At 47.4% G+C, this 135,000-nt stretch overlaps 4 protein-coding genes across 5 annotated transcripts in view; all 4 read right to left on the bottom strand.

The window, feature by feature from the left end:
- The window catches only part of LOC135816678 (uncharacterized), a 17,768-nt gene extending 14,556 nt beyond the window's left edge, over window positions 1–3,212 (bottom strand). The window contains exon 1 of the mRNA XM_065329814.1: window positions 2,896–3,212. The gene's annotated coding sequence lies outside the window, so the exon portion shown is untranslated. The remainder of the gene's footprint in view (window positions 1–2,895) is intronic.
- Window positions 3,213–24,763: 21,551 nt separating this feature from the next.
- LOC135818071 (uncharacterized) lies at window positions 24,764–106,543 on the bottom strand. The gene is made up of 10 exons (XM_065331391.1): window positions 106,282–106,543; window positions 103,708–104,093; window positions 97,760–98,128; window positions 96,601–96,675; window positions 91,980–94,384; window positions 39,290–39,368; window positions 28,210–28,676; window positions 27,684–27,842; window positions 26,830–26,970; window positions 24,764–25,736 (listed from the first exon to the last, which is right to left on the bottom strand). The coding sequence occupies exons 2-10, from the start codon at window positions 104,087–104,089 to the stop codon at window positions 25,728–25,730; spliced, it is 4,086 nt and encodes a 1,361-aa protein (XP_065187463.1). The 5' UTR covers window positions 104,090–104,093; window positions 106,282–106,543; the 3' UTR covers window positions 24,764–25,727.
- A 5,759-nt stretch (window positions 106,544–112,302) lies between these two features.
- The window catches only part of LOC135818075 (uncharacterized), a 47,869-nt gene continuing 25,171 nt past the window's right edge, over window positions 112,303–135,000 (bottom strand). Inside the window, exons 1-6 of one of the 2 annotated variants that reach the window (XM_065331395.1) lie at window positions 121,559–125,439; window positions 120,242–120,320; window positions 118,246–118,715; window positions 115,438–115,596; window positions 114,374–114,528; window positions 112,303–112,898 (exon numbers count right to left, since the gene is read on the bottom strand). In XM_065331395.1, coding sequence (XP_065187467.1) covers window positions 114,394–114,528; window positions 115,438–115,596; window positions 118,246–118,715; window positions 120,242–120,320; window positions 121,559–124,060 — 3,345 coding nt within the window. In that variant the 5' untranslated portion in view covers window positions 124,061–125,439 and the 3' untranslated portion in view covers window positions 112,303–112,898; window positions 114,374–114,393. Of the gene's footprint in view, window positions 112,899–114,373; window positions 114,529–115,437; window positions 115,597–118,245; window positions 118,716–120,241; window positions 120,321–121,558; window positions 125,440–135,000 lie in introns of those variants that run through there. The other variant, XM_065331396.1, reaches the window with a different exon arrangement.
- Window positions 132,540–135,000, bottom strand: part of LOC135816679 (uncharacterized) — a 10,059-nt gene continuing 7,598 nt past the window's right edge. The window contains exons 3-4 of the mRNA XM_065329815.1: window positions 133,515–133,883; window positions 132,540–132,912 (exon numbers count right to left, since the gene is read on the bottom strand). Of these exons, the coding sequence (XP_065185887.1) occupies window positions 132,707–132,912; window positions 133,515–133,883 (575 nt within the window). The 3' untranslated portion in view covers window positions 132,540–132,706. The remainder of the gene's footprint in view (window positions 132,913–133,514; window positions 133,884–135,000) is intronic.

Here is a 135,000-nt window from a genome sequence, read left to right on the forward strand (position 1 = left end):
GATGGGAGGTAAGTTGATCACTGATCAGACCCACAACCAAAGAGGTCAAAATCAGAAAATCCCATTCTCTGCATTCTCTGCATTCATGGTGAACTCCATTGTATGTAAACGCTGTGTGAATGACAAGAGGCAGGGGTGTTGGAAGGTATTTTATGATGGTACTGTCAGCCATCTGAAGTACAATTTACTCGTTGGGTTGGGGTGGTTCCTATGAAAATTTCGAAATTTAGACCCCAGATCAGTGTTTTATTGATTCACAGGGTAGCCGGGATGAAGAGTGGTATAGTCAATACCATAGTGACCGTAGCATGTCTGACGCCCTGCAAGAGGTTCATGTATAAGGTTTCGTGAAATATTACAATAGAGACGGATACACAAGTACTTCAGTACAGGGGAAGTATGCATCAGTTTGAGGACAGTGTTGAGGGTCAATGTTCTGGGCATATGAAGTCGAATACTCTTCTCAAGCATGACGTGAACAGAACTGCGCTGACCCGTGTGAAGCGCAATCAATTATAATTATTCTTTTGCCTTTGTCATTTCCCTATGATCTCTGTCTGCACTACTGTTCTAGTATGTTACATAGAGTGAATTTGACTGGCAATACAACTACATGTAGGTATCGCTAACACGGGTTTTCTTCACGTCTTGCAAATCTAAATCAATTCTCCACATAGGATAACTCCAACCCATCTTGCCAGCCTGGCAATAACTGACTGTACTGCTTGAAGGTTTCAACTTTCAAGATCTATCCTGGCTCTTATTTTTACAGAGTAAATACTGGATAGCTGCAGATACAGTGCAGCTTCGGTTTTCCAGCACAAGTCGCACTAGTGGCTTATCATCAACACATCACTCTGACTCGCGAGTAAACAACGCAACGATGCTATGTTGTTGTTCAGACTTCACTAGTCACCGATGGACACACGGAACGACACTGGTTTCTTGAGTTGATGATACTGAACAGGTCTACTTTCTCTGGTTCTGGGACAAGGATATGCTGCCCAGGAGACTACAGTGTACAAAACTGCTATCAAACACAATCGTGCTGTACCTCTTCTTCGCAGATGAACGGTAATAACTATGTCTTCACTAAATAATAACATTAACACAGCACGCATACGGACGCAGGTAGAGTGTAAACGCAAGGGGAACAGGATTGCCGTCAGTGGTCCCTTGTATAGACCAGGCCAGCCTGGGAAGTGGTGGGTCGCTACGAAGGTTGTTGCGGACAGAGGCGGCTTAACACCTTCACGCTGGCTTTTCATGGCAAACATGGTCACGTATGTGAGATTCGCAGAGGCGCACATGCTGGCCATGACAGGATTTGAGACTTTTTTCACTTTGACCATTGCCATGTACATAGTATGTTAAATCATGTGTTTTGATTTAACTAGCTGTAAGAAGTCTGAAACAGGAACTATTGACACGACAAGGCACCAACGGATAGAGGCTGTACGAATGACATCATCATGCACGCCTTGTATGGAGCGGCAAACTAAATAAAGTACTTTTGCTTGCGAGACAACACCCATACAGAAAACAAACAAAAATGATGTTGCAGTCACATGCCATTCACAGAGAGTTAGTTAATCTTATTGTACGACGTAGGGGTTGAATTCTTCTATAGAACTGCCAAGTAGTGATATTACTGTGTTTTGGGGACAACTGAAGTGGAGCTGCCACGTGTAGGGTTTGATCGGATAACGAGTTTGGGTATTTCTATCCAGTTAGCATGGGTATACAGTACGAATACATTGGTACACAGCATTGTATGTGCGGGATCACCACAATGTGTTTGTACAGTGAGTGTGCACTTCCGCTACATAGAGAAATGTACAGTAAGCAAGTAGCTGTACCTCTTACATGCATAGTTGCGAAAACACCGCACTCCAACTACGCGATCGAGTTCTCAGGCGCAAACTGCTACCCGCTCTCATTATGGGTAGCACGGGTACCCTACTACCCGATGACAACCCTAACATGAAGTTACATGTATCACTAAGCTTCCGATCGTTCGAAAGGAGCTCTAGCATGCATGAAGAACACACACCGTTTCTGACACTTGGAACGCATTACTAATTGTTTTACATTGAAATACTTGGAATTCTTGTGGGCCATTTGAATTTGTAAACGTTGGAATACAACTTTGTTATCGCACCAATATGCAACCCGTGCACAGCCATGGTTTACGAGTAGCAGACTGACCATACGCAGTACACACTCTCAAAACCAAAACACATACTCGTACATGTACTAACTCTCTGACCAATTTCCACGGACATATATTGCACCAATAAGCTATTGCGCAACTGTACATTCCCTTAAAAAATTCAAATCAACATAGTGTAGTAGTTTACGAAGTACACAACTACAAGCAAAGGATCGGCTCGTTAACATCATGATTGCCGCTAACGGTTTTCTTCAATCCCTGAACAAGCAATCTCCACTTTCCTCCCCTGGACTTTGCAGTTTTTGATCGCACCTTGGGCAAGGACGGAGCTTATCACCAAGCCTATGATGCAGGCAATCACCGCGTTTTCGCCCGTCTCAACTTTTACATCACGTTGCGCGCTGCAGAAAATCTTCTGCCACAAAATCGGATAGATAATTTGTACTAAGTACCATGTACATGTACTAGCCATGCACCAGATCCACTTTTCATAATATCATATCCCTTTTCTACTAAATCACAGCCATGGAATACACAATCATGTTACGATGATGTACATGTACTGGGGTTACTACAAGTAGTATTTTGAACACATCATAATAATAATTATTATCATGATACTAGTGTTGCATGCGTGCAGCGACTACATCACGGTCGATGTGAAAATGATGTTCCTAAAATAACAGAATGTACTGTTACAAGATTGCATTCTCAGGCTGTACCTTGCCGTGGATAGCTGCAGAAATAGAGCAGCTTCGTTTCCGGTGCAGTCAGTTATTCTCACCACATCACCCTGACTCGATAGCGCACACCGTCACCGCTGACTTTCACTCCTCGAGTGAATGTTACGTATCAACACCGACACGACCCAATAAGCTGTTATCTAGTATGGCACTCAACAGGATTCCGACTAGTGAAAGAGAGAAACTAATGCCTGTCCTCTGTGACCTTGGTCTGGTTCTGTTTGGTCAAGACTCAAGGATGAGCAAAAAAACTCTTCACTCCGAAGCTCACAAGCACAGTCCAGCTAGCTGTGCGCAGACTCGGTAAACCAACACGGCCCGCCGGCCGCTAGCGCTGGCGCTGGCTCGTACAGATCACAATGTGAGAAGTGAGATGAGATCTTTCGCCAGTTTCGGGCAGGCCAGGGAGTGCACCACTAGTAGTAGTAGTGGTGAAAAGTGAAAACACATTTACGACTCCCTGGCACTGGCAGTGTGGTAGATCTACTGTATACATGTACTGTCGTACTGACACTACTGAGTCTGTTTACACTTCGGAGCTTCGGCTTCGAATGTGACAGTGTGTTTGGCCTCAAATCGCTCTAGTTTTCCATAAATTTCCAGCGGTTTAAAGATAAAAATGCAAATGCACGCCTTGATTGCACCTAGCACCTCTTGCTTTCTTTGGCCTTTTCTTTCGCTTCTTTGCTGATAGGTTACCTTTTTCCTTTGTCTAGTATCCTTGAGACTTCAGTCTTCTACTGCCGCTATGGCAGTGTCTATTGTCTAATGATGACTCCGAAGCTGAAGCTCGCAGTCCAGGCCTAGGACTAGTAGTAAGAGTTCCTACCGGATCGTCGTGCTGTCCGTGTAGGTAAGTGCTGAAGTAACTAGTTTGTGCCGATATGGAAATTTCGGCCTTTTCGGCGGCCAATGCTGATGGCGACGCTGTGATGGTTCCGTGGGTTTGCAAGCACCGACGAGTGCCTTGTTTCATGCCCCGAGTCACGATTTCCCTGTTGGGTCAGGGCGGCCAGGCCGCCTTCACGAGTTCGGCAGGCTCTTTCGAGTGCCTTGCCAAGGCTCTGCGCTTAGCGCGTAGCAACATCAACAGACGGCTTCCGTCACGTCATTGGGCAGGCCCTGACGAGTGCCTTGCCAATCTCTGTACCTACAAGTAACTGGTATCCAACCCCATCGATGGACGACGCGGACATGGCGGATATGCGGCGGCTTCTGTCACGGCAGTGGGCAGGCCCTGTCGCGTGTCTTGCCACACCTAAACCATCCGTCCACTGTCGATGGACGACGGTCTCACCAGTGGGCAGGCCCTGTCGCGTGCCTTGCCACACTCTAGCCATCCATCCACTGTCGATGGACGATGGTCACACCACTGGGCAGGCCCTGTCGTGTGCCTTGCCGCACTCTAACCATACGTCAACTGTCCATGGGCGATAGTCTACAGTGAGCAGGCCCTGTCGCGTGCCTTGCCACACTCTAGCCACTCTAACCATCCATCCACTGCGGATGGACGATGGTCGAACCAGTGGGCAGGCCCTGTCGCGTGCCTTGCTACACTCTAACCATCCGTCCACTGTCGATGGACGATTGTCTCTACAGTGGGCAGGCCCTGTCGCGTGTCTTGCCGCACTCTAACCACTCTATCCATCCATCCACTATCTATGGACGATGGTCTCGTGGGTTTGCAAGCACCAGCGAGTGCTTTGTTTCTTGCCCTGAGTCGTGCCTTCCTGGTGTGGTCAGGGCAATTTCATGAAAAGCAGGAGTGCCTTTCCAATGTCTGTGCCTAACTCGCATCCACCCATGTCGGTGGACTGTGCGGTCATTGTAGATATGGTGGCTTCCGTCACGCCAGTGGGCAGGCCCTGTCGGGGGCCTTGCCACACTCTAACCATTAGTCCATTGGTGATGAACGATGGTCTCGTGGCTTTTCAAGCACCGGCGAGTGCTTTGTTTCATGCCCAGAGTCACGCCCATAACTTAATGCCGTTCTGCCAAGCTCATATTGTTGTTTCGCAAGTACAGTTCTACCTGTATTTGCTTGCTCCTATACCAAGCAGAATACCGTATTGACCGGGAAATGTTCCTGTACCAAAGGGCTGTGGATCGAACGTGCATCCCTGTGTCAAGCGGAATAATGTCATATCAGAACAGTTTCCGCTGCACCACGGGCGTCCGGTTAAGGCAGGTTTACCTGTATGTAGATACATGGTTCTGGAAGCATGATCACGATGTCAGAGGTGGCTGATGCACCTCTGTGAGCAATGAACAATAAACATCAAACGGTTGCCATTTGTGCAGTGCCAACAATGTACTGCCACTCCTATTGCTCAAGCACTTTGTGTGAAAGCAACCTCGAAGTGGTGAAGCATATAACACTTTTACTGTTGCCATACCTCAGTCTGACCTTCGGTGGCTGGAGCACGTACGGACACGGGCGCTCCAGCTATCTGCTGAGCGTAGTGCCAAGAGTGCAATGCCATGTACATTTGCCTTTGTGTACGCTATGACTTGTGGTATACTGCCTTCCACTACTCAAGTTAGTGCCCACCTCGTTCACCGCGAGGGACCACCCCCTTCTTGGTCTGGCCAGCCAAGGCCTTGCACGATTACTGCCGCATCCATAACTGGGATCAATTCATTGCCCATATGATATGTGCATATCAGCGCGGCCCTTTCCGTACAACGGCAGGTCCAAGTAACCATATCTGTACTTTACTAGTGTGGATAGCATTTCATCGTACGTATCCTGGAATATCTACGCACCCAGAAGGGATCTACTTATATTATAGCTAGCAACCATGGCTAGCAACCAGATCAGTCTCGTACTGTTTAGTACTGATATGGCGGATACGCCGGTACTGCATGCACGTGTGCCTTGTGCCCGACCCACCATGTACCAGGCTTTCGTTACCAACAAGGGCTTGGCAGACGAGCTGAAGCAGCTGGATGCATGTCGTGCCAATCCCGTAATGGTGCAGCCAATGGTCCACACTACCAGCCTGCTCGGCTGTCGGTGGCCTTTCACGGTGTGCCTTACTTGGTACGCTTACGAGTACATTTGCATAAATGTACTTCAAGTATAAAATATATACACAACAGGCACAAGGAGGTCTTAGAGTTTGTTGCAGCTCTGAGTTCCTTACTCAATGAACTCATCATAGTGCTCCGCATCGTGTTGAGCCCTCTACCCTCGAAAAGACGCCTCTTTGTAAACAAATAATATTATACAGTTATGTATATTGTATAGAAAACTGCTTTCCTAGCGCAGAAGGAAATCAGTGAATATGTGATGTCTTTGTGTTCTCACCGTGGAGGAAGAACTTGATGACCTACATGTACATTCACCCTTGTCTTGCCGTAGACGTCCTGTGCACTCCCAAGGTCCATGACCATGTTGTGCAATAGCTGAGTAAGCCATACATATACCTGAGATCTACGGATATAAACTATGTCCAGTTCAAATGACCATCCAAGCAGCCATTGGCTCCGCATCCTGTGTCATCTCTACCATCGCTGAGCACCCGAATATGACGATTATATCACCACAGGTCCCTGCAAGCTGGAGACCCGGTACGGCCACTGACGATGTTGCCAGCCTCATGGAGCCAATGTGCTATTTGGCCATGCAGGACATGTGTCACTCGACCGGCATCAATCCGGCCATCCGGAAGTGGCTGGCGGTACACATGTCTACCGTTCGGCATGTGTTATTCACTCCGCACATGCACCAAGTGTCTGCATCGATCGTCTGCATTTTCCGGACATGGGTGGTGAAGGTAGTGATGTGCATTGCCACCTGCCTCATTATTGTGTGCGGTCTGGTTGCGGCACACCATAGTGCAAGCAACGATCCGCCTCCTGGAGCATCTCGAGCTCCAAGTGAACCTACACCAGTCCGGCTTGTAGCTGGTGCAGTCCCTGGAATGTATGAGGCTCACCATCTCTACCATCACCAAGCCACTTGAGGCGCCTGACCGTGAAGCGTCCGGAATTGAGGAAGGCGTTCCCGGTAGCCCAGCTTCACAGTCGATCAATTCATTACAGAATATAGTGCTTGCAGGATAGAGCTCCACAGCCTGGGCTGTGCAACCTCGATATATGGTCTGGTGATTCAATTGACAAGTCTCCATTACTGGGTCTGTCACTTTTCAGTCGGGGATGGCCAGCCAGTCACCTCACAGGTGCCATCGCTGCACTACGAGAGCCCGTCAGTTCAGGACCCATGCACAGCAGCCACCCATAACCACATGACTCTGCAGGAGTTAAACTCCATTCATCTACTGCTTGTGGGCGGAGTGCCTTGGTCTGCAAGCCCCAGTGCATGGCATAACGGGAGTACCTTTGCATGTCGAGATTGATCATGTGATGGCTGCTTCCGTATCCAAGGAAAGAAACATTGGATAACTATGTGTCTGTTAGCGCTACCAAGAGTACATAACTATTACTATTGGCGCGACCCCGCTGGCTCCACCTAGTCGCCGTCAATGTTCGGGACATCGTCCACGACCCAAACGACCGTCACGGTCTGCAGACAGCGGCAACTGCCTGTTGGACAGGTAGGTCCTTACAAAGTTACATCATTGGTACAGCCCACTTGACCTATTTGTGGCCAGCCATACCCGCTAACTGGACCAGTATGTGAGTTAGCGCTCAGATCCTGAGGCCGAGGGCCAGGCTTCCTTGGTCCTTCCGGCAGACCAGACCAGTGGGAGAATGCACTTCTGCACCCTCCATTCTGCCTCATCCTGATGGTTAGCGCTATTCACCACATATAGCAAGTGCTCTTGGTGGGTCCGGTCTGGAGTTCATCGCAGTCGGACCAACTCCTTAGCCACCCAGTGCGGTGTAGGGAGGCAGTATAGACCAATTACCAATGCATCTTTCTCCTCTCTCGTCGACACTCCGGCTACGTGTTCAGGGCCTCTTGGAGTATTGGTCAGGCTGATGTAGCGACCACCCATTTGATGCCCGATGTCTATTACTGCTGGCCTGCCAGCACATGGAGTGTCATCAATGTTCTGGAGGTTCTGCAGGCTTGGGGACCCAATCCCAATTGCCTCGGAAACGTCTGACGCGGCACGTTCCCATGTAGATGGTTTTGACTCAGGCTCCCCATTCACCTCGGAGCTTCGCAGTCTGTCTGTATTCCACTGCCATCAACTCCCGAAGGTACGTGTTGTGTTCGCCCTTGCCTCCGTCAGCAAGACAAATGTCTAGGGTTCCAGATCTTAGACCTTCCTGGTTCCGTGGTTTGCAAGGGACAAACTTCTTTGTCCACATTCCCGGCTCGAGGAGTATTGTGACATTCCATATTTTGACACAGCCTCGCCATGGTGTCGCAGTATTATTATCTGTGTCCGGTGCTAGTCGTTTTTAATTGACTGTCACCCTTGTCTCCCTTCATGTCTCCGACTTGAAGGGCACCTGTACATACGGTGTATCCTCGATACATAGGGACATTTTTACTGTATATCAGGCACTCTGCGAGATGCCTGTTCCTTCACTCCACATGCGCTTCTCCTTTGCGCATAATGCTTGGCTACGCCCTTGCCTTGGTTGAGGTGGTGGATCACTTTAAAAGTCACACTGTCACATTCGAAGCCGAAGCTCCGAAGTGTAATCGTAGATTCCGCTAGGACCCGCAGGGTCCGACGTGGAATCGGGGTTACACGAGGAGTGAAGGCGAAGAATGTGACAGTGTGTTCCCGCCCATTGTGCTGGTGTCACCCACCCCTCACTGTCACTACTCTTGATTGCACTATCATTTTGGTCGCTCAGAAAAGGCCAAAGAAAGCAAGAGGTGCTAGGTGCAATCAAGGCGTGCATTTGCATATTTATCTTTAAACCGCTGGAAATTTATGGAAAACTAGAGCGATTTGAGGCCAAACACACTGTCACATTCTTCGCCTTCACTCCTCGTGTAACCCCGATTCCACGTCGGACCCTGCGGGTCCTAGCGGAATCTACGATTGTATGCTTCGCGCTTCGGGTCACACGTCACACGATCACGATGATCACGTACCGGATCCGGACGGACCATCATTTAAAGGGGAAGTTAAGGCAAAAATTAAAATTTCACCAGTTGTAGTCTTCGGGGTGCTGAGTCGAATGGTCTTGGTCCGAGGAAGCTGAGACGCTCCCTTCCTACTTGAATCCCAATCGAACTCGCGCACTTCCACCGAAACTGGGTGACTGCGCCCTACGAGATGGGGATTTGTATGCAAAATGTCACTAAAAGCGCCATTTCGTTCTTATAAAAGCACGGATGACCGCGATTGGCCCATATGTTGTAGTCTTTGGGACGCTGAGTCGACTGGTTTTGGTCCGAAAAGGCTGCGATGCAGCGTTCCTCCTTTATTCCCAATCGAACATGGTTGAACAAGCGGTCACGTGGTCCTGGGTGCCCAAATCACCTGGTCACCACGCCAGCAGGTGACAACTTTCACACCAAGGTTCAACTCGGGTTCAACTCGAGTGACAGGACTGCACCCCAAAAAGGTCGAACAGGCTAGTAAGTTGTACCCTGCAGGCACGGTGACCAGGTGACTGGTGTACGCAGGAGCACGTGACCGCTTCTTCAACCATGTTCGATTGGGAATAAAGGAGGAACGCCGCATCGCAGCCTTTTCGGACCAAAACCAGTCGACTCAGCGTCCCAAAGACTACAACATATGGGCCAATCACGGTCATCCGTGCTTTTATAAGAACGAAATGGCGCTTTTAGTGACATTTTGCATACAAATCCCCATCTCGTAGGGCGCAGTCACCCAGTTTCGGTGGAAGTGCGCGAGTTCGATTGGGATTCAAGTAGGAAGGGAGCGTCTCAGCTTCCTCGGACCAAGACCATTCGACTCAGCACCCCGAAGACTACAACTGGTGAAATTTTAATTTTTGCCTTAACTTCCCCTTTAAAAAAATTCATCCGACCGCAAAAATGTTTTTATTTATTTTTTATTATAAATATGTATAAAAAAAGAAGAAACTCATGAGAACGAGTTACCATGGTTACGCGCAGCAACTATCCACGCCTAGCGCCTGTACATGTAACAAGGTGATAAACGGTCAGAAAGGCACAAAAATGACAGGCTACTGAGACATTCAGCGGCCCGAGATAAGACTACGGCTCTAAACACATCTCCAGTGTGCAAACCAACAGCCTTCCAACTATTACTTGGGAGGTTCATGGTTACGTAGGACCCTACGGCCAGACCCTGATCGATGGGGCTAGGCGCTAGGCTCGGTTTGCAATGCAGTAGTTTTGTCATCGGACATCTCCAATTAAATATTTCGCCGTCGAGACGGGTGAAGGCGTATCATGTCACGGCACAGCTATAATAATTACATGTATTATTAGTAAGTCGTAAAATAAAAAATAATTTTAAGTGTACAATAAATGAGGAGGCCGAGGGTTTATGACTAATAAAAACTATTATAAAAACCGAGGTCCCCGAGGTTTTTATAATTACAAATGTAGGTTTTATTGGTCATAAACCCAAGGCCGAAGCATTTATTGTATTTTAGAATCAACCAGTAAAAACTCCTCACTAACGTGTGACTTTGCTATTGCCTCAGTATGTGGGCGCATAGCAACCCACTCATGTCGTATGCAGGGGTGACTTTTACTTCGCCACCAGTTGTAACCCTGCCCCCAGTTAGGCCTTTCCCAAATCGGCCGGCCGAAAAATTCGCCGAAAAGTAGCCTTTTCAGAAAATCGCCAATTTTTTGGCAGAATTCTGAGATTTTACCAAGAAATCGCCGAATATACATGTTTTGCAGGGTCGTGGGCAACTGGGCATGACCGCTCGTGCCCGCCTGCGTCACAGCCCGTGGGCATTTCCCAAATCGGCCGGCCGAAACATTGGCCGAAAATAGTGGTTTTGAAGAAATCACCGATCTTTTAGCCGAATACGCAATTTTCGCACTGAATTCGCCGAAAATTGATGTTTTAGTGCCTCAATAGCATGCAAATATAATTTCTGTAGCCATCATCTGCGAAAGGTGGCTGCGACTTTAGAGCCGAATTTCCACCTTTTACTAGGCCTTGACGGATTATGCTAATATTTTCGTGAAATTATGCTTTTCGCATTGCTGAAAAAATTGCAGAATTATGCTATTTTTATGGTAAAAGTTATCATATTATGCCGCATTAAGCGGGATTCACAGAAGCTTTTTTGCGATGCGACACGCGATGCGACGCGATCTGCGATGGCTGTTACATGCATGCAGAATCCTGCCACTTCGATCCGGGAACGAGAACTCGGCCGTTGAGTGATTTTCGGGGATTTCCCGTTCTCAAGTTCAAACTGTGGTTCTCAGTTTGCAGCTTTCTGCATCGATTTCGATACTCAAAAGTCCCTTGGAAAGCCGATTTCTTCACCGCGCTGGACTGCAACGCGGCAAAAATATTTCGCCATCACGAGCGCTCCTTGGAGAACCAAATTTTTCTTTCGAGGACGAAGCAGAAGTGCTCCTTTGTTGCTGTCTTCGAATCTTTCGTTTCCTACGCCGTAGCCCTTTCGCTGTTGCTGAGTAGGTGCCCTTTGCCCACGATTTGTGCTGTTGGCGTAGTTTTCCTGGCGCTGGCGTCAGTTTTTCCTTGTGGCATTACCCACCATCTTTCCCTTTCGGTGGATGCCAAGCTCCCGCAGCTGCGTTCTTCCGCCCGCAGTGGCCTTCTGTACGTACTCTTTTTACTGATGTTTGTATGTTATGGATAAGCATCTGGAGAATCTTCAGCTTGTCTGTCGCTTTGGTGGCCAGCGACTGTCCTCAACTAGTCATGGCACGACTTACAGGGTCTCAAATTACCCAGAAGCAGCCAAAGCTGTATTAAAATTGGACATACTGCTTGACAAAAGCAATATTCACCCACCACAAATGTGCAGTAATTGTCACAGAACAATTACTAGATCTTATGAAGAAAATAAGCCTTTATCTGGCTCAGGGGGTTGTGGACCTCTGCAAGAATGGTCTCCACATTCACGCACTGGTTGTGAGCTATGTACAAGGCTCAGCCAACAATGTCAAGGGGGAAGAAAAAAGAAAAAAAAAATTGGTGGTTTGCAATTGCCAAACGCCTCTTCTGAACCTTGCAGTACTAGCTGCTCTACTGCCAAAGCAGATGCATTGTCTGAGCCTTGTGCACAAACGACACCAACACTTCACGAAACATTGCAAACTGTTTCTGCAATAGCTACACCTATATATAAGGCAGATGCTGAGCTTGCGCCGGAACGCTTTGCACAACCGTATGCAGATGTGAAGTGTGCAATTTGTCTCCACATTGCCAACCAAGCAGTGGAGTCACCATGTTGTAGTCATTTATATTGCACACCATGCATTTCCTTCTGGCTAGCTATGAACAACAACTGCCCTCTTTGCAAGAAGGAACTTCATGCACAGCAGTTACTTTCTCCGCACCGTATTGTGGCTGGTATACTTGGCCAGATGGTGTTGCGTTGCGACTTTCATGAGTCTACTTGGGTAGGATGCATGAAGCAAGTACAGCTACAGCATCTTCGTGCACATGTTGCAGAATGTCCCCACAATCCACACACACCATCCACACCACTACCTCCTACAATAACAGCCAGTACTACCTTTAACGATTTGCTTACGGCATCACCATCCAAGCTACGAGGTAATGTGTGTGACACCGGGCTGGCGCACCTTGTTCGAGGTAAAGCCAACAAGGATAGTTTAGAGGTCAGGACAGGTGGGAGGCCCCAGGTTTGGACTAGGACACCCATTCCCATGGTGGACAGTACAGATGCCAGTCCCAGTACGCTGAAGAGAAGAGCATCACATCTAAAAAAACAGCAAGAAACTGTGTGTGGCAGTGTTGCTGGAGCGACAACACAACTCGCTTCCACTTTGAAGAAACTGAGCAAAAGGGATAGTGATGCCCTTCTGGTTGAGGCTGGTCTTCGACCTAGCAGTACAGCTCCTGGCACTGCACTGGCCATTAAAGCAGACCTGCACCTTCCCTGGCACCAGCTCAGGAAACTGCAGAAGTGGTTGGTTTCTTTTGGTGTATGCATGGAGTCCGAACGCACAGTTCGCAAGTCCCTTCAAGACTTGCCAAAGTTCAAAACAGAACTAATTCCCTTTGCTGCACGAGGTGGCAGTGTTTGTCTTGCACCAATGGTGTACATTGAAGATCTTGTGTCCTTCATTACACATCTCCTTGACTTGCACAAGTCTGCAGAGACACTGACCTGGCATGATGGCATGCCAAGTGATGAAATTTGGGTGAAATTGGGGGGTGACCATGGTGGTGGTAGCTTCAAATTCTGCTGCCAAATCTTGAATGTGCCCAACCCCAATGCCCCTCAAAACACAGTGCCAGTATGCTTCTTTACTGCCAAGGATCTTGCAGCCAATCTCGAAACTGCACTTGGCCGCTACAGACCACAGGTTGAGACTTTGCTGAACACAGCATGGGAAGGGAAATGTATCAGACTAGTCTTGTCTGGGGATTACGAGTTCCTTACGACAATTTATGGCCTTTCGGGCTCCAGTGGGGTGCGTCCTTGCTTGTTTTGCCACTGCGAAAAGAAGACCATGCAAGTGGAGAAAGAGCAACGCACTCCCGTCAGCAATCGCAGCCTCGACACACTCTCGAGAGATTTCACTACGTTCACATCTTCTGGTGCTGTCTTACACAATGCAAAGCATCACAACAATGTTATCAGGCATTGTATTTTGCCCATTGCTTTGGAGCAAGTATGTATTCCAGTTTTGCATCTGGATCTTGGCATATTTCCGTACCTTTACGATGCCTTTTGTACTGAGCTACGCGCTCTAGACCTAGACCTAGTTAAGTGTCCAGGCCTAGAAATGGCCGAAACAGACCAAAGTACGTTCCGGTCACTTGTCGAGGCTAGAAATCTAGTGGAAGAAAAAAAAAACACTCTCGCCAAAGCTCAACAAGAGCACCAAGCCATTGCACAGCAGCTGCAGTATGTTATACTGTATGCTCAGCAACATGGTCTGCCTGTACAGTCAGTACAGCTATTGGCGGGTGCATTGCAGGTGCAGTGGAAAGAAAAGCAAACGGCTCTAGAAGAGTCAGAAAAAGACCTGCAAACATTTTCAACAGAGTTTGAAAAGCTAGTTGAAAAGAATGGCAAGGCTGCTGGTCCCTGCTTTTCTTCTCTGGAACAGGTGTTGCAAAAATACAACATTAAAAGGCAAGCCTACCATTCTGGTGCCTTTGTGGGCAACCACATCCACCGTGCTCTTGAGGCAAAGGTGCTCAAAGAGTTGACGTCTGCTCCAGTGCAGGTTGTAAACAGCCGCAGTCTTCAACCGTCAACACCAGCAGCTGAAGCTGAGCTTGCCAATATTGCACAAACAGCTAAAACCCTGCAGGAGAGGTACCATCGTCTGCTTTCTGAGTACGCAGCATGCAGAGCGATCTTCTCAACAAGAACCCCCCTTTCCAACAGCACAAAGGGCACATTGGTCGACCACATTAGAACTTTCCTCGCCACTTGTCGTCAGGAAATCGTCGCCAGGAAGCTGGGCAATATAACGCCTAAATTGCACCTTCTCGAGGAGCATGTAGTGTCCTGTATGGATCACTTCGGCATGGGCTTGTCCCTTCTTGGTGAGCAGGGCATGGAGTCCATCCATGCAGAGATCAACACTTTGGAGAGAAAATTCCTTGCGATCCCATCTCCTTCGGATCGTCTTCGCACGTGCGTAGAGCAGCACTTCCTTGCAACGCTGCCCCAAAACGCAGCTCTCAGGCCGAAAACTGTGCCACGTAAACGGAAGGCAGCTACTACTGAAGACTAATGTCTTCCACAGCGAACTCTTCTTGTCCAGGTTGGGTCTTGGGGCACAGCGCATTTCTTGCTGTGCCGAGCTCTATCTTCTTGAGCGGGTGTTTGGTGGGCCTTCCAACCTGGACATTTTTCGTACTTGGCCAACGACTAGTTTTCCTTGACCCGTGAAAGTCGCTACTGTCCAGCACTGAGAGATAAAACTCTAAAATATGGGCTAGTGCTCGCCAGAGAAACAACAGAAAATTTGATTTTCTGGCCAGCTTCTTGTTCGACTTGCACAGATCGCATGTAGACGCGTACGGGATGCTGGGCACGCGTACGCGAATCCATGGTGATCTACCGTATCCGGATTTATGGCGTATTTTTTCGAAATACGCCGCCATCTTGCCAAATGGGCCTGTCGTAACAGCCGTGCGATGGATGCGTGCGATGCGAACTCGCGAAATACCATTCACAGAAGAAGTCAGCGATGCGACAAAGTTTTGCTGATTTGGGTACGTCACCATGATATTCGCGCGGTTTGACACAACTTGTAAAAATTTATAGGCAACTCTTGCACCTTTGTACAACTTTGCTGTAGAAAAGGTCAAAATCGTACACCAAATCGCTTGTCGCATCGCATCGCATCGCAAAAGTTGAGCCAAGCTCAACTTCTGCGATGGCCCAGTTGCGGCAGTTGCGTGGGCCGCGACATGGCTGCGATTTGGGGTTTTCCCGGTTTCGCGCCTGTCGCATCGCGTGTCGCATCACAAAAAAGCTTCTGTGAATCCCGCTTTATGCTCACATATGCTGCTAATGCATGATGGTTCTGTGCAAAATACCAGGGGAATTTTTTGTAGAGGGCGTTGTACTGTAGTAGCAAAAGTTCAACGGCGTCAACGCACCGTACAACCTAGCTACGACCATCACTGATTGTAGTGGACTGGATCATGGACATGTTATCAAGGGAGTCGTAAACCTACGACTTCCAGTGCATCTACTTGTACTTGTAGAATATGTACAACTGTATGGAATTTGATGCGAACAGGCGGATTATGACAATTTTATGCGATTCTTTGTAAGAAAGGGTTTGCTCCCCACACTGGAGCGCGCGCTATTCCGCCGACTTTACTTGACACTTGACAGACTCACGACTGCCATCCAGAGCACACGAGAAGTCCATCGAACCTTCGACTCGGCAAACCTGCAAGAAAGCACCACTCCCTGCTCAATACACAGTGTTTCGGGGAATTCACCCCTCATCAGTTGAGCTTGAGTAGGCTGAGGAAGATTGTGCCTGAAGAGCACCACTTATATAGTGCTGTCCAGGCACAAACATCACCAGGGATACAAACTTACAGAGACGCTCCATTTCCAGCGCGACAAACACCTCGTGAACACCAGATAGCAGCGTGAGTCAGTGTCGCTCCTGGACGGTGAGACCAGACGTTGAGGACCCTCGGTCATTCGCAACGCTGTCACCTCCAAACCAACTACATTGAACTAGTCGCAAGCCCGCGCTGGGCACAACAGTACGAAGTAGTGGTTGCGACTTCGGCGATTATTTGTAAGAAAGGGTTTGCTCCCCACACTGGAGCTCGCGCTATTCCGCCGACTTTACTTGACACTTGACTGACTCACGACTGTCTGGTCTCACCGTCCAGGAGCGACACTGACTCACGCTGCTATCTGGTGTTCACGAGGTGTTTGTCGCGCTGGAAATGGAGCGTCTCTGTAAGTTTGTATCTCTGGTGATGTTTGTGCCTGGACAGCACTATATAAGTGGTGCTCTTCAGGCACAATCTTCCTCAGCCTACTCAAGCTCAACTGATGAGGGGTGAATTCCCCGAAACACTGTGTATTGAGCAGGGAGTGGTGCTTTCTTGCAGGTTTGCCGAGTCGAAGGTTCGATGGACTTCTCGTGTGCTCTGGATGGCAGTCGTGAGTCAGTCAAGTGTCAAGTAAAGTCGGCGGAATAGCGCGAGCTCCAGTGTGGGGAGCAAACCCTTTCTTACAAATAATCGCCGAAGTCGCAACCACTACTTCGTACTTTTATGCGATTCGTATGCAATTTGCCACGAATTATGCGATTATGCGATTTTGGTAGGAATTATGCGAAAAATTATGCTAGCATAATCCGTCAAGGCCTACCTTTTACAGAAATTTTCAGCCGATTCTGGCGATTTTTTCAGCCGATCGAAAAGCCGAATATGCCAAAATAAATCAGTGGCCGATTTGGGAAAGGGCTACCCCCAGTAGCCAAATCAGTCAGTTTCACTGGCTACATCACCTTGCTGTGAGTAAGACGGCTTGAAATGTGCTTGGATCCATACAAAAACTGGATCCAAGTGGATCCAGTTTTTGAATTTTTGAAATTGTTGCTATGCTGTGACGTAGCACTTTCAAGCCCTATTTATAACCAGTATCTATAATGAGAGTGTGGTCTTTATTTATTTATTTATTTTATTCCAAGCAATACATGGCATCTGTAGTATAAGAAACAAGCTACCAGATGTTACTAGCATTCTCCATGCACCCAACGTCCGTACAGTTGATGTTCTTGCTGTTAGTGAAACTTGGCTGGACAGTAGCATTTCAGACACCCTGTTAAATATACCTGGCTACATACTGTACCGTCATGACAGGCAAGGCACAAGAGGCGGCGGAGTTTGTTTCTTCGTTCGTGAAGCCATACCTGTCTCATCCTGCATACCCAGCACAACTGTGGAGGCCCTGTTCTTAACGGTCGCAGCAAACACTGATACTTCATTGTGCATTGGTTGCGTCTACCGCCCACCTACTGCCCCTGTATCCTTCTGGCAGAACCTAGCAGACTCGGCTGATCACGCCACCAGTAGTAGTAACGCGACCCTGTTCCTCCTTGGCGATCTTTTAAATGTAAACAATTTGTCTCCTGAGCGGCACCCTCAACACCGCCACCTTAGTGAACTCTGTGACACACTCAGCCTCCACAATGTGGTGCTAGAACCCACTAGATCCCCAAGCAACACTTGTCTGGACCTAATCCTTGTCTCTCAAACTCTGCCTAGTGAGGTAACACTCAAACCAGTAGCTGTCCAGTCACTAGACGGCGTTTCAGATCATTTCCTGGTGTCGCTCATCCTTGCACTCGCTGGCAGTCAACCGCACTGTGTCTTGCTCAATCACCGCAAGATTCGCTCGCCGCCGGTCAGACAACTTACTGCTGAGGAGTTTGGCCCGGACTTCCTTCAATCTCTCAGAGCCACGGACTGCAGCGACATGTCAGTAGACCAACTTAGCACTGTATGGAGCGATGCTGTTCTACAAACTGTGGATCAGTGCTGCCCTCGACGTAGCGTCACCTTGTCATCTCATCCACCACCACAACCCTGGGTCACGCCTGGCCTCCAAAGTTTATATCAGCGGAATGCGTACTTACACAGACGGTGGCTCCGGGATCGCGACAGTGACAGTGCTCGCCAATGTTTCCGAGCTGCCCGACGAGAGTGTCAAATTCTACAGCGCAGACTGCAAACTGAGTACTTCACCAACAGATTTTTCTTGAGTCGGTTCAACCCTCGAGCTCAGTGGCAGGTACTGAACCACCTCTTAGGTCGGAAGCAACAACCGACGACTCTACCTGTAGACGTTCCGGCCCTAAGTGCAGTATTTGCGGCTCAAGTTAGCGATCCTACACTGAACACTGGGTCACAGTTACCCCTAGGCCCCAGCAAAGCAACTGGATTCACTACATTTCAGCCAGTTTCCCCGACTGACGTGGAACGACGGTTATGCAAGCTAGACGAATGGAAAGCCACCGGCTCTGACGACATTCCTGCTTCACTTCTGCGTGCGTCCTCCAAGTATCTAGCTGCATCCTTGGCGGAAATCTATAACAACTCCCTAGCCACTGGCGTATTCCCCGAACAATACAAGCTTGCCCAAATCTGTCCAGTTTTCAAGAAAGGTGATAAACACGCTCCCACAAACTATAGACCAATCTCCCTTCTTCCCATCGTTTCCAAAGTCCTAGAAAGAATCGTCTACGACCAGTTCCGGCAGTTCATGGTCTCTGCAGGTGACGTTATACCTGACGAACAGTTCGCCTATCGCTCCTGTCATTCATGCGGTGACGCACTGGCGCTATGCATTGACAGTTGGCAGCGGTCCCTGGACTCTGGCAATGTGGTTGCAGTAGCATTCCTCGACCTCAGCAAAGCCTTTGACTGTGTCCTGCATGGCGAGCTCCTTCTGGAGCTGCAGCGCTGTGGAGTAGGAGGCACTGTTCTGCAATGGTTCTCCAGCTATCTGTCCAGCCGACCACAGCAAGTGAAATGCCTCCGTCAACCACCTGGAACCCCGTACACGGCCAACCGCGGTGTCCCTCAGGGCTCTGTCCTGGGACCGGCACTGTTCACGGTGTACACCAGGCGCCTACCAGCCTGCCTACAGTCATCCCTCTGCCTCCTGTATGCAGATGACACCAACATCTACGCTGCCGACCCGTCCCCTTCCACTGCCACACAGACCTTGGAACATGATCTGACCCATGTGAGCAGCTTTCTGGAGGCCCATGGACTACAGCTGAACCCATCCAAGACGCAATTCCTGCTGCTAAGGAAACCCAATGTACATGCAGACTGTGCCCTACAGTTTTGCAACAGCCGTATACAGCAATCGCAGCAAGCCAAGTACCTGGACATCATCATAGATGAGCATCTGTCGTTTCAACAGCAAGTAAGTAACATTAGAAGTAAAGTTAATGCCAAGGTCAATGCATTTCGCCGTTGTCGCCACCTTCTCAGTGCTAGAGCCAAGCGAACTTTCTATCTTGCATTTGTCCAATCTACTCTGGAGTACGCGAGCAATGCGTACGTGCACTGCCTGCGACAGACCACCTATAACGCTCTTATTAGCATCGCGAATCGGACGATCCGCACTGTCTTTGGCTTCCCTCCCTCTGCCTCCATCCAACCCATCTTAGCTAGACAGCACCTAACACCGTTAAATATTCGCTATGCTGCCAACCTCTATGTGTTTCTACATAGATGCATAAATGCTCGTGCTAGTCCCCTACTTTGCCGACTTTTCACTCCTCGTGCTGTCTCATCATCCCGCACTGCTAGAATTACCCGTTCTCAGGAATTGCTCGGCCTGGTACTGCCCCATGCCAGATTGTATTTTGGCTATCACTCTGTATCTTATCTTGGAGCTGACCGATGGAACGCCCTCCCTGCCGCGATTCGCAACATATCCCTACCTGCTGCATTTCGCTCCGCTATCTTCACGTGGCTAGGGCACCCTGTAAGAAGACCATAGGTCTGTGGGGACTGCCCTAGTAAAATATGAATAAATAATAATAATAATAATAATAATAATAATAATAATAATGGCTGGGGTAGCTAATGACCACTTTGCGTGGCGATTGGCAAAGTGCACTTTGCGTCTGTCTCCATGGTTACCGGTGTTCATTTCAAAATTATAGCCACTTCTCCTTGTTAGACCTTATCTGGAAGGCCCATTCTTGCATATTCCAACAGCAGCCAAGGGAGCTAGCTCTCTTGCGAGTCTTGGTTATGCGGACTGGGTCCGATCCTAAAAAGCTGTTTTTATGAACTGTTTTTATTGGATATGTTAGGTTCACGATTTCACATATGCACGCACTCGCACACTCGTACGCACTCGCACCCTCGAACTCACCTTTACAGGCGCGCACTCACTTTCACTCTCGTACTCACCTTTTCAGGCGCGCACTCACTTTCACTCTCGTACTCACCTTTTCAGGCGCGCACTCACTTTCACTCTCGTACTCACCTTTACAGGCGCGAACTCACCTTTTCGGGCGCGCATTCACTTTCACTCTCGTACTCACCTTTTCAGGCGCGAACTTACCTTTACTCTCGTACTCACCTTTACAGGCGCGAACTCACCTTTTCGGGCGCGCACTCACATTCACTCTCGTACTCACCTTTTCAGGCGCGCACTCGACGTACTCACCTTCACAGCCTCGTACTCGCCCTTGTTGCTTTTCCTACAGTGCGTTTTTTTAAAACAGACATTTGTCGATTTTGATTTTTTAGTTTGTTCTCATTCCAAATTTGAATTTTTTTCTTCACAGCTGCGTTTGTGTGGGTCTTGGATCGAAGAAAATTAAGTTTGGGAATCGGAATAATAATAATTGTCAAAGTTAGATATTCGGACGGGTTTGGGCTGAAAATCCGGTTTTAAATGGTTTTCAGTGGATTTTGATTTTAAAACGAAAGTTTTAGCCAGGAAAGCTCATCACGTGCATGGTGTCCGCCAGAGTTCGAATCCAGTACAGACTCAGTTCATCCTGATTCTTTTTTTCTCCTCTTTTTTGGTACAGCGCATGCATGTACACGTACATGACTACAAGTAGACTGTGCAGTTGTGCACTGCTGTCTGCAGTTCTCCTAACCTTTGTAGGAAACCAGGGAGTCGTGGCTTTTCACGACTTACTGTGGCAAACTGTACTGAATAATTCAAATGCTGTATTGCAATTAGCTCAATAAATCAAAACATTCCAGCATGCATGTAGGAAACTTCCCTCGATCCCTGAAAGAATGCAGTGAAAATTCAAACACCACAACAAATCACAAGGGCAATTCACACAGCACCCATAAAGAGACTAAAAGGAGGCAATACATGAGCGGTTTTACAAACACACACACACACACACACACACACACACACACACACACACACACACACACACAAACACACACACACAATGCAAATAGGTCACAGTTGTGTCTGGTTCAACATCTGCGAATAGTAGAAGACCAGCGAGCGTCGAAACGGCCCCAATAATTCCGTGTTTTGTGTTGCACTTGTGACGACAGTATTACACAGTGAACAGATGTGCTAGGACAGCCGACGACGTATATCATCGTTGGCGTCGGCCTCGTCGGTCTACAGTCACGAACACATCGGCGCAGTTTTTCACGAATCCATCCCGTCCACCAGTATGCAGAACAATAACGCGCTTGCCTTTACCTGATGGTGCTTCATTTGGTTGCTTGCCTATACACTCCTGTCACCATTGTCGGACCACCTCCTAGTAACTGTGTGACGCGCATTGACCCACGTGTCATCCAGGTATGTCTCACAGGTAGCGATGCCGCCATGACACAATCCCGTGCCGTTCCATCATCATGTGTGTGATACCTCTGGTCTTGCCACACTGGAATCCCATGGAACGCAACATTTTCCAAGAGCTAGTTTTGCTCATGTCTGGAAAATCGTCGATGCTTTCTATGCAGCGAGCAGGAACTTTGTCCAGTGTTGGGTGCTCCTTCGCAGCATAGAATCCGTAAATTACTTCTTATCCAGTCCAAAGCAAATCCGTCAGGGTCGAGTGGTTTTATGGCACGAGTCTCACATTGGGGATTGTCACTCTCGTTACCTTCATCACTGGAGACAGACAAGGCCAACGCAGCACGCTGATTTTCGCCGTCAGCATCCCTGGTACATCTGTTCATAGTGGAAATGCTGACGCCACACGCAACAGCAGCATGACGAATGGAATACTTGGGACCAATTCGATGCCCTAGCCACTGTTCTCCTCGTCTTCGCAAAAATTGTAAAACAGACACCACCATGTAGATTCTACCATGGCCCGTTCGCGCTTTGTTATATGTGGCATGTCGAGAGAACAAGTAAGTTGCCACGAACGAAAAGACACTCGAGAAAAAGCAAAATAGGGTCACAGAGCAGTCAGCAACAAAATGATTCCTCCGGCCACGAGGAGCTCGAAGGACACTCTGAACAAAATGGCGAAATGCCACGAGTCACACCTGGTTTTCGAATTTCGCGCGCAGATTTTCGTGACGCAACTCGCATGACATTTTCTCAAAAGTGGCCTTGAGTACGTTCTCAAGGATTTCAGAGTCTATTATAAAAAAACGCACTGTAATCTTTTCTTTCTTTGGCCTGGGTAGCTGGATTCGCGCTTTAGCACATTTATCTCCATAGCTACCCAGGCCCTAGATAAGCTCTTGCTGGAACATTTGCCTTGTCTTGCCTTGCGCTTCCCTTGCCTTGTCTAGTTAGTCAGTCTTGTTTGTCAGTCTATCGGACTTCTGAGATTCTCTTCCCTTGTCGTTGTCGACTGGAAACTGTTGATCCGCTCGTCCTATTGTGACTGTGCCTGATCGTAACAGATAGGATATGATTATGTTGAATAAACGAGGTTTGTGTCAATGGGAGATTGACTTGGAGTTTTTACGAGTTGATTCTAAGTATACAATAAATGAGGAGGCCGAGGCCGGTTGATGACCTATAAAAACTATTATAAAAACCGAGGTCCCCCGAGTTTTTTAAACCCAAGGCTGGAGCATTTATTGTATTAAATTTTAGAATCAACCAGTAAAAACTCCTTCTCAATGGCCAACAACAAAATATTAATTAGTGGACAGCTGTTATTTGTGTTTCTATGACAACTCGTGTGCTGGACGAGTATTTGTTGTCATTGGTTCAATTTCCTCGCTTGTAGTTGTTTAGGTTTGCAGATGAAATTCAAGTTTTTTGACAGTACAAGTTTACGTGACAACATTAACAACATACGAGTTATTTCCAAGCGGTACTGATGAAGGTAACCAACGTGTAGCAAAATTGAATCAGTTGCTCAGGTTTGTAGATGAAATTCAAGTTTTCTTGACCAGTACTAGTTTACGTGACAACATCAACAACAAACAAGTTAAAGGGGAAGTTAAGGCAAGAATCAAAATTTCACCAGTTGTAGTCTTCGGGGTGCTGAGTCGAATGGTCTTGGTTCGAGGAAGCCGAGACGCTCCCTTCCTACTTGAATCCCAATCGAACTCGCGCACTTCCACCGAAACTGGGTGACTGCGCCCTACTAGATGGGGATTTGTATGCAAAATGTCACTAAAAGCGCCATTTCGTTCTTATAAAAGCACAGATGACCGCGATTGGCCCATATGTTGTAGTCTTCTAGACGCTGAGTCGACTAGTTATGGTCCGAAAAGGCTGCGATGCAGCGTTCGGCCCTTATTCCCAATCGAACGTGGTTGAACAAGCGGTCACGTGCTCCTGGGTGCCCAAATCACCTGGTCACCACGCCAGCAGGCGACAACTTTCACACCAAGGTTCAACTCGAGTGACAGGACTGCACCCAAAAAAGGTCAAACAGGCTAGTAAGTTGTACCCTGCAGGCACGGTGACCAGCTGACTGGTGTACGCAGGAGCACGTGACCGCTTGTTCAACCATGTTCGATTGGGAATAAAGGAGGAACGCTGCATCGCAGCCTTTTCGGACCAAAATCAGTCGACTCAGCGTCCAAAAGACTACAACATATTGGCCAATCGCGGTCATCCGTGCTTTTATAAGAACAAAATGGCGCTTTTAGTGACATTTTGCATACAAGTCCCCATCTAGTAGGGCGCAGTCACCCAGTTTCGGTGGAAGTGCGCGAGTTCGATTGGGATTCAAGTAGGAAGGGAGCGTCTCAGCTTTCTCGGACCAAGACCATTCGACTCAGCACCCCGAAGACTACAACTGGTGAAATTTTTGATTTTTTCCTTAACTTCCCCTTTAACGAGTGGAGGTTACCAACGTGTAGCCGGGGTGTTCTGACGTGGTGAAGGCCTACCCATGGCCATGCCGGGACATCACCAACCCCATCTATAGAGAGCACCTTCTCGCGACAGTGTCATGGTGGTGGCAGTAACTGTTGACAGCTGACGAGCTGAGAGAAGGATGCCATGGGCAGAAGTTGGAAGAAAAGAAGTTGAGGTTTAAGTAGCTACATGACTACCAGGACGACCTCCAGGAGCGATCAAAGAATACACGACGGACGTCAGGAGTAGTCTCCTACCACCCTAGCATAATGAGGGTCAGAACCGGGTGCGACACCCATATGGTTCAAATGGTCCGCAGGGACCGGGGCTCTGCCAACCGCGGAAGGTTGTAGTAAGGTCACTGTTTCCTAACACAGTGTTCTCCACCTTGCTTCATGCTGTCAATCTAACAATATGAGTGTACATACGTGTACAATGTACATACTGTCATTCTGCTAGCTCCACTCAATACCATTGCCCAAGTAATAAGTTCAACATATTGAGCAAGTACAGGCAGCCATATTCCCCATGCACTAATGAGGTGTTCCTCATTGTGATAATTCATATCCACGATAACCGTGTGATGCCGCCAAACACAGCGATCCGGAAAAAAGAAAGAAAAAAACAATACCTGTACCGTACAAGTCCATATAATACGTCGGTACAAACTACTTGCAATACGAGTACCTCTCCATATACCTATTCTCAGGCAATGCAACTTTCTGAGGTGAACGTGTGTGCCGCTGAGTACGTTTTCCTCAGTTAGTCAGAAATTCTATGTTGACTACAAGTGTGCAAGAACACAGGCTAATCTCTAGAGCGAAAACAAAATAATAAGCTCTGCTAAAAGGAAACGCGAGTCAAAGACATCATAATATTAATAATTATAGTATTGAAGCTCGAAACATACAGCACACTTGAACTTCTGGAAGCTTTTAATTAAAAAGTACGTAAGACGCGGAGAAACGGGCAAAAAACTTTAAAACTCAGTAGACTCACAGTAAAGAGTGCACTCAACGTACTGTGTAGACCCACAGAATCATACCGGTAATAATTTTAAAAAATTATCAAGATGCCACCAGGTAGGTCTTCAGCACAGCTGAGCAGCTCCAAATGTATCTCAAAAGGCATCACGTGTCCGTGCAACAAAGCATACAGTATAGACAGCAAATACAAACTGGCAGTGCAGTGCAGTGTGGATTTTATCATACTCTAACTTGCATCGTCAACCATTTCACTAGGAGAATATTCTTGCAAAATACAGGATAAAGTAAAGTTAAATTCATTCTTATCTACACCAGTTAGAATGCCAGCCAAGAGCTCAAGACGGCATAAAAGAAACATATCTAACAATACGACCGTTCAGTAGAGTGATGGTCTGCACACACCATCCACTGATACAGCTCGTTGTGGGTACATAGCAGCTCACGCCAGGTCCACCAGCAGAGTAACCTTCACAGACCCTACAGGGACAAAGCATACACAAAGAGACCGTCATAAATGCACTGAATCCTGAAACAACTCACACACTAAACCTCATGTTGCTGGCTCCAAACCGTGATACCATTCTATGGAATACATTTTTCACCATTAACTTCGTTCAAACATTCTCTGTGAGTCTCTCAGTTTACATTTTCATACTGCACTGTCATATTGCCAGCCATACTGGATCTCTGGCAAAGCGGACAGAGAGCACACGGTTAAAGGGGAATCATGGGAACATTGAACCGGTTTCTTTGCCTCACGACATGACCGTGAACAGTTGCTAGTTCGGTGTACTCTCTACATGGCAAAACTCGTTGAAAGAACCCTACAGGAATCAGGAAGGGAGTGAGACACTAGAAACCCACAAGCAACGACTAAAGGATAGAGAAGCGAAACATCTAAGCCCACACGGAACGACGAAACATGATGGGTTCAATGTGATACAATTTATTAATCACGACAATATTTCCTTCATATTGTGACACACATAGAGCTTTGTTACGTACAATCAGATGGGCACTTCACTGGTTGAAGACTACACGATCATGGAAACGAGTGACACTGGCCAAAGCCTAGAAAAAAACGCACCCCTCTGTCTTGATAGCATCATAATTTGACTAGTCCTGGGTATGAACACCATCGCGTTACATATCACTCGACAGAACAGGGATGTTGTAACAAAAGGTTGCAGGCTACTGGCACCGACATGGAGAATGTGACCTCACTGCTCCCCGAGCGTGTTTCCCTCAAAACTACTTGTATTTATCTGCCTGAGCTATGACATCGTCCTGACCAAGCGAACAACAATGTAGCCGCGAAAATCTGTTCACAGGTGGAGCCCGTGATTAAACAAAATTTGCAAAGATTCAGCTAGACACCGAGCATTCTACATCCGTAGGAACGCCACCACCCTCAAGGATCAAGGCGTAGATGCATCTCCTAAAACGCCGGGAGGTGAATAGTTCAGACCCAGCACCAAATGGGTCAAAGACCAAAAATCACATTGGCTGCACCCGATTAACAGCAGAGCAAATGGATAGAGGAAAGCAGCAGTAGATGTTATCAACTTACGGAGGACAGTTTCCACAGCTTTTCCTTCAGTAGGTCCACAAGCTCCTGGTGGGCCCGCTTCTCGCTCTCCTTGAGAGCGGAAACAAACAGGTGGAAGGCCTGTGCGCCGCAGCGTGGCAGTGCTTCCAAGAAGACAGTGACCTAACACAAAACGTTCCAAAACAAACACAACATTGATTGCTATCCATTATCCTACAGCACATCACTGTCTCATCACTACTTTTGCCCAGACATGTGAAGACCGGGAAAGAATGTTTCAGGCTGTACACACAAACTATCAAGCTTGTGTGTTATCTGCCATTGGCCACTTTCGTACAAATTACCGAGACTTTGTGGCTTGAAATTCCAAAAGAAACTTTACATTTCCAGCCATCATGGTACAGTAAAGCCATTACCTGTAAAGGCAACCACTCGGAAAAAGCCATTACCTGTAACGGCAACCACTCGGATAAAGCCATTACCTGTAACGGCAACCACTCGGATAAAGCCATTACCTGTAACGGCAACCACTTGGATAAAGCCATCACCTTTCCTAGTAGACCGCTACAACCAGGACAAAGGGATGCTATTTCTAGTCACATGACCCTGGATGAAGGAGACCACCTGGTAACAGAGACCATATGTTTTGAAGGTCTCGTGAGCAGTCGTCTTGGACAGGCTTCACTGTAATTCCAATGTGTTCAATAAAAGTGGTGATACTGTTTCTGATTTGTAAAGTTCCTGAAATGTAAATGTTCACCAAAATGTATAAATGAAACTACCATGTGACACTCAGAGTGACTACTTTGTAGCTTTTGAGCAAACTTCCACCAGTAATTCCATGAGAAGCCATTATACACTAACGCATAAGTTACCTGGTCATCACGATCATCCATAGCACGGAGTTTCTTGCAGAAGCGTTGGGTGATGATGCTCTCTGCATAGAGACGGTCCAGAATACCCTCTTCTATGTCCAAACTACACTTCAACTCCACATAGCTTGAACGGAGTACTTCCTGGTGAAGCTCAGACATCTACAGTGGACATGAAGATAGATTCACAAAGGTATTATACGGTTCACGAAATCACGGAACTGGTTTGTGAAATTTCTGAGTGTTGGTAATGGTTGTAAAGCAATTTGTTTGTCTTTCTTGCTTTAGCTATTCAGTTTGGAGAAAAGCCCGTTAGGTAATCTCATCATGTATATCCGTGCTCAGAAAACCGGAGTTATTGTAAGTTCACAGTTCTGTGTGTATGCTGATGAATGGTCTTGGCCTCAATATGATAAGTCTCCAAACACAGGTGACGTTGCTGTTTCGAAACACACTGGCTTCTAAGGTATTCTTCACTATACAATCACCAAACAAAATTTTAGAGTAGAGTACAGAGCAAAGTTCTTACCCCAGTCTCAAGTTGACCACTCTTGACATTACCAGTCTGGGAGCCATCAACACCAGTCTGCATGGACAGTGTCTTGTCACTGGAACACATTGGTGCAGGATGCAAGTCATCGTAACCTAGTGAACACTGCTTGGGACCAGGACACGCACGGAATGTCTCCACGAGATGTGAAAGTCCTTGGGACGGCAGGATACTCTCCACAAAGAAGCACATTCCATCATCGGGGAGCTTCTCCAGAAGAGTACACATGTGATCTAGTGTCTCATCTTGCCCTGCTGATTTAAGCATGGCTCTGGTTTCCATTACGACTTCGGTACTCAGGTAACCTTCTGCGCGCAATCGCTTAACACAGTTCATCACATTGATCGCTAAGCTACTCTGTACTGCAGCATAATGCTTGCACAGTGCTTGCTGGTAGGATGCAGCTCTCTTTGACACAGCGGGCTTCTGGGCTGTTGCTGCAACTTCTACAGTTCAGAGAACAAAGGAGCACACAATGGCAAACAGTAAGTGCATGGAGAAGGCTACAAACGTAACATTAGAGAGGTTGCGCACAATGAAAATTCGTAAGATCTTGACCGCACGGGTTCGAATAACGAAAGCTGTTACGAAAATTCGTCCAAACGCGACAGGATCACAGATCCACGAAAATATCCTTCGTCAAGTGGAGTACTAAGATATTAGACACCCTTAGCAAACAACGGTAATGCTACTCGTACCTTGATCTCCAAAATAGCGTTGAAGCTGCAGCGTAAAAACGCTAGGGGGAGGATTTATCGTTGTGACAAACGGTACGTATTTTGACCAAATATTGCATAGTCCGGACGCATTTCACCTTGTATCGCGTATATGGTGACATAGATGGTTGTACTGCGCGGAATAAACTTGAGCTATTCTTGTGGCAACAGCGTACTAAAAATAGCACGCCATAGTGAGCGGTACGTTGTGCGGGTGTCTGCGTGTCAGAGCATGGGTACACCAGTGGCGTGTGCGTGCATGTGTGCGCTTGTGTCTGTCTGCATGGGTGCACGAGTGCCCAAGCTGGGCGTGCGGGTGCACTTGGAGGGGCTTGCATGTTGACGGGTGCAGGGGCTAAATGTGGACTTTGCGCAGCAAAGCCTAGTTAGCCCATGCACACGCATGCTGGTGGTGGAGTGCTGCGAGTGCGTGTCACGTGACCACCTCGTGACTAAGCCGCGTGCGCTGTGTGTGGCCTGGCAAAATTTTATGGACAATCGTGAATCCGGCGTCTAATTATTTGGAGACGTGTTTTGCTGAGCTGTCTTTGTGCGAAGGAGCGTTCTTTGCAGTTGCAGTTTCTGTGGCAAATCAAAGTTTTTTCCCTCCCTCCCACCCCTTTTGAAGTGGCATTTTGTTTCTCCGGTTGTGGGGGGGGGGGGGGGGCAAACGGGCCTCCTATTATGTCTGTATGTTGTGACGCCTGATGCTGTGGAAACGTAGGTGATGACAGTCATGGCGAGCGAAACTGAAATACCACTTCTCCGAGGGGATATTGGGCTGCTTGGCCTCTCTACCAATTTGGCACTAAGTGAGTTGGAGAGCGATAGAGAGCGATAAAACGGAGCAGCGAGCCCACATAATGAGCAAGTGAACAAGGAGCTGCTCCGATCGCACGGCTCAATGAAAACTAATTCTGAACTCAAGTTCTTGTTCAAACTGCGCAAAGCCCAGATTCGAATGCTGATGACCATGCATTCTTTCAGAAGTCTGCAGTCCGATGCGAGTCTCATGGCTAAAGAAAGTCGACTGGACTTGCTAGCCGCTGCCGTTCAGTGCTGGCAGGGGTATCCATTAGAGAAAATGGAATCAGTTTGGCTGTGCCTTTACTCCTCGTTTCCCGGAGTTCTGGAGAGCGAAGATGAAACTAGGGAGTCGTAAAATATTTTTCACGACTCCCTCGTGGAAACGAGTAATCGCCATCGCGGCGGATCACGCAGCTTGAAAGCCAACTTACTTGAATGACGGCGACATCAAGGTCAGCGGAATGTGATCAAAGAAGCCGAGGCAAGGCTGAAACGAGCTGAACAACGACTCGAGAGAGATGACGACTCGCGTGCAGCAGATGACGACAGCGACGCAGGTCAAAAATGAGTAGAGCGAAAGCGACGCAAACTGAACTCTCTGCTCTTTCCTCCAACAGTTTCTCTTGTAAAGACGCTGTACATAGGCCGATTCACCTTCGTCTAGTGATTTGCAGTCGATACAAACTGTTCTTGACCTGTTCTAAGCGTTTTCATATCCATCAAAATCCATCACGAAGTTTTTGTTAACAGAGGAAGTAGTTTACCCCTCGGCGGGCGGTTTGCTGGCCTCGGCGGCCATGTGTGCGCCCTCGGTGGGCAGTATGCTAGTTTAGCCCTCGGCAGGCGGTTTGCTGGCCTCGGCGGCCATTTGCGCGCCCTCGGTGGGCAGTAGGCTAGTTTAGCCATTCGGGCGCCCTCGGTGGGCAGTATGCTAGTTTAGCCCGCGGCGGGCCGCGGTGGCCATTTGTGCGCCCTTGGCGGGCGGATGCTAGTTTCAGGCATGCATCTTTGCTCAATCAATTATTATCAAAGAGCATATTCTTGAATATTTGAATTGTCCAAAAGAAATCATGGCAACCCCCAACCCAGTGTGTCTATTGTATGTTTGTGCACGCCATAGTGAGCGGTACGTTGTGCGGGTTTCCGCGTGTCAGAGCATGGGTACACCAGTGGCGTGTGCGTGCATGTGTGCGCTTGTGTCTGTCTGCATGGGTGCACGAGTGCCCAAGCTGGGCGTGCGGGTGCACTTGGAGGGGCTTGCATGTTGACGGGTGCAGGGACTAAATAACTTTTTTGCTAAGGGTGTCTAATGATATTTTACCACTCCCTGTCTAGACTCTTCGTGACCCGTGTCGACCTACAACGAAAAAGCTCACACGTTTTGCGCAACCTCAGGGTTTACAAATATTCGTTAGCATTTTTTTGCTAAAATATTTTGTTACGGCGCTACGAATTTTCGTTGTGCGCCACCTCTCTATTCTCTCCTCTCCATTTCTCCTTAGCAGGACCACTGCTCCAGAACAATATGGGTGTCATCTATCCTCACACATCACATTCAAATCATAAGGACCAGGAACAGCAAATAATTCACACCTTCCAGTGACTCAAATTTCTCAATTTTATCACAGATATTTGCTGGCATTGGTTGATAAAATGATCAGCTGTAGCACCTACTCCACTTTTACGTTTATGTATCTATGTCATTCGCATCTTCCCAAGTTGAACATTGTACTGTTGAGATATCGAATTCAAATAAATCAATACCATACCATATGTGAGCATGGAGAGGTGAAGATAAAGATATCACGGCACTAAGTTTTTTACAGATGGTCATTGTCATGGCAACAAGATTCGACATGACAAGCGCTTGTAGGGTTGCTTGCTAGGCTGTGATGCTGGTGGAAACCAGTACTCGACCTATCGTGTTTGGCCAGAACTCCGAGTACAGCCCGAGCTGCATGCACTATAGATCAAAGGCGGACGACAGCAGTGTCGATATTTTTGAACATGGCAATAATTTCTGCTGCATCAATTCATCCAGAAAACCAGGACCCAATTCAAATCGCTAAATTCCCAATTCCGTACTTGACTCCGTGAACACTCATCCCGTGCACACATCCTTCATTCTAGTGACCCCGCGCAAATGACTTCCCGTGTATCCTTTTCCCATCAATCACCCTGTACTCTAATGACCCTGTACTCATACTATATTGTCTTGTATACAAGACTTTTTTTTAAAACAAATGTTACAGACCCTTGCACATGAATTCACAATTATTGTATTTGCTCGTTCGAATTTATTTGTATTTTGTCTCTCTCACCTTTCACTATTCCTGAGTTGATCACGTACCTGCGTGCTCCACTCTGCTGCAGTTAGAGGCAGCTACTCTACATGCAGTCGAGTCGATTCTATTGTGTATCTGCATGTCTCCTTGACGATATCTGTCCAGCTCTAAATAATTAGAATTAACACTCTTCTCTCTCTCGCTTCTTCTCTTCAATTTATTTATTTTCGCTTCTCTCAGTTATTTTTGTTTTGTTTGTACTTTGTACGCTATCGCTCTATCTGCATGACGCAATGCAGTTTATGTATGTCGTCACTCCTTGGGGCGCCGTGCCTGCACCTTTGGGGCGCAGTGCACCGGATGTGCAGTGACCTCTACGATGTACGCCAGAGCTAGGATCTTTTTGGCTGCATGTTTCCTTTTGCGCGGCCAGCTTTTCTGCTTGAGGCTACATGTATGCGTGTCACGCTTTGCTTTTCAGAACTCTTTGAGATTCAGTTTTATTCCACTTTGTAAAGAACAAGTAATGGTTCGAAGGAAATCTTGTCTACCATGGCCACAGGGCCGCAACATGGTCCTTCGAGCCGGATGAGCAGTTCTAAAGAAATATACAGTCTTCAGATTACAGAAACACAGCAATGTTGCTGCGAAATCGTAGAGGTAAGGGCGAAGCGGATATGGCCGATGTCGCCGAGCAGGCTGCTGAGCTGGAGTTGCCAGCATCCCCTGCTTCACTCGCCTCATCGATGAGATCGTCCTCCTCCGTGAAACGGCAAAAAGCGGAGGCCAATTTGGAGATGGCACGACGTTTGATGGCAATTGAGGAGGCGGATGCGCAAGAACGACTGGACAGGCAGAGGCGTTTGCTTGAATTGGAGTTGGAGGCGCGCCATGCCCAAATCGAAAACACCTCGTCCTCTCGTTCGCGACGATCGTCTCGTCCTGCATCCAGTGCGCCTACTCAGCATTTGAGGCCGTTGTTGGCATCGTCGACTACCCGATCAGCAGCGTCGTTGATCAGCTCTGGCCAGGAGAATAAAGTAGAAGTAAGCTCATCTCAGCCCCGATTAGAAACAGTGTGTAAACTTCCGGGAAAGTCCGCCTTGACAGCTACTAGGCATTGGGTAGAGACCCAGAAACCCGTCACTGCACACGCCACATTTGCGCCAGTTGCGGCAGGGACAACAGCAACAAAGCCAGCTCAGGAGAGTCCTGAGGCTGGAGGCCTGCACCCAGCGCAAGCAGCAAACGACATGCAGAAGTTTCTGATCCGACAGACGGTTGGTCGTGACTTGCCGGCATTCTCTGGCGACTCGGAGGAGTGGCCCATATTCGCCTCGACCTACCAGAGGACGTCAGACGAGTGTGGGTTTTCGCCATCAGAAAATGTAATTCGTCTGCAACGTTGCCTAAAAGGCCCAGCCAAGGCTGCAGTCGGAGCGATGCTCACCGTGCCGGAGAACCTGCCGACCGTACTCCAGGTCTTGGAAAGCCGGTTTGGTCGACCGGATGCTGTGATTGCTGCCATGATCGGGAAAGCCAAGGCCATTGGACAGGTCAAGCCAGGAGACTTTGATAGTCTTATCAACCTGTCCACTGCTGTGACGACTCTAGTTACTACCATGGAGCACCTTCGAAGTGAAGGTCACATGTATAACCCTCAGCTACGTCAAGAGCTTGTTGGTAGGTTGCCAACATCCCTGCGACTGCAGTGGGGAGAAGTACTTGTGCGTCAGGGTAGCCATGACATCAGCTTGCGAGTGTTTTCTTTGTGGCTGGCGGACAAGGCCGAAGCAGCTGTGCGCGTCGTGGATCTGCCGGGTACCCGAACCGACAAGACGCAGCGGGTGTACAGTCACCAGGAAGTCTCGACAGTATACAGCACAGCAGCAGCGACGGCACCAGCAAGTGCAACCAGTAAAACTCAGTCAGCCTGCCTTTGCTGCAAACAAGTGCAGCATGCCCTCAGTAAGTGTTCAACATTCACGAAGCTTGGCCAGAAAGCCCGTTTTGAGCTGGTAAAACGTCATCGTCTTTGCTTTTCTTGCCTGGCTAGTGGACACGCTACCAGGGAGTGTGGCAGCAGGAAGCAGTGCAGTGAGCCTGACTGCAAGTACTACCATCATGTGCTCCTGCACAAGGGCAAGGCCGCAGAGAAGCCAGTCGACACTTGTGGGCACACTGGTATTCCTGGTACAACCCGAGTGTTGCTGAGAGTGTTGCCAGTGACGGTTAGTGGCCCAAAGGGCTGTGTGGAGACACTTGCTCTGCTGGACGAAGCCTCAACTGTCACGCTAATGGACAAGGCCTTAGCGGATGACATAGGTGCTGTTGGACAGTCGGATCCCCTACATATGGCATGGACGAATTCGACGACACACACGGACAACTCGTCATGCAGAGTCTCTGTATTGGTCAATGGCAGCGATGGCACCCAGCATCAAATGGATGATGTGAGAACAGCCAAGGACCTCAAGTTGCATTCACAGTCAATAGATGGCAGAGGGCTGGCGAGTCGATGGCCTCATTTAGATGACTCCAGAGTGGCGTCATACCCAGCAGTACAACCGAGGATGCTCATTGGGCAAGACAACGGACACCTCACAGTGGCACGTGAAGTCGTCGAAGGCCCGCCAAATGCACCTATGCTGACGAGAACCCTTCTTGGTTGGGTCGTGCACGGTCGCATTGGAGCCCGGACTCACCAAGATCAACTCGAACCGGAGGCGATCTACCACATCTGGCAGCCTGAGTCGGATTTGCACCAACTAGTGAAAGAGTCATTCACCATTGAGAACTTTGGCGTTGTACCGTCTGCTTCTGCTGGCAAGCCAAAGGCCATGATCCGTGCTGAACGTATCCTGAACGACACCACGGTTCGCGTTGGTGACCGGTATGAGACAGGCCTCCTCTGGAAGTCAGATCAGCCCAAGCTTCCGTCCAGCCAAGACATGGCTTTCAACCGTCTATTGGGCATAGAAAGAAAGATGGCTAAGTCTCCAGAATTCGCAGCAGAGTATGCCCAGAAGATCGATGAGTACGTTCAGAAAGGCTACGCTCGTAAGCTAACACCAGCAGAGGCTGCCGAGCAAACCGCACATACCTGGTACTTACCACATTTCGCTGTGTTCAATCCGAACAAGCCCGGGAAGCTGCGTTTCGTATTTGACGCGGCCGCCAAAGCTAGAGGGATGTCGCTAAATGACGCACTGCTCCCAGGCCCAGATTTGCTGAACCAGCTCGTGGGTGTCCTGATGAAGTTCCGCCAACGTGCTATTGCCTTTGCAGCTGACATCAAAGAGATGTTTCATCAAGTTCGGATACGCCTAGAAGACCAGCCAGCTCAGCGCTTCTTGTGGCGACAACCTGGTGAGACTGGCCCGCCTGACACGTACGTCATGGAAGTCATGATCTTTGGCGCAGTGTCATCGCCATGCTCCGCACAGTTCACGATGCGGCGCAATGCTGAGGAGCACCGCGAGGAATTCGCTGCTGTAGCCGCAGCATGTGAGGAGAACTACTACATGGACGACTACCTGGACAGCGTCGACACTACCGACCAGGCGGTACAGCGTGTAGCCGATACAATTGAGATCCAGCAGCGAGGCGGGTTTACGATCCGCAACTGGATTAGCAACTGTAACGAAGTGATGATGAGTGTGCCAGCTGATATGAGAGCAGCTGGAGTCGTTGACCTCAGCTCACAACTGCCTGTGGAGCGCATGCTGGGTCTTCGGTGGGACCCGAACAGTGACGAGTTCCTGTTTCAACTCAACGTGACACGCCGAGAGCAGCTGTCTGCCGCGCATCCCACCAAGCGATCCCTACTCAGCATCGTCATGTCAGTTTTCGACCCGCTAGGCTTCCTGTCTGCGTTTGTCATTGCCGCACGGATACTCCTCCAGGACATCTGGTTGAGCGGCATCGGTTGGGATGATGAGATTCCACCCGAGCTGCTATCGCGCTGGCAGATCTGGTGTGGACAGCTGCTGGAGATCAGCAAGTTCAGACTCTCACGTGCGTACTCCTGTTTCACGTCGTCCGCTACTGACTTGTCGCTACATGTGTTCTGCGATGCCAGCAGTAAAGCGTTTGCGGCAGTGGCGTACCTGAGAGTGGAGCACGCAGCTGACGTCGAGTGCAGCTTGGTTGCCGCCAAGACTAGAGTAGCCCCGCTGAAACCAACATCCATTCCACGTCTGGAGCTCCAAGCTGCAGTGCTTGGCTGTCGACTCGCCCAGATGTTAGCTCAAGAGCATGGGCTTAAGTGGCACAGCACCTGTTTCTGGTCAGACTCCAGAACTGTTCTCCAATGGATCAAGTCAGATGCGCGACAGTTCAAGCCGTTTGTCGCTCACCGAGTAGCTGAGATCTGCGACGCCAGTGAGGCCAGCAGTTGGCACTGGGTACCAACACTGCTAAATGTTGCAGATGATGCATCTCGTGGTATCTCCATGCACGAGCTGAGTTGCGGCCGATGGAAGTCTGGTCCGGAATTTCTAATGCAGTCACGGGAAGCGTGGCCAGCTGCACCCGCAACGTCGGATGAGTGCATCGACACGACCGAAGTGAAGAAGGAGTTTGTTGCGGCGACAACATCCCCGCCAAGGCCCCAGCAAATTGCCGAAGCGCTGCCTGACGTCAACCGATTCTCGTCATGGAAACGTCTCATCTGCACAACCGCGTATGTTGCCAGGTTCATCGCAAACACACGGGCCAGAGTTCGCGGCCAAACTGTCGAATCAACCGCAGCCATCTCAGCCAAGGAAATGGATGCGGCCGAGCAGCTCTGGATGAAATCTGTGCAGGCAGAGTGTTTTGCCGAAGAAGTGGCTTTGTTGAGCGGTGGCCAGCCTGTCAGCACCAGCAGTCGTCTACGACAGCTAGCACCAGCCATTGATGAGGACGGGATCCTGCGGGTTCAGGGTCGCCTCACACATGCGACGGAAATGGCGTACAGTGCGAAACATCCGGCTATCCTGTGTCCGAAGCATAGGTACACACAGCTCCTAGTCCATGAATACCATCTGCGTTCTGGCCATCATGGACACGAGAGGACATTGAATGAGCTTCGCCAGCAGTACTGGGTGACGACAGGTCGAGCAGCTGTGAAGCGAGCATGGTCTGAGTGTCAATACTGCAAGAACCAACGAGCCAATCCCAAGCCACCTGTAATGGGAAATCTACCTGTCCAGCGCTTGACCCCGTTCCTGCGACCATTCACGTTCACCGGGCTGGACTATTTCGGGCCGTTGCACATCAAGATCGGGAGGCGCCGCGAACTACGCTACGGTGCGTTGTTCACATGTCTGAGTACCCGCGCTGTACATTTGGAAGTGGCTCACTCTCTGAACACTGATAGTGCCATCATGGCAATCAGGCGAATGTGCGCCCGGCGAGGTTGCCCCCAAGAAATCCACTCGGATAATGGAACCAATTTCCGAGGAGCTGACAGGGAGCTGAAGGCGGCATTGGAAGATTTCCGCCAAGACCGACTAGCTGCTGAGTGTTCCAGTAAGGGCATCTCATGGCACTTCAACCCGCCACTTGCTCCCCACATGGGTGGAAGCTGGGAGCGCCTCGTCAGAGCAGTGAAGATCGCTATGAAATCCGTCATGAAGGAGCGTGTCGTGACAGAAGAAGTACTAGCCACAGTCTTCGCTGAAGCCGAGCAACTCGTGAATAGTCGGCCGCTGACTCACGTCTCAGTAGATCCTGATGATGAAGAGTCCCTCACACCCAACCACTTCCTCATTGGGTCCAGTAGTGCAACTAGTCGGCCAGGCGTGTTTGTAGATGCTGATTTGAGCCTGAGGAAGCACTGGCGGATTGCACAGAAGATCACCGACGAATTCTGGAAGAGGTGGATCTTGGAATACCGGCCAGAACTCACCAGGCGGAGGAAGTGGCAGGACGGCACACCGTCACTGGCTGTAGGTGATGTCGTGGTGATCGTCGACAGCAACCAGCCACGAGGGCAGTGGCCTCGGGGCCGACTAGAGGCTGTACACCCGGGCAGTGATGGCGTTGTGCGGGTGGCAGATGTGCGCACCAAGTCTGGACTGTACCGGCGCCCAGTCGTTAAGCTTGCCAAGCTGGACGTGCTGCGCTAACTTTGTTTGTGACTTGTAACAGGTCATCGGTTCCCTGTTACCAGGGGGGAGAATGTTACAGACCCTTGCACATGAATTCACAATTATTGTATTTGCTCGTTCGAATTTATTTGTATTTTGTCTCTCTCACCTTTCACTATTCCTGAGTTGATCACGTACCTGCGTGCTCCACTCTGCTGCAGTTAGAGGCAGCTACTCTACATGCAGTCGAGTCGATTCTATTGTGTATCTGCATGTCTCCTTGACGATATCTGTCCAGCTCTAAATAATTAGAATTAACACTCTTCTCTCTCTCGCTTCTTCTCTTCAATTTATTTATTTTCGCTTCTCTCAGTTATTTTTGTTTTGTTTGTACTTTGTACGCTATCGCTCTATCTGCATGACGCAATGCAGTTTATGTATGTCGTCACTCCTTGGGGCGCCGTGCCTGCACCTTTGGGGCGCAGTGCACCGGATGTGCAGTGACCTCTACGATGTACGCCAGAGCTAGGATCTTTTTGGCTGCATGTTTCCTTTTGCGCGGCCAGCTTTTCTGCTTGAGGCTACATGTATGCGTGTCACGCTTTGCTTTTCAGAACTCTTTGAGATTCAGTTTTATTCCACTTTGTAAAGAACAAGTAATGGTTCGAAGGAAATCTTGTCTACCATGGCCACAGGGCCGCAACAACAAACCTGATTTTCAAGGTAAGGTATCGCCACGCAAGCCTGGTTGTATTGAGGACATACATTTGAAATAACAGGTTTGAATAGAAGCCCAGCACTGACAAGCGTTTCCATAGGAATAATCCCAGACATATATTCAGCCTTCCTACCCGACATTATGGTCAATTCCAGTGTGTCGTTCCCTGCATGAACCCTACACTCTAGTTACCATGGATAGGCAGGTTATACTAGCTTCTCGTGTCTCGTTTTCCAGCCTGCATTCCCGTATTCCACAGTGAATGTTCAATGAAATCTGATCAAGTGAGTCAAGTAAGTAGTCAGTGCCCTGCACCAGGTCACAAACCAGTCACGGTTTGCAGGTCTAGGGTTGGACAGCTCCCAGCACATACTTGATTCACATGATTGGATTTCATTGAGCAGCACTGTACTTTCCAGGGTATATTTTAAACTGAACACTTTACTGAAATCATCTCACCATTGTCCTTCACTGCGGGCTCCACAACTGTCATTGGCATCGCCGGCATTGGCTTCTCAGTATCAGCAAGCTCTGGGATCTGGAGAGAATCAATGAAACACAGCAGTGTGGCATGCAGCCAAAGAAAATGATTTACACCAGCCAATCCCCCATCCCTTTACTGTAGACTTGTACTGGGACTAAAAATGATGAAGTCAGAACTCAACAGATAAGCAGATAACGACTTCTGGGGGATCTACTTCGATAGTATAGCAAAGTGCATATCTGTCAGGTAGGCTCTCATTGACATTGTGTCACATGCTGGTGTACTGAATTGGATTCAGTGCCAGAATTTGGTCCCCACTACTCGGGGGTTGGAAGCAGTCCAGTAAGTCTGGGCAGATTTTTCACCCTACGGAGAAGGAAACAACTCAAACGTGCATGGATCCATACAAAACTAGATACAATTGGATCGTAAATTCAGCGCTGTCATGACCCTGGCCTGGTTGTGGTATAGCACTTTCAAGCCCTATTGCATTTGTCCACATCAACTCCTTATGTTTCTATTGCTATTGTCTTGCAAGTGCAGCAAAATGTACTTGTACTCATTCCAGGTATCAAGCACTACTGTGAAAAGGGAAAATTTAGGAGCAGATTTATTTTCAGTAACTTCAGTACAGGTAATTGTTACCTAAAATAAACTGAGAACTAAAATTCAACAATCCCATGCCACACAGTGTGCAAAATGCATTTTTTGATCTGGTAAACTGGTTTCCCGAAATTTTCGCGCTACCGTCAGCCTACCGAAACGTTGATTTTGGGAAATACCGAAAATATTACACCACCGGAAATCCCGGTTGTACATTATGGATAAAAGCGATCAGGGGAAATCTTTTCTCAAAGATTTGGGTTTGATGGACTTGTCAACACGGTTCGACAAAAATCATAAATAATTAATGATGTGTACGTGCATGCCAGTGTTTCTCGTCACATGGTGGTTGCCATGGAAACAGCAAACCATGAGCCAGCAAGTGCATGCTGTATTGTGCAATATTACCTACACTGGTTTGGGTTAGAGTACAGTGTGATTGTTTGGTGTGGGAGCCGGTAGATTTAGAAACACTTCCAGATCAGGGCAACTGAGTAAAAGAGATTGGCCTCACAGCCCTAACAGCTGCACCATTCTGACATCTACTGGCCTTGTACTAATACATACTCTCGGGCGGGCTGTAAACGCAAAGCATGGGGAAAATATATTTAGGAAAACTGAACATGACCTCTTTTTAGTTTTTACCTGTGTATCTTTGGCAAAGCATGGCCAGTATTGGCGTACATCACTGATATCCACTTCTGGGCGTCCTCCGATGGTACAACGTGGACGAAATCCCTCCACCAGTGGAGCAAAGTGCTGACAGCCAATCTCTGCACAACCCTTCTTCTTGTGCTTGCGACACGCATCTCGGCTGAACGAGCATGGACAGCGAACAGCTCTGCTAAACTTCACATGAGTCAGGGAGAATGCCTTCAGATTGTCGAGCTCCGACTCCAGGTATGGTAGAAGCTCATGACAAAGCTTGACTGCAGCGGACTCATCCTCGCTTGCTGCAGTACCAACGCCAGGAGAGCCAACTGAATTTGCCACGCGAGTAACAGCATCGGTAGAAGAAGACTTCGTTGTGCCAGCCGCGACGGGAATCTCCAGTGACAGACGAATGCCATGCTGGAAATACTGCATAACCAGCCAGAAGCGATCCTTAATCAGAATACGTGCCGATGTGTGATACAGGATGGGATCCACCTTTGGACTGTAGCGTTGCATACACCTCACAACAGCACACCAGAACAGGGTTTGTGGAAAGTAACGATCTGCACCACTGTAAAGGTACATAGCTGAACTTGGCTTGCCTTTGCTCAATTCATCTTGAAGACGTGCAACTCGCTCCACTAGTGCTGGTACAAAGAACTTGCGAGTTGTCACCACCTCCTTACTCTGACCAGGCACGCTCACAGATGTCTTGGTGTTGTAGAACAGGGCAAAGTGCTCACCCATCTCAAACAGGAAATTGCGCTGTTCTTCTGTGGCCGTGTAGCGCGATGTCATACGATTGTGCTGTGACCAGCGGTGGATGGCAAGACTTTCCAGGAGGATGCCATCCTGAGTCAGCAAGTCGTATTGTGGACGTAGACGCTTGCTCTGCATATCCTTTGGCTCGGGACAAAAGAGCAGTGACATGGTCTTCAGAACCCAGTGGATGTCAATGATCACACGATCACGAAGACGGGCATTGTGAACAAAGCGAAGCAAATGACCAAGACCATGGTGGAACTTCACCATCTCCTGGAAATCGGACTCCGAATCCTCACTGGAGATGCTACCAACAGCAATGGCCAAGCGGCGTAGCTCGTCAACAGATAACCATGGTCGTTCAAATGATTTTGCAATGTGCCCAATGGAGATTGTTACAGGAAGCCAACGAAGTGGAATGGGAACGCTAAACTGATGCTGCAGCTGCTGGACGATGTCTTGCCGTAGCTGAACAACTGCTGGGTCTTCCGGATCCTTGCCAGCTCGTGTGTTGTCCACAAATACCACCTTGTCGATGTTGTTGGCATAGGCCTTACCCTCTGAATTGGCCAAGATGTACTTCTTTATCTCTTCAGTTGCCTTCTTCCTTGCTTCTGGCTTCTTTGGTAACTTGTCCACATGTGTGCCAATGGCGAACACGGGCACCTTGTCACTGTCTCCAATAACCTCATGGATAGCGTTGAACCACGTCTCCATCACATCAAAGTTGGTCTGCTCCAGGTTGTTGGAAAGCGGCAGTTCCTCACCGTCTACACCAAACGTCGGCTTTGCTCTGTCCTGGAGCTTCTTTGACGCATCGAACACAACAGCATACGCACATCGGTCACAAGCCAGGACCATGTGTTGGATCGCTGCAAACAGTTTCTGACCCGCAAAGTCCCAGACGTCCATAAATGTCAAGTTTTTCAGATGCTCTGCAGTGAAAACTTCACTTTTGCCCTTCTTCAGATCTTCAATGAAGCCTTCAAACTTCTGCGTTGCTGAGTTGATTTCTTTCTGTAGCTGCTGCACATCTTGCTCTGCTGTTGCTACCTGTTGTACACTCATGGTTGAGACCTCCACCGACTTGCATGCAGTGGAAACATTCTGAGAGTCAATGGTTTCAGATGAACTGTTAGCTGATTGACCAGAGTACCCGGTGTGGGTGGCTTCATCCTGTTGGCTGACAGCAGATTCACACACACTGGCTGTATCTGCTTGCTCAGTCTCAATCACAGCGGATGGTGATGTTACGGGTGTTGACGGCATGGAGGATGAGGACCTGGTGTTCTTTAGGATCTTGACACCTTGTTGTCTCAGTGCTGCTACTATCTCTTTCCTCCTTTGTTCTTGTCCAACAGCTCTGTGCGTCAGGGCCAACTGCTGCTGGTAAGAATCTTCAGCTTGCTTCCAGACATACTTTAACCCTTGCTTCTCGATCGTGCATATCACCTTCTCCAGCTCCACACCGATGGTACTATCGACCTTTGACATGAATGCTTGACGCAGGAGGGATCGCAGGAAGCTGCTCTTGCCTGTGCGGCCCGGCCCGCACATTATCAGGCGCCCGTACGGTATCAGCTGGACACCTTCCTTGATCAGCTCACTTAGTGCTGCTGCGTACTGGCCATTATCAGCTGCACAATACACATACACCAGAACAAAGCACAATACACGTGATGTAGATATGAGGAAGAATTTATTGAAGAAAATGGGAAGGATGTTCAAGATGAATTGAGTTTAGCTAGTCTACAACACCCAGAATAATCCGATTTCAGCACCAGAATTTCAACATGAACAGTTTAGCAGGACCATTTGAGCACAAGAATTTCATTGGAATGTAACTGACTGCTGTGAATTTGAGCAAATTAAATCTTAGAAGCGGATGGTATAAGCCTTATGCACGTTGTACAGATGCACGAAATCCCGTAGAATCTCGTAGAATCCCATAGACCCGGTTGGGTGTTGAATGTACACGACCCTATTGTGTTTACTGCTATTTCCACTAAGAAATGGGCCCTGAAGGCATTTCTTACAAAAACCTTTTTCTGACAAAGATCTAGCTAGTTATTAGTTATAACCAAAGTGAAGAGACTGGAAAAGCGATTGTTTGCTACTAATTATGAGAAATTGGTCAAATGCGCATATATAGCACACAATGAACACCTGTCCGGGTCTGTACACACCTACGACCTTAGTAAAGAACTTCATACATCTGTACAACGTTCATAAAAAAAGTAAATTATCGTGTCCGTTCCCGAAGGAAACTCACGACGGCCGCTAACACCCGGTAAACCCTAGCGGCAGATGCAGCGCCTAACGGTGGGGGTGAGGGGATAAGTCTCACAACCACTGGCACAAGTGCCCAGAAAGACCCCATTAGCCGCATCCACTCCTTGTGCCTGGCCACAAGTTCCCAGTTGACTGTGGATAGCACCAGGCAGGACTTGAACCAGGTACCTCTCGCATCTCAATCATGGTCTTTGACCAACCCACTGTGCCTGCCTGGTACAACGCGTGTAAGTTCTAATGAATCTCTTGAAGTTGCACCACATTATCTGCACGCTACGTATCTGTGGTCATACACTGAGTGTCAGTGCAAAACATTTCCATAGCACTTCTTATCCTAGCACTGTTCAAGCTAGTGTCTGCCAATCATGTGACCCGTCTGCTGAAATCACATGCTCTGCGACATTTCTCATTTCTACAATTTGATTATTTAGGGCATTCCTCCCTTTCGTACTTCCATTGATTCACCACAACAGAAAACTAAGGTTCCATTTATTCGGTCATTCCCAAATGGGCATGGAATGACGTTGTTACCCATCGCGGAATCGGAATGAGCGTAGCAAACAAACGCGCCGGCATGCATTCGGGAATCTAGCAAAGGTTTTGCGCCACTCTGGAAACGAAACGACGGTTGAATGTTTTTGGTTTCTTGAGTATGACTATTACAGTCAAATCTGACGTTAGCGACCTCTGCTGTAGGCGACCATCTACCGTTAGCGACTGATTTTCCGTGCACCGACGGTTTCACATACAAATTGATCTGTCCAGAGCGACTATCTGCTGTGCGCGACCAGCAACCGCGATTTCATGCACGGTGGCTGCATTCAAATCTGCTGTAAGCGACCGCGGCCCACGTTCAGTCAGGTGCGAAACTGTACTTGCCAGTGCGCTGTCAACTGCAAGGTGTGAAAATGCGCTGTCTATCAAGTGCGATCGACTGGCCCTGGCACCCCTATACTATATTCTATTGAATATCCAATAAAATGATATTAAAAATCACATAATTCTCGTCGATTTCAGTACATGGAAGCATAATTATATGCATGCCCGGTATGCCGGATTTACCATACATCTGCCGTAAGAGACCATCTGCCGAAAGAGACCGCTTTTTCTTGCACCAAGGGACGGTCGCTTACGACAGATTTGACTGTACCTGTTGTTTGCAGCCTTGCGAAGACTACTGCATGCCAGTCCTGGTAGTTGCTATTCGCTTCCGTAAGTTTCTGCATGTCGCGACGACAGTCATGGTGAAGGAGCGGCCAAACACGGCGTAGATCAACGAGCGCCCGTAACTAGGGTGCCTGCAGGCGGCGTTCGGCTGCTACTTCATCATGCTATTCGACCTCGTATCAGTCACAGAAATGTCTCTAGCTCTTGTGTTTATTTTGCAGATACGAGGCACTGTTGTAAGAAGAAGTGAAGTGGCAGGCTCGGTGCCTCTTTGGGTCTTGGGCTCGAAAAATAGTTCTGGCTTGCCTCCTTGTGGTTCTAGAGGCCCTGCTCGACGACGATGAAGAGCTGAGGTGCGAGGGTATATTTCCAGTTCATCAACGATCCCGGGCGAACACTATCTTGCGGCAGCGAAGGGTCAAAATACCACGAACAAGTTACTATGCCGAGGTTACAGTACCAGCCTCTACCCTGGACAATGTCCGCCAACAACAACATACTATATCAATAATCACGGTCAGTGAAGCTTTGTTGCAGAGGTACTAGTATGCAGCAGCGACGAAGCCCCTCCGCGCATTTTCATTCCGCTTGGAATGAGACCTCATTCCACTTTTTCTTAGGAATCGCCAGAATCGATTCTGCCCCCTTCATTCCACGACCGGAATCTGAATTGCACCGAACAAACGCTGTCCAGTGCATCAAACAAACGCTCCGAAACCAAAACACGGCGGAATGACTTTGGAATGGTGGCGGAATGGCACCGAACAAACGCTATCCAGTGCATCAAACAAACACTCCGGAACCAAAACACGGCGGAATGACTTTGGAATGGTGGCGGAATGGCACCGAACAAACGCAACCTAAGTAAGCCAAGCAGACAGTTCTTTCGCAGCTCCAGTTACCATGGAAAGGCCGTCTCCATGCCGACATGACATGTCAACACGTCGTACATCTACCATAGCTGATCAACTGGTATCCTGTAGGCTAGGTGTTCGTTGCATAGTATACTGTCTTTATGACTCTGTGAGTGTGTGTGTGTGTGTGTGTGTGTGTGTGTGTGTGTGTGTGTGTGTGTGTGTGTGTGTGTGTGTGTGTGTGTGTGTGTGTGTGTGTGTGTGTGTGTGTGTGTGTGTGTGTGTGTGTGAGCTGAAGACATACATGTACATCTAGACTACCATGTTTACATGGACACTGCAGCAACAGTCAATGTAACTACATAGCACATAGCACCCAGCACTAAATACAACTGCCTAGTACTCGGTGTACTAGTACTAGTCTACTGGCAGTAACCATGGGTACAGACAGAACAGTACCAGTAAAGAGCACATATGCATACCCTGGTCTACTCCAAATCAACTGCGTGAGTTATGTGCACAGTGTAAGTTATGTACAAGTGCATGTACTTCGAAAGTAGAAGTGCATGATCCTATGAAATTTTCACTGCTTTTTGCATGAATTGGGCATACTACGTCGGATGAAAACAAGGTACGACCATGGTCTTACCGGCCATAAAGTGTGTTATGTCATTGAGTGTGACACACAAATAACAATGATCACTCGCCTGAATCCGGTTGTACTAACTTAAAGGGGAAGTCATGCCTAAAATCAAATTTTCACAAGTTGTAGTCTTCGGGGTGCTGAGTCGAATGGTCTTGGTCCGAGGAAGCTGAGACTCTCCCTTCCTCCTTTATTCCCAATCGAACTCGTGCACTTCCACCGAAACTGGGTGACTGCGCCCTACTAGATGAGGATTTGTATGCAAAATGTCACTAAAAGCGCCATGTTCTTATAAAAGCACGGATGACCGCGATTGGCCCATATGTTGTAGTCTTCTGGACGCTGAGTCGACTGGTTTTGGTCCGAAAAGGCTGCGCTGCAGCGTTGGGCCCTTATTCCCAAACGAACATGGTTGAACAAGCGGTCACGTGCTCCTGCGTACACCAGTCACCTAGTCACCACGCCAGTAGGCGACAACTTTCACACCGAGGTTCAACTCAAAAGTTCAAAGGTTTAACTCGAGTGACAGAAACTCGGCCAAACATGCGGTAAGTTGTAGCCTGCAGGCACGGTGACCAGGTGACTGGTGCACGCAGGAGTACGTGACCGCTTGTTCAGCCATGTTAGATTGGGAATAGGGGCCGAACGCTACATCGCAGCCTTTTCGGACCAAAACCAGTCGACTCAACGTCCAAAAGAGTACAACATATGGGCCTATCCTGGTCGTGAGTGCTTTTATAAGAACGAAATGGCGCTTTTAGTGACATTTTGCATACAACTTGCCATCTAGTAGGGCGCAGTCACCCAGTTTCGGTGGAAGTGCGTGAGTTCGATTGGGAATAAAGAAGGAAGGGAGTGTCTCAGCTTCCTCGGACCAAGACCATTCGACTCAGCACCCTGAAGACTACAACTGGTGAAATTTTAATTTTAGGCTTAACTTCCCCTTTAACCGCGCGCCTTTCTCTACCACTGGTGTATTTTGTACTGACTTTGTGGGCACTGATTTCCACAGCGCTCAAATTTTCAGTGGGATTTATTGTCAGGCTGAGAATTTCCTCGTTAACTCTATGGACGCTCAGTTTTCGCCGCGCTGAAAAAGGCAGTCCTAATGTACAGGACGCTGTAAAGCTTGTGCTGGAATGCTAGCGCTGAAAGGCTCATGCTGACAAACTTTGAGCATTTATTTCCCTCAAATAGGGTCGTGCATTAATGGATGACCACTACATGGACAATACTAACCTTCAGCTGTATCTCCTTGTCCTTCTCTCAATGCAGTCACACCTTCATCATTCGCCATTGACATTGCGGTACCTTCTGTATATGAAAATGAGATCAGAAGAATCCGGCACACAGAAAATTCTCTGCGAGTATTGCTTGGATTGCTGGTACATTAAGTTAAGTGACATTATGACATTACTAAACAATATGCTGGTGATTTCCACAAACATGACAGGCAGGTTTTAGGCTACTTTACTATGCTATGAAATAGAGTTTGCGACTTCGGCAATCATTTCATTAGCACGTGGCTTGCTCCCAACACTGAAGCTAGCGCTTTCCCGCCGACGTCGAGAGTTCAATGGACTTCTTGTGTGATTTGGATGGCGGTTGTGAGTCAGTCAAGTGTCAAGTCAAGTCACAGGGAGAAAGTGCCATTATGATTAGGTATGGATGATTTCAATAAAATTCCTCCTTTTCCTCACAATGGAAACCAAGGCTAGAACATAACGTATACTAAACAAATTGGAACACAGCAAATATCATTTAGAACATTTCTGCTGGTATAAGACAACTATATTTTCATATAACCTTCAGCTGGTATGCACACTAAGACAAAGACCAGCATCATCCATTGACTAGGATTCACCATCATGGACATTCTTTAACTTGCATCGCAGTCTTCAAATTGTCACTTACTATCTCTCTGTGACTCAATAGCCAAATTCAACAGTTGGACAAGACTACTCCCACCACATCCTGCCTCATGATCGGTCTTGATCCGTAAATCTTGTCCCAGTCGTTGAGTGAGCTCAGGGTGGTGCAAGATACAGCAGAGAAACAGAAAGCTGTCCACTGGGTACAGTAAAGACGACCCAATTGCTGCTTGACAGCAAAGTGGAAGATCACGCACATGACAGGCCACCTCACATGCCGTTCGATAAGTGCGGATACACTCTTCATCCAGGTCGCCTTCTCCAAATAGTTCAGTGAGCACTATATCTGGTACAGTCGCTAGGTTGGCAATGATCTGTGGAATGTTGCTCTTGACAACCCTTGTGAAGAAATCTACAGACAGCGAATAATACACAAGAAAAACAGGACACATCATTCTAACCATTATGTGTGGTCCAATAGTGTGTGTGTATATGTGTGTATATGTGTGTGTGTGTGTGTGTGTGTGTGTGTGTGTGTGTGTGTGCGTGCGTGCGTGTGTGTGTGTGCGTGCGTGTGTGTGCATATTACCAAACTAGCTCGTTCACCCCCGTGCGACCACACATCAGCGCAACCTGAACAACCATTATCGGTTACACGAGTAGATTATCATTATAAATTGGGAGAGCAAAATATGAATTACCAGTCGAAGCAAACCTCCATGACCAACAACCTCTTTTTCACTGCGTACTCTGCGTGGCTGGCACTTCCCCAAGAAGCTAAGGACCTTTCTTCCCTCCGCCTTTTTAAGAGCCTTGTCGCGCCTTGACTTTGATTTTGTGTTTCTCATTTTGTTGCAGTCACTGCTTATCCATGCCGGTTCCATTTTCTTCTCCTCCCCTTCTCCCTTCCTTGCCGTGGTTGGCTAACACCCTCTCTCTTTGTATTGGCCGGTGTTCTCACTGTGCTATGAGATGCTGTAATAAATAAATAAATAAGCCAAAAAGATCCGCCAAAAGTACAAGCTGGCATGCCTGCATGCATGCACGTACAAATTCATCATACAAGATGTACAGTCCGTATCGCCTATAAGGTTGGCGGCTATAGTAATATACCGGATATAGTGATCAATTTCTCAAATTCATTTTCATTTGCCATAACTAAGTATACACAGTTATCGCGTATACACAGTTATCGCGTATAGTAATAATCGTCTATAGTAATAATTATGTCGTGTTCAGAAGATCCCGAGGTCTGAACCAACGACTATATGTCACATGCAGTGTTGTGCTGTACTGCTACGCATCGGCTTCTAGTATGCTTGCATTCATGGTAGCATTGACTGTAGACCTGAGCGGTCACGTGCATGTTTCTGTCTCGCGAGTTCCCGGATGCATGCACCGGAGCTTGCGCCGCGCTGTGCTGCGCTGCTTTTGTTTAGTTCCTGGTTGTTCCTGGTTGTTGGACTTTTAGTAGTGTTTTAGACTAGTTGGTGTGAACAGTTGCTTTTCGGAGTTCATGTAGAAAGTTCAAGGTTATCAGGTTATTGTTTCTTCGAATCGCTTTCCGTTGTGCACGAATGTGGAATGTGTCACTGTGTGAGTGTGCGTTGCCTTTAGTGAGCTTTTCTTAGTAACATGTCGTCTATAGTGATCAAATTCGTATTTCAAAAGACATTTATTACACTATTTTTGCATCGGTTATAGTGATTGATGTAAAATCAAGCGATGTCAGAGGAGAACAGGGTGTTTATACTTCTTCGTGAAGAACTTGTCCAGTAAGTGTTGTTTGGTGAGTTTTGCTTGTTCAAGTTGCCAAAAATATGCCTCCATCATGAGGAAATCCTGATTTTGTGTGTCAGGAGCTACAGCCAGCTACATGACATTGTACATGTATGTAGTGCGTATGTGCACGGCGCGCTGAGTCGTTTGAGACCCCACTCGCATACATTGCACGCAGTATCGGTCATAGTAATATATCGCTTATTGTGATAACATGCTCAAAATCAAACACCAACGCTATAGGCGATACTGACTGTACAACACTAGCGTATACTACTGATGTACAGAAACACGTGACCAGTCCGCAACAGACCAAGATTCAAAAGATAACGATTCAAAAGTCCTTCACTACGCAAATAAATTACTTGAACGGAGAGAACATTGATGAAGCGTAATTATTACTAAAACAGAAAGTACTGCGAAGCAGTTGTACAGTTCAGAAATACTTCGAAGTACAAAGAGGAATTAGACAATGAATCAACTGAGTAACATGTTGTCAAAACAAACAGTTCTTCGTCTTCATGCACGTGATATCAAAAATCGGCTACCTAAAGGCAGTACATGGCGGAGTATGTGGTGTGATGTGTGGGCTGGAAAAAATGAAAACGAAAAAGTAGTGATTCGCTGGCCAGAAAAGGCCTCTTCAAATAGCTGTGTGGTATAGACCAGGCTCAAAATAGTGGCAGTCAATTCTTCAGCCTTGTAAGTTGTCGAATGGTGCAATCCCAGCACAAATTGCTATGGCTTCTGCTGAAGCATCGCTATCATCGCCTCGGTGATGGCGTCAAACCTCAAACGGTAAAAAAGGTGCATGTGGTGTGTGTGTGCATGCAGTGTCACCGCGTGTGTGCGTGCACATGGTGTGGACGTCAACGAAGTTTAATGTATTTCCTCACAAGCATACCAGGGCACAGCTGAACACATGAGTTTGAGTCGGCCTATATGGTTGCTGGTGTTGAACAACTGGTGTCAATTGATCATAGCATGGAATGTCATGAGCTATACGTATACCCATATCCACTCAGACTGTACATACACTGTATTACCATAACAAAGACTGCATTTGACCTGCACACTAGGAAATAATATGCTGTATACAAATAGGTATGTTGTACATGCTGCTGTGTTTGTGTCACTCTGTCGTGCCTGCTGCTGCGTTTTTCGCTGTGTTTGTGTCACCCCTTTGAACATGCCGCTGCACCGTCTTCTGGCCCCCAGTGTTCACACTTTTCCGTACTTGTCGCCACTTTTTTTCTTTGTCTGAATGTCATCTTCCTACTTCCGCCACACCACCGCAATGTGCGCTGATCTTTTCCATAGTATACGTTTGCCATGAAGAGGTTGGTGCGACTGCTGCGATAAGTTTGTCATGTTACCTTAAACTGGCCACATTCCTATTGCTGACAGGATCAGTGTGTACTTGAGAGACACGATCTACCTAGCAAGAGTAATCTGAAGGCTTTTCTACTCTCGAATGGCGTAAGCAGGGCTGCCACACTTGGAGGGAGAAAAATCTGACGGGGGTCGGGGGTGTCCCCCAGTGAAAATGTTTAGGAAAATGGCTTGCTGTTGGGACCCCAGAACACATTTTCAACTGTCCACACACATGCAAGCACGCGTGTATTTTACAGCTACATGTACAATGACTGGCCACACGTGACCTGGAAGCGCTGAATGGCCAACTGGACTAAAAAGCGCTCAAAATAAAATAATTGGTTGTCCCTCTTTGGGAACAAAATCGGTCGGTTTGTCAGACAGGCGATCAAAAATCGGACGATTTCCGAAAAATCGGAGCAAGTGGCAGCCCTGCGTAAGAGGAATCACAAATTGGCTGCGGTCACATCAAATTCTAAACAGCACGTCACAGCCTAAGCCACTAAGCTAAGGACCAGCGGAGCACTTTTCCCGAACCAGCCTCTCCATAGTATTTCAGCAGAAATCCATTGGAACAAAAATAGATCTCAACTCAGAGTTGCCTGGTACTCAAGCTCTGCACGTTGTGCAAGCTCTGTAATCTCACCAGTATTCAATGTTCATTTGTAGCGTTTCAGCTGTACAGGTCCAGACGGAACAATGACATAATGTGAGCTACTGGTATTTCACTTGTTCAGACTTTGGCAGGAGATGGAGAACTTACAGCGCGGGAGCTTGAAACAAAAAAAGCACACTGACACTGCGTGCTGCAGGCTAGTACAGCGCCGGCTTCCGGGGAATGCAGCTAGTGCGTACAGGACCTCGCGATCGCAGCAGTGCGTACAGATTTTCCATGCACGAGCCCACATGTCGGTCATGCGTGCACCAGCTGCGCAAACTGGTTTTGCATGTAAAGCACGGAAGCACGAAAGTTGAAACTTTCACACATCGTATGACTCATTTTCTTTTGTGGGTGTGTCTGTGTCACTCGATGCTGACTACAATTTATTGGAGAGGGTTTGAGTCCCCATTAGCTTGAGTCATCATCAAACGTCGGCTAAGAAAGATGTACAAATAATCTACGTGGAGATAAAAGTTTAATAATAGCTATGAAAAGTATGAATGCCGCAGACATCACCACGCAACATGACAATTTGTTCAAGGTTTGGTTTTGTGTGTTTCCAAAATCGATTTTCACGATCCGATCATCAGTGGAAATACGGAACTAAAGAGATCAAGGGAAAAACAAAGGTTAAAAATCCAAAGAAGTGTGACACATGACGGGTAGCTTGTGGTAAGTATTACAAAAAGTGAGAACTAAATTAAAGAATAAGTGTGACAAACGGGCATGAACAGTGCAGAAACAACTCATGAACACGGGGTGCAAACTCACGAAAATACCATAAGTGCTAAAACATGTTCTTTTTGCTTACACAAATCGGGCTTATGCGTACGAATACAAACAGCTTCAAGGACCTTCAACTGCTGGACATAACGGGCACGACACAGTACAGAGAAGTGGGAATCATCATACACACTCAAACAATCGGGACGAGATAACAAATGCAAATACACAGCTGACTTCTTACGAATTTCACCCTCATCAGCTCCATCACCTTCCCTGCCACCTGACTCCTCCTCGTCCGTTTTATCACCATCACCACCAGCCGTCTCATCGTCATCCGCCTCGTCTTCATCCGCCGCCTCGTCATCACCCGCCTCGTCGTCATCTGTATCCTCGCCGTCATCCGCCTCTTCGTCATCTGTATTCTCGTCATCCGCCGCATCATCACCCAACTCATATTCACCACCAGTCAGTCGTCTGATACCATCCATGTTCTCCTTCCTACGTCTGTCCCGTGCCACTGTCCTTACCTCATCTACGTCCCGATATTGTGTTCCGTTTTGCCCCCGGCTTCCGGTCTCCTTCGATGCTCCGCGTGGGCCTTGGCCATTCCTAGCATATATTTCTGTTGAATAATTGGCGGTCGACCTCCGTGGTCTCTGGACACACGGATCAAGCGCTGGAGGGTGCTGCGGTGTCCGCACAGCCGGATACTGTGTCAAAGAAATGGGATCAATTTCTGTGATTGGCGGTACTGTCGTTGTTGCCGACTCCTCCCCAACCCCAGCCACCAACGGCACTGGTGGTGGCTCCGGTGGCGGCAAGGGCAACGGTGGAGAAGGCACATTCGGTTGGCTTAGTGATCCACCACTCTTCCTCTGCACCGTGTGTTCGACTTGCTCTGGTTGTGTCGGTGGTAGAGGGAGCGGGTTCTTGCGTGGTCTTCCCCGCTTCGGGCGCTTCGCTTTTGCTGCGTCCGGCAGCTAGGTTTTCTGAAATCTGTGTTTCTCAAAAATGGTTACCCGGAGGAACTGCTAAACAAGCTACTAAAATCAGCATCAAAACCAAAGGTCGTCATCATAGGTCCAAGTCGTTGCCCAGTCTACCTTTCCTTACCTTGGAAAGGAGAGGCATCACAGACATTGTGCCGCACAATCAAAACGCTAGTTACACAAACATACTTTGCGGCGCACTTCATCCCTGTGTTCACTACGATACGTGCGTTCACGGTGAGGAAGGATGTCCTACCATCCCACCTATTGAGCCACTTGGTCTACCAATTTGAGTGCCGGAATTGTGATAGCCGGTACGTTGGTAGGACCCTTCAACACCTGAGCGCACGTATCAAGCAGCATGTACCACTTCACATGCTGCCGGACGCAGCAAAAGCGAAGCGCCCGAAGCGGGGAAGACCACGCAAGAACCCGCTCCCTCTACCACCGACACAACCAGAGCAAGTCGAACACACGGTGCAGAGGAAGAGTGGTGGATCACTAAGCCAACCGAATGTGCCTTCTCCACCGTTGCCCTTGCCGCCACCGGAGCCACCACCAGTGCCGTTGGTGGCTGGGGTTGGGGAGGAGTCGGCAACAACGACAGTACCGCCAATCACAGAAATTGATCCCATTTCTTTGACACAGTATCCGGCTGTGCGGACACCGCAGCACCCTCCAGCGCTTGATCCGTGTGTCCAGAGACCACGGAGGTCGACCGCCAATTATTCAACAGAAATATATGCTAGGAATGGCCAAGGCCCACGCGGAGCATCGAAGGAGACCGGAAGCCGGGGGCAAAATGGAACACAATATCGGGACGTAGATGAGGTAAGGACAGTGGCACGGGACAGACGTAGGAAGGAGAACATGGATGGTATCAGACGACTGACTGGTGGTGAATATGAGTTGGGTGATGATGCGGCGGATGACGAGAATACAGATGACGACGAGGCGGATGACGGCGAGGATACAGATGACGACGAGGCGGGTGATGACGAGGCGGCGGATGAAGACGAGGCGGATGACGATGAGACGGCTGGTGGTGATGGTGATAAAACGGACGAGGAGGAGTCAGGTGGCAGGGAAGGTGATGGAGCTGATGAGGGTGAAATTCGTAAGAAGTCAGCTGTGTATTTGCATTTGTTATCTCGTCCCGATTGTTTGAGTGTGTATGATGATTCCCACTTCTCTGTACTGTGTCGTGCCCGTTATGTCCAGCAGTTGAAGGTCCTTGAAGCTGTTTGTATTCGTACGCATAAGCCCGATTTGTGTAAGCAAAAAGAACATGTTTTAGCACTTAGGTTATTTTCGTGAGTTTGCACCCCGTGTTCATGAGTTGTTTCTGCACTGTTCATGCCCGTTTGTCACACTTACTCTTTAATTTAGTTCTCACTTTTTGTAATACTTACCACAAGTTACCCGTCATGTGTCACACTTCTTTGGATTTTTAACCTTTGTTTTTCCCTTGATCTCTTTAGTTCCGTATTTCCACTGATGATCGGAACGTGAAAATCGATTTTGGAAACACACAAAACCAAACCTTGAACAAATTGTCATGTTGCGTGGTGATGTCTGCGGCATTCATACTTTTCATAGCTATTATTAAACTTTTATCTCCACGTAGATTATTTGTATATTTTAAGCGGAGATACTCTAGAGAACAGATAGATACTCTGAATAACGCCCTGCGGAAACGCCATGTTTGTCGTTGCATTTCATTGAATGTTTCTTTTCTTAAACAGTGTCGGGAAAGTGGAGTTTGTCCAAGTGCCATACAGAAACGCGTACACAGAGCCAAGGCGTATCACTCATTAACAATAGAGAGAGTATTCTTGAAGGATGATATCGCCCGGTCCTCCGATACACTTTGTACTATACAGTGTGAGTTCAAACGTTTGTACTGTGTGGCTCGCTCATTCCTTTCTGCCCATGACTATCTTCGATTTAGTTCACTTATTGCTGCTAATGACAACAAATTACAGACGAGGCTCATTGCGAAATACGAGAAGAATCTGAAGTGGTTACGCACAAAACGTTATGGCGCGATACAGATCAACACAGACACCATCATTAACCGAGCCAACATTGAGCTCTCTACCGTTCAAAAGGAACTGCTATGTCGCGGTACTGACTTCGGCATTCCTCCTGCCAATAACAAGAAGGAGGTAGTACTCACGGAGTTTGAATTATTCTACAAGAAGCTTCAGCAGCTCAAGCCCGTGTCTAATGCCCAGCAGGCTGTATGCACTGCCAGTATCAGAGCGGTTGCGGAAAAACATGCTGCAAAACCGCCGGACCGCAGCAAATTTTACCTGTCCCGTGAACACCTCAAAGTCCGCCGTGAACTCAGTAACAATCATGATATCTTAATTACCAGACCGGACAAAGGACGCGCAACGGTCATAATGAGCCGAACAGAGTACATATCAAAAATGGCGGTAATCCTGAACGATGACTCCAAGTTCGTGAAACTCGGACCAGTTTCCACTCATGATAATACAACAAAAGTAGAGAAACGCATGATAACATACCTAAAGAAATTGAAATCTGAGAAAGAAATTTCGGTCTCAGAGTTCATGAGAATCAAGCCAATAGGCTCCGCCCGCCCGCGACTATGGCTTGCCAAAGATCCATAAGCCGAATTGTCCATTACGCCCAATATTATCAATGGTAGCATCCCCACAGTACAAAGTATCGAAGTGGCTTTGTTTGATGCTTGGAGCTGTGCAAGATTATTACTGTAAGAACATTGTCAAGGATAGCTTCCAGTTTGTAGACCTCATTCGCACTCGCCAGATTCCCGCTACAGCGCACATGTGCTCATTTGATGTGGTCAGTTTGTTCACGAATGTACCGTTGGAACAGACCATAGATATTTGTGCGGATGTTCTCTATCACAATAACTCTGTTGACACGCCATGGCTGCCTGAATCCTCCTTCCGTACACTGATGTCTCTTTTTACTACGGGCGTTGAGTTTTCATTTGATAACGTGATGTATAGGCAGGTGGATGGGGTAGCCATGGGATCACCATTAGGTCCAGTGTTGGCAAATATATTTGTTGGCTACTGCGAATCTCTTGTGGACAAGTCACTGTGGCCGGAGTTTTACGGTCGTTTTGTCGACGACTCGTTCACATATTTTGATTCAGTACAACAGTGTGACGCCTTCTTGGACCGATTGAAAAACTTACATCCCTCTCTGAAATTCACGGTTGAGCATGAACAGAACAACACCTTGTCCTTTCTAAATGTGCGTGTGGAGAAGTCAAACGATGAAATTGTAACGTCAATATACAGGAAACCAACATTTACCGGACAATATATCGTGTTTGACTCGTATTGTTCGTACCTGTATAAGGTCAACCTGGTGAAGAATCTGGTGGATAGAGCGCGGCGAATCTGTTCCCCCTCTCGACTCAAGGATGAGCTAGGTTTTCTGAAATCTGTGTTTCTCAAAAATGGTTACCCGTAGGAACTGCTAAACAAGCTACTAAAATCAGCATCAAAACCAAAGGTCGTCATCATAGGTCCAAGTCGTTGCCCAGTCTACCTTTCCTTACCTTGGAAAGGAGAGGCATCACAGACATTGTGCCGCACAATCAAAACGCTAGTTACACAAACATACTTTGCGGCGCACTTCATCCCTGTGTTCACTACGATACGTGCGTTCACGGTGAGGAAGGATGTCCTACCATCCCACCTATTGAGCCACTTGGTCTACCAATTTGAGTGCCGGAATTGTGATAGCCGGTACGTTGGTAGGACCCTTCAACACCTGAGCGCACGTATCAAGCAGCATGTACCACTTCACATGCTGCCGGACGCAGCAAAAGCGAAGCGCCCGAAGCGGGGAAGACCACGCAAGAACCCGCTCCCTCTACCACCGACACAACCAGAGCAAGTCGAACACACGGTGCAGAGGAAGAGTGGTGGATCACTAAGCCAACCGAATGTGCCTTCTCCACCGTTGCCCTTGCCGCCACCGGAGCCACCACCAGTGCCGTTGGTGGCTGGGGTTGGGGAGGAGTCGGCAACAACGATAGTACCGCCAATCACAGAAATTGATCCCATTTCTTTGACACAGTATCCGGCTGTGCGGACACCGCAGCACCCTCCAGCGCTTGATCCGTGTGTCCAGAGACCACGGAGGTCGACCGCCAATTATTCAACAGAAATATATGCTAGGAATGGCCAAGGCCCACGCGGAGCATCGAAGGAGACCGGAAGCCGGGGGCAAAACGGAACACAATATCGGGACGTAGATGAGGTAAGGACAGTGGCACGGGACAGACGTAGGAAGGAGAACATGGATGGTATCAGACGACTGACTGGTGGTGAATATGAGTTGGGTGATGATGCGGCGGATGACGAGAATACAGATGACGACGAGGCGGATGACGGCGAGGATACAGATGACGACGAGGCGGGTGATGACGAGGCGGCGGATGAAGACGAGGCGGATGACGATGAGACGGCTGGTGGTGATGGTGATAAAACGGACGAGGAGGAGTCAGGTGGCAGGGAAGGTGATGGAGCTGATGAGGGTGAAATTCGTAAGAAGTCAGCTGTGTATTTGCATTTGTTATCTCGTCCCGATTGTTTGAGTGTGTATGATGATTCCCACTTCTCTGTACTGTGTCGTGCCCGTTATGTCCAGCAGTTGAAGGTCCTTGAAGCTGTTTGTATTCGTACGCATAAGCCCGATTTGTGTAAGCAAAAAGAACATGTTTTAGCACTTAGGTTATTTTCGTGAGTTTGCACCCCGTGTTCATGAGTTGTTTCTGCACTGTTCATGCCCGTTTGTCACACTTACTCTTTAATTTAGTTCTCACTTTTTGTAATACTTACCACAAGTTACCCGTCATGTGTCACACTTCTTTGGATTTTTAACCTTTGTTTTTCCCTTGATCTCTTTAGTTCCGTATTTCCACTGATGATCGGAACGTGAAAATCGATTTTGGAAACACACAAAACCAAACCTTGAACAAATTGTCATGTTGCGTGGTGATGTCTGCGGCATTCATACTTTTCATAGCTATTAAGAAAGATGTCTTTTCCCTTTCTAGATACTTGGATCCGATTTTGATGTACTGTTTAGCCAATGTCAAGGAATGATTGCTCACAGGCTCTTAAAGGGGAAGTTAAGGCAAAAATTAAAATTTCACCAGTTGTAGTCTTCGGGGTGCTGAGTCAAATGGTCTTGGTCCGAGAAAGCTGAGACGCTCCCTTCCTACTTGAATCCCAATCGAACTCGCGCACTTCCACCGAAACTGGGTGACTGCGCCCTACTAGATGGGGATTTGTATGCAAAATGTCACTAAAAGCGCCGTTTCGTTCTTATAAAAGCACGGATGACCGCGATTGGCCCATATGTTGTAGTCTTTTGGCTGCTGGGTCGACTGGTTTTGGTCCGAAAAGGCTGCGATGCAGCGTTCCTCCTTTATTCCCAATCGAACATGGTTGAACAAGTGGTCACGTGCTCCTGGGTGCCCAAATCACCTGGTCACCACGCCAGCAGGCGAGAACTTTCACACCAAGGTTCAACTCGAGTGACAGGACTGCACCCAAAAAGGTCAAACAGGCTAGTAAGTTGTACCCTGCAGGCACGGTGACCAGGTGACTGGTGTACGCAGGAGCACGTGACCGCTTCTTCAACCATGTTCGATTGGGAATAAAGGAGGAACGCTGCATCGCAGCCTTTTCGGACCAAAACCAGTCGACTCAGCGTCCAAAAGACTACAACATATGGGCCAATCGCGGTCATCCGTGCTTTTATAAGAACGAAACGGCGCTTTTAGTGACATTTTGCATACAAATCCCCATCTAGTGGGGCGCAGTCACCCAGTTTCGGTGGAAGTGCGCGAGTTCGATTGGGATTCAAGTAGGAAGGGAGCGTCTCAGCTTTCTCGGACCAAGACCATTCGACTCAGCACCCCGAAGACTACAACTGGTGAAATTTTAATTTTTGCCTTAAGTTCCCCTTTAAAAAATAAGTGCACATTTCGGTGGTGCGGAGGAAATATAAGTTTCCGTGCATGGCACGGTATTGTGGAGTTAGCAACACACCAACATCCTTGCCATAAGCAACACTTGTACATGCATAACATGCACGCACTCCGAATTCCCGCGTTTCCGCACGGGACTGTGCGGAGCATGCGCATTACTCCAATTCGCCATGCTGTTGTTTCTTGCTCTTCGCTTTGCTGTGCTGACGGTCAAATTGTTTGACTATCGCGGCCAGTTTCTGATCAATATCCGATCAACCATGTCTCTGTCAGTGAGCGATGTCCAGCCAAAACGCTCTTTGCTTTGCTGCGCTGACGGTCAAATTGTTTGACTATCGCGGCCAGTTTCTGATCAATATCCGATCAACCATGTCTCTGTCAGTGAGCGATGTCCAGCCAAAACGCTCTTTGCTTTGCTGCGCTGACGCAGTGACGGTCAAATTGTTTGACAATCGCGGCCAGTTTCTGATCAATATCCGATCAACCATGTCTCTGTCAGTGAGCGATGTCCAGCCATAACGCTCTTTGCTTTGCTGCCTTGACGGTCAAATTGTTTGACAATCGCGGCCAGTTTCTGATCAATATCCGATCAACCATGTCTCTGTCAGTGAGCGATGTCCAGCCATAACGCTCTTTGCTTTGCTGCCTTGACGGTCAAATTGTTTGACAATCGCGGCCAGTTTCTGATCAATATCCGATCAACCATGTCTCTGTCAGTGAGCGATGTCCAGCCAAAATGCGCTCTGCTGAGCTGCGAAACGCACTGGCATCCCGCAATTATTGAGACCCGACAGGAACAAAACCTACTCCGCGGACTCGCCTCCTTGAGTTGAAGTTGGCTCCAGACTACTGTACGCGAGGACTTGGCCGCTCCGGCAGCGGAGCAGAACCTAGCCGAGGCAACTGCAGCCCCATCCCTGGCCTGGGAGACTTTAGTCGGGAGGAGGTTCGCGACGCGTGGAGCACGTATTGTGCGACTTACGCAGCAGTACAACCCTCCAGGACCCCGGAGCTGTATTCGCACCAGCCCATGATCTTGAAGATGGCTCGGAAATTTAGGTCCCTGATGCTGAGCTCTCCTCTCTAAAGCTGACACGAAGTATGCCTGGCGGCTTTGGCCTGTTTCCCCTCATGTCTGGCCCCGGCTTGGAATTTTTGGGAAGGTTCGTACCATGTAGATAAGGCACCACCATTTGGCCTTAGATCCTCCCCCTTCCGTTCAACAGACCGGCTGATGTGGACTCTCAGCCCAACGGCGACTCTGCAATGATCCTGCTAAGTCTCTTACTCGTCTTCGAGTACAGCGCTTCTGGACTCCCAGCCCATCTACGGACGCAGTGCTGATACACCCTGCACAGTCCACCCTCCAGCAGTTGATGACGCAACCATGGACCTCATCCGCCAGGGCCTGGCAGACAGTTCCAGCATAACATGTGCTTCGCTGCCGCGCTCCGAACACTTGTCGCCCTGCGCCAGGGCAAGCCACACTCAGGGACTGATCAGTGCCGGCAGCATTGTTCCAGATCCTGTACTTTGAGTGCATTGCCCACGGTGCTAATGGCTAGCCGCATTGGACGGCACTCACATCAATTGCAGTGTAATAGTAATGCAGATAAATCCTGTTTGGGTCAGGTTGTCAGCGCTGCCGGACTCGCATCCCAACTGCCGAAGTGGTGCCGACACAACCAGCGCAGTCCACCATCCAGCAGTTGACGACGCAACCATGGACCTCATCCGCCAGGGCCTGGTGGACAGCTCCAGCATGGCATGCGCTTCGTCGCAGCACTCCGAACGCTTGTCGCCCTGCGCCAGGGCAAGCCAACCTCATGGACTGATCAGTGCCGGCAGCATTGTTCCAGATCCTGTGCTTCGAGCACATCGCCCACTATGCTAATGGGCAGCCGCATTGGATGGCACTCACATAAATTGCAGTGTAATAGTAATGCAGATAAATCCTGTTTGGGTCCGGTTGTCAGCGCGTCTGGACTTGCAGCCCAACTGCCGAAGCGGTGCCGGCACAACCAGCGCAGTCCACCCTTCAGCAGTTGATGACGCAAACATGGACCTCATCTGCCAGGGCCTGGCGGGCAGCTCCAGCACAACATACGCTTCGCTGCAGCGCTCCGAACGCTTGTCACCCCGCACTAGGGCAAGCCATACCCAGTGACTGATCAGTGCCAGCAGCATTGTTCCAGATCCGGTACATTGAGCGCATTGCCCACTATGCTAATGGGCAGCCGCATTGGACAGCACTCACATCAATTGTAGTGTAATAGTAATGCAGATAAATCCTGTTTGGGTCAGGTTGTCGGCGCTTCTGGACTCGCAGCCCAACTGGCGACGGAGTGCCGACATAACCAGCGCAGTCCACCCTTCAGCAGTTGACGACGCAACCATGTACTTCATCCGCCAGGGCCTGGCGGACAGCTCCAGCACGACATACGCTTCGCTGCAGCGCTCCGGACGCTTGTCGCCCCCGCTCCAGGGCAAGCTACACCCAGGGACTGATCAGTGCCAGCAGCGTTCCAGATCCGGTACGTAGAGCGCATTGCCCACTATACTAATGGGCAGCCGCATTGGACGGCGCTCGCATCTATTGCTATAAATAGTAATGCCGATAAATCCTGTTTGGGTCATGTTGTATTTTTGGGAGAACAGTAAGGATCGTGAGTCAGGCCGGCATTGAGCCAAGTGCGCCTATATTCGCTCACAAGTGCATCCTTTAAGCCATCCCGTAAGGGAGAACAGTAGGGATCGTGGGTCAGGCCGGCATTGAGCCAAGTGCGCCTACATTCGCCCACAAGTGCATCCCTACTGCATGCTCGTGTATTGACACATCTGAATTCAACAGTAGGGATCGTGGGTCAGGCCGGCATTGAGCCAAGTGCGCCTACATTCGCCCACAAGTGCATCCCTTCTGCATGCTCGTGTATTGACACATCTGAATTCAACAGTAGGGATCGTGGGTCAGGCCGGCATTGAGCCAAGTGCGCCTACATTCGCCCACAAGTGCATCCCTACTGCATGCTCGTGTATTGACACATCTGAATTCAACAGTAGGGATCGTGGGCAGGCCGGCATTGAGCCAAGTGCGCCTACATTCGCCCACAAGTGTATCCCTACTGCATGCTCGTGTATTGACACGTCTGAATTCTCGCCGGGCAATTGTTGCCCCAGTTAGTGTCGGCATTGGCCATACTAACGCACAGCGGTGCTTGCAATACTAGCTCTGGCATTGGACCAGAATATTGCATATTGCATACGGAAATGGTTGCCTATCTCCTGGTAATACAACGCGTAATAGCTCCCAAACAGGTCGGCTTGTTGTGTGGTTGGTAAGCATATTTTTTAGACTACATTTGAACTCAGGCAAAATGTGCACTCATATAATAATATAACTTTCGCGTAGCCTTGAGTATTGCAAATGCATTGGTTGATAATTTGACTGTATACAGCATATGTGACATACATGCTCAGTTTTAGTCTAAACTCCATGTAGCGTAACAAAGATTGATGGATCTTTGCACCAAACAATACTTGGCATCAGTTGATCAAGTGAAGATCTACACGTCTCGTTATTAAACTTACATAGCACGATTACACTAAAGTGAGTGCAATCATGTTCATTTCAGTACTTTTGTACAGACATGTATTGACTAAAACCCGTGACACGATGGTACAATGCATGAGTTGTAATTATCCTACATCGGCTCAACTACGTTTTTCATTCCCATTGATGGTATGCCAGTTCTACAGTCCATTCATAAAAAGATGGTCCCTGGCTCTGGCGAGCTACGTAGCTACCCTACTTGGCGATTTTCGTGATATTATCGTAGACAGCGCAGTGCTGCGAAATTTGAAACCTGGTCCAAAAAGAGTACCTGAACTGCGGTTCGAACTGCACAATGCACTGTTGCAAGCGGGTTCAAACGGCCTGGATTTTGATGGTTTTGACCAAATCAGTGCATTTGGGACAAAACCTGGCCGAAATCCTATTCTTCTTATGGCTTGCTTTTTGGACAAATAGACTTCAGAAACAAAATTAGAAGAGGATTCCATAGAGGATTGCAGAAAAATATTCTAAAACGTTTGACCCATTTATGGCCAAAGGCTAGCAGTCCATCTTTTTATCAATGGACTGTAGTTCTACTCTACAGAATAGGGCTTGAAAGTGATGACGTCAAAAACGCCCAGGGAGTAGTAAGTTGACATCAGATTTCTATTTTGGATCCACTAAGGTGTGACTTTGCTATTGCCTAAGTATGTGGGTGCATAGCAACCAACTCATGTCGCATGGAGGTGTGATTTTTATTTCGCCACCAGTTGTCACCCCGCCCCCATTAGCCAAATCAGTCAGTTTCACTGGCTACATCACCTTGCTGTGAGTAAGACCGCTTGAAATGTGCTTGGATCCATACAAACACTGGATCCAAGTGGATCCAGTTTTTGAATTTTTGAAATTGTTGCTATGCTGTGACATAGCACTTTCAAGCCCTATAGAATGCATGATCTTGTATTAAATGTTGTAACATGCACCAGCATAACATCACACATAACATGTATGTAAAGATTTCTTCAATGTACAGTATTGCACGTGCTATCTTCATTTACAAGGTGTATACGAGTGTGCAACAGGTATACTTATGCTATGATACTTATGCAGCATACAGGTCACAATACAAACACACTATTGTGCTCACTATTTCATATTTCCCGCGTCTTTGTCTGTGAAGATTATTCAGATTTTCCATCAACTTTAGAACAGTGCATGCTCCAGTGGTTCCTGTCTTCCAATACTTCTTCTCATAGTAATACTCATGAGACTAGAAGGTAGTCTTCTGAGAGTGCTTAGGGAAAGTATTGGGTTGCCAGAGCAGCTAACAAGTAAAGTGGTGCAATTCCACGTGTATGAAGTATGAACTTTACATACAAAATACCATGACATCATTGCACTACTTCCCTGCTTAAATTAACTGGGTGCAAGTGTTAGAACTAACTTTATGGCAATCTTTTACTCACAAGGATCCTTGACATCTTCATCAGGATGATCATTCTTGCGAGCTTTCCAAATTCTCTCCAGCAATCCACCAACAGCAACATTGGACGGGAAAGATGAAGACTGGATGTCTTGAATGAAGTTCTCGACACCTGATGGTCCTCTCTTGTAGGTAATAACACAGGCAACATATCCGGCTAAACTCACCTCTTCTGGACTCCTACTACTAGTGGTGGTAAATTTGGCCTTCAAACTCATCACATTCGTCTTCAGCACGGGATCTCTGCTGATACGTGGATGATGCTCATCAATTGCCATGAGAGCCTTCTTAAATGCTTCATCAGTAATCTGGCATTGAGCTATGTCATGCCATGCTGGCAGGACAACATCATCCCAGAAGTCAAACGGCATCGTTCTAAACACAAAGTTATACAAAACACAAACAAAAACAAACACACTTTGAAACAGAATCTTTCTTTTCTGACCGTCGATGAACTTGCTGAAAGAGAATTCAAGTATGAATGACAATCAACCAGAAGACCGGCTGTACAGTGTAACACAATACAGGTACATGTATACACATATCATTATGTTAACACACACACATACACACACACACACACATGGCATGGAGATGATTGACCCATGTGTATAGAGACAAATACTGACATGTACCAGATACACCATACCACCACTCCTTACACTGTCACTGCTGGTTCTCCATAGCCACATACGAGTATTATGTAAAAAATCACATAATTCATTTTTGGTTAACTGAACACACTTCACCTACAACACAGTCCTCTGTTCTACACCACTACTGTTCATATGTACACACAATCATTTCACTACATCATGGGTAAAAGATATTCATGGTTCAAGTGATACTCAGTTAGACTGAGTTTTGCGAATCCGCAGGAACTCCACCACCCTCTATGGATCAAGGGTGCAGATGCAGATTTTAAAGTGATGAGAGGTGAGTTGATCACTGATCAGACCCACAACCAAAGAGGTCAAAATCAGAAAATCACATTCACTGCATTCATGGTGAACTCCATTGTATGTAAACGCTGTGTGAATGACAAGAGGCAGGGGTGTCGGAAGATATTTTAGGATGGTACTGTCAGCCACCTGAAGTTCAATTTACTCGTGGGGTTCGGGTGGTTCCTATTGTTGAGTTCGAAACAAGACGACTGACAACGGGAAAAAGTTAGTGGGAACGACATTTATTATAGACGACGAGACAAGAGACCAAGACGAACGAAACGACTACATGGGAGAGATCAAGTCTGAACGGCAAGATAAATGGCCTGGGTAGCTATGGCAAATATGGGCGCGCAAGTAGCTACCCAGGCCAATGGAACAAAAGGAGACAAAAGGTGAGTACGTAAGTGCATGCAGGCCAGCTAGAAAAGGTACGGGAGGAGGTACCTAACACTATGAACATTTCGAAATTTAGACTCCAGATCAGTGTGTTTTATTGATTCACAGGGTACCCGGGACGAAGAGTGGTACGGTCAATACCATAGTTACCGTAGCGTGTCCGACGCCCTGCAAGAGGTTCATGTATAAGGTTTCGTGAAATATTAAAATAGAGACGGATATACAAGTACTTCAGTACAGGGGAAGTATGCATCAGTTTGAGGACAGTGTTGAGGGTCAGGAATGTTCTGAGCAAGTGCTTCTAAAAACAAAAACAAATTCACGGTTCCGAGTTTTCCGCATTCGTAGGAAAACCACCACCCTTCAAGGATCAAGGCTCTTCAAGCATGACGTCAATAGAACTGCGATGGCCCTTGTGAAGTTGTGAATCGCATTATTTTTTGCCTTTGTCAGTTCCCTATATCTCTGCACTACTGTTGTAGTACGTTCCATAGAGTGAATTTGACTTGCAATACAACTACATGTAGGTATCGTTAACACGGGTTTTCTTCACGTCTTGAAAATCTAAATCTATTCTCCACATAGGATAACTCCAACCCATCTTGCCAGCCTGGCAATAACTGACTGTACTGCTTGAAGGTTTCAAGGTCTACCCCTCTTAGTCATGTGACATTTTTACAGAGTGTATACATGCACTGTACCTTACCGTAAATACTGGATAGCTGCAGATACAGTGCAGCTTCGGTTTTCCAGCACAAGTCACACTAGTGGCTTATCATCAACACATCACCCTGACTCGAGAGAATACAACGCAACGATGCTATGTTGTTGTTCAGACTTCACTTGTCACCGACGGACACACGAAACGACACTGGTTTCTTGAGTTAATGATACTCAACAAGTCTATTTTCTCTGGTTCTGGGACAAGCGTATGCTGCCCAGGAGACTACAGTGTACAAAACTGCTGTCAAACACAATGGTGCTGTACCTCTCCTTCGCAGATGAACGGTAATAACTATGTCTTCACTAAATAATAATATTAACACAGCACACATACGGACGCAGGTAGAGTGTAAACGCAAGGGGAACAGGACTGCCGTCAGTGGTCCCTGGTACTGACCAGGCCAGCCTGGGAAGTGGTGGGTCGCTACGAAGGTTGTTGTGGACAGAGGCGGCTTAACACCTTCACTCTGGCTTTTCATGGCAAACATGGTCAGGTGAGATTTGCAGAGGCGCATGCTGGCCATGGTAGGGTTTGAGATTTTTTAACTTTGACCATTGCTATGTACATAGTATGTTAAATCATGTGTTTTGATTCAACTAGCTGTAAGAAGTCTGAAACAGGAACTATTGACACGACAAGGCACCAACGGATAGAAGCTATGCGGATGACATCATCATGCACGCCTTGTATGGAGCGGCAAACTAAATACAGTAAAACCTGTAACTAAAGACCACCGTGACTAGCGACCAGTCTGGTACTACAGTAAAACCTGTAACTAAAGACCACCGTGACTAGCGACCAGTCTGGTACTACAGTAAAACCTGTGGCTAAAGACCACCGTGACTAGCGACCAGTCTGGTACTACCGACCACTTCGCCAGGCACGGACGGTCTCATATTCAAAATGCACTGTGACTAGCGACTACCTGCTGAACGCGACCAGCGACCGCCTTTTCTTGTCCCAAAGACGATTTCTAACCCAAAACTAGCGACCGCGATGTAGTAAATCAAATGGTGCTAAAAGCTCCTTCTTGACATTTAGCTGATTTTCCATGGTCCTGAAAGGAATCTTTTGGTACTACAGCTCAACAAATGAACGCAGGCCATTTTGACTGTAGAGTCGGTTGGACTCCACTACACTTGTCAGAATTTCAAGCGCTGTCAAGAATAAACATGATAGGAAACGTCTTGGGGAGGGCATCGAAAGCGCGCTCTGCTCGATGTTACTACTCTGAGGAGAAACGAAGACTGAGCGGCTCTGTCACCCCAGTCATGCAAACGAATCGACGATGGCGTCAAGGAATCCAGAAACAAAGCAGCACCGCATGGTCCTGATGCTGAAGATCGTGTTCAAACAATCGAGAAGTCACAACAAGGATAGTCGGTACGATTAATCGCATGAAAAAATTTGAAGCCCAGCGCAAAACGAAACTTCCACAGGGAACGTTTGACTCCTGGCTTCAGAAGTAGCAGCTGAATTTGATGTCTTCAAACAAATTAATCTTCTTTCTCTCTTTTTGTCTCTCTCCATCTCTCCGTTTTTCTCTCCAAGTGTTGTTTGACCTGAAATAAGAATGGTAATGTGCAAGTCCTCGGGAATTGTACTAGCTGCATTTTGATATACATATCATATTACGGGGTCTATATATGGTCGCACGGTGCAAACCTCTAACTAAAGACCACCTGCTACTAAAGACCGCTTTTGCTGTCACCAAGGGGTGGTCGCTAGTCACAGGTTTTACTGTACAGTACTTTGCTTGTGGTACAACACCCATGGTGCAGAAAACAACACAAAAATGATGATGTAGTCACATGCCAGTCACAGAGAGTTAGTTAATCTTATTGTACGACGTATGGGGTTGAATTCTTCTATAGAACTGCCAAGTAGTGATATTACTGTATTTTGGGGTCAACTGAAGTGCAGCTGCCACGTGTAGGGTTTGATTGGGTAACGAGTTTGGGTATTTCTGTCCAGTTAGCATGGGTGTACAGTACGAATACATTGGTACACAGCATTGTATGTGCGGGATCATCACAATGTGTTTGTACAGTGAGTGTGCACTTCCGCTACATAGAGAAATGTACAGTACGCAAGTAGCTGTACCTCTTACATGCATAGTTGCGAAAACCCCGCACTCCAACTACGCGGTCGAGTTTTCAGGCGCAAATTGCTACCCGCTCTCATTATGGGTAGCACGGGTACTCTACCACCCGTTGTGCAAAGACCGTACTCCAACTACGCGATCGAGTTCTCAGGCGCAAACTGCTACCCGCTCTCATTACGGGTAGCAAGGGTACTCTACTACCCAATGACAATCCTAACATGAAGTTACATGTATCACTAAGCTTCTGGTCGTTCGAAAGGAGCTCTAGCATGTATGAAGGACACACACCGTTTCTGACACTTGAAACACACTAAAGTACTCATTGTTTTACATTGAAATACTTGGAATTCTTGTGGGCCGTTTGAATTTGTAAACGTTGGAATAGAACTTCAGGGCTCGCGGTTGTGTACAAATACGTGGGCGCCATTTTGTTTCTGGCCAGCTCACGCGACGACAGGTCGACTGTCACACGACCACAGCTGGACCACCCCTTGTACACAAACTCTAGCCATCTCGCAGCGCATTTTCAGTGCGACACATGCCTCTTCAAAATAGAATAAGGTAGCACAGGTAGACAGTACGACACTGAAAATTTGGGTGGAACCAGGCAAGATGTGAACTAGGGGTTCAACCGAAGGAATTTTTGATTTTGGCCCTGGGAAACTAAAGATATGGTCACAAAGTCCGTGAATGCTCTACAGCGATCCCTTCATCTAGAAAAAATCGCTTCGGTTAAACTGTAGCTTAGTATCTACTGAGGATTTTGAGCCATCGATTGTCAAAATCGGCCAATATTGTGCTACCTTATACTGTTTTGAAGTGAGCTAAGTCGGCAGGGGCGCACGCGAACTCCCGTGCGCGACGACAAGGAAGGAAGCCTGTGCATATGCGTTGTACGATGCGGAAACTACACCAGCGAGGCAGCAGCAAGGCGTTTTTTGCAATGTTTCCTCCGTGACTGACAAACTCTTGAAATATTATTCACCGTTTGCTGTCTCGCTCATCGGCGCTCTACTGCTGTGTGCTTCAGCAGCTATAAAATAAAATAAAAAATAAATTCGACGGGTTCGCGTACCGGGCAGGTCAAGAACAAGGAGTCGTACAACTCCCTGGTCAAGAACCACCTTTCCGCTTCCGTGGGACGCCACCACCCCATGATCAGGCGTCAGATGCGGCTCCTAAACGGTGGGGGAGGATAGATCAGATCCACCAACCATAGGCCAAAGGCCTAAATCCCATTTGCCACATCCATGATTTACTCATGCCAGGCCACGAGTTCCCAATTAACTGTGGGTCGCAGCACGGTTGGAAAAATCCTTCCGCTTCCAAGCAGGACTTGAACCTGGTACCTCTCGTTCATTAATCATGGTCTTAGACCAACCCACTGTGCCTGCCTTCAGCAGCTATGGCGAACCGAAAATACATGACCAGTACAACGGCGAAGCCATTTGATTCGTCCTCTTGCAACGAAACAGAGTGGCAAATCAAATAATTCACAACTCTCCATCGTCACTTCTCACAGCAGCGTGGCACGGCTCTTTCACTCGTGTAAGTGCATTTACAAAACGCTCTGAGAACAGAGATAACGAACTAGAACACGGTGCGAGTCTTTGCTTCATTCCATCAAGGAGCTCTTGTCCTCTACCTCTCCTCACCTGCGGCAGTGCATCAGCGGACGACATAGATGTCGATCCCTTTCTCACTAAAAAAACTCGGCGGCAGAACTCGCGACTTCTCATCGCAGGACTCAGCGTGCGAACGAACTGTCTGAAGCCTTCGGCTTACGAGGCCAGCACTGCTCGCAACACACTCACTCGGAAAGAAGCAATAACAACGACAGTGAACGGCAACCAAAGTGAAATGCAAGTCCCCAGCCGGTCTCCGTCTTCCTCAGTTCTACTGCTTCTTGTCAGTCACCAGGTCACTGCAACTCTCTCCTTGCTGTGCTCCGCGCCGCGTAGGCGTGCACAGCTCGAGTCACGCGAGCTCATTTCTATGGTGATCAGATTTCAAGATGTCCTCCCACGTAATAGGGCTTGAAAGTGATGACGTCAAAACGGCCAGGGAGTAGTAAGTTGACATCAGATTTCTATTTTTGGATCCACTAACGTGTGACTTTGCTATTGCCTAAGTATGTGGGTGCATAGCAACCCACTCATGTCGCATGCAGGTGTGACTTTTATTTCGCCACCAGTTGTAACCCCGCCCCCAGTAGCCAAATCAGTCAGTTTCACTGGCTACATGACCATGCTGTGGGTAAGACTGCTTGAAATGTGCTTGGATCCATACAAAAACTGGATCCAAGTGGATCCAGTTTTTGAATTTTTGAAATTGTTGCTATGCTGTGACGTAGCACTTTCAAGCCCTATCGAGTTCTGGCATCCCAACCGTGAGCCCTGAACTTTGTTATCGCACCAATATGCAACCGGTGCACAGCCATGGTTAATGAGTAGCAGACTGACCATACGCAGTACATACTCTCAAAACCATAACACAGTCATTCTCGTACATGTACTAACTCTCTGACCAATTTCCACGGACATATACTGCACCAACAAGCTATTGCGCAACTGTACATTGCCTTAAAAAATTCAAATCAACATAGTGTAGTAGTTTACGAAGTACACAACTACAAGCAAAGCATCGGCTCGTTAACATCATGATTGTCGCTAACAGTTTTCTTCAATCCCTCAACAAGCCATCTCCACTTTCCTCCCCTCGACTTTGCAGTCTTTGATCGCACCTAGGGCAAGGACGGAGCTTATCACTAAGCCTATGATGCAGACAATCGCCGCGTTTCTGCCCGTCTCAACTGTTACATCACGTTGCGCGCTGCAGAAAATCTTCTGCCACAAAATTGGATAGATAATTTGTAGGTAGTTGTACGCCATTGGGGTTTCTTTTAACTCTGAATGACATCAATAACCATGTGCATGTACTAGCCATGCACCAGATCCACTTTTCATAATATCATATCCCTTTTCTACTAAATCACAGCCATGGAATACACAATCATGTTACGATGATGTACATGTACCGGGGTTACTACAAGTAGTATTTTGAACACATCATAATAATATTATCATGATACTAGTGTTGTATGCGTGCAGCGACTACATCACGGTCGATGTGAAAATGATGTTCCTAAAATAACAGAATGTACTGTTACAAGAAATGCATTCTCAGGTTGTACCTTGCCGTGGATTGCTGCAGAAATAGAGCAGCTTCGTTTCCGGTGCAGTCAGTTATTCTCACCACATCACCCTGACTCCATAGCGCACACCGTCACCGCTGACTTTCACTCCTCGAGTGAATGTTACGTACCAACACCGACACGACCCAATAAGCTGTTATCTAGTATGGCACTCAACAGGATTCCAACTAGTGAAAGAGAGAAACTAATGTGTGTCCTCTGTGACCTAAGTCCTTGGTCTGGTTCTGTTTGGTCAAGGATGAGCAAAAAAACTCTTCACTCCGAGGCTCACATACACAGTCCAGCTAGCTGTGCGCAGACTCGAACACCGCTCCCGCCGGCCGCTGGCGCTGGGCCATGCCAGATCACTGATATGAGAAGTGAGATCAGATTAAGGGGGCTCAACCCCGAAGAGGGAGCAAAAACATTATGGTAAATCGATCTGAACTGTGTGTTTTCAGATGGCCAGACACCTAGAGAACTGGTCTGGGCTATTTAAAGGATAGGTTTATTATGTGGTTCCCCAGCTATGGGGGTGTTATTGTCCCTATGTTTTTCGGCAAAAATTCAATGATTTTTCACTAAAGGCGTAAAATTCCAGTTGGTAATGCTTCAAAAATCCTGAAAGTGGGTATGGAGGGGCCTACAATACTGTCTCCTTTGGAAAATGTCCACAACATATGACCAGACCACTGTGCATGTGAGAGGCCAAGGTAGCCCAGAATGTGATTTGGCAAAATGCGTATTTCAGCAGACCGGACTTTAGACTTGTTCGAATAGTGGAGAATCGAGACAATAACATGGTCCATTTTATGGTCATTATCTGCTCTTCAAGGCCATAGGAAGGCTCTACAAAAATAGATTTTTATGTCTACCATCTCGTTTCTCCGTGAGAAACAAAATTTGTGACGGATTTTGCATATTCAACTTGAAAGTCAGATTCAGCATTGTTGCCAAAATGAGTGTATCGACTTCATTCAAGCTTCACTTTGACTATGTAGGGCGAGAAGCATTTGCTATAGACCAATCCCAGACAATACCACACGCCACAGTCACCGCTTAATTGTGTTATTCACATCTTTGTTGTATATTGTGAGTATGTACATACATAATATAATGTACATACATACATAATAATGTACATACATACATGCATGTGTATATCAGTGTACAAAACAACGGCCTATAAGTATAACGCTGTCAATGAGCAACTTGAGTTCCTTGGTTACTGCTGGATGAGATGGCTAGCAGCCACTGTTGGTATTGTGGGTTCGCGCCTCCAGTGTGCAGCACAACGTGAATGTTTGAGCAGATAACTGCAGCATCATCACGAGTGGTAGAAAGTGGGGACGATGCTGCACCTCCTGCAGCTGCTGGAGTACTTGTGTGGTCTGGAGCAGTCTGTAAAACAGGGGTGTTGGTGTTGGGTCTCAGTTCCAGATGCTAGATGATGTGTTATGCGTTTTGCAATAGCAGAACTCGTTGTGACTAGCACACGCCCATCGCCACCCGGTTCGTGCAATAATCCAAGGATGACAGTTCTCTGATTCCTCTCAAATGCCAACACCAGATGATTGTACCTGTAGGCAAGATATATAACGTTGTTGTTGTTGAAGAATATTTAGACTTCTACAAACACCCATGCTGCAGCGAAACTCCCACTCCAGCTTGATAGTGCTGCAATGTATACTGCTGTCATTCATGATTTCAGTTGACATTCCTTGCCTTGCCTTGCCTGGGTAATATTGCAGTTCTTCACAACATGCATAACACAATTTTATGCTGCATTTACAGTCTAGGTCAAGGCCGAGCTCATGAAAATGTGACAACTTGACCATGCATAATATTACGTGTCTGTGACTGTCTCTGCTCAAGTTGTTCTACAAGGCATATTGCCAATATTTCAATATTCAGTTTTATAATAAAAAACAGATTCCTGTCATAGTTCAATGATACAAGCACAGCCATACTACCTTGAACCCACAGCCTTCTCCTGAGAAACACAGGCACATGTCAGAACTCACCCAGTGCAGCCTTAGAGTTCGTAGGATCCATTCTTTCCACTCCATCCAGCATGAGACAGATGTCTGACCAAATTCTCCTGCCCACACATAGAACACTTCACTGGCATGTCGCTGTGCTGTTCCTACTGGCTGTTCCAGACCACACTCAGTACTCACAGAGATCAAGTCTCTACTTGCAGACACTACACTCTGACTCCACTATCCCCAGGTACTGCAGGTACAAGACCAGGTTTTCTCTCACAGTCGTCAGTAACATTTTTATCTGGCGACTGGAAAAGAAAAAAATAGATATCGTTCCAAGTGCCACTCAAGTGGATGCACTTGAACTTGAGAGAAGCATGTCACTTACCTGCGCTCTGAGACTGGTACATGTATCACTGGTAGCTGGGCTCTGGACGATCTTGCCGGTTTACTATGTCTTGTCTTCACTGGCAGGCAAGACTGAGAAAAGGGCATATCTGAGCTAGAAGTTAGAACTACACGACCTGAAGAAGATTGAACACGCTTCTGTTCCTGAGCGCCCAAGAAAACGGCCGTGCCTATTGATAACAACAAGTACTTGACACGAAGCTCCATACGACCATAGCTCCATCGCCGACATCCAGCAAACCAAAATGGAAGATACAAAACGTTCAAACTGTTCAAGGACTGCAGTTTCTTTGATTTCTCGTAAAATAAACTTTTGAACACGACTATTTCTCGCAAAAAAACTTTCTCCAGCCGCGGGCAAAATGTTTTCAAACGCGAAATTTTGCATAAAATCATGCCCAGATTTCGATGCGCGCGCAGAAGTACTAAGCCCCCTTAAAGGGGAACTACACCCAAAAATCAAAACTTCATGGTCCGTAGAGTTTTGGACGCTGAGTCGAATGGTGAAGGTCCCACTTCGATCCGACCAAGCGTTCCGGAGATATCTTCGGTTTAAATTGTACTTTCGGGGGACGCGCCATGACGTCATGCGGCCGCGACACACCCCCAACACGCCCTTCTACGTCATTGAGACTCGCTTGCTTGGGCCAAGCTCAGAAGTACAGGTATTTTGGTATGTGAAAGGAATAGTTCTGACAAAGACGTCCTCACCATGAGCGATTCCGACGTATCAGACGAGCTTGAAAGCTCAGAGCCTGAGCTGAAAATGTTTGGCTTCGGGCATGAGCCGAAATTTTCAGGAAAGGACATGGCAGCGCAAGCGGTGGCTTCCATTCTGACTGTAAATGTGGATGAAGCAGAAATTACTGCATTTGGATAAGTCGCTCTCCATCAGCAACATGTGGCAACCGGTTGGCTAGGCTATTTAGAAATGAAGCGGCAGCCAAAGCAGCTCAAACAACCCTGACAATCCGTAAGTGTTTTCACAGTATAGTCCTACGTAATGCTCACAAATCGAATCGTTCTCTTCATATCGTAAATTGTGTGAAATTTTGTATTCGCACAGTACTCAGATCAATAGTCTCCTCACTCCTACTCCTGTACATGGAGTTTGCTGCGTAACATGGCTAGCATTATATCCGTGCAATGTGTATCGGTTCACTTGTGCTTTATCTCACACAAGTGGATTGCACCTCAATTCGTATTGTGGCGAAATACATTCTCACCTTTTGCATTATCACTTAGTCTTTACAGAATGCTGAGACGTTCTCTTGTATTTCACGTAGCTGTGTACCAATAATTACGCTGTGCACTCTAGCAGCAGCACAGTAGCATATTGAGTGCGTTTTGCCCTACTGTGGTGTCTCATGACTGCATTACCGGAACAGCTCTCACGGTCCTTCTTGATTATCATTCTAAAATGTGTGCACATATCCGCCTGCGCCCCACACACACGCACGCACATGTGCTCACCTTGGTGGGCACATAGTATAGTAGTCACACATGCGCACGCACGCAGACACGCAATTTCACAAGCGCGTGCGCACACGACTGCATCAGCATACAAGTGCCTGTGCACATGCTCGTGCACGCACACATGCGCGCACTCATGCACTTGGTTGCACACGCACACATTCCTCAGGATCACTAACGGCAATGCATCTACTACTTGTCATTCCATGTCCCTCCCGCAAGGGGGAGAGAATGACATAAAAGGAGAACACAGAATAGATGACATGAATATCTTTGGAATGTTATAATTACATTACACAAAAGCATAAGCATGTGCGCACACACACACTCACGCAAGTGCGCGCACACACACTCAGTGTCACGCGCGTGCGCGCGCACACACACACTCACGCAAGTGCACCCACACACACGATAATAATAATGTCTGTCTCTCACGCGCGTGCGCGCAAACACATACACTCACGCACGTGCACCCACACACACAATAATAATAATGTCTGTCTCTCACGCGCGTGCACGCAAACACACTCACGGGCGCGCGCACGCACACACTCACGCTCGTGTGCGTACACTCACGCGCGTGCGCGCACACACACATTCGCGCGTTTGCACGCATACACACACACACTCACGCGCGTGCACGCATTCACACAATAATAATAATAACGTCTGGCTCTCATCTGCATCCATACTGAGAAAACGCAACGAGTTCCCGAATAGGTGTACACTGTTGCCGGTATGTGGACTATCTTCTCTCCTTGAACTGCGGGTCATTGCGTGATGTAGCTTATCAGCAGTACATACTGTGTGTTCATACAGGAAAAAAAACATGCCAGCTAGAGGCGCTGGCGCTGCAAACAGTCCTTCCTATAACCTTGGGTCGGTGGCAGTGGTCGTAGCTCAACAGTGAGTCACTGCGACCGATGGTACAGCCGCTCTTGATCTTCTTCCTGTAAAATCAAGAACAGCAATCGCAGACAGGTTCATCGATCGCACGCAGTATAGCCTAGGGAAACAGGAGATCTACTGCCGTCCACCTCATCAAGCCGGTTTCGGAAAGCTTCACATTTCGTAGTGATGTAGTCCAAAACAATTCTACAAATGCTTTGGAAAAGAAAGAACTACATACAGTAGCTAGTGTTTTTGAAATATTGCACTCACCTCCGCTTTTCGACTGACGCTTCACAGCGTGGCGTGCGAAAAAGGACACACCACAGTTTCATCCACCAGCGTCCGCATCGGATGAGTGCATAATATTCCTCCTGAAAATCCTCCTCTGCCAAATGGCTGGAACACACGCGAAGGATTTACATTGTAGTCCCGAAATTGTCAAGCAAATAATTATGTCGCTTGGTAGCTGCTATGGTGCACTGCTCGGCCTGTGCCAAGCACAATCCTTCGGAAATTGGTGCAGGTTCATCCCAGGGGGGTTACCAGTAAGATTATAGTAGCCAACAACACAGCCAGAAGCCATGATGACACAAATACCCTCTTCTTCCATGGACAAACAGAAAGAAGATGCGAAATCCCAGTGTTTCTGGATCTGGCCAAAGGATCACCAAGTCTCAATGACGTCACGGGGTTGTGACGTCACGGCACGGACCCGAAAAGGACAATTGCAAACTGATATTATCTCAAGAACGCTTGGTCGGATCGAAGTGGGACCTTCACCATTCGACTCAGCGTCCAAAACTCTACGGACCATGAAGTTTTGATTTTTGGGTGTAGTTCCCCTTTAATATTCTTTCGCCAGTTTCGGGCAGGCCAGGGAGTGGTGAAAAGTGAAAACCAGGGAGTAGTACATGTATGTATTTTACTACTCCCTGGTGAAAACCCATTTACGACTCCCGGGATCCCTGACCCTGGCCTGGCACTGGTAGATCTACTGTCGTACTGAGTCTGTGCGCGTGCTTCGGGTCACACGTCACACGATCACGTACCGGATCCGGACGGACCATCATTTAAAAAAATTCATCTGACCGCAAAAATGTTTTTATTTATTTTTTGTGTATAAAAAAAGAGAAGAAACTCATGAGAACGAGTTACCATGGTTACGCACAGCAACTATCCACGACTGTACAATTATGTAACAAGGATTAGGTGATACGGAGGATTAGCAAGACGAAATTCGCGTTCGCGTTCGCTCTCCAAAGAAAGTCGAACTCAGTGACGGAATTCGCGTTATGAGAAGGATTAGCAAACAGAATTCGCACATGCATGACGTTGACACGACGTAGGCAGTACAGTGTAGTAAATTTATGACTGCCCTGACACGAATCCACGATTCGTGTTCCGACTACTTTTCCGAACGAAAAATGCGAATCTTCGCAATCCAGTCGCGAACTGAAAAAATGTTTGCGAACGCGAACGCGAATTTCGTCTTGCTAATCCGATAAACGGTCAGAAAGTGCGATAATACTTAAAGGGGAAGTTAAGGCAAAAATTAAAATTTCACCAGTTGTAGTCTTCGGGGTGCTGAGTCGAATGGTCTTGGTCCGAGAAAGCTGAGACGCTCCCTTCCTACTTGAATCCCAATCGAACTCGCGCACTTCCACCGAAACTGGGTGATTGCGCCCTACTAGATGGGGATTTGTATGCAAAATGTCACTAAAAGCGCCGTTTCGTTCTTATAAAAGCACGGATCACCGCGATTGGCCCATATGTTGTGGTCTTTTGGACGCTACGTCGACTGGTTTTGGTCCGAAAAGGCTGCGATGCAGCGTTCCTCCTTTATTCCCAATCGAACATGGTTGAACAAGCGGTCACGTGCTCCTGGGTGCCCAAATCACCTGGTGACCACGCCAGCAGGCGACAACTTTCACACCAAGGTTCAACTCGAGTGACAGGACTGCACCCAAAAAAGGTCAAACAGGCTAGTAAGTTGTACCCTGCAGGCACGGTGACCAGGTGACTGGCGTACGCAGGAGCACGTGACCGCTTGTTCAACCATGTTCGATTGGGAATAAAGGAGGAACGCTGCATCGCAGCCTTTTCGGACCAAAACCAGTCGACGTAGCGTCCAAAAGACTACAGCATACATTGTATGGGCCAATCGCGGTCATCCGTGCTTTTATAAGAACGAAACGGCGCTTTTAGTGACATTTTGCATACAAATCCCCATCTAGTAGGGCGCAGTCACCCAGTTTCGGTGGAAGTGCGCGAGTTCGATTGGGATTCAAGTAGGAAGGGAGCGTCTCAGCTTTCTCGGACCAAGACCATTCGACTCAGCACCCCGAAGACTACAACTGGTGAAATTTTAATTTTTGCCTTAACTTCCCCTTTAAGGCAAAAATTAAAATTTCACCAGTTGTAGGGGTGCTGAGTCGAACGGTTGTGGTCCGAGGAAGCTGAGACGCTCCCTTCCTACTTGAATCCCAATCGAACTCGCGCACTTCCACCGAAACTGGGTGACTGCGCCCTACTACTACATGTAGATGGGGATTTGTATGCAAAATGTCACTAAAAGCGCCATTTCGTTCTTATAAAAGCATGGATGACCGCGATTGGCCCATATGTTGGAGTCTTTTGGACGCTGAGTCGATTGGTTTTGGTCCGAAAAGGCTGCGATGCAGCGTTCCCCCTTTATTCCCAATCGAACCTGGTTGAACAATTTGTCACGTGCTCCTGCGTACGCCAGTCACCTGGTCACCGTGCCTGCAGGGTACAACTTACTAGCCTGTTTGACCTTTTTTGGGTGCAGTCCTGTCACTCGAGTTGAACTCGAGTTGAACCTTGGTGTGAAAGTTGTCGCCTGCTGGCGTGGTGACCAGGTGATTTGGGCACCCAGGCGCACGTGACCGCTTCTTCAACCATGTTCGATTGGGAATAAAGGAGGAACGCTGCTTTGCAGCCTTTTCGGACCAAAACCAGTCGACTCAGTGTTCAAAAGACTACAACATATGGGCCAATCGCGGTCATCCGTGCTTTTATAAGAACGAAATGGCGCTTTTAGTGACATTTTGCATACAAATCCCCATCTAGTAGGGCGCAGTCACCCAGTTTCGGTGGAAGTGCGCGAGTTCGATTGGGATTCAAGTAGGAAGGGAGCGTCTCAGCTTTCTCGGACCAAGACCATCCGACTCAGCACTCCGAAGACTACAACTGGTGAAATTTTAATTTTTGCCTTCACTTCCCCTTTAACTTCCCCTTTAAAAAATATTTTGAAGTGGAGACGGGTGGAGGCGTATCATGTCACGGCACAGCTATAATTATTAGTAAGTCGTAAAATATATAATAAATATAAAACTCGGATACTGAGCCAGTAATAAAATGTAAAAAAAGAAGAAACCCATGGCCGAACCTAGAAAATGCTTGAAGCATGAAAAATGGAGCCGGTTTGCGTCAATAATGTCCATTACTGGTCAAGTGACCCATTTGGCCGGACTACCTGAAATCGCAGTGCTATACAACCCTGACCTGTCCTTGCTGCTCCCTCACCAAGTACAACCAAGGCCGGGGACTCAGTCACTGCCAGGAGGAAAAGCAATGGACATTACACAGTATCGAAACGGCACAAAGTCATTGCACGGCAACTGTGACAAGTACATATATTTGCATTACTCAAATCTGTGGACACTGTTTCGCTCTGTTAGAGCTCCTCAGCACAGCTCAGAGGACCGAAGCGCAGCTCTTCGCAATGAAATACAGTCATATTTGCATTACTCTATGTTGAACGGTCTCCGCTGGGATGACCGCTACCGGCGCCATAGCTCAGTGGTTAGAGCATCGCTGGCCTCAAGCGAAGGTCCCGGGTTTGAGTACTGCTGGTGACAGCCAATTTTTCTTCGGACTTGCCAATTTTAATGAGTACTATGGGGAACTGTGTTATGATGCTAAGTGGCAAAAAGAACATGTCAACTTCCAACGTAAAAACTCAGATCAAATCATTCAAAAATATTTCCATGCCGGAATCCCAGTGATGAGAAATGATCACAAAGGCTCTGAACCAGCGTTCTAGCAGCTCTCTGTGCTGCTCAGGAAAATAACTAAACGGTGGCAGGACTGAATCGGAAATCAAAATATCAATATCTGGATCAAAGATGGGCTGAGGTCACCATGCATATACGATATGCATCAGGGAGTGGTTTGGGCACGACTCCCCGGCTGATGTGCATACACAATGCAGTGTGCAATAATAGTATATCAATTTTACAGAGTTGAAGAAGAGGACATCTAATTCTCATTCGAACATAAGTAGAGGATATGAACAATAAAGTGGCAAAGTGCATACCCAGTGATATTTTAGTGAAAGCAGCAATAGTGTTAGAAGGGAATAGAAAACTATGTCTAGCATATTTTTTACAAATTTCACAAATCTAATTGCAAAAGGCATGATACCTGATACAGTGAGCAATACTGGTAATATCACCTACCCAGCACAGTTCACACACGCAAGAAAGATGCAACTCAGAACAGATCCTGCATTGGAAACTGTCTTCGGCATTCACCATCCGGCTCGATGATCTGCACAACCTCCGTGTCAACAAAGAACTGAGCAGCGCAGAAGAAGAGTACGTTGATGCTCAAGCAGCCGTGAGCTGTGGTGAGAGCAGAACAGGAGAAAATAATAGGTCATGGTTTAAATTCAGATAAAATGTCTGGTCGGAGAGCAAGTCACAAGAAGGATAACGGCTAAGTCTGAACAATGATAGGACAATGATGATCATCGGGGTATCAGTTACTACACTGTGGTGAACACGGACACCTCAGATTTACTGCAGCCAGAAATATGTACATGGGACAGTGCAGTACGATGTGAACAATATCAGACTGTGTCACCACCGTACCGGTACATATTCACAGTAGGTTTGGGGAGTGTGTGTGGGGAGGGGAGGGGTGTTAACGTGGAACATTTGATGAACACAACCCCTCCCACGCCTTACAAGAAAATCCTTGTCCCTACAAGGGTTACCATTAGAGTCGTTAGTTGGTAGGGGTCGCTAGTTTTGAATGCAGATTTAATGCAAACACTTGATGCAAATAGCTTGTTGACAAATTTGGAGTAATTCGTTGTCGTTTCGAGCCTGTGAAAGACTTCACCACCTCAGTTTGGTCAGCAATGTGAGGATCTACACTAGGCATTTCCCAAATCGGGCGGCCGAAAAATTGGCCAAAAACAGTGGTTTTGAAGTTATCATCGATCTTTTCGCCGGATACAAAATTTTCGCACTGAATTCGCCGAAAATCGATCTGAATTCGCCGAAAATCGATGTATTAGGACCTCAACAGCATGCAAATACAATTTCTGTAGGCAGTATGATGAATATCTGCGAAAGGTGACTGTGACTTTTGGGCATTTCCGAAAACGGTCAGCAGGAAAAGACGCCGAAATCAATGGCTGTCAAGAAATCGCAGACAATTGCACCGAATTTACCAATTTCGCGGTGAATTCGCCGAAAACGGATGTTCTAGTGCCTCTACAGCGTGCGTGTAAACGTACATCTACACTGCGGGAGGTGACTTCAAGTACCGCTTTGAGCCGAATTCTGCCTTTGGGGCTCATAATATGGCCGAATTTGGACATTTTCTTAGCCGATCGAAAAGCCGATTAGGCGAAAAAATTGTGCCGATTTGGGAAATGCCTAGTCTACACTGCAGGCCTTGAGCCAGCTCCTGATAGGTGATATGCCCCCCAGGTTGGCTACAGAGCCCTTCATTTCCACAAACCTCATTTCAGTGTGATGAGAAGATGCATCCCGTTTTTTAATTATGCTGCTCTGTGCGGCTGCAACATATTCACATCTGGTTTGTTTCAGCTACACATTCCGCTAGTAACAGATATACAGCTAGCACAGTAGTACGCCTCACTGGACGAGAATACCATTTTAGGATGGAGATATTCCAGTGAGGCTGAGTGCAGGGGGAAAGCTTAGTAGGACTTCCTCATAAAAAAATTGTGGTGCCGGTCCTGGTCTGTGAGCTACATACTTTCTTCTACGGAGCTCTAATAGACAGATTTTGAAGCAACAATTGCTGGACATACTGCATGGTATATAACTATGTCTATGTGGTGTGAATTGGTCAACACTTACCATTGGGTAACCACTGTTATCTATTCCAGTAGCTTTTTCTTCAACATCTCCGCAAGCTCGTGGTGAACAAGGGTCTCACTCTTGTCCAGTGCAGTGACAAAGTGACGGAATGCTGTAGAGCCCCAGCCAGGCAGATCATGAAGGAAGTCTGATGCCTGTCCAAGAAAGACAGACAGACAGACAGACAGACAGACAGACAGACAGACAGACAGACAGACAGACAGACAGACAGACAGACCGACAGACAGACAGACAGACAGACAGACACACCGGCATTACATACATAGATATACACACACTTATACTTGTACTTGCTCAATGCCTTAACTGGTCATGTGGGTCTCCCCTTGGCAGAGGGGAGATAGACACAAAAGGAATCTTGGAAAGATGACTCAATTGGCTATTGAACCGCCCAACGGCCGACACCCCCTGAAATCCCCAAACTATGGTTGGCCTTGGAAATGATCCCACTTATGGGCTCACCACACCTTAGTAAGTGGGCGAGGGCAAGGTACAGGAAAAGGATTGATGGCATCAGGGTGTCCGTCCTGGGATCCAACTGCAGTTTCCCCTGCCCCCGTGAAGGTATTACTTGCTACTAGTGTGGGTGACGCACACACACACACACACACACACACACACACACACACACACACACACACACACACACACACGCACACACACACACACACACACACACACACACACACACACAAACACACACACAGAGACACACACACAGACACACACAGACACACAGACACACAGACACACACACACACACACACACACACACACACACACACACACACACACACACACACACACACACACATAGGGGTGTCGCACACGGTACGATCAGTATGACCATGATCGTACCACTTTTCATCCAGGATGCATCGATGGTCCGCACAATTCATCCAAAACAGCAACAAAAGAGCGCTGAATGTGGCCTGTTGGCCGAAAAATCCGATTTTTTCCCCTGGGGCCCCACCCCACTATTTTAAACAAAATAATGCGATTATCAACATTTTAGTGGTGTTACCGGTTCTGCAGGATCATCAGTGTATTTGGTATTGAAATGTCCACACAAATGTTCCTTCTCCATGCGAATGCTACTACAATGTGGCACTCAAATTGTCTACTTAAAGTTTTAAAGAAAGTTCCATGGGTTCTAAGGGCACCACCACATGCCAGGGGCGTACACCGCTCGCCTCTAGGAGTGGTTCCCATGCCAACTGATCAACCAACATAATTCCACACGGCTAGTGCTCTTATACGTATCCGATGGAGTTTCTGCATAAACTGCTGGATAATGTCACTGCTACGCATATTTGATTTAAAAAGACTGAACTTTGCCAAGGCATTTTTTATGGATGTTTTGTTCAGCAGGACGATTTCATGTTATGCCGTGAAACGAGTCGCTGAAGCACATCCACACGCTCAGTCTTGAGTCGGGTTATATTCTCGGGAGGACTGCGGTAAAGCTGCCCAAACTTCGAATCACCTAGAGCAAACATTACACAGGGCAAGCAGAAGCCACCATGGAACGCCGGTCAAAAGACTACCCAGGGAAACTCCTCCAACCAGGATAGTTGAAAGCGGCGCTGTTTGCCACCCGTCTGGACACGCACAGGAAACGAAATCCTTCGCCTTCAGTGCAGCTAGTGGCGCACAATGATTGTCAATGACGGAAATCCTTTCCATGTACGGCAAATTTCGGAGGAATCAGGGATTCCACCGTGGAGGTACACTTTCAGAATATCCTTTCCAACACACTCCAATGTCACTGAAGTAAATCTTGGATGATCCAGCAGCTTCCAACAACGGTCGCTCTACAGCTTCGCCGACGATTCCGTCCTCTGTGCTGCTCGTTGCAGATTCCACTTGGAAGTCAGGTGCGTCCGCAATCTCATCTATCGCTTGATTCGTCACTGGCTACACGCTTTGCCTCCTGCTCAAAATAGCTCTGAATAGAGCGCTGGCCCTCTGGATGTCGGCTCTTCATTTTTCTTTTCCACAAAGCGAAAGCATCGTCAAAAACGTAACCAACTTTGTCGAAACAAACTGCAAAGGAAATGACTCTGAGATCGAGGAATCGCTGTAACTCGTATGTAGAGACTTCGTTGCACCCAGTAAGTTCAGTAGATCTACGCTGTGTCACAAAAATGCCTCAGCAGCACTTTTACACCTTGCCTTGTCACCGTCCTCGGACGGTCAGGCGGACTGCAGGCGACTACGCCGCCTAGGCATGCATGCACTGCATGCACGCTGGGCCTTGATCAAAACATTCTCCGTAGATCTACCCACATCGAAATTATTATACTGGTTCCCGGACATCCCGGGAACCGCCCTATGTACGCCCCTGCATGCAATACCTTTTCTTCACGATCCTTCGTAGCATGGAGTTTCTTCCACATGTGCTTGGGAATGATGCTTTGAGCATAGAGATGGTCTAGAATGCCCTCCTCTACATCCAAACTACGCTTCAATTCCACAAAGCTCGAGCGCAGTACCTCCTGGTGAAAAGCAGACATCTACAGAGGACATGAAGATAGATCCAGATACAGCATACGTAAATCTCTACGGATTTCCGCAGCTTTTCTAAGTTCGGTCCTCCGTAGGACTTTTTGAAATATGTTTCGCCCTTTCCGGATTTATCCGTGACAATGTTCAAGCTGCACGAAACACAAGGTCCACAGCATGTGTAACAATAATATTTAAGGGAGAACGAGGTCCGTGTGCGTGGTGCATGCAAGTGGTGCATGCAGCCTACACATCTCCAACGCAACAAGGCATGATTGGCAGTCGTTGAGAGATCACATAGACCAAAACACAATATCGCAGATTTTTACGTATGAAAAATACTTGCAGTTCGTACGTAATATGCAACATATTTTCACACGTAATTACGGAGAGCGAAGTCTCCCTATTGACTCACGCTGCTGTCTGAAGTTCGAGAGGTGTTCGTCACGCTGGAAACAGAGTGTCAATTTCCTGCCGCCACCAGACTGTCAGAGTATCTACCTCCCTATCAGACCCATTACTAGTCGTGTCTGGGGTACCCCAGGGGTCCATACTTGGGCCGCTCCTATTTCTACTGTACGTTAATGACTTGCCAGCCCTTGTGCCAAATGTAAGTCTTTTTGCTGACGACACTGCTCTGATGTGCTCCGACAGCTCGGCAGACAACCTCACGGCCTCCATGCAGTCCGGGGTCAACGCTACAGTAACATGGATGGAAACCTGGAAACTGAAGCCCAACCTCGCCAAAACCGAGGCCATGTTCTTCTCTCCCTCGCCCCCCACTCAGCTTCTGTATTTTCCTGGTCTAAATAGTACACCTATTAAAGTTGTTAACGAGCACAAGCACCTGGGCGTTATTCTCGACCGCCAACTCTCCTGGTCTCCACAAGTCCAGTCTGTGTGCAAGCGTGCGAGTGCGTCCTTAGGTATGCTACAACCCCACTGCCAACACTTGAATGATAACTGCAGAAAATTGTTCTTTAAGTCGTACATTTTGCCTATATTTGACTATTGCGATATAGCTTGGTGCGGGTTGTCTCAGACTTTACTCCACAGACTGGAAGTACATCAACGCTTGCTTCTGAAAATTCTGTTTCGAAAGGACCAAACATTTGCCTCCCTTTGTCTTTATAAACTTGCTTCCACGCACCCTCTTCTTGCCCGACATCAGCAGCATCTTTGTATCCTTGTGCAAAAAATCTTCCTAGCCCAAGTCCCGAAACATATTGCCAAGTACAACTGGTTTGTTACCACTAGACCAACACGCAATGCCTTATCACTGCCCCGAGCTAGTTCCTCTCTGTTTTTGAAATCCCCTTTCTTCTCAGCATACTCCCTTTGGTCTAACCTGCCTACTAGCATTAAGACATGCCAGGATATCAGGAAATTCAAAGTCCAGCTTTCCACACTGTCTCATCCGAAGTGATCCCATGTATTACTAATGTGCCTCCCTTTCTTTTTCTCTCCCTATCTCCTTTCCCTCTCTGCCAGCATCTTTCTTTTTCTCCCTTTTAGCTTGCCGTGGTTGGCTATCACCTGACCTCTCATGTTTATTGGCAGTCTTCGGACGGGCCAGGAGATGTTGAATAAATAAAAAAAAATGTAAATTGGTATCCCTAGTGAAGTTTAGGTTCAGAGATCACTGCGTAATGCAGAACTCTCGGAGCACGAATTTCATTAGCCTACTCAAGCTCAACTGATGAGGGGTGACTCCCCCGAAACACCGTGTATTGAGCAGGGAGGGTGCTTTCTTACAGGTTCACCAAATGGAAGGTGTGATGGACTTCTCGTGTGCTGTGGATGGTAGTCGTGAGTTGGTCAAGTGAGAATTCAGTCGGCGAGAAAAGCTCGAGCTCCCACGTAGGGAGTAACAACGAATCCCTAAATTTTATTAATGTTAAGAAAAGGCTTCTCGGTAATCTCATCGTGTACATCCGTGTGCAGAAAACCGGATTCGCTAGAATTTCACAGTTCTGTGTGCACACGTATTTTGATTTAATTACCTAGGCCACGGTACAATAGGTCTCCAAACACAGGTGTTGCTGCTTCTTATTGCACTGGTTGATAAGGTATTCTTCACTGTACAATCACCAAACATGCAGTTAAGTAGACTGTAGAGAGTAGAGTTCTTACCCCAGTCTCAAGTGGACTACTCTTGGCATTACCAGTCTGGGAGGCATCAACACTAGTCTGCATGGACAGTGTCTTGTCACTGGAACACACTGATACAGGATGCAGGTCATTGCGATGTAGTGAACACTTTCCAGGACCAGGACACACACGGAATGTCTCCACGAGCTGTGACAGACCTTGCGACGGCAGGATATCCTCCACGACGTAGCACATGGCAGTGTCGGAGAGATCTTCCAAGACGGTGCACAGGTGACTGATGGCTTCCTTGCTTCCACTTGACTTGACAGTGGCTCGACTGTCCTTCAAGCACTCAATGCTGATGTGATCTTCAGCACGCAAGTTTTCAAAGCAATCAATCACATCAATATGGGAGACGTTTTTGATTGCTACTCGATGTCTCTGTAGTGCCAGTTGATAAGCTGATGCTCTCTCAGATACAGACTGTCCTTGGAGCAGTTCACCTGCACCAGAACACACACACACACAGCATGCAAATAATCCATATAATTTAAAAACAATTCACGGTTCGCGTGAAACTCGGCCAAAGACCGAGTTTTCCGCATCTGCAGGAATGCCACCACCCTCTTGGATCAAGGCAAAGATGCTCCTTATCCATATAATAAGAGGCCATTGACACGACTGCAGGATTCATCCCGTGCGTGATGCTGCCATGGAGATTCAGTCACGTGCACTCAAATTTTGGCGCAAGCGTATCCCGTGAGCTATCCCTGTACGGTCCCGGTACCGTGAGTGGGCTAGGGGGTTGGGAGAATGCATGTTGTGGCATTCTGTGGACTGTTTTGTACTACAGGTATTGTAATGTGACTCGACTTTCGTTTTTCCTGGGTCACGGCAAGCTCTCGGGATCACGTGCTTCACTTCCCAGCGGGATGCATTGCTGTCGTGTAAATCGCCTCTAATCAATACGGCTTGATCTCCGGAGAGTTAGCTGTTTCAAGTAGACCTTGTAAGATCTCGTTAGCGGAGCTCAGAATGACTGGCCCAACAGATCAAATAAGGTTCGGTGAACAACAAATCATACTTTTTACATCAGCTCCAAACAGCCAGGATGATAAAGGAACATAGGTTTCTAACAGGATATTAACTCATGGAGGGTGAACAAAATGATTATAAAAAAGCAGGAAGAAGAAGAAATGAGAGCAAAGGAGAGGGGAGACGTCATGCGGCATTACTCACACTCACCAGGACTAACACCATAATTTTCTTTCTCATTTTTTGGATATTGTAGACATTGTCGAAGGGTTCGATTTAATCAAATGTGATCAACACATTTGTTCACCTTCTCCCTCTGGTCCCTGCAGCACATTGCCTTTATAGTTATTCGCTTCAAATTATTTGTAATTCCCCGCAATTCCTTACAGAGAGGGGAACAAAAACATTCGGCAAATTCTATCTAAAGGATCAGTCGGGGAAGTGAACTGCCTGAAAAGAGAAAAAATGCCAGACCCACAAGGACTCGAATCCGGGACCTTGCTTGTCATGAGCAGTGCTCTAATCATCTGAGCTATGGGACCAGGGTGAACTTAGAAGGCATTGACAAGTTTTCTTCACACCAAAGGCAGCTCACAACACGTGCCATGCATACTGACGGCACTTCGGTCTTTTCCCATAGCTCAGATTGTTAGAGTATTGCCGAGCCATGACAAGAAATCTGGCACTTTTTTCTCTTTTCAGGCAGTTCACTTCCCCGACTGTAGTGCTCCTTGAAATTTGAAGTTCTCCCAATCCTTCAAAAAAAAAATTAATCAATTTCTTTCACCTCTGGTAGTATATACCATAAATTGAATACTGTAAGTCAACAAGTATTCAGCGATTATTTATTTTTGGCTATTTTCGGCCTGGCCATGTTTTGTCAAAATTTTGTTTTGCAAGGTTCAGTGTGACAGTGTATACAGGTGGCAGCAGCACAGGCCGAAAATTTGATGCGACCGAAATGAGTTTCAGCAATGGGAGGCTGAAATTTGAATGGGCCGAAAATTGGTAGATTTACAGCAATACTACTTAACGTACTTAAAGTACTTGAAGTACTTGAAGTACTGATATTAATGCTAAGTGTGTGGGTACAGTGAGGGCTGCGTCCCACCAGCCTATGTAGTTTCACAGGAGGCGTGAATTTTGAAGTCTGAAGAAAGTGTTGAACGGTCTCTGCTGGGACGACACCTACATCATAACTCAGTGGTTAGAGCATCGCTGGCCTCAAGTGAAGGTCCCTGGTTCGAGTCATGGTGGTGACAGTAATTTGTTTCTTCAGACTTTTCTCTTATCCCATTCCCTCGACTATCGAGTATTAACAATAATATTATAATTTTACATTGTACTATTGGCTCAGCACCCGAGCTTATTTCACATGGTAATCTTTCCTGCTTCAGCATTTCATCTGGATCACGATGACACAGTTCAAATTGTTAAATTCATAATTCCGTACTTGACTCCCTGAACACACGCCACGCCCCCTTGCATGCATGCTTCATTCTAGTGACCCCGTGCAAAAGACTTCCGGTGTATCCTTTCCCCATCAATCACCCTGTGATCCAATGACGCTGTACATGCTATGCTGTCTTGTATAGAACTTAGAAGACTGTTTTGAAATCAAGCCTGATTTTCAAGGTGAGGTATCGGCACGCAAGCCTGGTTTTATTGAGGACATACACTTGAAATAACAGGTTTAAATACCGATCTGATTTGAAGAGAAGCCCAGCACTGACACACATTTCTATAGGAACAATCCCAGACTTATAGTCTGCCTTCGTACCCGACATTATGGTCAATTCCTGTGTGTCCTGCCCTGCGTGATCCGTACACTATACACCATTCCCGTATTCCACAGTGAATGCTCAATGAAATCCGATCGAGTGAGTCAAGTATTATTCAAGTAGTCAGTGCACTGCACTAGGTCACAAACCAGTCACGGTTTGCAGGTCTAGGATTGGACAACTCCCAGCACATACTTGATTCACATGATTGGATTTCATTGAGCAGCACTGTACTTTCCAGGGTATATTTTAAACTGAACACTTTACTGAAATCATCTCACCACTGTCCTTGACTGCGGGCTCCACAACTGTCATTGGCATTGCCGGCATTGGCTTCTCCGGATCAGCAAGCTCTGCGGTCTGGAGAGAATCAACGAAACACAGCAAGGTGGCGTGAAAACAAATAGAATTATTTACACCAGCCAATCCCCCATCCTCCTTTTTATACACTTGCACAGGATTAAAAATGATGAAGTCAGAACTCAACAGATAACCAGATAAGGACTTCTGGGGGATCCACTCCGGCCATAGCAAAGTACATATCTGACAGGTAGGCCCTCATTGTGTCAAGTGCAGGTGTACTGAATTGGATTCAGTGCCAGAAGTTGGTCCCCACTACTGTAGTTCAAGTGGTCCCCACTACTGGGGGGGGTTGGGAGCGGTCCAGTTAGTATGGGCAGATTTGTCACCCTACGGAGAAGGAAACAACTCAAATGTGCATGGATCCATACAAAACTAGATACAATTGGATCGTAAATTCAGCGCTGTCATGACCCTGGCCTGGTTGTGGTATACCATGTTCAAGCCCTATTGCATTTGTCCACATCAACTCCTTATGTTTCTATTGCTATTGTCTTGCAAGTGCAGCAAAATATACTTGTACTCATTCCGGGTATCAAGCACTACTCTGAAAAGGGAAAATTTAGGAGCAGATTTATTTTCGGTAACTTCAGTACAGGGAATTGTTACCTAAAATAAACTTAGATCTAAAATTCAACAATCCCATGCCACACAGTGTTCAAAATGCATTTTTGGAAATGGAAAACTGGTTTACCGAAATTTTCGCTCTACCGAAACGATGATTTTGGGAAATACCGAAAATAGTACACAGCCGAAAGTTCCCGGCTTTACACTATGGAGAAATGAAATCAGGGGAAATCTTTTCTCAAAGATTTCGGTTTGATGTACTTGTCGACACGGTTCAACAAAATCATAACATAATAATAATGTGTACATGCATGCCGGTGTCTCTCGTCACAAGGTGGTTGTCATGGAAACAGCAAACCCTGAGCCAGCGAGTGCATGCTGTACTGTATAATATTGCCTCCACTGGTTCGGGTTAGCGTTCAGAGTGCTTGGTGTTTGAGTTGGTAGATTCAGAAACATTTCCAGCCAAGGGAAACTGAAAATCAGAACTTGCCCTCACAGTCCTAACAGCTGCACCATTCTAACATGGCCTGGCCTTGTACATACTCTCGAGTGAGCCAGACCATACACCCAAAGCATGGGGAAAATATATTTCGGAAAGCTGAATATGACCTATATTTTACCTGTGTGTCTTCGGCAAAGCATGGCCAGTATTGCCGTACATCACTGATATCCACTTCTGGACGTGCTCCACTAGGACAACGGGGACGCGATCCCTCCACCAATGGAGCAAAGTGTTGACAGCCAATCTCTACACAAGACTTCTGCTTGTGTTTGCGACACGCATCTCGGCTGAACGAGCATGGACAGCGAACAGCCCTGCAAAACTTCACGTGAGTCAGGGAGAATGCCTTCAGCTTGTCAAGCTCCGACTCCAGGTACGCTAGAAGCTCGTGACAAATCTTGACTGCAGCCGACTCATCCTTGCTTGCTGCAGTACCAACGCCAGGAGAGCCAACTGACTCATCCGTGCGAGTACCAGCATTGCTAGTAGAAGACTTAGCTGTGCCAGCTGCGACAGGAATCTCAAGTGACAGGCGAATGCCATGCTGGAAATACTGCATGACAAGCCAGAAGCGATCCTTCACCAGAATACGTGCTGACGTGTGACAGAGGATTGGGTCCACCTTTGGACTGTAGCGTTGCATACACCTCACAACACCACACCAGAACAGGGTTTGTGGAAAGTAACGATCTGCACCACTGTACAAGTACATTGCTGGGCATGGCTTGCCTTTGCTCGCTTCATCTTGAAGACGTGCAACTCGTTCCACCAGAGCTGGTACAAAGAACTTGCGAGTCGTCACCTCCTTCCTCTGACCAGGCACGCTCACAGTTGTCTTGGTGTTGTAGAACAGTGCAAAGTGCTCACCCATCTCGAACAGGAAATCACGCTGTTCTTCTGTGGCCGTGTAGCGCGATGTCATACGATTGTGCTGTGACCAGCGGTGGATGGCAAGACTTTCCAGGAGGATGCCATTCTGTGTCAGCAAGTCGTACTGTGGACGAAGACGCTTGCTCTGCTTACTCTTCGGTTCAGGACAAAAGAGAAGTGACATGGTTTTCAGAATCCAGTGGATGTCGATGATGACACGATCACGAAGACGGGCATTGTGAATAAAGTGAAGCAAATGACCAAGATCATGGTGGAACTTCACCATCTTCTGGAAATCTGACTCAGGATCATCACTGGAGATGCTACCAACAGCAACAGCCAAGCGACGTAGCTCGTCAACCGATACCCATGGTCGTTCAAATGATTTTGCAATGTGCCCTATGGAGATGGTTACAGGAAGCCAACGAAGTGGAATAGGAACGCTGAACTGATGCTGCAGCTGCTGGATGATGTCTTGCCGTAGTTGAACAACTGCTGGGTCTTCCGGGTCTTTGCCAGCTCGTGTGTTGTCCACAAATACCACCTTGTCGATGTTGTTAGCATAAGCTTTACCCTCCGCATTGGCCCAGATATACTGCTCAGTCTCTTCAATTGCCTTCTTCCTTGCTTCTGGCTTCTTTGGTAACTTGTCCACATGTGTGCCAATGGCAAACACAGGTACGTTGTCGCTGTCTCCAATGACCTCGTGGATAGCGTTGAACCATGTCTCCATGACGTCGAAGTTGGTCTGCTCCAGGCTGTTGGAAAGCGGCAGTTCCTCGCCGTCTACACCAAACGTCGGCTTCGCTCTGTCCTGGAGCTTCTTTGAGGAATCAAATACAACAGCATATGCACATCGATCACAGGCCAGGACCATGTGTTGGATCGCAGCAAACAGCTTCTGACCAGCAAAGTCCCAGACATCTATGAATGTCAGGTTCTTCAGATGCTCTGCAGTGAAAACTTCAGTTTTGCCCTTCTTCAGATCTTCAATGAAGCCTTCAAACTTCTGCGTAGCTGAGTTGATTTCCGTCTGTAGCTGCTGCACATCTTGCTCTGCTGTTGCTACCTGTTCTACACTCATGGTTGAGACCTCCTCCGGCTTGGATGCAGTGGAAACATTCTGAGAGACCATGGTGTCAGATGAACTGGTAGCTGATTGACCAGAGTACCCGGTGTGGGTGGCTTCATCCTGTTGGCTGACAGCAGATTCACACACACTGGCTGCATCTGCTTGCTCAGTCTCAATCACAGCGGATGGTGATGTCATGGGTGTTGATGGCATGGAGGATGTGGACCTGGTGTTCTTTGGGATCTCCACACCTTGTTGTCTCAGTGCTGCTACTATCTCTTTCTTCCTTTGTTCTTGTCCAACAGCTCTGTGCGTCAGGGCCAACTGCTGCTGGTAAGAATCTTCAGCTTGCTTCCAGACATACTTTAACCCTTGCTTCTCGATCGTGCATATCACCTTCTCCAGCTCCACACCGATGGTACTATCGACCTTTGACATGAATGCTTGACGCAGGAGGGATCGCAGGAAGCTGCTCTTGCCTGTGCGGCCCGGCCCGCACATTATCAGGCGCCCGTACGGTATCAGCTGGACACCTTCCTTGATCAGCTCACTTAGTGCTGCGGCGTACTGGCCATTATCAGCTGCACAATACACATACACCAGAACAAAGCACAATACACTAGATGTAGATATGAGGAAGAATTTATTGAAGAAAATGGGAAGGATGTTCAAGATGTATTGGGTTTAGCTAGTCTAAAACATCCAGAATAATGCTATTTCAGCCCCAGAATTTCAACATGAACAGATTAGCAGGACCATTTGAGCACAAGACTTTCATTGGAATGTAACTGACTGCTGTGAATTTAAGCAAATGAAACCTTAGAAGAGGATGGTATGAGCCTGATGCACGTTGTACAGATGCACGAAATCCCGTAGGATCTCGTAGAATCCTGTAGACCCGGTTGGGTGTTGAATGTGCAGGACCCTATTGTGTTTACTGCTATTTCCACTAAGAAATGGGCCCTGAAGGCATTTCTTACGAACCCCTTTTTCTGACAAAGATCTAGCTAGTAATTAGTTCTAACCAAAGTGAAGAAACTGTAAAAGCGATTGTTTGCCATAAAAAAATGAGGCTAACATTGGTCAAATGCGCATGTATAGCACACAATGAACACCCGAACGAGTCTGTACACACCTACGACCTTAGTACAGAAGTTCATACATCTGCAGAACGTGCATATCGTCTCAGTACTGAACCTCTTGAAGTTGCACCACATTATCTGCACGCTACGTATCTGTGGTCATGCACTGAGTGTCAGTGCAGAACATTTCCATAGCACTTCTTATCCTAGCATTGTTCAAACCAGTGTCTGCCAATCATGTGACACGTCTGCTGAAATCACATGCTCTGCGACATTTCTCATATCTATAATTTGATTATGTGGAGCATTCCTCCCTTTCATACTGACATTGTCTCACCACAGCAGAAAAGTAAGCAAGTCAAATCAGAACTGAGTTCTTTCACAGCTCCAGTTACCATGGAAAGGTCGTCTCCATGCCGACATGACATGTCAACACCTCATACATCTACCATAGCTGATCAACTGGTATCCTGTAGGCTAGGTGTTCGTTGCATAGTATACTGTCTTTGTGACTCTGTGAGTGTGAATTGACCACGTACACCCCAGTACATCTAGACTACCACGTGTACATGCACACTGCAGCTACAGTCAGCATAACTACAGTGACACCTGTCTAAGGCGACCACTCAAGGGACGAGAGAAAGTGGTCGCCGTGGCCAGGTGGTCTTCTTCTCCAGGTTCAGTGGGTCACGTGACATCCACGTCATAATACATGTGATATATCATTTTGATCAGTGTATCACACTGCACACACCTATGCTACTCTCGCACGACTCATGTGCCTGGGGTCCTCAGACCTGTCAACTGTCGTGCATGCTCCATGCACATCTACACTTCCTGCACTGATGTGTAGATCTACCATGCATGGTACACCATGCAATGCATACATTTACATGTACTAGCAATGTGCAACGCGGTCGCGGGTGGATGGTCGTCGGTCGCGTTGAGCGAGTGGTCGCCTTATCTGAGCTGTTTTGAATGTGAATGCGTCCGTGACAAGGAAAGGTGGTCGCCATGGTCGAGTGGTCGCCATATCCGAGTGGTCGCCATTACAGGTTTGACTGTACATAGCACATACTGTGCAGCACTAAATACAACTGCCTACATGTAGTATTCGGTATACTAGTCTACTGGCAACAACTGTGGGGACAGGCAGAACAGTACCGATAATCAACAAATATGCTTACCCTGGTCTACTCCAAGTCAACTCTATGAGTTATGTGCACAGTGAATGTACAAGTGCATGTAAAATTGCATGATCCTTTGAGATTTTCACTGCTTTTTCAGGGATGAATTGGGCAGACTACATCGGACGAAAAGTAGTACGACCATGGTATCACCGGTCCGTCGGGTATGATGAAGTGTGGGACACCCCTGAGTGTAACACATAAATTACACTGATCACTGCCGAATCAGGTTTTGCTAACTTAACCACACGCTTTTATGTCTCGCTGGGGTATGTTGTGCTGACTGTGTGGACACTGATTTCCACCGCGCTCTAATTCTCAGTGGGATTTACTGTCAGGCTGAGATTTTCCTCAACTCTGTGGACGCTAAAATTTCGCCGGGCTGAGAAAGGTAGTACAAATGTACACAGCTTGCGCTGGAATACTAACGCTGAAAGGCTCGTACTGACAAACTTTGAGCATTGTACATTTATTTACCTAAAATAGGTTATTGAATTAATGGATGACCACTACATGTACAATACTAACCTTCAGCTGTATTGCCCGGTCCTTCTCTCACTGCAATCACACCTTCATCGCTCACCATTGATATTGAGGTACCTCCTGCATATGAAAATGAGATCACAAGAATCACAAAGAGAATTCTCTACGAGTATTGCTTGGATTGTTGGTACATAAAGTTTAGGAAATTGACATTTTGACATTACTAAACAATATGCTGGTGATTTCCACAAACATGACAGGCAGGTTTTAGCCTACTTTACAATGCTATGAAATAGAGTTTGCGAAATGGGCGATAATTTCATCAGCACGTGGGTTGCTCCCAACACTGAAGCTCACGTTTTTGCCGCCGACTTCGAAGGTTCGATGGACTTTTCTGTGCTCTAGATGGAGGTCGTGAGTCAGTCAAGTGCCAAGTTTAAAAGTCACCGGGGAAAGGGCAATCAAGTATGGATGATTTCAACACTTTTCCCGCTTGCATCTTTCCCTCAAACCAATAAAGAATGGTGGGTACGGACGATTTGCACAGAATTCCTCATTTTCATTATAATGGAAACGAAGGCTAAAAAATAACTTTTATAAACTAGACAAATTGGAACTCCATGTGCGACAGTGAATCGCGCTGCTGCCTGGTGATCGCGAGGTGTTTGTTGCGCTGGAAGCGAAGCGTCACTGAAAGTTGATATCCCTCCCTAGTGATGTTTTGCCTCGGAGAGTACTACCGTATAATGCAGTGAGTGCTCTCGGAGCAGAAATTTCATTATTAGCCTACTCAAGCTCAAATGATGAGGGGTGAATTCCCCGAAACACTATGTATTGAGCAGGGAGTGGTGCTGTCTTGCAGGTTTGCCGAGTGGAAGGTTCGAAAGGCTTTTCGTGTGCTCCAGACGCAGTCGTGAGTCAGTCAAGTGTCAAGTCAGTCGGCAGGGAGCCGCTTGAGCTCCGACGTTCGGAGCAGACACTTTCTTCACTAATCATCGACGATGTTGCAACATCTTTCGTACAAATTGGAACACAGCAAATATTATTTAGAACATTTCTGCTGGTACAAGACAACTGTATTTTCATATAAACTTCAGCTGGTATGCACACTAAGACAAAGACCAGCATCATCCATTGACTAAGAATCATTATCATGGCCATTCTTCAACTTGCATTGCAGTCTTCAAAATTAATTGTCACTTACTATCGCTCTGTAAATCAATAGCCAAATTCAACAGTTGGACAAGACTACTCCCATCACATCCTGCCTCACGGTCGATCTTGATCAGGAAATCGTTATCCAGTCGTTGAGTGAGATCAGGATGGTGCAAGTCACAAAAGAGAAACTGAAAGCTGCCTGCTGGGTACAGTAAAAACGCCCCAATTGATGCTTGACAGCAAAGTGGAAGATCACGCACATGACCGGCCACCTCACATGCCGTTCGATAAGTGCTGATATACTCTTCATCCAGGGCGACATCTCCAAATACTTCAGTGAGCACTATATCTGGTACGGTCGCTAGTTTGGCGATGATCTGTGGTAGGTTGCTCTTGACAACCCTTGTGAAGAAATCTACAGACAGCGAATAATACACAAGAAAAACAGGATACATTGTTGTAACCACTATGTCTGGTCCAATAGTGTGTGTTTTTGTGTGTGTGTGTGTGTGTGTGTGTGTGTGTGTATGTTTGTGTACCGTAAAGTCCGCTGCAAATGCCCACCGCATTGTGCAAGATCTGCTGGCCTGTACGCACTGACCCCATGCACTGTCACTCCCACTGTACGAAAGTGCATCTCACACCGTGGCGCGAAGAGCGCTTTGCTACGGTAAACGATGTCCACTTTCCTGGTTTCAAGGTCTCTTTGGGCAGTAGCTACGAGCTAGCTCGTAGTGATTTTATGATGTTGTTTGTTGTATTTCGCAAATCAAAATGGGTTTTTCTTCCGAATAACAAGGTAGCAAAGAGCAGAGTATTGCAGGAACCAAATATACTTCTGACGGTGTTTCAAGCCATCATTTCCAAATCACGCAACACGCAAAGGCAAGGGTTTTTCTCGAGCACTTCAGAGTTTTCAACAAGTTGGTAGCGACTTTGTAGGTGTGGCTTTTGTGACATCTCCCCTGTTCGACTTGCAACTGCAATACTGCGACCGGTCAAGTCGTCGAATGATGCTTCGTCAGAACAATCACCGTTCCGTTCTGAAAGCGCAACATCGTCACATTCATGGCACTGCAGAAATTTCATGATTTGAAAACCAAAATAATGGAGAACGAACTTTTAGGAAACTTCACTTCTCAACTCCAAACTCCAAAAACGGTCTCTTCACTGCGATTCAAATTCAAATTTACATTTACATTACTGTACACCAAATTTTCGGGCCTGGCCCATCCTCAGGAGAACGAACTACAATAACAAGGACCATCCATCCAAAGTCCATCATGCATGAGGAGTACTGTAGGACTTTGGCTTTCGGCTTGTACAATTCGTTCTCGCAAAGCTTCCCCCTTCTTTACTTATCTTTGATATTTATGACCCATTACAGTCGTTCTTGTACGCATTCTACCTTCATGCCAGTTTTCTACAACTAAACTGACCTGAAAAAGACGAAAATAGTATGGATTGCTGCGAAGTGGGCGCTTGCAGCGGACTTTACGTATACACGTATGTGTGTGCGTGTATGTCCCATATGGTGCAGTCGATTTCCAATCGAGAGGTTGCGGGTTCAATTCCCGACGATGATGGTCGCACACGTCTTTCTTCTCTTTCTCATTCTCCTAGCTCTTTTTTCATAATCCTAGGTGGCTACCAACAGCCAGTGTATGCCGGAGTATGTGGCGTGGCGTGTGTGTCCAAAAAAAATTAAAAAATGGAAAAATGAAAAATGAAAAATAGGGATTCACTGGCCAGAATAAGCTACAGTGCTGGCAACTGAATACCGACCCCCCTAGCGTCTCGTACGAATCGCTAACGCGGCTAGCGCACCGCTAGGAGGGTCGGATTTCAGTTGCCAGCACTGTACTTAAATCAGCTGTGTGCTGGATACCAGGCTAAAATCAGTGGCGGTCAATTCATCAGCCTTGCAAGCTGTTGAATGGTGTAATTCCAGCATAAGTTGCTATGTCTAATATAGCTGTTCGCTATCATCGCTTCCGCGATGGGCAGGTCTGAGGTGTGTGTGTGTGTGTGTGTGTGTGTGTGTGTGTGTGTGTGTGTGTGTGTGTGTGTGTGTGTGTGTGTGTGCGTGCGTGCGTGTGTGTGGTGGGGGGGGGGGGGGGGTGTGTCCCATATGGTGCAGTGGTATGTGCAGCGATTTCCAATCGATAGGTTGCGGGTTCGATTCCCGACGATTATGGTCACACACGTCTTTCTTCTCTTTCTCAGACTCTTCCTGACTTTTCTTTCATTCTCCTGGGTGGTTACCAACAGCCAGTGCATGCCGGAGTATGTGGTGTGATGTGTGTGCGGGAAAAATAAAATAAAAAGACCAAAAAGTAGGGATTCACTGGCCAGAAAAAAGCCACTTCAAAGCTGTGTGGTGTAGACCAGGCTGAATAGTGGTGGTCAATTCTTCAGCCTTGCAAGCTGTTGAATGGTGCAATCCCAGCACAAGTTGCTATGGCTTCTGCTGTAGCATCGCTATCATCGCCTCTGGCGATGGGCGTCCAATGGTCAATGGTCAATGGTGTGTGGTACATGGTGGTGGTGGTGGTGGTGGTGTGTGTGTGTATGTGTGTGTGTGTGTGTGTGTGTGTGTGTGCACGTGGTATGAAAAATCCTGGGTGGTCAGTCCCAACAGCCAGTACATGGTGGAATATGTGATGTGATGTGTGCTGGAAAAAACGAAAACGAAAAAGTAGGGATTCACTGGCCAGAAATGGCCTCTTCAAATAGCTGTGTGGTGTAGACAAGACTCAGAATAGTGGCGGTCAATTCTTCAGCCTTGTAAGCTGTTCAATGGTGCAATCCCAGCACAAGTTGCTATGGCTTCTGCTGCAGCATCGCTATCATCGCCTCAGTGATGGGCGTCAAAACTCAAAAGGGCAAAAAAGGTGCATGTGGTGTGTGTGTGTGTGTGTGTGCACGTGGTGGGTGGGTGTGCATGCAGTGTCACCGTGTGTGTGTGCACGTGGTGTGGCATAAGCATAGCAAGGCACAGCTGAGCACAAGAGGTTCAGTTGGGCTATATGGTTGCTGGTGTTGAACAACTGGTGTAAATTGATCAGAGCATGGAATGCCATGAGCTATACGTATACCCATATCCACACAGACTGTACATACACTGTATTACCATAACAAAGTCAAAGACTGCATTTGACCTGCACACTAGGAAATAATATGCTGTATACAAATAGGTATGTTGCACATGCTGCTGCGCTTGTGTCACTCTGTTGCGGCCTGCTGCTTCGTTTTTGCTGTGTTTTTGTCACCCCTTCATACATGCTGCTGCATCGTCTTCTGGCCCACCAGTGTTTACACTTTTCCGTACTTGTCGCCGCTTTTTTTGTCTTTGTCTGAATGTCATCGTCATACTTTCGCCAACCCACCGCAATGTGCTCTGATCTTTTCCAAGTAGTATACGTTTGTCATGTTACTGGCCACATTCCCATTGCTGGCAGGATCAGTGTGTACTTGAGAGACACGACCTACCTAGCAAGAGTAATCTGAAGGCTTTTCTACTCTCGTACGGCGTAAGAGGAATCACAAATAGTCTGTGGGCACAACATCAAATTCTAAACAACAGCACGTCACAGCCTAAGGACCAGCAGAGCACTTTTCCCGAGCCAGCCTCTCCATAGTATTTCAGCAGAAATCCATTGGAACAAAAATAGATCTCAACTCAGAGTTGCATGGTGCTCAAGCTCTGCACATTGTGCAAGCTCTGCACTCTGACCAGTAGTCAAGGTTCATTTGTAGCCTTTCAGCTGTACAGGTCCAGACGGAACAATGACATAATGTGAGCTACTGGTTTCACTTGTTCAGACTTTGGCAGGAGATGGAGAACTTACAGCGCAGGAGCTTGAAAAAAAAGCACTCCAATTTGAAACTGCGTGCTGCAGGCTAGTACAGCGCCGGCTTCCGCGGATAGCAGCTAGTGCGTACAGGACCTCGCGATCGCAGCAGTGCGTACAGGTTTTCCATGCACGAGCCCACATGTCGAGAATGCGTGCACTAGCTGTACAAACTGGTTTTGCGTGCAAAGCACGAAGCACGGAAGTTGAAACTTTCACACATCGTATGACTCATTTTCTTTTGTGTGTGTCTGTGTCACTCGATGTTGAATATATTGAAGAGGGTTTGAGTCCCCATTAGCTTGAGTCATCATCAAACGTCGGCTATGAAAGATGTCTTTTCCCTTTCTAGATACTTGGATCCGATTATTGACGTACTCTTTTGCCAATGTCAAGGAATGATTGCTCACAAGCTCTTAAAAAATAAGTGCACATTTCGGTGGTGCGGAGGAAGTATATTTTTAGACTACATTTGAACTCAGGCAAAATGTGCACTCAAATAACAATGGACTCGGATGGAGAGCCAAGGATAAATTTATAGTAAAGAAAAAGGACCAAGAAACAACAAGTTATGCTATAATGTCCGCTAACACCACCAGTTACTAAACAATCAGCTTAGGCATGCGATAACATTGCACGACACTGACCGACGGTACTGACGTTCTACAACTAACTGGCTAACAACTCTAGCACATCTTGGATGCGCACTCAAACAGCCTTCCAACTTGGAAGATTCTAAGTTATAGAAATAACATGAGGAGGGGAACTGTAACTGGTGTAACCGGTGTAACTGGTGTAACTGGTGTAACTGGTGGTGTTAGTGGATATTATAGCGGAACCTGTAGTTTCTTGGTCCTTTTTTCTTTACTTCAAATAATAATTTACTACTTACGGGTAGCCTTGAGTATTGCAAATGCATTGGTTGATAATTTGACTGTATACAGCATATGTGACATACATGCTCAGTTTTAGTCTAAACTCCATGTAGCGTAACAAAGATTGATGGATCTTTGCACCAAACAATACTTGGCATCAGTTGATCAAGTAAAGATCTACACGTCTCGTTATTAAACTTACATAGCACAATTACACTATAGTGAGTGCAATCATGTTCATTTCAGTACTTTTGTACAGACATGTATTGACTAAAACCCGTGACACGATGGTACAATGCAGGAGTTGTAATTATCCTACATCGGCTCAACTACATTTTCATTCCCATTGATGGTATGCTGGTTCTACAGTCCATTCACAAAAAAAGATGATCCCTGGCTCTGGCGAGCTGCCGTATTAGGCGATTTTCGTGGTATTATCGTAGACAGCGCAGTGCTGCAAAATTTGAAACCGGGTCCAAAAAGGGTACGTGAACTGGGGTTTCGAACCGCACAATGCACTGTTGCAGGCGGGGTCAAACGGCCTGGATTTTGATGGATCTCCCTGATCAATGCTTTTAGGGCAAAACCTGGCCGAAATCCTATTCTTCTTATGGCTTGCTTTTTGGGCAAATAGTCTTCAGGAACATAATTAGAAGAGGATTCCATAGAAAACTATTCTAAAAGGTTTGGCCAAAGGCTAGAAGTCCATCTTTTTATGAATATACTGTAGTTCTACTCTACAGAATAGAATGCATGATCTTGTATAATGTTGTAACATGCACCAGCATAACATCACACATAACATGTATGTAAAGATTTCTTCAATGTACAGTATTGCAAGTGCTATATTCATTTACAAGGTGTATTCAAGTATGCAACAGGTATACTTATGCTATGATACTTATGCAGCATACAGGTCACAATACAAATGCACTATTGTGCTCACGATTTCATATTTCCCACTTCTTTGTCGGTAATGATTATTCAGATTTTCCATCAACTATAGGACAATGCAGGCTCCAGTGGTTCCTGTCTTCCAATACTTCTTCTCATAGTAATACTCATGAGACTACAAGATAGTCTTCTGAGAGTGCTTAGGGAAAGTATTGGGTTGCCAGAGCAGCTAACAAGTGTAGTGGTGCAATTCCACGTGTATGAAGTATGAACTTTACATACAAAATACCATGAAATCATTGAACTACTTCCCTGCTTAGTTTAACTGGATGCAAGTGTTAGAATTAACTTTATAGCAATCATTTACTCACAAGGATCCTTGACATCTTCATCAGGATGATCATTCTTACGAGTTTTCCAAATCCTCTCCAGCAGTCCACCAACAGCAACATTGGACGGGAAAGATGAAGACTGGATGTCTTGAATGAAGTTCTGGACACCCGATGGTCCTCTCTTGAAGGTAATCACCCAACCAACATAGCAGACTAACCTGTTCTGTTCTGAACTCCTTCTGAGGGAGAAATACTCCTTACTCGCCATCAGATATGTCCTCAGCACGGGATCTCTGCTGATACGTGGATGATGCTCATCAATTGCCATGAGAGCCTTCTTAAATGCTTCATCAGTAATCTGGCATTGAGCTATGTCATGCCATGCTGGCAGGACAACATCATCCCAGAAGTCAAACGGCATTGTTCTAAACACAAAGTTATATATAACGCACACACCCACCACCAACAGAATATTTTGTCTTCTGATCATTGAGTAATGGGTTCAATGAGAATTCAAGTATGAATGACAGTACACCAGAAGTCCACTTTCACAGTGTCACACGAAACAGGTATATGTAACATGTTAACGGCAAACAATCCCCCCCCCCCCCCAACACACATGGCAAAATAACTGCATCACATGTACCCCATACTACCACCATTTCATTCATCACATCCGGTTCTCCACAGCTACATACGTGATATTCACAACACAGTCTGTGCCCTACAGCCCTGCTGTTCACATATGCACACCATAGTTCCACTAGATCACAGTAAAGGTATTCGCGGTTCTCGCGATACTCAGACTGAGTTTTCCGCACCCGTAGGAACGCCACCACCCTCCAGGACCAAGGCGCAGATGCAACTATTAAAGCGGTCGGAGGTGAGTAGAGCAGACCCACAACCAAAGAGGTCAAAGATGGAAAATATCATTTGCTGCATTCAGGATAAACTTATCTATAAACTCTACATGTACCTGCATGACAAAAGGTTTAAGGTTCTGGCAAACATCACAAAGAAGATGGATATGCATGAACACAGGAAAATATTCATCAGTTTGAGGACAGTGTTGAGGGTCAGGAAAGTCCTGAGCAGGTGCAATAGAACACTCTTCTCACCGAGCATAACGTCAATAGAACGGTGCTGAGTCGCTGACCCTTGTACAGCACAGTCGTTTCTGATCTCAGTCACATTCATTCCCTTATCGCCGTACTATTGTCGTAGTACTACAGACTACAGACTAGTACAGTGTAGACTAGTACAGTGTAGACTACAGTAAGATCGGGCGCCGAAGAACACCCAGGCTGGAAAACCGGCAAAATTTAAGAACAGTCCAGGCTAGAATTATCAGATTTAAGAACACTAGATCTACTGTACATAAGTCATTGTACGTAGATCTACATTGTACATGTATATGTATGGAAGGTAAGTAGATCTACATGTCATGTACACGTGTAAACAGTAACTGCTACATGTACAGTCATTCCCATTTACGACACCCACTAGTTTAGAACTTATTAAAGGGGAAGTGCATCGATTTTTCGAGTATGGTCCAGAAGAAAGACAATTTGATATCGGTTCGAATGGCATATCTCTCGCTTCCATACGATAAGCCAAACTTGCCAAATCGCCAATTGTATACTCGCGTTGCCATAGCGACCAGCGCAGTGATGACGTACGAAAGGCTTAGCTCCACCACAGAGAAGGTCGATCACTGCAGAATTTGGTCATTTTCAATTGGTTTATTGTATTCACGAAGTGAAAGAAGGGCTGTGTTCAATGCTGTAAGTGCAGTGAACTGTTTGTTAGTAGTCCTCTCGGTTGTGTACTTGGACGTGACACCGACAGGAGAAAGCTGGAGCGCGGAGACACCAGCAAACAAGCGAACATAGTGACGAACAAAATGCTGAAATCTTGGTTGGGACAAATCAGACGTTCAGCATTTCCCCCAACCAAGGACCATGCCGTTTGCTCTTTCCACTTCCTGAAGATGATTGTGATGCTTCCTGGCGACTTCCCTATCTTTCGTAACATCTTCTGAAGCCAGGTGAGACGACGGGTGGTGGAGATTGACGAATGAAATAATGTAGTAGGTTTGAAAGTTTGCTGAAAATGTCTCAGGAGAGACGGCGACTTCCAAGCATCTTGTCCTGGAGGAAACCATTTCCTAGGCACAGTCAGCCTTGGGAAATGCATGAGAAGGGCGACAAATAGTTCACGGCACTAACAGCATTGAACACAGCACTTCTTTCACATCGTGAATACAATAAACCAATTGAAAATGACCAAATTCTGCAGTGATCGACCCTCTCTGTGGAGGAGCTAAGCCTTTCGTACGTCATCACTCCGCTGGTCGCTATGGCAACGAGAGCATACAATTGGCGATTTGGCAAGTTTGGCTTATCGTATGGAAACGAGAGATATGCCATTCGAACCGATATCAAATTGTCTTTCTTCTGGACCCTACTCGAAAAATCGATGCACTTCCCCTTTAATAATATTATCATGATACTAGTGTTGCATGCGTGCAGCGACTACATCACGGTCGATGTGAAAATGATGTTCCTAAAATAACAGAATGTACTGTTACAAGATTGCATTCTCAGGCTGTACCTTGCCGTGGATTGCTGCAGAAATAGAGCAGCTTCGTTTCCGGTGCAGTCAGTTATTCTCACCACATCACCCTGACTCGATAGCGCACCCCGTCACCGCTGACTTTCACTCCTCGAGTGAACGTTACGTACCAACACCGACACGACCCAATACGCTGTTATCTAGTATGGCACTCAACAGGATTCCGACTAGTGAAAGAGAGAAACTAATGCGTGTCCTCTGTGACCTTGGTCTGGTTCTGTTTGGTCAAGGTCCAAGGATGAGCAAAAAACCTCTTCACTCTCACAATCACATTCTTGCCATCTTGCCATCTTGGCTAGCTGTGCACAGACTCGGTAAACCAACAGTGCAATACCGCCCGCCGCGCCGGGCCGTTGCAGATCACTGAGATCAGATTTATTCTTTCGGGCAGGCCAGGGAGTGGGGAAAACCCATTTACGGACACCCTGGCCTGGTAGATCTAGTAAGTCACTAAGTGCGTTCGATTATGCACGCGAATCGATTCGCGCTATTCACATCACCCCATCATGTGAATGGGGCTGTTAAGTGTGACGTCACGGCCCCTTCGATACGCATAGCAACGAAGAGCACTGGGGACAAACAAAAGTCGCGTCCTCTGGATGGAACCAGATGTCAAGGGCAACAGCATCTAAATGACTGGAGAGAAAGCAGTTTTTCTTTGCTTTTTCTTCAAGCGATTGTTGTCGCTCTTTACTCCTTGTTATTTCCTCTACAAATCTCCTGTAGTCGTCGAGGGCCTTCATAATGGCTGTGAAATTGGCTGCCCACTGTAATACTCCGTGTTTGAGAGTGCTTTGAAGATTCTTCGCGTCCTGATGGATCAAAGTACGAGCGCTCCCTGTGGATTCGATTATATGTAGGTGAGTTGTTCAAGAAATCAGTGTCTTCTTTCTGTCTCTGCCCTCACGCTGGCACAATGTCAGCCTCTATATCCATGACAGCTCGCACCTCCCGTAAACTGCATGACTTAGATATATTCTCGCCCTCCGTGGTGATTGAAGACCCATGGAAGAAGTTATTATATTCAGAATGATGTCCTGAGAATATAAAATACAATAATTATAGGGAATTGTTACAGGGTACTAGTATTTTGGAAGGATGGAGAGAGAGAGAGAGCACTGTTTGAAGTGTTTGTCTCACTGTAATTACTCCAAATTATTGAATGGTGTATGATCTAAGAAAGGTTTGCTCCCCACACCGGAGCTCGCGCTATTCCGCCGACTTTACTTGACACTTGACTGACTCACGACTGCCATCCAGAGCACACGAGAAGTCCATCGAACCTTCGACTCGGCAAACCTGCAAGAATGCACCACTCAATGTGTATGATGTGTATGATCTACTCGATATTTTCCACAATGGTTTTTCCTGATTTGCGGGATCTCTTCTTTTGCTGTTTGCGTGTTTACAGGAAGTGACTGTCTGGTGTATCCGCACCAGATCCTGGGAAAATGAAGTCAGATGCAGAGGCAGGGTCGTCCAGTGATGCAACACTGCCGTTCTATGTGCAACGTCACCGCTAATTCCCCCCGGCGAAAACACAAAAAGACAAACACGTGAAGAAACTACAGTATTGACCGTTCTGGTAATGAATCGTAACTGCTCGGACAGTCGATAATCGAAACACAGAGCACCAGCATTATGTTTTGATATTGGGAACCACACACCAGCTCAATTCTCAAGCCCAAAAATTGATGAATACAAAACACAGAGCGACGCAACAAGAGATCATCCGGCAACCAAACCAACCTGGGTCTAATGCACTGAATAGTCCTGAAATACGCAGGCCACACAAAGCAGTGCAAGCACATACTGTTACAAGGTACATGCATTGCAGAACAAAGTGTAACCAAAGATACACAGGGTTATAGCTGCACACTCGTGCATGTGCTCGCTCAGCCCAAGAACACGCATGATGATAGAAATAATCCGGGGGAAACACGCTAGTACCGAAGTAAGCATCAAGACGTAAATAGTGCAGCTCTGAAAAAGTAAAAATTACATTGACATGTACATTGGTGTGCCGAGTAGTATCATCCTTGATTACCCATCCAACCAAGACGTTATCAGGTCACAGACGCCGAGATCGCACGCCGAATGTGAAGTGCATCTAGCCTTGAACCTGTTGCACAAGGCACACACATAAAAATGACATCCACTCCGATTATTTCCAGAAGCCAATCATAACAGAACACAGAAATGAAACCACGATCTCAACAAAATAAACGCAAAGGAAATTAGTTAAAACAATTAGTGGTGTGCACGGGTAGTCGGGTACCCGTGCTACCCGTGAGGACCTCGGGTAGACGGGTACCGAATCGTACCCGAAAACCCGAAGTCGCAGATGACATCATGTAGAAAGAGTAGAGAGAGGTCTACAGTGCACGTGTACAAATAATTCACGCATGTCTACCCAGTGTGTAAGGGGAGGGGCCGGTGTGCATTGTGGTCTTACCATGGAAACATTACCCGATCGGGTACCCGTGCTACCCGACTCAGCCCTAAAAACAATCCATGAAGTGCTATTTTAATTCCAGCGCTGACTGCAGTGTGGTGTCATGGCCCGATACCCGCTGAGCATAGACACAAACTCCATTTGACAGGGGCAAGACATACTATTTTGGAATAAAGTCAGAAAGTACAGCATTCCAATGACATGACGGACACCTCGTGCAAATGCGTGGTCTGTTCATCCGGCCAACTCGGCCACGCATGAGAGTGTGTGCATGTACGCGCGCACGCAAGCGCGCGCGCGTGCACACACACCATGTATTCGGTGCGTATGGCGTACCTGTTGCGGAGATATGAAGATGGAATCATTATCATGATGTTACATGCACATGTACAGTGTATGTTTGAGTGTAAAGTAAATTTTATTCCCGTAGCTATGCAGAAGACGTTACTTCAGTAACGTCTGGCGCTAGCCAGGGTCCACACAGCTTTAATTTGGTGTTTGTTTGTTTGTTTGTGTCACGCCTGGCGCTATCCCGTATCTGTCCCGTACTGTACCGTACCAGCAAAGACAGCTGGCCACAATATTTTTGTTTGTTTGTGCCATCGACATGCCTGGCGCTATCCCGTACCTGTCCCGTACCATCAAGAGTACGGTACCCCCAAGAGAATGAGTATATATGCGAAGTGTATCGGGGGAATGCATTCAGTGCAGTAACATTTTGTGTGGATTTGGGTGCGAGGCCGAGATCCCACTAGCAGGCTGGCTCGCTCCTCCTCCGTCTCCGCAGCCTACACCCGCCATGAGAAGGCAAAGAAGCGTTCGTACGAACAGCGCTTGCGTGATGTAGAGCATGCCTCGTTTGTCCCGGCCGTGTTCTCTACGACTGGCGGCATGAGCAAGTGTGCGTCAGCTATGTACAAGAGAATTGCTGTGTTGCTTGCAGAGAAGACCGGTGAGTCCTACTCCCTCACCATGGCGTTCATCCGGTGTCGTCTTAGCATAGCGCTAATACGGGCCAGTGTAATGTGTGTGCGTGGTAGCCGATCCATGTTTTCTGCCCATGCTCCTGTCGCGTCATCTGCAGCTGTGGTCGCTGCGGAGGCATCCATTATGGCTGACTGAATATTGTCATATAGACTGTTTTCACAGCCACACTAGCTCATTTTTACTACTTATTATTTGCCATGGCGACCCCCGTAAGTCGAAATAGCTGGCCAGGCAGGGTTGGGCCTTTTTTTCTTTTTCTTTCAAATTTCGTTGTATCAGTGACCGACAACTTGCAGGCTGGCAGGGCCGCCTGTCGACCAGCCCGGGAATCGCGTGTAGGCCGATAGCATAATAATTATAACGTATATACAGCCATGTAGATGTACATGTATAGCAGGAAGTCATATTATGTAAACGACTCCCTGCTATATGGGGAGATTTTCTGGAAAGAAATACGAAGTAGGGAGACGAGTAAATGCAATCAGAATGGATGTTAGTTGCCGTCAGTATAATAATAAGAAGAAGAAGAACGCCCGTGATCGGCAGAGTCAGCGCCGGTCCCAGGAAACGTCACTACAGACATCCCGTCGACTCCAGAACGCCCGTGATCGGCAGAGTCAGCGCCGGTCCCATAGCTATGCAGAAGACGTTACTTCAGTATCTCATTGAAACGTTTTTGCAAGACAATGATGTAGCTAATCAAAGGAAAACACATTTCCATCAGTTCTAACAACATGCACGATGAGCTAGGCAACAAAGCATAGCGCAGGGCCCTGAGCTTTCAAGCTCTCTCGTTATATTATATTACACATTTCTTCGACACAACTTACTCCACATCTTCGCATTTCTCATAATCCATCCACCTACACTCCGTCTCAGTTGAGGAAAAACTCTCCCAGGTATACACTAGTCATCACAGCCATGTGATGACATTGGGATGGGTCCCAAGCACGATTGCACTCTCCAGTTACAATATAATTTATTTGTCCAGATTATCTGTGAAGACAAAATGCAATGCATAGCGGCAATCGATGGATGAAGAGAGAGTTTGTAAATACACATATCTTTCCACTTGTCCAGGAGCTTACCTTTTGGAGTTCACATCGTTTACACGATCTCTTATGCTGTCTTGCACCTTGGCTTTGTTGACCATGGATACGCCATCCCAGAAGACATTCTACAGGAGCTACTAATGCAGAGGATTTTTCACGCTCGATCTCCGCGATCTACCTCGTCACGCCAATAAAATCCTCCGTGACACTGGCTACAGTCACAAGGGACGTCTCAGTAAGGTAATGAGCACGACAACACCGTCGAGATCAAGAACAAAGAGAAAACAAAACACTCACTGAAAACAGCAAAGAAGAAACGAAGAAATGTACACGATTCCTATATGTTGCCACTGACAACTGGTTCGATGGAGACGACGCTACTTTTGTTTGTCCCCAGTGGGATCGTTGCTATGCGTATCGAAGGAACTGTGACGTCATCACTTAACAGCCCCATAGAGTGAATGGAGTCCGAATCGATTCCAGGGCTCATGACGTGAAAATCGAACGACTTGAATGCACAATCGAACGCACTCAGTGAGTCTGCTACGATTCGTGCTTTGCGCTTCGTGTCACGATCACCATGATCACGTGCCGGATCCGGTCGATCATCATAAATAATCATCCGACCACAAAAATGTTTTTATTTATTTTTTACTTTGCGACTTGCTACTTAGCTGTGCCGTGATCATGGTGATCACGTGACATGATACGCCTTCACCTGTCTCGATGGCAAAATATTAATTGGAGATGTCCGGATGACAAAACTACTGCATTGCAAACCGAGCCTACTGAGCGCCTAGCCCAATCAAGTCTGGGCCCGGCCTGGGCCTTAGCGGTCCGGCTGGTCCAGCCTGAACCTTAATTTGAAAATGCTTGAACCATGAAAAATGGGGCCGGTTTGCGTCAATAATGTCCATTTCTGGTCATGCATGTGACCCATTTGGCCGGAGTACCTGAAATGGCAGTGCTATACAACCCTGACCTGTCCTCGCTGCTCCCTCACCAAGTACAACCAGGGCCAGGGACTCAGTCACTGCCAGGAGGAAAAGCAATGGGCATTAATACACAGTGCCGAAACGGCACAAAGTCATTGCATGGCAACTGTGACAAATACATCTATTTGCATTAGTCTATGTTGAACGGTCTCCGGAGGGATAACCGCCACCGGCACCATAGCTCAGTTGTTAGAGCATTGCTGGCCTCAAGCAAAGGTACCGGGTTTGAGTACTGGTGGTGACAGCCAATTTTTCTCAGACTTTTTAGTTTCGTTCCCTTCAACTCTCTCACCTAACAGTGAATCTTGAGCATTTGGGTTCTGAACATAATATGATGAAAAGTGACCGAATTTTTATGAGTACTATGGAGAACTGTGTTATGATGCTAATTAGCAAAAAGAACACGTCAACTTCCAATGGATTGTAACTGGAGCATACAAATTCAGATCGAATCATTCAAAATATTTCCATGGAATCCCACTGATAATAAATGATCACAAAGGCTCTGAACCAGCGTTCTAGCAGCTCTCTGTGCTGCTCAAGAAAATAACTAAACGGTGGCAGGACTCATAATCGGAAATCAAAATATCAATATCTGTATCAAATGTGGGCTGAGGTCACCATGCATATACGATACGCATCAGGGAGTGGTTTGGGCACGACTCCCCGGCTGATGTGCATACACAATGCAGTGTGCAATAATAGTATATCAATTTTACAGAGTTGAAGAAGAGGACATCTAATTCTCATTTGAATATCAGTAGAGGATATCAACAATAAAGTGGCAAAGTGCATACCCAGTGATATTTTAGTGAAAGCAGCAATAGAGTGTTAGAAGGGAATAGAAAACTATGTCTAGCATATTTTTTTACAAATTTCACAAATCTAATTGCAAAAGGCATGATACCTGGTAGAGTGAGCAATGCTGGTAATATCACCTACCCAGCACAGTTCACACACGCAAGAAAGACGCAACTCAGAACAGATCCTGCATTGGAAACTGTCTTCGGCATTCACCATCCGGCTCGATGATCTGCACAACCTCCGTGTCAACACAGAACTGAGCAGCGCAGAAGAAGAGTACGTGGATGCTCAAGCAGCCGTTAGCTGTGGTGAGAGCAGAACAGGAGAAAATAATAGGTCATGGTTTAAATTCAGATAAAATGTCTGGTCGGAGAGCAAGTCACAAGAAGGATAACGGCTAAGTCTGAACAATGATAGGACAATGATGATCATCGGGGTATCAGCTTCTAACCTGTGATGAACACGGACACCTCAGATTTACTGCAGCCAGAAATATGTACATGGGACAGTGCAGTACGATGTGAACAATATCAGACTGTGCCACCACCGTACCGGTACATATTTACAGTAGGTTTTGGGAGTGTGTGTGGGGAGGGGAGGGGTGTTAACGTGGAACATTTGATGAACACAACCCCTCCCACGCCTTACAAGAAAATCCTTGTCCCGACAAGGGTTACCATTAGAGTCGTTAGTTGGTAGGGGTCACTAGTTTTGAATGCAGATTCAATGCAAACACTTGATGCAAATAGCTTGTTGACAAATTTGGAGTAATTCGTTGTCATTTCGAGCCTGTGAAAGACTTCACCACCTCAGTTTGGTCAGCAATGTGAGGATCTACACTAGGCATTTCCCAAATCGGCCGGCCGAAAAATTGGCCAAAAACAGTGGTTTTGAAGTAATCATCGATCTTTTCGCCGAATACAAAATTTTCGCACTGAATTCGCCGAAAATCGATGTATTAGGACCTCAACAGCATGCAAATACAATCTCTGTAGGCAGTATGATGAATATCTGCGAAAGGTGACTGCGGCTTTTGGGCATTTCCGAAAACGGTCAGCAGGAAAAGACGCCGAAATCAATGGCTGTCAAGAAATCGCAGACAATTGCACCGAATTTACCAATTTCGCGGTGAATTCGCCGAAAATGGATGTTCTAGTGCCTCTACAGCGTGCGTGTAAACGTACATCTACACTGCGAGAGGTGACTTCAAGTACCGCTTTGAGCCAAATTCTGACTTTGGGGCTCATAATATGGCTGAATTTGGACATTTTCTTAGCCGATCGAAAAGCCGATTAGGTGAAAAAATTGTGCCGATTTGGGAAATGCCTAGTCTACACTGCAGGCCTTGAGCCAGCTCCTGATAGGCGATATGCCCCCCAGGTTGGCTACAGAGCCCTTCATTTCCACAAACCTCATTTCAGTGTGATGAGAAGATGCATCCCGTTTTTTAATTATGCTGCTCTGTGCGGCTGCATCATATTCACTTCTGGGTTTTGTTCAGCTACACATTCCGCTAGTAACAGATATACAGCTAGCACAGTAGTACGCCTCACTGGACGAGAAGACCATTTTAGGATGGAGATATTCCAGTGAGGCTGAGTGCAGGGGGAAAGCTTAGTAGGACTTCCTCATAAAAAAATTTGTGGTGCCGGTCCTGTTCTGTGAGCTACATACTTTCTTCTACGGAGCTCTAATAGACAGATTTTGCAGCAACAATCGCTGGACATACTTCATGGTATATAACTATGTCTACGTTGTGTGAATTGGTCAACACTTACCATTGGATAACCACTGTTATCTATTCCAGTAGCTTGTTCTTCAACATCTCCGCAAGCTCGTGGTGAACAAGGGTCTCACTCTTGTCCAGTGCAGTGACAAAGTGACGGAATGCTGTAGAGCCCCAGCCAGGCAGAGCATGAAGGAAGTCTGATGCCTGTCCATGAAAGATACACAAACAGACAGACACACAGACACACACACATCGGCATTACATACATAGATATACATACACAGACACAGACACACACACACACACACACACTTGTACTTGTACTTGTTGCTCACTGCCAAAACTGGTCACGTGGGTCTCCCCGGAAGAGGGGAGAGAGACTCAAAAGGAATCTTGGAAAGATGACTCAACTGGCTATTGAACCGCCCAACGGCCGACACCCCCTGAAATCCCCAAAACTCTGGGTGGACTTGAAAATGATCCCACTTATGGGCTCACCACACCTCAGTAAGTGGGTGAGGACAAGGTGCAGAAAAAGGATTGACGGCATCAGGGTATCCGTCCAGGGATCCAACTGCAGTTACCCCTGCCCCCAGTGAAGGTAATACTTGCTACTAGTGTGGGTCACACACACACACACACACACACACACACACACACACACACAACACACACACACAAACACACACACACACAAACAAACACAAACACACACACACAAACACACACACACAAGCAGACATACACATACACACACACACACGCAAGGGTGTCGCACACGGTACGATCAGTACGACCATGATCGTACCACTTTTCATCCAGGATGCATCGATGTTCCGCACAATTCATCCAAAACAGCAACAAAAGAGTGCTGTTGGCCGAAAAATCCGATTTTTCCCCTGGGGGCCCACCCCACTATTCCAAACAAAATACTGCGATTATCAACATTTTAGTGGTGTTACCGGTTCTGCAGGATCATCAGTGCATCTGGAATTGACATGTCCACACAAATGTTTCTTCTCCATGCGAATGCTACTATAATGTGCCACTCGCATTGTCTACTTGCAGTTTTAAAGAAAGTTCCATTGGTACTAAGTACACCACATGCATTACCTTGTCTTCACGATCCTTCATAGCATGGAGTTTCTTCCAGATGTGCTTGGGGATGATGCTTTCAGCATAGAGATGGTCTAGAATACCCTCTTCTACATCCAAACTACGCTTCATTTCCACAAAGCTCGAGCGCAGTACCTCCTGGTGAAGAGCAGACATCTACAGAGGACATGAAGATAGATTCAGATACAGCATACGTAAATCTCTCCGGATTTCCACAGCTTTCCTAAGTTCGGTCCTTCGTAGGACTTTTTGAAATATGTTTCGCCCTTTCCGGATTTATCCGTGACAATGTTCAAGCTGCACGAAACACAAGGTCCACAGCACGTGGAAAAATAATATTTAAGGGAGAACGAGGTCCGTGTTCGTGGTGCATGCAAGGGGTGCATGCAGCCTACACATCTCCAACACAACAAGGCATGATTGGCAGTCGTTGAGAAATCACATAGACCAAAACACAATAGCGCAGATTTTTACGTATGAAAAATACTTGCAGTTCGTACGTAATATGCAACATATTTTCACACGTAATTACGGAGAGCAAAGTCTCCCTATTGACTCACGCTGCTGTCTGAAGTTCGAGAGGTGTTCGTCACGCTGGAAACGGAGTGTCAATGTCAATGTAAAATCCAATCCAATGACCACGCTCATTCGACCAGTTAGCTAGGCAATCATTCGCCTTCAAGGTGACTGTCGTCTCGGACTCGGTAACATCGATGTGACGAGAAAGCTTGTTAGGCTTCTCAGATTCGGGTTGGGGAGATGCACCGGCAGCGACACCTGCCTGCTGACCAAACACAACTGAGGACAGCGTGCCCCCTAGACCGTCGTAACGTAGAGTGAGGCCACCGACCTTGCCAATGGTATCTGTGCCAATCAGGAAGTCCGTGTTCAAGGACGACAAGTTGGGCACAACGAGACAATCAATAGTGATCCGAGGCAAATGGACGGCTCCATCAAGTCGTTGCACACGTAGCGTGACGTTGCCAAGGATAGTAAGTGGTGTTCCGTCGATAGACAACAGCTTGTCCTGACAGGGAGAAACTGCAGCTGATAGGTTCAATCGGTCAACAACAGCCGACTCCACCAGTGTGCGAGTACAGCCAGAATCCACCACAGAGGCAAAACGCGTCCACGTACTAGACCCAGTACTGGGTTCCTGTACGTCCACGGCTACACGAACTAGGTCTCCATCCGATTTTGCCAGAGCAAGGCAAATATCCGTACGTTCAGGCGGCGTGTGACCAGCAGCGACATTTCCAACTCGACTCTTGTTCGGACAGTCCTTGGAAATATGCCCTTTCGCTTTACAGGCATAACAGGTGACACTGGGCTTACGCTTCGGGCACTGTGATCTCACATGGCCCACGGCCTTACACTGGTAACACACGAGCGACTTCTTGGGCTGAGAGCTAGCAGCAGCAACAGCACCATGGGATTCTGGGAGTTTGGATGCCTGCATGACTCTGATTTGATTTGCCATATCAGTGACAGTGAGCTTCTGCGTAGCAGACGCCATACGAACGTGGTGACCAATATCAGCTGGCAACCCACTCAGGAACTGCTCAATCAGCACGGGATCTGAATTATCCGCAATCTTATGGCCAGACAGCGTAAGTAGGCGCTTCAAATCTGCCAGGTACGCGTCCACAGGCTCTCCATTCCGCAAAGCCCTTGACGTAAATGAACGGTAGGCAGCACCAGGCGTGGGGCAAAATGCCTGCTCCAGCGCAGATTTAATTTTTGCCGGCGATTTTTTGTCCTCGTCAGACAATTGAGTGACAACCGTAAAGGCTTGTCCACTCAGGAACAACGGAAGATGCTCAGCCTTGGCAGCGTCATCGGCCCACTTATTGGCCTTGGCTAAGACCAGAAACTTAGCCCAGAACTCATCAAAGTCGTCCTGTTTGCCCCGATACGGGCGAATAAATCCATCCAACTTCGAAGCCATCTTTCAGAACTTCCAACGGGTTTCGGCACCAAAGTTGTCGGGGAATCTCAAGCACGCACACAGAGTGCACCCGACACAACGAACACCCACTCAGTTCATATGGTTTACAAAGTTGAATGCATGATAGGATTAAAGTAACGGGAAGAGAAATAGAAAGTCGAAACTGTCTTCATGCCATTGCAATAATAATTACAACCACTGAACACCGCGTGGTTGAGAGCTCTATCTGCTCAGGGGGTGCATGCATGCGTGCACAGCACACCCACACGTAATGAGTCTGAAGCACATGCCAGTACGTCATATTAGGACGTGACGTGGCAACGTGATACTAGTACAATCCCTAGTGAAGTTTAGGTTCAGAGATCACTGCGTAATGCAGAACTCTCGGAGCACGGATTTCATTGGCCTACTCAAGCTCAACTGATGAGGGGTGACTCCCCCGAAACACCATGTATTGAGCAGGGAGGGTGCTTTCTTACAGGTTCACCAAATGGAAGGTGTGATGGACTTCTCGTGTGCTGTGGATGGTAGTCGTGAGTTGGTCAAGTGAGAATTCAGTCGGCGAGAAAAGCTCGAGCTCCCACGTAGGGAGTAACAACGAATCCCTAAATTTTATTAATGTTAAGAAAAGGCTTCTCGGTAATCTCATCGTGTACATCCGTGTGCAGAAAACCGGATTCGCTAGAATTTCACAGTTCTGTGTGCACACATATTTTGATATAATTACCTAGGCCACGGTACAATAGGTCTCCAAACACAGGTGTTGCTGCTTCTTATTGCACTGGTTGCTAAGGTATTCTTTACTGTACAATCACCAAACATGCAGTTAAGTAGACTGTACAGAGTAGAGTTCTTACCCCAGTCTCAAGTTGACTACTCTTGGCATTACCAGTCTGGGAGGCATCAACACTAGTCTGCATGGACAGTGTCTTGTCACTGGAACACACTGATACAGGATGCAGGTCATTGCGATGCAGTGAACACTTTCCAGGACCAGGACACACACGGAATGTCTCCACGAGCTGTGACAGACCTTGCGACGGAAGGATATCTTCAACAAAGAAGCACATTCCGTCATCGGGGAGCTTCTCCAGAAGAGCACACATGTGATCTAGAGTCTCATCTTGCCCTGCTGATTTCTGCAGGGATCTGGTTTCCATTACGACTTCGGTACTGAGGTGACCTTCTGCACGCAAGCTCTTGACACAGTCCATCACATTGATAGCTAAGCTACTCTGTATTGCAGCATAATGCTTGCACAGCACTTGCTGGTAGGCTGTAGCTCTCTTTGGCACAGCCGCGGGCTTCTGGGCAGTTGCTGCAACTTCTGCAAGTCAAAGAACCAAGGAGCACACAGTGTCAAACAGTGAGTGGAGAAAACTACTTCAAGCATAAATGTATCATTCACTCCTCTCCAGTTCATTTAATCCGGTACAAGTATCCCCACATATTTCACCCAAAGTATAAGGACCAGGAACAGCAAAATCACACCTCCCGGGACTCAAATTGCTCAGTTTTGTTTAAAGATATTGGTTGACATTGGTTGATATGTGAGCATGGAGAGGTCGAGATAAAGAAATCATATCTGACATTGAATGGACTCGGATGGAGAGCCAAGGATTAATCTATAAAAATGAAAATGTCAGTGCCGTGCAATGTTATCGCATGAGCTGATTGTTTAGTAACTGGTGATGTCAGTGGACATTATGGCATAACTGGTAGTTCCTTGGTCTTTTTCATTTTTATATCATTTTTTTCTCAGTTGGTCATGGTCATTGCAACAAGATTTGACATGACAAGCGCATGTAGGGCTGTTAGGCTGTCGTGCTGGTGGGAGCAAGTACTCGACCTATCATGTTTGGCCAGAACTCCGAGTTAAGCCCGAGCTGCATGCACTATACTGTAAATGTACAAATTTTCGGCAGCTATTTAATTTCGGCTATATTCGGCACCGACCCAAAACGCCTAAATTAAAACGCCGATGAAATTTTTCACAGCATCTGTCGCACTATACTATGCCCTCTACCCCACGCCGAAAATAAATCGCAGCCGAAATGTCAAAAATCGTGAAGTGCCGAAATTTTGTAGCGCCGAAATTTTGTATATTTACAGTAGATCAAAGGCGGACGACAGCATTGTCGATATTTTACATGGCAATATTTTCTGCAGCAGCAATTCATCCAGAAAACCATGAACCAATTGAAAACGATAAATTCCCAATTCCGTACTTGACTCCCTGAACACTCATCCCGTGCATACATCCTTTACTCTAGTGACTCCGTGCCAATGAATTCCCGTGTATCCTTTTCCCATCAATCACCCTGTACTACAATGGCCCTGTGTACATGCCATGCTGTCTTCGATAGAAGACTGTTTTGAAAACAAGCCTGATTTTCAAGGTAAGGTATCGGTACGCAAGCCTGGTTGTATTGAGAACATACATTTGAAATAACAGGTATGAATACCGATCTGATTTGAATAGAAGTTTCTATAGGAATAATCCCAGTTTTATATTCAGCCTTCGTACCCGACATTATGGTCAATTCCAGTGTGTCGTTCCCTGAGTGAACCCTACACTCTAGTTACCAGGGATAGGCAGGTTATACTAGCTTCTCGTGTCTCGTTTTCCAGCCTGCATTCCCGTATTCCACAGTGAATGCTCAAGGAAATCCGATCAAGTGAGTCAAGTAAGTAGTCAGTGCACTGCACTAGGTCACAAACCAGTCACGGTTTGCAGGTCTAGGATTGCACAGCTCCCAGCACATACTTGATTCACATGACTGGATTTCATTGCGCAGCACTGTACTTTCCAGGGTATATTTTAAACTGAACACTTTACTGAAATCATCTCACCACTGTCCTTGACTGCGGGCTCCACAACTGTCATTGGCATTGCCGGCATTGGCTTCTCAGGATCAGCAAGCTCTGCGGCCTGGAGAAAATCAACGAAACAAAGCAATGTGGTATGCAGACAAAGAAAATTAATAACACCAGCCCATCCCCCATGCCTTTACTCTAGACTTGTACAGGATTAAAAATGATGAAGTCAGAACTCAACAGATAAACAGATAACGACTTCTGGGGGATCCACTCCGGCCATAGCAAAATACATATCTGACAGGTAAAACGTGCATGGATCCATACAAAACTACAGTCAACTTCGCTAATAACGACTGCGGATATAACGACAATTCGCGAATAACGACAGAATTTCCATGCCCCGAGCAAAGTCCCATCCCACTGTAATACATATAATGAGACTTCGGGTATAACGACACTTCGCGAATATGGACACCTTTTTGATGCCCCGCCGAGTGTCGTTATAAGCGAAGTTGACTGTAGATGCAATTGGATTGTAAATTCAGCGCTGTCATGACCCTGGCCTGGTTGTGATATAGCACTTTCAAGCCCTATTGCATTTGTCCACATCAACTCCTTATGTTTCTATTGCTATTGTCTTCCAAGTGCAGCAAAATATACTGGTACTCATTCCAGGTATCAAGCACTACTGTGAAAAGGGAACATTTAGGAGCAGATTTATTTTCAGTAACTTCAGTCCAGGGTAATTGTTACCTAAACTGAGAACTAAAATTCAACAATCCCATGCCACACAGTGTGCAAAATGCATTTTTTGATCTGGTAAACTGGTTTCCCGAAATTTTCACGCTACCGTCAGCCTACCGAAAGGTTGATTTTGGGAAATACCGAAAATATTACACCACCGAAAATTCCCGGCTTTACATTATGGAGAAATGCGATCAGGGGAAATCTTTTCTCAAAGATTTGGGTTTGATGGACTTGTCGACACGGTTCTACAAAAATAATAAATTAATAATGTGTACGTGCATACCAGTGTCTCTCGTCACATGGTGGTTGCCATGGAAACAGCAAACCATGAGCCAGCAAGTGCATGCTGTATTGTGCAATATCGTCTACACTGGTTTAGGTTAGAGTACAGTGTGGTTGTTTGGTGTGGGAGCCGGTATATTTAGAAACACTTCCAGATCAGGGCAACTGAGTAAAAGAGATTGCCCTCACAGCCCTAACAGCTGCACCATTCTGACATGTACTGGCCTTGTACTAATGCATACTCTCGGCCGGGCTGTAAACGCAAAGCATGGGGAAATATATATTGAGGAAAACTGAATATGACCTCTTTTTAGTTTTTACCTGTGTATCTTTGGCAAAGCATGGCCAGTATTGCCGTACATCACTGATATCCACTTCTGGGCGTCCTCCGATGGTACAACGTGGACGCAATCCCTCCACCAGTGGAGCAAAGTGCTGACAGCCAATCTCTGCACAACCCTTCTTCTTGTGCTTGCGACACGCATCTCGACTGAACGAGCATGGACAGCGAACAGCTCTGCTAAACTTCACATGAGTCAGCGAGAATGCCTTCAGATTGTCAAGCTCCGACTCCAGGTATGGTAGAAGCTCATGACAAAGCTTGACTGCAGCGGAATCATCCTCGCTTGCTGCAGTACCAACGCCAGGAGAGCCAACTGAATTTGCCACGCGAGTAACAGCATCGGTAGAAGAAGACTTCGTTGTGCCAGCCGCGACGGGAATCTCCAGTGACAGGCGAATGCCATGCTGGAAATACTGCATGACAAGCCAGAAGCGATCCTTCACCAGAATACGTGCCGATGTGTGATAGAGGATGGGATCCACCTTTGGACTGTAGCGTTGCATACACCTCACAACAGCACACCAGAACAGGGTTTGTGGAAAGTAACGATCTGCACCACTGTAAAGGTACATAGCTGAACTTGGCTTGCCTTTGCTCAATTCATCTTGAAGACGTGCAACTCGCTCCACTAGTGCTGGTACAAAGAACTTGCGAGTTGTCACCACCTCCTTTCTCTGACCAGGCACGCTCACAGATGTCTTGGTGTTGTAGAATAGGGCAAAGTGCTCACCCATCTCAAACAGGAAATTGCGCTGTTCTTCTGTGGCCGTGTAGCGCGATGTCATACGATTGTGCTGTGACCAGCGGTGCATGGCAAGACTTTCCAGGAGGATGCCATCCTGAGTCAGCAAGTCGTATTGTGGACGTAGACGCTTGCTCTGCATATCCTTTGGCTCAGGACAAAAGAGCAGTGACATGGTCTTCAGAACCCAGTGGATGTCAATGATCACACGATCACGAAGACGGGCATTGTGAACAAAACGAAGCAAATGACCAAGACCATGGTGGAACTTCACCATCTCCTGGAAATCGGACTCCGAATCCTCACTGGAGATGCTACCAACAGCAATGGCCAAGCGACGTAGCTCGTCAACAGATAACCATGGTCGTTCAAATGATTTTGCAATGTGCCCAATGGAGATTGTTACAGGAAGCCAACGAAGTGGAATGGGAGCGCTAAACTGATGCTGCAGCTGCTGGACGATGTCTTGCCGTAGCTGAACAACTGCTGGGTCTTCCGGATCCTTGCCAGCTCGTGTGTTGTCCACAAATACCACCTTGTCGATGTTGTTGGCATAGGCCTTACCCTCTGAATTGGCCAAGATGTACTTCTTTATCTCTTCAGTTGCCTTCATCCTTGCTTCTGGCTTCTTTGGTAAGTTGTCCACATGTGTGCCAATGGCAAACACCGGTACGTTGTCGCTGTCTCCAATAACCTCGTGGATAGCGTTGAACCACGTCTCCATCACATCAAAGTTGGTCTGCTCCAGGTTGTTGGAAAGCGGCCGTTCCTCACCGTCCACACCAAACGTCGGCTTTGCTCTGTCCTGGAGCTTCTTTGACGCATCGAACACAACAGCATACGCACATCGGTCACAAGCCAGGACCATGTGTTGGATCGCGGCAAACAGCTTCTGACCCGCAAAGTCCCAGACGTCCATAAATGTCAAGTTTTTCAGATGCTCTGCAGTGAAAACTTCACTTTTGCCCTTCTTCAGATCTTCAATGAAGCCTTCAAACTTCTGCGTTGCTGAGTTGATCTCCGTCTGTAGCTGCTGCACATCTTGCTCTGCTGTTGCTACCTGTTCTACACTCATGGTTGAGACCTCCTCCGGCTTGGATGCAGTGGACACATTCTGAGAGTCCATGGTTTCAGATGAACTGGTAGCTGATTGACCAGAGTACCCGGTGTGGGTGGCTTCATCACGTTGGCTGACAGCAGATTCACACACACTGGCTGTATCTGCTTGCTCAGTCTCAATCACAGCGGATGGTGATGTCACGGGTGTTGATGGCATGGAGGATGTGGACCTGGTGTTCTTTGGGATCTCCACACCTTGTTGTCTCAGTGCTGCTACTATCTCTTTCTTCCTGTGTTCTTGTCCAACAGCTCTGTGCGTCAGGGCCAACTGCTGCTGGTAAGAATCTTCAGCTTGCTTCCAGACATACTTTAACCCTTGCTTCTCGATCGTGCATATCACCTTCTCCAGCTCCACACCGATGGTACTATCGACCTTTGACATGAATGCTTGACGCAGGAGGGATCGCAGGAAGCTGGTCTTGCCTGTGCGGCCCGGCCCGCACATTATCAGGCGCCCGTACGGTATCAGCTGGACACCTTCCTTGATCAGCTCACTTAGTGCTGCTGCGTACTGGCCATTATCAGCTGCACAATACACATACACCAGAACAAAGCACAATACACGTGATGTAGATGTTGTACGTAGTTTAGCTGCACGCTGTTCACACGCTGATTGCATGCTGTCTGCACGCTTTTTGCCTGGTTACTGCTAAGATTACGTGTCCGTGCCTGGGTACGTGCCTGGCTCTGTGCCTGGGTTCGTGCCTGGATCCGTTTGGGTTATAACTTGTGGCCCTGCGCCGTTTTCCTGGTCTTCCGTTTGTAGTCGTCGCAGCTCCTCATGTTGGGTCCGTTTTATTCTCTCTCTCGTGGTTTTCTGCCCTTTTGTTACTCTTATCGTTTCCGTTGTCCTCCTGAGCCCTGCTCCTTTCCTTTGTCCCCTTTATTCGTCGTTTGAGGCCAAGTAAACCGTATCAACCCGAACAATTCGTTGCTCTGTCTGACTGGTCGCGGGGGCTCAGACAACATAGATATGAGGAAGAATTTATTGAAGAAAATGGGAAGGATGTTCAAGATGAATTGGGTTTAGCTACTCTACAACACCCAGAATAATCCTATTTCAGCACCAGAATTTCAACAAGAACAGTTTAGCAGGACCATTTGAGCACAAGAATTTCATTGGAATGTAACTGACTGCTGTGAATTTAAGCAAATGAAACCTTAGAAGAGGATGATGGTATGAGCCTTATGCACGTTGTACAGATGCACGAAATCCCGTAGGATCTCGTAGAATCCTGTAGACCCGGTTGAGTGTTGAATGTGCAGGACCCTATTGTGTTTACTGCTATTTCCACTAAGAAATGGGCCCTGAAGGCATTTCTTGCGAAAACCTTTTTCTGACAAAGATCTAGCTAGTTATTAGTTCTAACCAAAGTGAAGAAGCTGGAAAAGCGATTGTTTGCTACAAATTATGAGGCTGAAATTGGTCAAATGCGCATATATAGCACACAATGAACACCCAGCCGGGTCTGTACACACCTACGACCTTAGTACAGAACTTCATACATCTGTACAACGTGCATATTGTCTCAGTACTGAATCTCTTGAAGTTGCACCACATTATCTGCACGCTACGTATCTGTGGTCATGCACTGAGTGTCAGTGCAAAATGTTTCCATGGCACTTCTTATCCTAGCACTGTTCAAACCAGTACCTGCCAATCATGTAACACGTCTGCTGAAATCACATGCTCTGCAACATTTCTCAGGTCTATAATTTGATTATGTGGGGCATTCCTCCCTTTCATACTGCCATTGATTCACCACAACAGAAAACTAAGTACATCAAGCAGACAGTTCTTCAGCAGCTCCAGTTACAATGCATAGGCCGTCCTCCCTTTCATACTGACATTGTTTCACCACAACAGAAAAGTAAGCTAGTCAAATCAGAACTGAGTTCTTTCACAGCTCCAGTTACCATGGAAAGGCCGTCTCCATGCCGACATGACATGTCAACATCTCATACATCTACCATAGCTGATTAACTGGTATCCTGCAGGCTAGGTGTTCGTTGCATAGTATACTGTCTTTGTGACTCTGTGAGTGTGTGTGTGTGTGTGTGTGTGAGTGTGTGTGTGTGAGTGTGTGTGTGTGTGTGTGTGTGTGTGTGTGCGTGCGTGCGTGCGTGTGTGTGTGTGTGTGTGTGTGTGTGTGTGTGTGTGTGACTGACTGTCTTCTTGGGGGACAGTTTGAATTTTTCTAGCTCCGGAATTTTTCTATTTGCTGAGACTATAGTAGTTAGAGCCTCCGAAGCAGCGTAGGTACACTCAGGGCTCTCCTAGCTTGCTAGGAGAGCCCCTGGCGTGTCAAGTGTAGACCTTTTGAATTTAGGGCAGCGGATCCAACGAGGTGACTTACAGGACAATTATTTGAATTTGATATTGTCACTGTCGCGTCGTCCGTAGTCCTCCATCCGCAGTGGGCTAGCTACCCCTCGGATGTGTAGAGTTTCAGCTTCAAAGCAGCCAGAGTTTGGAGGCACCCGTCGGAGGCGCCCAGCTGGTGCTCTTGTCAAATTTGCTTCGTGAAACGTCAGGACTTTAGTGAACATCGATGGCCCGGTTTTAACTGCTGCTCGTGGAAAGCGCGTCGTGGAAGACAAGAAAATCAACATCGTTGTCAGTGAACTTCGTCGGTACGAAATAGAAGTGGCTGGATTCCAGGAGTCGAAGTGGTTTGGTAAAGATATATTCCGTGTCGAGGATGCAATTGTTCTCACGTCAGGTCGCGCCATCCCAACGGACGATTTCAAACGAGGCGAAGGAGTTGGAGTCGTACTACGCGGACGCGCACAGCAAGCGTTCGTAGCAGGGGGAAATCAGTGGTCTGCTGTCTCATCGCGTGTCGCACGCTGCAAGCTAAAGTTCGGTGACATTTGGGTCCACGTCGTGGTGTGCTACGCACCGACTTTCCGGTCCAGTCGCGATGCAAAGAACGATTTCTTTGACTCTCTTCAGGAAGTTATTCTGTCCGTACCCACCCAGGACTCCTTGATAATCTTGGGAGACTTCAACGCTAGAGTTGGAGCTGAAATCTGTGACGATGGCTGGTATGGAACACGTGGCCCACATGGTGTTGGCACTGTCAATGAGGCTGGCGCTGAGCTTCTCCAGTTTTTAGCGTGCAACATCCACAAGTGTACCTGGCAACATCCCCGCTCGAAGCGGTGGCACTGCATCGACTATGCAATGGTCCGGGAACAAGACCTGTCCAACTGCACGGATTGCCATGTCATCAGGGGAGCTGAGTGTAGTACAGATCACAACCTTGTGTGTCTCACATACCGCATCCGCTCATCTGCTTGCCACAAGCGTGCAAAAAGACCTGTCAAGTTTGATGTGCAACAACTTGTCAAACACTCCTGCATGACGGAAGCGCAGAGAGCTGCAACCTGTAAAACTCGTGAGCAATATGTGACGTCTGTTGCGTCAGAGTTACGATCCTGGAATCATGATGGCTGCGTTGAGGACAAATGGTCTGCCGTCAAATCTGCTATCGTCACCAGCGCTGAGAAGCATCTTGGCCGTCCACGTCGTCGCCAGCCTGATTGGTTTGAAGCGTGTGCTGATGTTCTTGCACCTATGCTGGATAGCCGCAATGCCTTACATCGCAAATGGCTCGCCTCTGGTTCTGACGCTGACAGGCGTCGCTTTGTCGAGGCTCGTGGCAAGTGCAGAGCCGCCGTGCGTAATGCAAAGAGTGAGTGGATTGGACGTAAAGCTAATGTGGTTGAGTCAAGTCGGTTTAGTGGCAAGCACGCATGGTCTGCAATCCGTGATATACAGAAGTGCTATTCGGGATTATCACCTATCTCCATCCCATCCATCCGTGGTAGTGACGGAGTTATCTGTAGCTCCCAGGGGGGGGCAAGCGAAATGCTGGCTGCAGCATTTTGCCCGTCTATTGAACGTTCGCAGCACCTTCGATGCTACCATCTTTGACCACATTGAGCAGCGTGAAGTTGATGAGTCACTCGGCCAACTTCCCTCGCTAGAGGACCTCACTATGGCTATACGCCAGCTGGCTAATTGCAAGGCTCCTGGCTAATCTAGAATTGCACCTGAACTGCTTAAAGCTTGAGGCTCTGCTTGATGTTATTCACACTGCATGGACCAACGGAACGGTTCCCCAGGATTGGCGGGATGCCCAACTCGTCCCGATTCCCAAAAAGGGTGACTTGACCAACTGCAACAACTGGCGCGGCATTGCCCTCCTAGATGTCGCTGGCAAGGTTTGTGGCCGTCTCATTCAGGACCGTCTCCAACTTGTTGCGGAACAAGAACTTCCAGAATCCCAGTGTGGCTTTCGCCCTGGTCGCGGCTGCGCTGATGCCATCTTTTCCATTCGCCAGCTCATCGAGAAATCGTACGAGCACCGTCAGAAGCTGTTCTGTGTCTTCGTAGACCTGAAGAAAGCATATGATTCCGTACCACGCCAAGCACTCTGGCTAGCATTGGGGAGGCTAGGCATTCCTGAAGGGCTCCTCAATCTAATCCAATCGTTCCACGAGAGCATGCAGGCAGCTGTGCGCGTCGGTGCCAGCACTACCGAGTCGTTTGCGGTCAACAATGGCCTCCGTCAAGGCTGTGTGATGGCCCCAGTACATTTTAATCTGTACTTCGGTGTTGTGCTTGAGCGGTGGGCACAAGTGATGCAGGACAGCGACCATCCACCTGGCATCCCCATCCAATGTAGCATCAATGGCAACCTTTTCTCTAAGCCCGCTCGCCAGTCTACTGCCGCAATCATCAACGACATTGAGTACGCAGATGACGCGGTCTTGCTCGCTGAAGACCGCCCTGGTGCTGAGAAGTGCCTTGAAACATTCTGCACGGTTGCCTCTTCCTTTGGCCTCTGCGTCAACGCTGCTAAAACGAAATTTCTCGTGGCAGGTAGCCAAGTCAACATGCCTGATAGAGCCGATATGAACGTCAACGGTGATACTGTGGAGCACGTTCCATCCTTCATTTATCTGGGGTCCGTCGTGACACCGGATGCCCGCTCCTCTACTGACAACAGTCGCCGCATAGCTGAGGCTTCCAAAGCCTTTGGAGCTCTTCTTCCAGTCTTGTCAGATCGCTCGCTGTCATTAGTCAGTAAGCGAAAGCTATACGTGGCCTGTGTCTTGTCCATTTTGCTGTATTGCAGTGAGTGCTGGACGCCCTTGAAAGCTGATAGTAGACGTTTGGATGCCTTCCATCATCGCTGCATCCGCACAATATTAGCCATCCCTCGCAGTCAGCAGCAATCCGATCGCATCACGTCTGCGCAGTTACGTCGTCACTGGGGTGACCCAGTGCCACTCTCTGTTAAGATGCGCCATCGTCGTTTAGAGTGGCTTGGTCATGTGGCTCGGATGTCGGAGGACCGTGTCCCATTGCAGCTGTTGTTTGGTCGTTTGTTGGCTGCGCGCCCCTTCTGCGGTCCCAGGCGTAGGTGGAGAGACGTTGTGGCTACTGACACGAAGTCCATTCCAAACCGGTTTGATTGCGCACAAGACCGGTCAGCTTGGCGAGAGCAGGTTCTGGTTTTTCAGCCTCCACGGGCAGTAGAGAAATCCGTACTCTGCTCATCTTGCAACCGGGCTTTCTCTCGTCCTCAAGACAAGGCACGGCACAAGTGTTTGGCTGAGCGCCAACTTCCCGTCCACCAACAGCGTGGTTCAGCACAGTGCGTCAGTTGCTGCCGATGGTTCTGTAGTAAGGGTGGGCTTGCAGTTCATCGCTGCCAGCCTGCACTCCCTGAACATGCAGATACGGCATTGACGGCGTCTCTCGCTAGTTGCTGCTTCCAGCATTGTCAACGCTGCAATCGCTGCTTCAAGTCCCGGGCTGGTTTTAACCGCCATAACTGCAACCGTGGAAAACGTCTTGCTGCAGCCGATAGGGAATCACTGCCGCTGATCTGCATGCATTGCCCGAAACGTTTCCGACGACAGCAAGATTTGACGAGGCACCAGAAGTCCTGCCAATGACGGTGCACTCCAAACTCTGGCCCCCTCCGGGGGTGACATTGCCCAATGGGCAGTCATGCTATAGTAGTAGTAGTATTGTGTGTGTGTGTGTGTGTGTGTGTGTGTGTGTGTGTGTGTGTGTGTGTGTGTGTGTGTGTGTGTGTGTGTGTGTGTGTGTGTGTGTGTGTGTGTGTGCCATGACACATCCTTGTCGGAGACCATTAACCACAGGGAACTCATCAGAGGTGGAGTTGCCAACTCGGACCGAGGCAGAGGTAGAGGTGTGGAAAGCCTTAATCAGGGCCACTAGCTGTTGCGGGACCCCAAGTCGGCCCAAGGCCACCCAGAGAGCAGCGATGATGAGTTCCCTGTGGTTAATGGTCTCCGACAAGGATGTGTCATGGCACCCGTTCTCTTTAACCTGTACTTCGGGGCGGTTGTTGAGACATGGCGTGCCCGGCTAAAGGATGCAGGTCGTAGTCACTCTGTCAGCATCCAGTTTTCCATCGATGGCCAACTCTACCCCCGCTCATCATCGCGCAGGGCTGGCGAGTCACTGTCTGTTAGTGACCTGGAGTATGCTGATGATGCCGTTCTCGTGTCTGAATGCCGTAGTGATGCTGAGTTTGGTGTGGAGCTCTTCTGTAGTGTTGCCCGAGAATTTGGACTAACTGTGAGCATCGCCAAGACGAAGATCATGACGGCGGGCCATGGGTCTCTGCTGAAGACTCGGCTGACATCGTTCTCCCCCTTGGCACTATCGAAGCCGTGCCGAAGTTCACGTACCTAGGATCCATAGTGACCCCTGACAGTCGTTCTTCATCCGACATCAAGCGCCGTATTGCCGAAGCCTCAAAGGCCTTCGGAGCCCTCCAGAAGGTATTCACTGACAGATCTCTGTCCCTCTCTAGTAAACGCCACCTGTACATGGCCTGCGTTTCCTCAATATTACTGTATGGCGGAGAGTGTTGGACCCCACTCCAACGGGATATTAGAAGTTTGGATAAATTCCACCATCAATGCATCCGGACTGTCCTCAGCATCACCAAGCCTCGTCAGTGGTCCGAGCGGCTGTCATCCACAGACCTGCGGAACCGTTGGGGAGACCCAGTACTGATGTCTACACGCCTCCGCAATCGGCGTCTGGAATGGACTGGGCACGTTGCGCGTATGGATGAGGATCGCACCCCCCTCCAACTCCTCTTTGGGTGGCTGCCTGTGCCTCGGCCGTTTTGTGGTCCCCGGCGACGGTGGAAAGACACGGTGATGACCGACCTCAAGGTTGCACTGCAACAGCCATCTCAGTGGTTCATCCTTGCTCAGGACCGCCAACAGTGGAGGGAAGTACGGGTTGCCCCTCAGTCGCGCTCCACCATGCCCAAGTCTGTGCATTGCGCAGTGTGTGACCGGAACTTCTCACGGGTCTCAGATAGGACGCGGCACAAGTGCACCACTCAGAGACGGCTTCCCATCCAGCTCCAGCGTGGATCAGTGCAATGCCAGAACTGCCAGAGGTGGTACCGCAGCAAGGGTGGCTACTCTGTTCATCGATGCCAGCCTGTCACGAGTTCTCCTACACCAACAGTCAGTCTGTCTGTGTCACTTTCAGCTTGTTGCCAGCAGCACTGCCCAACATGTCAGCGATGCTTCCGTTCTGCGGCCGGGTTCAAGCGTCACAACTGCAATCGTGGTGCGAGACCATCTGCTGCTGAGAGAGCAGGTCTGCCCCTCATCTGCCCACGTTGTAAACGCAATTTCCGCCGGCAGCAGGACCTAGCCAGACATTCGCGGTCCTGCTTGTGATCCGTGTCCCGTTTTCTGGTCCCCTTTCCATAGGGGTGACACTTGCCCCTCTGGGCAGTCATGCTGCTAGTAGTAGTAGTAGTAGTAGTAGTGTGTGTGTGTGTGTGTGTGTGTGTGTGTGTGTGTGTGTGTGTGTGTGTGTGTGTGTGTGTGTGTGTGTGTGTGTGTGTGTGTGTGTGTGTGTGTGTGTGTGAGCTGAAGACATACATGTACATGTAGACTACCATGTTTACATGGACACTGCAGCAACAGTCAATGTAACTACATAGCACATACAAGTAGTGCACAGCACTAAATACAACTACCCGATACTCGGTGTACAAGTACTTGTATACTGGCGGCAACCATGGGTCCAGACAGAACAGTACCAATAATGGGCACATATGCATACCCTGGTCTACTCCAAGTCAACTCCGTGAGTTATGTGCACAGTGTAAGTTATGTACAAGTGCATGTACTTCGAAGTAGAAGTGCATGATCCTATGAAATTTTCACTGCTTTTTGGATGAATTGGGCATACTACGTCGGATGAAAACAAGGTACGACCCTGGTCTTACCGGCCATAAAGTGTGTTATGCCACTGAGTGTGACACACAAATAACAATGATCACTCGGCTGAATCCGGTTGTACTAACTTAAAGAGGAAGTCACGCCTAAAATCAAATTTTCACAAGTTGTAGTCTTCGGGGTGCTGAGTCGATTGGTCTTGGTCCGAGGAAGCTGAGACGCTCCCTTCCTCCTTTCTTCCCAATCGAACTCGTGCACTTCCACCGAAACTGGGTGACTGCGCCCTACTAGATGAGGATTTGTATGCAAAATGTCACTAAGAGCGCCATTTTGTTCTTATAAAAGCACGGATGACCGCGATTGGCCCATATGTGGTAGTCTTCTGGACGCTGAGTCGACTGGTTTTGGTCCGAAAAGGCTGCGCTGCAGCGTTGGGCCCTTATTTCCAAACGAACATGGTTGAACAAGCGGTCACGTGCTCCTGCGTACACCAGTCACCTAGTCACCACGCCAGTAGGCGACAACTTTCGCACCAAGGTTCAACTCAAAAGTTCAAAGGTTCAACTCGAGTGACAGAAACTCGGCCAAACATGCGGTAAGTTGTAGCCTGCAGGCACGGTGACCAGGTGACTGGTGCACGCAGGAGTACGTGACCGCTTGTTCAGCCATGTTCGATTGGGAATAGGGGCCGAACGCTACATCGCAGCCTTTTCGGACCAAAACCAGTTCGATTGGGAATAAAGAAGGAAAGGAGTGTCTCAGCTTCCTCGGACCAAGACCATTCGACTCAGCACCCTGAAGACTACACCTGGTGAAATTTTGATTTTAGGCTTAATTTCCCCTTTAACCGCGCGCCTTTCTCTACCACTGGTGTATTTTGTACTGACTTTGTGGGCACTGATTTCCACAGCGCTCAAATTTTCAGTGGGATTTATTGTCAGGCTGAGAATTTCCTCGTTAACTCTATGGACGCTCAGTTTTCGCCGCGCTGAGAAAGGCAGTCCTAATGTACAGGACGCTGTAAAGCTTGCGCTGGAATGCGAGCGTAAGGCTCGGGCTGACAAACTTTGAGTATGCATTCCCCTAAAATAGGGCCGTGCATTAATGGAGGACCACTACAAGGACAGTACTGACCTTCAACTGCATCTCCTGGTCCTTCTCTCACTGCAATCACACCTTCATCATTCATCATTGACATTGCGGTACCTGCTGTATATGAAGGTGAGATCAGAAGAATCACAATAGAATTCTCTACGAGTATTGCTTGGATTGCCGGTACATAAGTTCAGAAAAGTGGCATTATGACATTACTAAACAAAATGCTGGTGATTTCCACAAACATGACAGGCAGGTTTTAGGCTACTTTATATGCTATGAAATAGAGTTTGCGACTTCGGCGATCATTTCATCAGAACGTGGGTTGCTCCCAACACTGAAGCTAGCGCTTTCCCGCCGACTTCGAAAGTTCAATGGACTTCTTGTGTGATCTCAGTGGATGGCGGTTGTGAGTCAGTCAAGTGTCAAGTCAAGTCACCGGGAGAAAGTGCCATTATGATTAGGTATGGACGATTTCAATAAAATTCCTCATTTTCGTAACAATGGAAACCAAGGCTAGAACATAACGTATACTAAACAAATTGGAAAACAGCAAATATCATTTAGAACATTTCTGCTGGTAGAAGACAACTGTATTTTCATATAACCTTCAGCTGGTATGCACACTAAGACAAAGACCAGCATCATCCATTGACTAGGATTCACCATCATGGACATTCTTTAACTTGCATCGCAGTCTTCAAATTGTCACTTACCCTCTCTCTGTGAATCAATAGCCAAAGTCAACAGTTGGACAAGACTACTCCCATCACATCCTGCCTCATGGTCGATCTTGATCCGGAAATCTTTATCCAGTCGTTGAGTGAGCTCAGGACGGTGCAACTCATAAAAGAGAAGCACAAAGCTGCCCACTGGGTACAGTAAACACCCCCCAATTGCTGATTGACAGCAAAGTGGAAGATCACGTACATGACCGGCCACCTCACATGCCGTTCGATAAGTGCTGATACGCTCTTCATCCACGTCGGCATATCCAAATACTTCAGTGAGCACTATATCTGGTACAGTCGCTAGTTTGGCGATGATCTGTGGTAGGTTGCTCTTGACAACCCTTGTGATGAAATCTACAGACAGCAAATAATACACAAGAAAAACAGGACACATTGTTGTAACCACTATGTCTGGTCCAATAGTGTGTGTGTTTTTTTTCGTGTGTATGTGTGTGTGTGTGTTTGTGTACCGTAAAGTCCCCTGCAAATGCCCACCGCATTGTGCAAGATCTGCTGGCCTGTACGCACTGACCCCATGCACTGTCACTCCCACTGTACGAAAGTGCATCTGACACCGTGGCGCGAAGAGCACTTTGCTACGGTAAACAATGTCCACTTGCCTGGTTTCAAAGTCTCTTTGGGCACGCGCTACGAGCTAGCTCGTAGTGATTTTATGATGTTGTTTGTTGTATTTCGCAAATCCAAATGGGTTTTTCTTCCGAATAACAAGGTAGCAAAGAGCAGAGTATTGCAGGAACCAAATATCCTTCTGACGGTGTTTCAAGCCATCATTTCCAAATCACGCAACACGCAAAGGCAAGGGTTTGTCTCGAGCACTTTAGAGTTTTCAACAAGTTGGTAGCGACTTTGTAGGTGTAGCTTTTGTGACATCTCCCCTGTTCGACTTGCAACTGCAATACTGCGACCGGTCAAGTCGTCGAATGACGCTTCATCAGAACAATCACCGTTTCGTTCTGAAAGCTCAACATTGTCACATTCATGGCACTGCAGAAATTTCATGATTTGAAAACCGAAATAATGGAGAACGAACTTTTAGGAAACTTCGCTTCTCGACTCCAAACTCCAAAAACGGTCTCTTCACTGCGATTCAAATTCAAATTTCATTTTACATTACTGTACGCCCAATTTTCCGGCCTGGCCCATCATCAGGAGAACGAACTACAATAACAAAGACGACTCATTTATCGGATGCAAAGGAAATCCCGACCGAAGTGTTTCTTTGCAGCAAGATAATGACAATCGCTTTTGCACAGGATCCTGGTAAGACATAGGCACTGTGTAGGCATTACAGTCGTTCTTGTACGCATTCGACCTTCATGCCAGTTTTCTACAACTAAACTGACCTGAAAAAGAATAGTATGGACCCGCTGGGGCGAGCGTTTGCTGCGACGTGGGCGTTTGCATCAGACTTTATGTATACACGCATGTGTGTGCGTGCGTGTGTATTTGT

Source organism: Sycon ciliatum, chromosome 5, assembly GCF_964019385.1.
Source record: "Sycon ciliatum chromosome 5, ocSycCili1.1, whole genome shotgun sequence".
Lineage (NCBI taxonomy): Eukaryota > Metazoa > Porifera > Calcarea > Leucosolenida > Sycettidae > Sycon > Sycon ciliatum.

Excerpts from the sequence above, each read along its gene's own strand:
- LOC135818071 (XM_065331391.1), bottom strand. The coding sequence starts at position 104,089 with ATGCCGTTTGACTTCTGGGATGATGTTGTCCTGCCAGCATGGCATGAC. Across the intron at positions 94,385-96,600 it reads ACCGGGCAATACAGCTGAAG|CTGATAATGGCCAGTACGCC; the intron begins GTTAGTATTGTA and ends TGTATTGTGCAG. Across the intron at positions 26,971-27,683 it reads TGGATGATCGTGATGACCAG|GTCACTGTCTTCTTGGAAGC; the intron begins GTAACTTATGCG and ends GTTTTGTGTTAG.